The sequence below is a fragment of the Macaca thibetana genome, chromosome 2, assembly GCF_024542745.1.
Source record: "Macaca thibetana thibetana isolate TM-01 chromosome 2, ASM2454274v1, whole genome shotgun sequence".
Classification (NCBI taxonomy): Eukaryota; Metazoa; Chordata; class Mammalia; order Primates; family Cercopithecidae; genus Macaca; species Macaca thibetana.
The window spans coordinates 182,122,301-182,266,479 of record NC_065579.1 but is presented as its reverse complement, the minus strand read 5'-3'; the positions used below and the strand labels follow the sequence as shown (position 1 = coordinate 182,266,479).

General features: G+C 37.0%; 3 protein-coding genes, 1 long non-coding RNA gene and 1 pseudogene across 10 annotated transcripts; 2 read left to right on the top strand and 3 right to left on the bottom strand.

Annotated features, from left to right (window-relative positions):
• Nucleotides 1-26,389: 26,389 nt before the first annotated feature.
• On the bottom strand, nt 26,390-33,230 carry CGGBP1 (CGG triplet repeat binding protein 1). Of its 2 annotated transcripts, none has more exons than XM_050779006.1 (3): nt 33,105-33,230; nt 32,302-32,506; nt 26,390-30,380 (listed from the first exon to the last, which is right to left on the bottom strand). In XM_050779006.1, exon 3 carries the CDS (start codon nt 30,355-30,357, stop codon nt 29,854-29,856), a length of 504 nt encoding a protein of 167 aa, XP_050634963.1. In that variant the 5' UTR covers nt 30,358-30,380; nt 32,302-32,506; nt 33,105-33,230; the 3' UTR covers nt 26,390-29,853. The 2 variants fall into 2 exon arrangements, with proteins under 2 accessions (XP_050634963.1, XP_050634964.1); XM_050779007.1 differs by lacking the exon at nt 33,105-33,230 and adding an exon at nt 32,798-32,892.
• Nucleotides 33,231-33,391: 161 nt separating this feature from the next.
• ZNF654 (zinc finger protein 654) lies at nt 33,392-116,233 on the top strand. 5 transcript variants are annotated; one of them, XM_050778994.1, is made up of 9 exons: nt 33,392-33,792; nt 61,114-61,259; nt 87,632-87,713; nt 97,655-97,790; nt 100,333-100,535; nt 101,234-101,373; nt 106,622-106,763; nt 110,277-112,623; nt 113,220-116,233. In XM_050778994.1, exons 1-9 carry the CDS (start codon nt 33,607-33,609, stop codon nt 113,225-113,227), a joined length of 3,390 nt encoding a protein of 1,129 aa, XP_050634951.1. In that variant the 5' UTR covers nt 33,392-33,606; the 3' UTR covers nt 113,228-116,233. The 5 variants fall into 5 exon arrangements, with proteins under 5 accessions (XP_050634951.1, XP_050634950.1, XP_050634954.1 ...); XM_050778993.1 differs by lacking the exon at nt 113,220-116,233 and having other exon boundaries at nt 110,277-113,212; XM_050778997.1 differs by lacking the exons at nt 97,655-97,790; nt 100,333-100,535.
• On the bottom strand, nt 41,009-69,983 carry LOC126947901 (uncharacterized). Its single transcript, XR_007723242.1, has 3 exons — nt 69,895-69,983; nt 52,195-52,360; nt 41,009-41,315 (listed from the first exon to the last, which is right to left on the bottom strand). It is a non-coding gene; the product is annotated as an uncharacterized LOC126947901 (long non-coding RNA).
• LOC126947898 (chromobox protein homolog 5-like) lies at nt 68,759-69,896 on the bottom strand (annotated as a pseudogene).
• A 5,047-nt stretch (nt 116,234-121,280) lies between the features above and the next one.
• Nucleotides 121,281-131,184, top strand: C2H3orf38 (chromosome 2 C3orf38 homolog). 2 transcript variants are annotated; one of them, XM_050779002.1, is made up of 3 exons: nt 121,281-121,761; nt 124,815-125,056; nt 129,261-131,184. In XM_050779002.1, exons 1-3 carry the CDS (start codon nt 121,635-121,637, stop codon nt 129,870-129,872), a joined length of 981 nt encoding a protein of 326 aa, XP_050634959.1. In that variant the 5' UTR covers nt 121,281-121,634; the 3' UTR covers nt 129,873-131,184. The 2 variants fall into 2 exon arrangements, with proteins under 2 accessions (XP_050634959.1, XP_050634958.1); XM_050779001.1 differs by having other exon boundaries at nt 129,258-131,184.
• The last annotated feature ends 12,995 nt before the right edge of the window (nt 131,185-144,179 follow it).

The following is a 144,179-nucleotide window of genomic DNA, read 5'->3' as shown; positions in this document are numbered from 1 at the left end:
CTGTGACTCTCAAAACCCCTGTGGGTGTGCTCTAGTGCTCTTTTACCTCTGCCATCCACAGACAGCTTAAGTGATAACCAGCTTAGTGCCCTCTTGGTACCCATGTACTTGTCTGGCATCCAGGAAGAATCAGGTTACACATGGATGTGAAGGATGGTGAATGCAGGAATTTTACTGGGTGATGGAGGTGGCTCTCAGTGGGATGGACAGGGAGCTGGAAAGGGGATGGAGTGGGAAGATTATCTTCCCCTAGAGTTTGGCTGTCCAGCGCCGATCTCCCCTCTGACCATCCCCAGCCAAACTCCTCTTGATATTCAGGCACTCCTTCTCTTCTCTCCTTCTCTGCCATGCCATTCTGTCACTCTTCTGCTCTTCTGTTTGTCTGCTTATCTGCTCATCTGCTCATGGTGCCTGTGGTTTATGGTGTTTATGTGTACAGGATAGAGGGGTGTGGCAGGCCAAAAGGCAGCTTTGGGGCACTACAACAGTACTGCCTGTTCCCATTTAGGTCCTTAGGTTTCCAGGCTTGAGGGTGGGACCTTTGCCAGGGAACTGTCCTCTTCTACCCGGTATTTCCCTGTCCCCTGTTTGTCTCATAAGGATTCTGCGATTAAACTAATAATAATGTCAATGTACTTGAAGGATGATAGAAAGATTGGTGGGCATTAAAAGAGGGCTAAGATACTGATCTTCTTGGAAGGGAACATATCCATATTGCGTTAGGCTAGATTTTCCCAGAATCAGACCCTGAGCCAAGGATTTTAGTGCAAATGTTTGCATGCGTGTGGTAATCTCAAAAAGCACCAACAGGGGACTGCAGAAGTGAGATAGAGAATAACAGAAAACTAATCTGAATTCAGGATACCTTAACAAGCAGGTTGTCACTTGGGGCAATTGGATTAGGTCTCACTGGAGCCCTCCAGTAGATGTAGAATTTGCCTTACAGTTGTTCCATTCAAGGATCAAGAAAGGTGGAAATCAGCTGCTGGATGGCCAAACTCCAGGAGAAGACCAATTTCTACTCCTCATTGTTTAAAAGCTGTGCTCATGGTCAATAACTCCCTGGAGATTACAGAGGCCAAGCACCCTCCAACCAGGAAACCCTCTGGCTAAGGGATTACCTCAAGTAAAGAAGTTACCTCAAGTAAAGAAGTTGTTGGCATGTATGGGAAACATAATTGCATAGGGGATATGGCTGTGACTGCTATACTGTACTTACTGTACTGCGCAGATTCACTCATGCTTTGAATTAGATTCTCTCCATCTAGTCACTATTCTTCAATGTAGTGGCTAGTCACAATTTTAAAATAAAATGAAATTAAATACTAACAATAGGAGGCCAATGGGACAAACTGCAGCCTCCTCTGCTGCAGTTGGCCTGAGGCTATGACTGCTATTCATCATCTTACCTTTTTAGCAGACATTTTACATTTCACTCAACCTTGGCAGGCACTTCTAGTCGAGATTGGTTCACTTTAATGAACCTCAGACCCATATCCCTCAGGGATCTGATCCCCTTTTTGTTGTTCTCTAATCAGTTCGTGGTTGCTGCAATTGCCTGTTCACTGTGATCACTAGACATAGAAGCACCTAGAGGAACCTAGTGAATCCCCTAAATTCAAGGCATAATTCTCCTTGCTGCCATTAAGTAGTAGTAACTTTATCTCTCTACCACATTAAAGATCAATTACACTTTCTGCATAGCAATTCCATTCTTTGTTTGCTGGCCTATTGGCCTGAGGAGCCAAAAATAGCCAGTGGCTGCCAGAGCTTCAAATTTAGTAGAACCTTACTGATCCCCGATAGTCCAGTATAACACAAGTTTTGCAGATGAAAGCACAAACCTCCAAAGTGGTGCATTGTGAGTAATAATAAGACCCACTGCTACTTCTATCCTTTATTCCTGAAACCATATGTTCTAGCTGTCACAGTGATAGGACGTATAATGGCCATTGGTTCAAAATATATACCATATCCTAAAAAACAGCACTCAAAAGCCACAGTGTCATCCACAAGGCTTATTGTTAAGAGGCCATTTCAACATTCTGTTGAAACAGACAAGAGGCAGGGAAATACTAGCCAGAAAGGGGCAGGGTCCCTAGCAAAGCCCCACCCTCAAGCCTGGACCCATGGCCCAAAGTGAGAAACATGCATTCCTGTTTTCCCACCCAAATGTTGCCTTTTCCAAAACCACCCTGGCCCACCATCCTGTATCCATAAAAGCCCCTAGGCCCCACTAGCAGAGCAGCAGAGTGGCAGAGAAACAGAGAAGAGAAGCAGCAGCTTGACATCAGCAAGAAGCAGCTTGACTTCAGAGGGACAGCTTAATGGTTAGACATTAGAGAAGAGTTCAGCTGGCAATGGTTGAACTCCAGGGGAAGACCACCTTCCCACTCTGTCCCCTTTCCAACTCTCCATCCTGCTGAGAGCCACTTTCATCAGCAATAAAATCCCCCACATTTACCATCTTCAATTTGTTCATGTGTCCTGATTCTTCCTGGACACCCAACAAGAGCTCAGGATACAGAGGGCTGTCAAACTGAGTTGTTAAACACTTAAGCCATCTGTGGATGGCAAAGCTAAAATAGCACTGTAACATATGCCCTCTGGGGCTCCAGGAGTCATCGGTATCCCCCCAGATGCTGCCACAGGGCCACACAGACCTTCTGCTCCTGCCGGCGCCCAAAAGCACTCATCCTAGGCCCTTGAACCTGCTCGCCTGTGTGCTCCCCATTCCATGAGCGGTTGAGCACTGTGGACTGAGTAAACAAGCCAACCCCTTTGCAAGTCCTGCGAAGGGATCAAGGGAACAATTCCATTTCACTATCAGACTTACAGATGAGGGTAATGTGGTATATGGTAGGACCAGTGGATCCTGGTCACCTGCTATTTTCATCCCTCCTTTGACATAAGGGGGCCAGTGCAACCAACTTACAAAAAGGTTGATCTCTATTTGAGGACTCAGCATCAGTCTCTGCTGCTGGCAGATTTGATGTAATCAATAGCTGCAGTAGTTAGATTAATGTTGGTGGGAGGAATCTGTACTGTTGAGCCCATGTATAGCCTCCATCTCCACCACCATGACCACTCTTTGTGGGTTCATAGTGGACATTGGAATGGCCAAGATAACAGAGGCTAGCTAACTTGGATGAGTTATTCTGTACACTTGATTGTTTGAATCCTTCCCTTTATTTTATGCTCATACCAAAGATGTATCTACAAGCCTTTTCCCCAATCTTTTTTGAATCTGATCTTCCAATTTCATTCCGAGCTCCTGACCCACGAGACAACCTTCATGGCACTTTCTAAAATGTTATGTATAGTCTTCTTTCAGACCACTTCTCTATCCACAAAGGTGCCGACCTAGTGTGCTGCTTGAACCCCAACCCTGGAGGATTTTTCTTCTTCATTGTTTTTCAGGGCCACACCTGAGTAGGTCTATAGTACAGCAGCAGTTCATTTTTAGCTTATTCCAACATATTAAGCCAGCTCATCTATAGAACTAGGCATAAAAGAAGGCCTTTAATAATCCTATATGTTTGGAGATTTTAAATAGCACACTACTAAATGACCCTTTGGTTAACAAAAAAAATGTGGAGGGGAACTTATGAAATATCATACATCAAATCTATGGAACATTGCTAAAGTAATGCTTCACAGAAACAGTATAGTTTTGAGTATATCACAGAACTGGAACAATTAAAAATAAATGAGCTAAGGTTCAATAAGTTAGAAAGGACAGAAATAAGAAAGATAAAGACAATAAAATAGAGAACAGCAACAAAACAAAATAAAAAATTTTTTAAATCAACAAAACAAAACCTGGTTCTTTGGGAAGACATATAAGATGGACATATAAATATTGATGACTTAGAACCTCCTCTAGGTAATATGCCCAGAGACAATCTTATACATGCCCATAAAGAAACAGATACAAGTTTCTCACATTATTACTTATGAAAGTGAGGACTTGAAGACACCTTAGTTGTTCATCGCCTAGATAATAGATAGGTTAACTGTGATGATGCATGTTGCAGAATGTTATGAAGTAGTCAAAAATAATGAATTAGACATAATCAAAGCCAGTGGGTAGATCTTGAAAACATGCTGTTAAGTAAAAACAAACAAACAAGAAAACCCTAGTGTAATATCGTTTGTGTAAATTAAAAACAAGTGAATACAAAAGAAATATTATGAAATTTTTAAAGATACAAAAAATCTCCTAGAATATACCCTGGGGAGAAGGGACTAGATATGAAAGGGAATAGAATCTGAAGAGGAAATATAATAAAGTTAAATGAGACAAAAATTAAACAAGAGAGGGTTGTACAAATAATCACAGCATAACATGATCCAAAAGTGAGACTAGCAACTATTTTTGCAAGAGGTTAAAAAAATAATGTCATACTACTATTTACTATTAATCACGTAAAATGGAAATTGTATTTCACGTAATATAAAGATCACACTCTTTCATAGAGCCAAGTTAATGGACATCTCTCTTTGAAAGATTTTGGGATTTGCTTTCTGAATCAGGTTTCCTCTTGAGTTTCATTTTGCTTTATCTCTCAGCAAACTTTAGCCATAAAGTTCTCAATCCCCTATTTGATAATTCAATATTATCAATTTAAATTGAATAAGTATTTATCCAATTTAAACCTTTAGATTATTATCATTCCAAATGAGTCAATTAAAATAATAACATGCAATGAAAAAAAGTCACTAGTTTATTTGTAAATAGAAAATACAGACAGCATCTTGTACTTAAAGTTATCTAAACAAAATATATTTATTCTTATGTATAAAATGTATTAGGCTGATAGTTCTAGATTTTGTAATTCTCATAATCCAATAAGAAATGTTTTTCTAGTAAACAGCAAAATAAAATTCTAAAAACAGATATTTGGCAGAAGAAAACATTTAATTGCATCATAATCAATTTTATAAATTTTTAAATTTTATATTTAAATAGGAAAGCTGGCAATCATGGAAAAATATAGTTAGCCAAACATCAAACTATTCTAAAAATAATTCATTATATTATCTAATCCTAAAGTCTTAGCTTTTATCACATTTTAATGTTTTAATTCTCTTTTTTACTTTAAAATATTTTAATGATCTTTAAAGTAGCTTAAGTACCTTAAGGCATTTTTAGATTAGTATCTAAATGCTTATTTACTTATGCTCCAACAACTGGCTATCCCTAATGGAGATATTATTTATCTCTGTTTTAGATACTTACAGAACGTAACAACCAAATTATCTATTCATGCATTTTCCATTGTATTGAAACTGGTGATAGCTCTGTCTTAAGCCAAACATAGTTTTGTACAGAAACTGACATACTTAAATTTGGTGATCAATTTTGGAATCCAGAGAGAATAGAACTCTCCTTTATGCAAAAATAATTGTCCCAAAGAAATCTTGGCTTCAGGATCTCAAGTTATTAAGGCTGTCAAAGGTCTTATGATAGATAGTCCATAAAAACCATTTGCTAAATGAATCATTTGTGTTGAAAATATAATTTACATGATTTGGTATACTGGGAATATAGCTGATACTCAAGTAATACTTTCGAAGCAATGAAGAGCCAACATATACAATCATAGCATACCATTTTTATTTAAATAGCCTTCATTGGACTCTTCTGTCTGGAATAGTGACAGGAAAGTTCAGGAGACAGAAGGTAGGGCCTGGAAGATGATGGAGATGGGGCTGAGTGTGAGTTTTGTCTATAAAAGGCCTCTGGCTGAGTATGGGTGGGCAGGTGTTATATGTCCTTGAACATGAGACTAGGCGACTTCTAGAACAGTTGTGGATCAGAGGTAAACATACATACGCATGCATTTATGTTATTTGGTGGGCTACTTAGATTTTATTGCAATTCGTTTCACTTTCAGTTTCTCAGAGTGAAAGGGTCTAGTTTGGCAGTGTTGCCTTACGGGCACTGCTGCCTTACTGGCATCAACTGTTCAACTGAGCTCCCTTTAAACCTCTTTAACAAAGGACTAGCATCCTATACTAAGCCTTTTACAACCTTTTACCAAACCTTTTTCTGATCTGTGCCTATCAGAAGCTTTTGCTAATTCTGCATGTTTAATTCACCTGGGGTTTTTTGCCCAGGGTTTATTTGACAATAATTTTCTTGTTCTCAGTATCTCCTCTCACTGTGATTTTCAGAACATGATTTGTCTCCTGTCACACTCGGTGCTTGTGGGGAATCTCTCCTGTTGAGTTCTACATCTTAATAACTTCCCTAGATTTTGTGTTTTGTTCTCAGGGCTGCCGCGATGTATAAATGAGCCCTTCCAATGCCTCAGTTGTGGAGCTATATGATTTTACATATATGACTTCATTTCCAAATCCCTCTTTGATCTGTGAGCTCCTCAAGGCCAGAGCTATGACTTATCCATCTTTGTATGTCCAGTATCTAGATTACAACCTGAAATATGGCAGGCATTCAGTAATAACTGAAATGAACAGAAAGCGAAGCAGAATGGGACTTGAACTTGGAAGAAATTTATTCTAATGGTCAAATTATTTTCATACTGTATGTCATATTTATTACCAAGTTGTTTTATAGCACTTTCTTTTCATGTATACACTTGCTACCAACCTCACAACAAAGTAGAAATTACTATCCTCATTTTATTAAAAAATAAAATAAAATAGTAAATCTAGCAGTTTGCCTGATGTGAAACAGGATTAATTTAAGTAGAAAAATTTAATTCCATTTTAAAAGTCTTAGCTCTTCTATCCCAATTCAGCTGATTAAAAAACAGATATAGAATTTCTCCCAATTCCAACATGTTATCAACCATGGAAGCAGAAATATATGGGGGGAAATTGCCTGTTTCGAATAGGAGGTTGCGTGGGCAAGATGTCTCACATTTCTAACATCAGCATTTTGGGAGACTGAGGCGGGAGGCTCACTCAAGTCCAGGAATTTGAGATCAGCCTGGGCAACTTAGTAAGACCTAGTATTAGTTCATTTTCATACTGCTAAAAATAACTTCCCTGAGAGTGGGTGATTTATAAAGGAAAGAGGTTTAATTGTCTCACAGTTCTGCTTGGCTAGGGAGGCCTCAGGAAACTTACAATCATGGCAGAAGGGGAAGCAGGCATCTTCTTCACAAGGTGGCAGGAGAGAGAGAAGTGGAGGAGGAACTTCCAAACACTTACAAAACCAACAGATCTCGTGAGAACTCAGTCGCTATCATGAGAACAGCATAAAGAAACCACCCCCATGATCCAATCACCTTCTCCCTCAACACGTGGGTATTACAGGTCCCTTCCTAGAGATGTGGAGATTACAATTAGATATGAGATTTGGGTGGGGACAAAGAGCCAAACCATCAGACCTCATATCTACAAAAAAACAAAACAAAACAAAACAAAGGAATAATAAATAAAGTTTTAAAAAATAAATAAGAGGCTGGATCTTACCTAATAGGGCTTGGATTACCATTCAAACAGACCTAAAGGAATTCTATGCCAACCCAGCCACCCAGAAATAGAAAGGAGAAGGAGCAAAAAAGAGTATAGGCAATTCTGTCTATATTTAACATTCAAGAAGTCATCAAAAAAAACCCAAGATTAGAGGGTTTGATTTTATAAACTGTCTTTCCGGTATACCACAAATCCAATAAAACTTCAGGGAAAAAAGGATCTACTTTCTGGTTATCTATTGCATTTTATCATTTTATTCTGGTTATCTATTGCTACATAACAAATTACCCCAAGATTTCGCAGTGTCAAACAACAATTTTCATTACATTATATCTCACCATTTTGTGGACGAAGAAGTTGAACAGATCTGAGCTGAGAGACTCTTCTGCTCCGTGTGGGATTGATTGAGATAATCACTGGCACCTTTGTTAAAAAGTCTAAAAGGCTGACTTCAGTTGAAACTATTAAACAGAGCACCAACATGTGACCTTACCATCATGGCAGTTGCAAGATAATATTTCTTACATGACAAGTTACAACTCCCAGAAAGAGTTTTGTAAGCAACAGTTAGTAAAAGCTGTGAGTTTCTTAAGTCCTAGAGACTGGCATAGCATTATTTCTGCCGTCATCTATTTGTCAAAGTAGTCATTGAGCCCACTATGATTTAAAGTGAGGGAACATAGATCTTCATGTTAGGATGGGAGGAATGTCAAGGAATTTGGGGTCATATTTAACCTACCACACAGCCCAATTAACTTTTAACGCTCCTTGCTTGCAGATGATATTTTTCAACATTTTTTTGTGCAAAACCAAAAATGCAGAAAGAAAGCTTTTTGTTCCTCTGTTCTCAGAGTACTACTCTTACAGCTGTATACCGTTCAACCTTATATTATCGCCACTGTATATATTTTGTCACCACTACTAAAGTTGACACTAAGATATTTTTACATTTATGCTTAACTTATTTATACACCAATATAAATGAGTAGTTCAGGAAGAAATTTCATAAGACCTACAGCTGTCTGCACTCTTTCCTTCTTGGCCTCTGACCATTTAAATACCTCCAGACTCTACTCTTAGAAGAGCAGGCTGAGTGTTCTACCATATCAGCACCTCAACATATACCAGAACTTCTCTCATCATTGTTAAACCAAAAAGTACTTTGGGGACCAGATAGACCAAACTTGCCATTTCACGGAAGTTAAAACAGATTCAGAGAAGTTGATACGAACTCATCCATATTATGCAAATAGTATATGCACAAGTCAGAACTAACATCCAGGACTTGTTGAACATCTTCAGTTGTATTTACAGCATATGTATTTTGTGTTGGTATTTTTTCAAAAGAAATTTTATTAGGAAACTAAGAAGGAAAAACTATCAAAAAATGACAAATTAACTAAATCCAGAACATCAAATCATAGAAACTATTAAATTTCCTGAAAGCAAGTTTTAAAAAAAAAACTTAATTAAAACTATTAATCATCAGTCAATGCCTGTCTCTTGGCTCAGTCTGGTTGGTATTCATGACTCTTTTTTTTGTTTGTTTGTTTTGTTTGGAGACGGAGTCTCGCTCTGTTGCCAGGCTGGATGCAATGGCGTGATGTCAGCTCACTGCAAACTCCTCCTCCTGAGTTCAAGCAATTCTCCTGCCTTAGCCTCCCTCTCGAGTAGCTGGGACTCAGGCATGTACCACCACACCCAGATAGTTTTTGTATTTTTAGTAGAGATGGGGTTTCACCATATTGGCCAGGATGGTCTCAATCTCTTGACCTCGTGATCTCCCCTCCTCGGCCTCTCAAAGTGCTAGGATTTACAGGCGTGAGCCACTATGCCCGGCCAACTCTTACTTTTTTAAACTAACTTTCCTTCCTCAGCTGACCTTGCTGCTCCTTCTTTTTTTGTACACCATAAATGTATAAAAATTTTACCTGTCAATTTAAAAATAAGTAATAGAAAACAGAAAAAAAAATAGAGAATATCAATAAAGTGAAAAGTTGGTTCTTTGAAAATATTAACAAATTAATAAATTTTTAGCAAGCCCTGCCAAGAACAAAACAGATAAGACATAATTTATTAAAATCAGAAATAAGGACATCATCCAGACTCTACAAAAATTAACATTATACAGGGAAATGATGAACAACTTTATGCCAACAGATAAGAAAATGTAGATGAAATTGGAAAAATTCCTAGAAAGACACAAAGATGGCATCAGAAAAATATCAGATCAGAAATATAATAGATAGTGACAGTGGGTCACCCATAACAAAGAATTTCTTACACACACATACACGCACAAATATACAACAGAACAATTCACACATAAATAACACTAAGAAGAAATTTATTCTCTCGTAAATATAAAAACAGAAATTTATTTGGGACTAGTTGGTGAAAGATCAATGTAAATCAGTAAAAATCCTTAATTTTGAATTTTTTTAACGTGGCTCCTTTCTTTTCCTTTTTTTTTTTTTTTTTTTTTTTAATGGAGTCTCACTCTGTCACCCAAGCTGGAGTGCAGTGGCACGATCTTGGCTCACTGCAACCTCTGCCTTCTGGGTTCAAGTGATTCTCCTGCCTCAGCCTCCCAAGTAGCTGGGACTGTAGGTGCCCGCCACCACGCCCAGCTAATTTTTGTATTTTCAGTAGAGGCGGGGTTTCACCAGGCTGGTTTTGAACTCCTGACCTAATCCACCATCCTCAGCCTCTGAAAGTGCTAGGATTACAGGCATGAGCCACCATGCCTGGCCTATTTATTTATTTCTATTATGTATTCTCAATTATTTCAGAGAAGTTCTGTAGGTGACAACCTTTGGAGACTTTGCAGGTCAGAATATTTATTTATTTTGATCTCACATCTAAATTCTAGTTTGGATAAGTGTATATTTTATATACTTGTAGTTTCAAAATAATTCATACTGAGCATTTCAAGCATTGATCTATTGACTTCTACAGTATAATACCCATCCAATGCTACATCACTGCTCAGCTTTAGGGAATATTTTCTGGACCCTGAGACACAAAGCCAGGGAATATCATGCACATAGGGCTGCCTAGAGTTTGCAACAGCCAGTTCCTGTGCAGACAGCGTTCTTTCGTTCTGGAAGCTTTTAGAAATTTATTTGAGTCCTAATAGTTCTGAAATTGCACAAGTAATTGTCTAAGGCAAAGATTTCCTTTGTTTGTTTTTGTCTTAACATTTAGAGCACTCTGAAATCTCAATACCTGTGGTTTAGCAGATTATGGGAAATTTTTCTCAGTTGCATATTTGTTTATTCATCCCCGTCATTTTCTCCTTTTTTGTCTTCTTGGTACTATTAACTGATAGCATTATGTATGGTGAATTGTTCCTTTTTTTTTTAACTTTTTTTTCTTTGGTAATCATCTCTTTGCCATTTGCTCCATAGTTTGGGGGAGTTCTGTAACCTTATTTTCCAAATCTTCCACTGGTATTTACTGTTTCTTAAATTTTAATTTTGTTAATTTGTAAGAACTATGTTTTCCTCTGATTGCCACCTTGTCATTGCTGTCTGTTCTTATTTTGTGGATACTTCATCCTGCTGTATGACACCTTCTCTGAAGATAGTCAATTCATTTTTTTAAATGTTCTCTTATGGTTACTTGGATCATCTAATTGGCCATGTTAGTGAATGCCTTTGGTTTTGTCAAATATGTGGTAAACTATTTCACTGATGCTCTAAGTTGATGGGTGAAGGTTCTGTTATGCATTGAATTGTGTTACCCAAAAAGATACTTTGAAATCCTCGACCCCATCCCAGAGAAAGTGACTTTATTTGGAAATACAGTCTTTGCAAATGCAATCAAGTTAAGATGAAGTCATTAGGGTGGCCCTAATTCTCTATGACTGGGATCCCCTATAAAAAGGGAGATTTGGATCCACATACAGAGGGAGAATGTCATGTGCCAACAGATGCCAGGATTGAATTCATGCAACTAGAAACCAAGACACATCAAAGATTGCCCACAAACCACCAGAAGCTAGGAAGAGGCAAGGAAGGATTCTTCCCTGTAGGCTTCAGAGAAGAATGACCCTGCGGACACCTGGATTTCAAACTTACAATCTTCAGAACAGTGGGAAAACATATTTGCATTACTTTAAGCCACCTAGTGTATAGTGCCCTGTTACAGCAGCCCTGGGAAACTGATACAAGTGGATTTCCTGGGTTTCATTTGCAACTGCTGTGTGAGTCCTTTTCCTCCCAGTCTTCTCCCCTGAATGGAAGAACTTTATAAGGGAGGCAGTACTCTAAAGCCTATGTAGGTGAAGAGCAAACAAACCAAAACAAACAAACAAACAAAAGAAACAAGGCTATGCCTCGCCATCCTCCAGAAGGAAGGCTTTACTTGAGTGGTGCATTAGTCAGGGTTTTATTCAGGGCTCATCCGCATTAGAGAGGGCAATCTTCTTTCCTCAGACCACCAATTCAAGTGTTAATTTCATCCTAAAACACCTTCATAGACACACCCAGAATAAAGTTTGACCAAATAGCTGGCCACCCCATGGCCTACTCAATTCACACATAAAACTATCATAAACCTACCCCTTGTCAACCTGGTACCCATATACATGTCCTTAAACCATACTTAATCTCAAAAAAGACAACAAGGTCATATTTCCTCCTATCATAATAAAACTATTCTGTGTACAACCAGAAACACACTAACATTTTAGAAGAGGAGATAAAGTCCTGAAATGATGTTAACTCTTCTCCTTGATGTCCTGTAAGTTACACACAATGATGTAAAGTCAACACACCTTATTTTATATGATAAGGGGGTACCAGGGAAGAAAACAAAAATATTTGCTTTATCCATCTATGTACACACACAAACACACACACACACACATTTGTAACAAAATAAGGAGAAAATATTCATGACAATTATCGTCCTCATTTCTCATTTCTGTAACTGGTCGTTTGGCCATAGCTGGTATTTTTAACTACCTCTTCCACCACCCAACCTGTATTCACTTTGCCTTCAGCAAAAACTTCAGCAGGCCATAGTTCTTTACATAGTGGGTAGCCCAAGTTTTCCTTCCTGAAAAGTCTGAGCTATGTATAGCCCTGCCTGAATTGGATTGTTGCAGTTTTACATTGGCCTTAATCACAGAGCATGGCAGTAATAACAGACACCCTAAGGGACCTCTTGTAGTCTAGACATATTCATCCTTACCACCATTGTTGTGTATTGGTTCTATTCCCCTTGTAGTCAGGATCAGTCACCCCCATCAGAACACTAACTCCCTTCTTTGACTGGTGATTCATAGGCATGAGGAGCCCAAAGTGCCCAAGCGGCAGTCTTAACTTCCAGTTAAATGGACTCATTGTGTCTTGCGGTGGAAGCATTCCTCTCTTTGGAACTAAGACTTCTAGACCAGCAGAACATAAGACTGAGGAATCAGGAAGCAAACATTTTGCTAGTGGGCCATTAGGGGTACTAGTGAATGGTGCTTCTCCCATTTTCAGTCCTTGATTCTGGGACTCATGAATCTTGGCCATGGGAGAAGCAGCACCATGTATTGGATGCTGATCCAAAGCATATAAAGCCCTCTGAAGAGCCTTGTCCTAGCCTTGAAAGGTAATGCCACCTAGCTGGTTCTGGAACCCTGTCTTTAGAAGGTCATTCCACCTCTCTGCTAAGACAGCTTCTTGCAGATGATGAAAAATATGGTAAGACTAGGGAACGCATGAGAACGGGCCCGTTGCCATACTTTATTTGCTATAAGTTGAGTTCCTTGATGAAAACAAATGCTATATGGAATACTATTATGGTGTATAAGGCATGCCATAAGTTCACAGGTGATAGATTGGGTAGAAATAGTGTGTAGGGGGAAGGCAAATCCATATCAAGAGTGTCTATTCCAGTAAGAACAAGATGCTGCCCCTTCTATGATGGAAGAAGTTCGATGTAACCTGCCACTAGATGCTGGGTGACCACCTCAGGCAATTGTGCCTATTAGTGTTAGTCTCTCCCACTGGCAGATCAGGAACTCAGTGGTGGCTATAGCCAGGTTGGCCTTGGTTGGTGGGATTTTATACTACTGAGCCCCTGCATAACCTCCATCCTGCTGAAACAGGAGAGTTCCCTGACTCCCTCATGGGACGTGCAACAGAGGTGTGGTTCATTCGTTCGGCCACCATGCACTCAAACCCTTTATGGGAAGAGGAGCATGCAGGTGAGCAGGTGCAGGGGCCAGGGCAAGTGCTTTTGGGATCTGGCCTCACAGCAGTGTCTAGGGGTGTTACAATGCTCTTTTAGCCCTCCCACTGTGGACAGCTTAAGTGTTAAACAGCTCAGTAAAGAGGCAGTGTGACAGCCTTTTTGGGTTCCTACACCCAGTGCATCCCAAATTCTTGTCTTGCATCCAGGAAGAATCAGATTACTCGGACTTGAAGGATGGTAATTGTGGGAATTTCATTGAGTGACCGAGATGGGGAGCTGGAGAGGGAATGGGGTGGGAAGATGATCTTCCCTTGGAGCTTGGCCATCCTGTCGTCAATCCCCTCTCCAACTGCCCCCAGCTGAACTCCTCTTGATGTTCAGATGCTTTCTCTCTTCTCTGCTTCTCTCCCACACCACTCTGCTGCTTTCTGCTCATGGATCCTGGGGTTTGGAGTTTATATAGGCAGAGGATAGGGGGCTGTGGTGGGCCAAAAGGCAATGTCTGGGGCAAAAACAGGAATGCCCGTTCTCATTTTGGGCCACAGGTCTAGGCTTGAGGGTAGGGCCCTTGCCAGGGACCCTGTCCTCCTCCCTCCTGTCCATATCACTGCCACCATGGCCGCTTTGTTCACGAGCCCACTGGACAATGACAGGGATGGTTGGGGAAAGAGGCTGACTAGTCCACAGAACAGGCCATCCTGTCCACTTAACTCCTAAAATCCTCCTCTGCTGAGGTCACATATTGGTGAACATTCCCATGGGATACAAATATCTCCACATTTTTTGGCCTATTGAAAGCGGTCGGCCGGGCGCGGTGGCTCAAGCCTGTAATCCCAGCACTTTGGGAGGCCGAGACGGGCGGATCACGAGGTCAGGAGATCGAGACCATCCTGGCTAATATGGTGAAACCCCGTCTCTACTAAAAATACAAAAAACTAGCCGGGCGAGGTGGCGGCGCCTGTAGTCCCAGCTACTCGGGAGGCTGAGGCAGGAGAATGGCGTAAACCCGGGAGGCGGAGCTTGCAGTGAGCTGAGATCCGGCCACTGCACTCCAGCCTGGGCGACAAAGCGAGACTCCGTCTCAAAAAAAAAAAAAAAAAAAAAAAAAAAAAAAAGAAAGCGGTCTATCCACGTATCCTTTCCTCAGATTTCCTTGTCACCAATTTTCTAATCATGTTCCTTCCAAGTCCCTCACCATTTAGCCAAACCACAGGCTGTAGCCCATGAATCAGCATATAATTGCATGTCTGGCCATTTCTCCATCCAATCAAAGTGAACAACCGGGTGCACAGATCAACATTCTGCACATTAAGACTTCCCTTCATCTTGGTACTTCACGGCCTCCAGAAAAGGGCTGTATTGCTGCAGCTGCTCACTTTGGGCTAGTGCCTGCATATTATGTGAAACTATCTGTAAACCATACCTGAATCTTCTCTTCCTCCACCAACTGAATGTAGAGAACTTCCCATGAGGCCATAGGTGCAGGCTGGGAGAGAGAAGGTAATGTAGCAGGTATGGAGACCATGAGCATTTGGGCCACTTATTCATGTAAGATACTTGTGCTTGATTTAAATATTTACCACTTCTGTTGGATGATGGAGTACCACTGTACACACCTAACTTTATGGTTAAGTAGATCAGATATCACTCCATTCATCATGGACCACTCAGGTCATATGGTAACTTAGTGGTTGCCCATGGCTAAACAGTCAGCCTCTACTAAAATGTGGTAGCAGGCCAAGAGCTGTTTCTCAAAAACAGAGTGGTTCCCTGCAAAGGATAGCAGTGCTTTGCTCTAAATCCTAAGGGCCTCCACTGTCACTCACCTATTAGGGGCCTGCCAAAAGCTCCAAACGGCATCCCTATCTGCTGCTGACACTCTCAACACCACTGGATGGCAGGATCATATGGCCCTGGCAAAGAAGTTGCAAGGCAGCCTGGATCTGTGGCAGAACCTTCTTTTGTTCTCAGGCAAAACTAGCAGTTTTTCTGATCATTCACTAGATGGGCTGGAGTAACATATCAAAATAAGGAATGTATTGCCTCCAAAATCCAAAGAGGTCCATGAAGCATTATGGCTCTTTTGTTTATTTGTTTGTTTTTTTTGTATTTGTAGGAGGGACCATATGCAGCAACTTATCCTCCATCTTAGAAGGAATATCTTGGCATGTTCCACACCACTAGACCCTGAGAAACGTCATTGAGGTGGAAGATCACTATTTTTACCCTATTTTGTTTGTCTTTTGTTTCCTTGACTTTATGGGCCTTCAATTTGTGTCAGATGTATTTCTCTGACATGCAAATGTCTTACCAGTACATCTAGGGTAGTGGCTACTTCTTGTTCACATGATTAACATACTATCATGGACCAGTGTGATCCCTTATAAAAGGGAAAGACAATAAAATCTCTGTGAACAAAATTATGACATATGGCTGGAGAGCTGATAGACCCCAGAAGTAGGATCATGAAGGTATATTTCTGGCTCTGGCAGCTAAAAGCAAACTGCTTTAAACTGTCAATAAAGACAGGTATGAAGGAAAAAGCACTTTTCAGATCAAGTACCAGGGGATGTGTTCATTTGCTCAAGAAATTAAACCACATCTGGTAGAGCAGTTGCAATTGGAGTGACCACCTGGTGAAGCTTACAATAATCCACTGTCATTTTGAAAGGTCCGTCTGTCCTCTGCACAGGCCAAATAGATAAGTTGAATGGGGATGTGGTGGGAATCACCACCTCTATGTCTTTCAAGTCTTTGAATGGGGGCACTGATCTCTGCAATCCCTTCAGGAATGTGCTCTGGCTTTTGTTTTATTGTATCCTTAGGTAGAGGTAATTGTACTTGGCCTTTGCCACCAGAATAGCCCTCACGCCACAGGTCAGGGCACCAATGTGGGGATTCTGTCAGCTGTTGAGTATATTTGTGCCAATTTCTGGAACTGAAGAAACTGAAGAAGCTTTCTGGAACTGAAGGAATAGCCATAGGCTAGGCTTAGGGGTCCATGGGACTCACTGTGAGATGGGCCTCAACTAAAACTCCATTGATTACCGGACCTCCATAGGCCCGACTCTAAGCTGCAACATTAAATGTCGAATCTCTGCTTAGTGGGCTCATATCAATAAATTTGGCCTTATCCAACTTTATATTTCTTCCACTATTATCCCACACCCTTAGTAACTATTCCCACATATGTTGCCCCTGGATTTCTTCTTGTGTAAATTAAAAGCCCAAGTAATTATTTTGGAGTGTAGCACTGCAACTTATGGGCCACACTTTGTATCTCACCTCTAGGAACCTCTAGGGTCTTAAGTCTATTTATGGGTCAAGAAGCAAGGAAGGGTATTGGGAGTGAATCCTGAGAAGACTCATGGTTGTCTTGCACGGCAACTGCAACTGCTTTAGTGGAGGCCATTACAATTTCCTCAGGTAATGTGGTTAATCTCCTCAGATGGGAATGGAGAGGCAGCTCTCAGTCAAGGTAGAGTGGCTTCTCCTACTGGGGTTCAGGAGGGACCCCACTGACATTCAGGGGTTCAATGGCACTGAGGTTTATCAGGCCTTTCCCACAAATGCTCATGCCAACTTTCAGGATACCATTCCTTCCCAATCAGTATCCTCACTTTAACAGTTCATACTTAACAAGGCTGGGAGTTCAACTTACACTGTAATTTAGCAAGTCACAGAATGAGAATCTGGGTTTGATTCTCAGCAATCTCAGCCCTGCAGGTACCAGAGCTAAGGGTCTTCTTCAGGGCACACACAGAAGCTTTTAGGTCATTCATGCAGCACGTGAGTTGGAAATTCAAATGCCTGGGTTCATCGTTTTCTTTTCTTTCTCCACTTTATTCAGTGACATTAGAAGCAACCAGCCCATCTCATTATACTCATTAGTTTGCCAAAAATATTTCAAAGTATCTTATACATAAACAGATTCTTGCTTCTTGTAAGTAGTTGAGTATCCAATGGTGGTATTTTGTGTATCTCCATTGTCAGATCATGCCATGAACTATTACTGCTCTTTTCCTACTGAAAATAAAATCATTAGTGCTTACAAATTTAATCATCTTAGAGACCCAATTCCAGAAATCCCAGAATTAATTTCTAAAACTCATCGTTAAAATTCTGTTCTTCTGGAATCACTCTTAGTGACAAAATTTGTATTAGTTACCATCCTATATAAACAAATAGAGCCAATAGGATGTATATATTCACAGAGAAAAAGATCTATTTATCTGGGTGAGAGAGAGATTTATTATAAAGAATTACCTCACACAAATATACAGAATGACAGGTCCCAAGAGGTGCAGTCAGCAAGCTGGAGACACAGAAGAGTTGGTGGTATCATTTCCGTGAGCCTGAAAACCAGGCAAACCAATCATGTGGCTTCATTCCAATTGCTGATAGGCTGAAGACCCAGGAAGAGCCAATGTTTCAGTTTGATTTTGAAGGCAGGAAGAAACCAACGTCCCAGCACAAGGCAGTCAGGTGGTAGAAGACTCTCCCTTACTTTCGGAAGGGTCAGTCTTTTTATTCTATTCAGGCCTTCATCTGATTGAATGGGCCCCCAACCCTGCACATTAGGGAGGGCAATTTGCTTTACTCAATCTTCAGATTCAAGTGTTAATCTCATCCAAAACACCCTCATAGACATACCCCTAAATAACGTTTGACCAATATCCAGACACCCATGGCAAGTTGACACATAAAGTTAATCATCACAGATAGTAAAGGAGTTTGCTGCATTTAGGAGCTGGGCAGATATTTGCCTCTTTTCTTTCATTGACAGTAGTCTAGACATCACAAATTCCTCTTTGGAATAATGTTTTCTAGGCCTTTCTATGTGATAACGGAAGGCATACTAGCGATAATAAGCAGTTCATTTTATTATAACGTAGTTTATAGGTTTTATATTCTACTCTTAAACAATTAAACAGTGCTACCTTCTGTTTAGCATATGTAAGAAGAATAATAAGACACTGTATAATCACTCACCCTGATGATTATTCAGAGACAACATCTCCTCCTCTTCATTTCTGTTCAGTTTCCTTTGCCATTTTTCTGAATCTGCTCTGAATTCAGAAGTGGTTTTTTCAGAAAGTGTTTTTCTTTGAAGCATTTTGGGCTTTGGATTTTCTCTGTTCTTTTGCTTCTCAATCAATTCAATACAATCTACTTTTCATCATCCGTAAATCAACCTTTCCCTTGTCCAGAAATTCCTCAAGATATCTTATCTGCTCATCGGTTCCTTTCGTTCCTTTTAAGGCTACTATGAATTTCTTCTCAGTTATTAAGGTATTTGGTACACAGGAAAAGTCGTAATGAGGCTGTGTGTGGAAAATATAACGTTTCTAATAGGAAAGAGACAGACTAAACAAGCAGTCAGAAATAGAGGAAACAGATGATGCAGAAGTAGAAGAAAGCTTTAAAAAATTATAATAGTTGTCTGCGCACAGTGACTCATGCCTGTAATCCCAGCACTTTGGGAGGCTGAAGTGGGCAGATCGCAAGGTCAGGAGTTATAGACCAGCCTGGCCAACATGGTGAAGCCCCATCTCTACTAAAAATACAAAAATTAGCTGGGTGTGGTGGTAGGCACCTGTAATCCCAGCTACTCGGGAGGCTGAGGCAAGATAATCGCTTGAAACCGGAAAGCAGAGGTTGCAGTGAGCCGAGATCGTGCCACTACACTGCAGCCTGGGTGGAAGGGTGAAACTCTGTCTCCAAAAAAAAAAAAAAAAAAAAAAAAAAAAAAGAGAAAATTGTAATAGTCACAGAGAGATAACAGAATATATTGTAATCATAGACTTAAAATGGGATCCTATAAAAGTAAATGTTCTGAAAAGAATAAAGATGTCTTACAAATTCAAAGCAGGATAAAGTTAGTGTAGGAGAGTATATTATCAAAGCGATAATACAATATAACATAATATATATTACATTTATTTTTCTGAAGATCTCTCTTCTCAGGCCTCTTTACTCTTTCTCCAATCTGAACTTACATTTCTGCAGGTCTAATGCAGCAGTCATCCTGGGATATCTCTGCTTTGCTCTTTCCGAGGTGGTTAATATTCATATTATAAATATAATATAAAATCACACTATATATTGACAAACAATATTGAGAAAAGCACTATACTTCATAATACAACTCTAGATACCAAAACACCAAATAGGGCACTGTGATTTATATTTATGGAGCAATGCCTTCATATTATTAAAGAAAATTATTTTCGGTCCACTTAGCCAAACTTTTAATTAATCATGAGGGAATAATGAAGCTATTTTCAGTCACACAAGATATTAAGAAATATCCCTTCGGGGTCTTTCTCAGGAAGCTTTTGGAGGATATGCTTATGCCAAGCAATGGATTAAGCAAGGCATAGGATCTGGGATACAGAAAAGGAAGGAACTAGCCAGAAAAGCAGTAAAGCAAAAGACATCCCAGGATAACCACTGTATTAGACTTAGAGGAAACTAAGTTCAGAATTATAAGCAGGAGGAAAGAAGGAGACAGGGGGCCTCAGGAAAGAAAAAAAGGAATTTATAGTTTAATTGACATATATTAGTGTTTGGAAAGATGATTTATAGGTGTTTGCCATATCTATTGATGTATTTGGAGAAAATAGAATGCAAAACAAAGGGAAAAAAGATAAAATTATTAGATTTAAGAAAAATTATAGGAGACGGGAAAAAAATCACAGTGTACTACTTGGTTCGATGGTGAGCAATCATTTACATGGCCATAAGAACTGAAATACTGCCTACTGATTTTAACTACATAAAAATCCTATAGTGAGAAAAATGTGGGATGATAATAGTAGAAAGAGAACAAAATCTTCATTTTAAGCATCATGTGTAAAACTGATAATTCAAAAATGGTAGTATAAGCATATTATTTAAAACTATGAAAGTAAGTCCAGGTGCAGTGGCCCATGCCTGTAATCCCAGTACTTTTGGAGAGAGAGGCAGAAGGACAGCTTGAAGTCAGGAGTTTGAGACAAGCCTGGGCAACAAACCAAGATCCCCCATATTGTGTATATGTACACAATATTTTAAAAATTAGCTAAGCATGGTGGCATCTGCCTGTAGCCCCAGCTACTTAGGAGGCTGAGGTGGGAGGATCCCTTGAGCCCAGGAGCTCAAGGCTACAGTGAGCTATCATTGTGCCACTGTATTCCAGCTTGGGTGACAGAGCACAGGGACCCATCTCTAAAAAGAAGGAAATAAAAAGTGAAAGTAAGTATCAGAAGAAATAGCAAAATGAGTTTAAAACAGGTGAATGGGGAGGCAGGGATTACTGATTATAAGTCATTTAGCATTATCTGATTTTTTTATCTGATATTTTTGCTAAAACAAGATGTGCACACAGTTTAAAAAAATCAGATAATGCTAAATGACTTATAATCAGAACTGTGTGCACCTATTGTTTTAGCAAAAATATCAAATCTAAAAAGAATACAGATGCAAATAAAATGATACCAAGATATGCTGAATATAATTTTAAAACATATTTGTAAATGTTAGTTCTTTCCTAAATGTGGCATTGATATGGTTTGGCTCTGTGTCCCCACCCACATCTCATGTCAATTTATAATCCCTACATGTCAAAGGAGGCACCTGTAATCTCCACATGTTGAGGGAGGGAGGTGCTTGGATCATGGGAGTGGTTTTTCCCATGCTCTTCTCATGACAATGAGTGAGTTCTCACAAGATCTGATGGTTTTACAAGTGTTTGACAGTTCCTCCTTCATATGCTCTCTCTTGCTTGCTGCCATGTAAGATGTGCCTGCTTCCTCTTCTGCCATGATTGTACATTTCTTGAGACCTCCCCAGCCATACCGAACTCTGGGTTGATTAAACCTCTTTTCTTTATAAATTACACAGTCTTGGGCAGTTCTTTATAGCAGTGTGAAAACAGACTAAAACAAGCTAATGCTAACACATTGGTACTTTATATAGCCTTAAGGAAACAATAAATTGATCGCACACACACACTTATATATATATAGCATTAGCTTCATGGTTAATAGCAGTTAACAGACACAAAAGTCAAGGTGACAGACATTACTATTCACCTCATGAGTTAAAGGTTAACTGACTAACAATAGTGGCAAAAAATTTTATTGTAAAATATGTTTCTATAGACATGTAGAATCCAGAGACATGAGCATGTATGTCTTGATGAAGATACTAGATGCAGCATTCTGGCAATATTTGAAGACTGAATTACAAAAATCTGCTTCATTTCGTGGATGTACCTAAAAGTTTGGGCCAAAGGGGCAGCATTTAGAATCTGCAAGGGAGAGGAGGAGCCATTAGGAGAGAAAGAAGAAAGTAATATAGGAAAGAAAGATTAAGAACGGATGGCCATTCGTATAAGGAAAGAAGGCACCTTGACTGTGTTATATTACCACTACTACACTGAGTAGTAAAGGAACTAGTATTTTATCACTAAGCAAGGAGATGCTAGGTGATCCCTCAGCAGAAAACAACACTCAAAGGACTGTACATTCTGAATTAGCAATCTTCCTGGAGAGGAAGATGACAAATGATTACCAGGTATGAAGTTCCAATCCTTATCTGATACTGATTTTCTGAAAAAGAAAATTAAGGTGGCATATAGAAATTGTTGTAAGTTGTGAAGAATCACCTGATGATATGTATGCCATTGATCTTATTCCCATTAACTAGCAGATTTTGAAACCTATCTACAGGGTTTTAGTAGTGATTAAATTTATGTTTGTTATAGGCATTATTAAAGCAGAGTGGAGTAATTTATACAATTACTGTAAACATCTAGAAGGCATAGGCTACTTTTAGAGTAAAGATGCAGGGATAATAAAGTCATAGCTTTGAAACTGACCCTGCTCCCCAATTACCTGCTTAGTAATGAATGACTTGGAAAAAATAATGATGCCTTAACTTTTTAAAGGTGCAACTTAATTTTATAAAATAACTCAAAAAAGATACTTAAAAATACTTGCTAGGCAGGGCGCAGCGGCTCACGCCTGTAATCCCAGCACTTTGGAAGGTCAAGGAGGGCGGATCATGAGGTCAGATCGAGACCATCCTGGCCAACATGGTGAAACCCCATCTCTACTAAAAATACAAAAATTAGCTGGACATGGTGGCACATGCTTGTAATCCCAACTACTCAGGAGGCTGAGGCAGGAGAATCGCTTGAACCCGGGAGGAGGAGGTTGCAGTGAGCCGAGGTCGCACCACCGCACTCCCTCCTGGGGACAGAGTGAGATACCATCTCAAAAAAATAATAATAATTAAATAAATGAATATTTGCTCATCAATTAAAATTCTTACATGAAAATTAAAGAATTAAAATGATTTAATATTTTCATTAATAAGGTAGATGAATTATGTCATATTGCTATTCTTTACAGTTTGGATATCACTATTGTGTGAACAGGTTTCAATAAAAGTCTACCTTATATTTTGTGTGTGACAAAAATAATATATAATTGGTTTAAATAAGTCAACCATACAAGAATATATAAAAAGGCAGATGAATATTCTCCCCCCTGCCCCATTTAGTGTCACAACTTGCCTGTGATTTTAACATTCGGCGTGTGTCTGCTCATCTGGTACAAGTATATTGCACTTATATAGCCTTGTTCTATTTTTTTCAAAAGTGAGAAAATACACTGTAAGTTTTTAAGCTAGCAATTACTGTAGACATCTCTTCTGATCCATAATTTTAGGTCACTTAAACAGCTCATAACATAGATGTGTTATAATGTTTTGACCACTGTCCTACTGAGGGACATTCAGAATATTTGTAGTTGTTTACTACTATATTAAAATGAACTTCCTTTTACATATATCTTTATATATTGCTATTTTATTTCTGTAGGATATATTCATAAAAGTAGAATTTGCCCTTTGGGAGGCTGAGGTGGGCAGATCACAAGGTCAGGAGATCCGGACTATCCTGGCTAACACAGTGAGACCCCATCTCTACTAAAACTACAAAAAATTAGCCAGGCAAGGTGGCGCACACCTGTAGTCCGAGCTACTCAGGAGGCACAGGCAGAAGTTACAGTGAGCCGAGATCGTACCACTGCACTCCAGCCTGGGCGACAGAGTGAGACTTCATCTCAAAAAAACAAACAAACAAAAAAGTAGAATTTACTAGATTAAAAATACATAAAATTGTCATTATTATCATCATTATTACTATTGAATAGGTACTACCTAAGCACGGTAAAAAGAAAAACATTCAAAAAGGAAAAAGGGATATAAAAACCTAGTCTATTACACACCGATTCCTGTTATATTTTAAAAGTTTGGAGAGGCCTAGGCGCGGTGGCTCACGCCTGTTATCCCAGCACTTTGGGAGGCCAAGCCGGGTGGATCACGAGGTCAGGAGATCGAGACCATCCTGGCCAACATGGTGAAACCCCGTCTCTACTAAAAAGTACAAAAAATTAGCTGGGCGTCGTGGCGGCGCCTGTAGTCCCAGCTACTCCAGAGGCTGAGGCAGGAGAATGGCGTGAACCCGGGGGGAGGAGCTTGCAGTGAGCCCAGATCGAGTCACTGCACTTCAGCCTGGGCGACAGAGCGAGACTCCGTCTCAAAAAAAAAAAAAAAAAAAAAACACAAAGGTTTGGAGACTATATCATCTAATATACATACTAACCCAGACGACTGAATTATGATAATCATTAATGTGTCAATAGATACACCAGTGACTATCTTGATATCAAATATTCAATGAAGTGCCTTACTGTATTTCAGTAAAGTGTCTGTGGCAGGTTCTTACTTTACAAGCATTTAAATTGGTCACTTACATCACCTAACAGATTCTGAAAACTATTATTTTATGGATTATATAGACTACCAGATTTTCAAAGGAGAGGCAGACCTTTTAAAAAATCTGCAAATTTTGAACTTTTATTGCCCTTCCTATATAAAATGAGAATCCAGATGAACCAGTGATAACTATTTACTGGCAACAAGTTTCATGATGAATGCTTAAAGGAGCTGCCTAGAAAAAACAAAGACCTCCCTAATCACCCCACCCCCCAGGGTCACTATATGATAACAATGACTCTTAACTAGAATGCATGCTCATTAAGGGCTGGGATTATTATTTTTTCTGCTGTATCCCCCAGTGGCTAGTGTCAGAGACAGAGATTCAGTAAATACCAGTTGATTGCATATTATTCAAATTTGGCCAAGAGCTTGAGGACACGGGCTTTCAAATGATCGGATTCCAACATTTAAGCAAGGAAGAGCTAAGAAGCATTCACTCTAAATAGTATACATAAAAACAATGGAAAGCAAGTAACATATGGGAAGGGTAATTCGTTAGAAGTGATGTTATTCGGCCGGGCGCGGTGGCTCAAGCCAGTAATCCCAGCACTTTGGGAGGCCGAGATGGGCGGATCACGAGGTCAGGAGATCGAGACCATCCTGGCTAACACGGTGAAACCCCGTCTCTACTAAGAAATACAAAAACTAGCTGGGCGAGGTGGCGGGCGCCTATAGTCCCAGCTACTCGGGAGGCTGAGGCCGGAGAATGGCGTGAACCCGGGAGGCGGAGCTTGCAGTGAGCTGAGATCCGGCCACTGCACTCCAGCCTGGGCGACAGAGCGAGACTCCGTCTCAAAAAAAAAAAAAAAAGAAGTGATGTTATTCATATGATGCAAATCACACATCACATCAAAGTCTTGTTCTACTTCCTAGTTTTAGCTTTTTAGCTTTCCACAGTGCTAGGGTTAGCTAGTCTGATCCCAGAAGTATCCTTGCATCATGACCTATCACAGGTACATAATTCAACTTAATTCACACATAAATGGGGGAAAAAAAGAGAAACTTATAAGACTCAGAGGCACATTCAATAGGTTTACATTTAATAAAGGTTGTGGTGAGACACTTTAGGAAAAGTGAAGACAGAACTCTCATGGTTTGGTAATATTAAATTGGAAGCAGGGCCGGGAGCGGCAGCTCACGTTTGTAATCCCAGCACTTTGGGAGGCCAAGGTGGGCGGATCACCTGAGGTCAGGAGTTCGAGACCAGTCTGGCCAATATGGTGAAACCCTGTCTCTACTAAAAATACAAAAATTAGCCAGGCGTGGTGGCACATGGCTGTAATCCCAGCTACTCAGGAGGCTGAGGCAGGAGAATCGCTTGAACCCGAGAGGTTGAAGTTGCAGTGAGCTGAGACTGCGCCATTGCACTCCAGCCTGGGGGACAAGAGTGAGACTTCATCTCAAAAATAAAACAAACAAATAAATAAATAATAAACTGGAAGCAGAACTATTGACCTTAAGCCCTTTTCTGCCATTTTGAGTCCAGAAAAAAATAAAAACTGCCTTTTTGCCAAACAGAAGTGATTAGTAGCAGGTTTTCCCTCAAAATGATGTAAAATTGAAATATTTTTGATTTGTATGCATTTTTTGTTACAAGTGGTAATGAGGATATAACAGTGAAACTTACAGATTAGGTCCTTTAATAACTAATACTTCCAAAAGTAAAAAAAAACAAAACAAATTTTCCAATTAAAAGCAATGATTAAGCTTAAATACTCTCTATATAATTTGGGAGCAAAAGGGGTATCTGTAGCTATGATGTGAATCTGATTTGACAGATTTTATACTTTTACATTGAGTTTAATGACTAATATTATAAAAGGGAGCTATAACTAGTAGAAAAATAAATAAGATTCTGCTGTTTTGGAATCAGGAAATATATTTGTCATTGACTCACAAAACAAAATGTGCTTTCAAAATCTTTTGAAACAATTTTTCTGAAATTTATTTCTAAAAGAGACAAAACTTTAGAAGTGACACGTTTATACTAAGCATACATGCGTGAGCAAAAAATAAGCACGGAATACAAAAATGAAATAGTAAAATTTTAATACAGTATTCTGAATACAAGTAGAATACCACTAGATAAGATTTGTATTTACCTAAGAAATCTATGATAGTATGGGTTGAGATAAACCAGTTTAGGATAGCCACTTCACTATTCACATTTTAATCAGTGCTGACCAGAAGCTAAAACAATTTATTTTAGGCTAAGAGTTGCAATAAAATCATAGACCCAATCTTCCTTGTTATGAATCAAATGAACATGTTTTAAGGTGATTTGTCACTTAATGGTAGCTGGGGTAAGTCATACAATAGAGAGCCCTTACAAAGACTAAGCACCAAATGATGAACTGTTTGTGGCTTTTGTTTTGGGCTATCTTAAGTTTTATTTTGTTTTTTCCATTAACATTCATGTGCAAATTCTTACAGGCAAAATTTTAACATGGAAGTTTCAGCTTGGAGATCTTGCCAACTGCACTTACAACAGTTTTAAAGCAACTGATACTTTCAGAACAATCTCAAGCTTAATTGGTTACCATTACAAGATGCAGAACTTTTTCTTTAATGTTTTCTGGTCCCTGAAAATTCAATAGGGCCAAATGCATTAACTGGAAATAGCATTTTTTTTAAGTCTTAATCAAAGATGATAATGGATAAAACAACTATATAGGCTCTCATACACAATCTTTCTAAATTTTCACCCTGTAAGAAATGATTACAATGTCCTTCAGGCTTGTTATACACCCCCACAGAATCAAAAAGAAAGCCAACAAAGAATTTAACATTTCAACAAGCTAGGAACTATTTACTGTAAGCATATCGTGAAATTCTGGAAGACATACTATCAATACTTTGAGAAAACACTATTAACATGTGTTGAAGAAGGCAGTTTATAAATGAAACATTACAAATCTTATGTTTATGCATACAACTTATAAAATAGAAAAAAGTTGCTATTTTTCCAATAGTATAGCATCACACTAACACTATATAGTTAAGATTGAAAACTTCTGTACACACGTTCACTACACCTCCAAAGCAGCGTATGCCTCTTAGACATCCTCATTTGTTATCTAACATATGCCAATCATGGTTTCAGGGACTTGTATCAGTTTGAGCAGGCTACAACAATCATTCTGCCTTATTTCTTTAACTTTAGACAAAGTCAATTAGTTTCAGGGAACAAAAGTTTCATAATCAATGAAGAAACATTAATACCAAATCCCCACAACAAGATGGAAAACATTTCTAAGGAGAGGATATAATCCTAACAGAATGGACCAGGCCCCTAGGTACAGTGAATGTGGGAATTAGGAGTCTGAAAAATACATTAAGATATATAAAATTTAAGTGATTATCAAATCAGTAGTAACTACTAGAAACTTAAATATGAATTATTGATGTTTTTCTAATGTAACATCATCCAGTTAACTGCTTAGGACCACTCTCAAAGCTGATCTGCCATCACATTTTGCCATTAGTGCAAATGAATACCCAAATAATAGGGAGCAGTTTCAATCACATGGAATTTCAAAAAACAGAATGATTGTATATCTAACTTTTTGTATTCTGAAAATAGTGCTATAAAACTCAATTATTCCTAGCTTCTAAAATCTACCATCTTGGATAGTTCAAATTAAACATGGTTGCCTGCAAATTCTTTTCTAGAGGAAGTAAATGCAAAACACATATGGTTCTGTTTTGCTGCTGGTCTCCTCATACACGTGCTTCATCAATGAGAGCACTACTCTAGGCATGCATTTATTATACTACTTTAACATAACTGAACATAAGGAAAACAGTTCACATTTTGATAAGTGATTTGTTTTGGTGGCAGGCTTATTTTTTAATGAAAACAAAGCAAATCTCTGAAGTTAAATGGCCAGTTTGACAACCTGAATTAGAAACTTAAGTCTGTAAAAAAATCTTAAGACATGGAAAGCTGTTACTGAAAAATACACAATCTAACTTTTTTTCACTTTGGCTTTTTCTTTTATAAATGAAGATTTGTGGTAAAAGTCAAAGATATCTCCAAGTCACATAGGGCATCATTTGTCACTGCTTTGTAATAGAAATATATCTCATAAGTATTTTTAACTTGAATTTCAAATAATTTAAGATTTCTTATTAAAGCTCTAGTCCGTTTCCAGCTGTTAAATTTTCAAAAAATATAATTTGGGTCTCTGATAGAACTTAGCTAGGCTAAGCTACTTGGATAACCTTACAGGACAGTGAGGTTCAAACAGAGATCATTTCCTGAACATGGTTGATCTTTAAGAGAACAATTTCCTCACCCCAACAGTTATGCAGGATACTGCCAGATCTCCACTACAAAAAACCTGCCAGAATTTCTAGACAATTGTTTACCATCCATGTTAAAAACCTTGTACCACCGGAGGCAAAGCAGATAAAGTAAACTTGTTTCTAGTCTATTCACCTAAATAAACTCATAAAGTTGTATAGAAAAATGAATAGAAAGTAATTTTATCTGATCTGTCAGCCAAAAAAATCATTACTAATTCTCTATAAAAAAGAGAAAACTCAACCATAACATATTTAAATAAAAATGCCAACATTGAAGTCTTTTAACAGCAAGACATAGAAAAAGGTTTGCAAATGCAAGATGATGCTTAAAATGAAAGCTATGGTTTGAAATTAGTATTCATAGTAAGAGACTAAAATCTTGTTACTGCAAAATTCCCCTTGGCTTTTGGCATCGACATTGAAAGATTTTAGTCTTTTGGTCACTTGAAGCTGCTACAAAACACAACAATAAGCCTTTAAAATGGGGGCAGGGGAAATATGCAATTGAAAGATAGTAAAGGTAACTACATCATATACAAGTAAAACGTAGTTTGAAATAAACAGTCATTTCTGCTAGGGATCTGAAGATATAAGAACAGTTTTCCACTATCCCTTCCTTTTTGAAGAGGATCCTCTAAAGAAAATAATTCCTATAAGTTACTGTTAAGTGGTGTTGCCTGGCAGCAGCTTCAATAGGCTAGTCTTCAATCCAAGTAATTAAGTAATCTTACAAGGAATAATCATACATGGCAACAGGGTAAAAAAGCAGGGCAGTTCTTCCATGCACAAACATTTCAGGAGAAAAACCATTAATTTTAAAGATAACCATCAGGTTTCAGGTATCCTAGCACACTCTAAACCTAGGTTTTGCTTTATACCATTGGTGACTAAAATTAACAATAAGTTTTGCAGTGAGGTGTTTTGTTTTTTTTTTTTTGCCTGCAACTATATACACATTGCAAAACTATTCTGCGTCACATGATTTTAAATGAAATAAATACAAAAATGAACCACACAATCAACACATAACTTTAATACTCCACATTTATCTTGATCACAATGGTGGTAACCTCCTAGTCAACAATCTTGTGAGTTGAGGAGTTGATTCTCATTCTCATATCCATCAGGAAGATATGCTCTCCGTAGCTGGTCTGACTTAGGTATGGAGCCTCCATTCTTCACATGGCGAGACAGGAAAGCACGGACTGCTGGGTGATCAGCCTTCTCAAGCGGGATGTTGGCTTCCAGGCACATTTTCACGAAGTCCTGGATAACACTGGCTTTCTCTGTTTGCGCAGTACTGTTGCACTGAAGAGATGCAGCCAGGGGCCTCTGCTTCTTTCTCACATTCTGCTCTTCAAATTCTGCCTTCCTCTTGGTGTGAGTCTTTGACTTGAGGTGGTCACTAATGGCAGACTTGCGGACATGATTCAGAACCACATTGCAAGAAGTGCAGAAGAGTTTTCCTCCATCCTCGTGCAGCTCGCCTCCGAACTCAGTGACTCGATCCAGGGGAGTCACATACAGAGCAGTCTTAGAACGGTTTCGAGCAGGTGGCGCCGTTACCACAAATCGCTCCATTCTGACTCTAAATAAATATGGTTCTTTCAAGACAAAAGAAACAAAGATAAGTATTAGAACAACAGTTCATTCTGGAACAATAAAAGGCAGTATATAAACACTTTAAGATTAAATACTTCAAAACAACTAAAATTAGTAGACTGTGTGTCTATTAATCTTAGCTTACCTGAAATATATAAGGAAAGGCAAAACTAGAACAAGTTACTAAGCAGTAGCAATCAGGTCTATTCCTTGATTTTTATGAAATTCAAATAAATTAGACTATAAAGAAAGAACTCAAACTATCCCAGATGTCACTATTATTTAGGGAAACCTAATAACAGGTCAACATTTAGGATATAAATTACATTCAGGATATAAATTGTATTAATCTCATCCAATTTAGATATGTATTCAAGTTCAAAAGAGTTTCTTTCCTGTCACAGTTCTGGGACAACTGAGTTTAGAAAACTGTGGACAAAGTTTTTCAAACAGGTGGGCCTAAAAACTGCCATAATTCTATATGAAGATGAATATAATTTCCAAAACTGTTCTGAGTAAAAACCACACAAAAAAAATTTAATTAACAGCAACAATGACATTAAATTGTAAATCCAAAATACACAGTTCAAAGTAAGTTATTTTGTAATGCATATATACGTCTGTTTTCTAAAAGGTGTTACGATATGCAGTCTTATTTCTCCAATACTTTTTTGTTTTCTTTTCCCATTAAAATTAGTAATTACATTTAACATTTACTTCACTTATTAACTAGTAAGAACAAAATCAAGAACATAGTGTCTAGTATACAGCAGAACCTCAATTAAAATTTGATGGAAAAAGTGAGTACCTTCACTATTTGTCCAAATATTTATATTTAATCTAGAAGCAGCCTAATAATTTCTCAATTTACAATAGTAACACACTTTTATGAGCACTGCACTAAATACCAACATCACAGCCTTATGGGCATTGAAACCTTTAGATAATGAACATATTTTGGTAGGTGACAAATCATCAAGTCTTAATTGTTCCCTGGCCATACCTTTGGGCTCTTACAATAACCAAGACTTAAGAAGTTAAAGTGAATTTGATAAAATTCAAGATGGAATTCTGTCTGCACAAATATGATAGAGAAATAATTCTAAGTGTGCTCTGAAGAATTATGCTTTATAAGTGCAATCAGAAACGATGGAGTATTCAATGAATACATACTAGAGAATAGCTGGGTAACATGAACTCTGTTTCAAAAGAACTTTATTTGCCAACGTATCAGACATTCATGGACACAGAAGATTAAACATTCCACAGAAATTCTGAAAAGTACGACAAAGTATAGGTTTTAATAGATTTACTTTTATTTTTTCCACTTTTTTTTTTTAAATTGCATAGCTCTCATTTGCCAAATATTGTGTTAGGCTACAGGTTTGCAACGGCAGAGAAGACAGCTATGATTCCTACCTAATACTTACCATTACACGTTTATATTCTAAGTAAATAGTATGTGTTTTACACTCCCCCGACAAATCAGTACCAATTATGATTAACGGTTCTAACCTAGTTGTGGGAAATATTAAATATTTGTGCCCCGTAATGCGTAAATCTTACTTTCTACGTAAAAAGTCTTGTATCTTTAAACATTTGGATTTCAAAAACAATAAGCATGTAATTCTTTATAGCATAAAACGCTCAAACATTTGTGCTAATGTGAAAGGCCTATACTTTCCAATGTGTTTGTAATTTCAAAAAGTCTGTTTGTGTTACTGCAGAGGCAAATTTCCACCCAGTAGAGGATGCTCGAGTTTACACACCCAAAGAACAAAAGTGTTTTCAGTAGAAGATAAAGACATTTTCAACAGATGAAGAAATTATAAAGTGCAGGAATTAGCCAACAAAAGAGAAAAAGCAAATCGTTTACTAGATCAAAATAAAACTCATCATAAGTTTTCAAGTTTAAATGTTTACCGGATTAGTTTCCAGTTTTTTTCGTCTTGATACTTAGCAGGGAAGGGTCTCCAGAGCAAAACCAGAGACGCATCAAATCCTGGCACTTTCCGTTTGTTCAACCCCGGAGATGCCTTCAAATCAGTTTTTCAACAAGTGGTGGGGGGGAAATAGTTTCTGGGCTTGCACCCGATTTTCCCTGCTGTGCCAGGAAGTCATGCCTTTACTGTAAAACACGAAAAACAAATGGAAGGAAAAAATGGGGGACGAAAGGAGGGCGACTGAAAAGATGAACAAGAACGTCAACAACTGCCACCACGAAGGTGTTTCTAAAACCACTTTATAGGTAACTCCACACTACAAACCCGATCCCAGCGTTTACCCTAACACTTCCCCTCCCATGTCCTCCTCCGTGGTCCGCCCGCTTGGCACCTCCTCCCGCTCCCCAGGCCTCAGGGTTCGGGCGGGGGCGCGGGAGAGGCGGGGCGCGGGACGTTCCCGACGTCTGGGCTCCCACCTCGGGCGCCGAGCCCAGCACGCCGGCGCCCCGCCGTCCCGACCCCGCTAGCCGGGCAGGGCCGAGTCCCAGATCCCAGCTGTGGGCCCGGGAACTCGACAGCCGAGTTGGCGGCAGTCTCAAGGGAGGCGGCGGCAGGCGCCTGGCGGAGGCGGCCGCTGTCAGGCTTCCCGTCTCCTCCCTCTTCCTCCCGCCGACAACTGTGCCCCGGCCCCGCCCCCGGTTCCAGCTTCAGGACGGAAGGCCCCAGGCCCAGAGCCCGCACCAACGGCTGGGCCCACCCTCGGCCTCCCTAGCTCCTTGGTACCGTAGGATCGAGGCCGCCGTTAAGGAAAGTGGACGAGGCCCGGCCGGAAAGGAAAAGAGAAGGAAAAAGGAGGAGCAAGGGAATAAGAGAGGAGGAAGATCCGTCGCTGCCGCCGTCGCCGCCGTTGCCCGATCGAGCCCCGCGGCGGCCGCCGTGTCCCCCGCCGCGCCCCGTCCGCCTGCACCGCCTATGGCAGAGCCCGTAGGCGGTCCCCAGCAACCACCGAGCAGCATTGACCAACAGTCGGCCGGTCTATCAAACGGACTGCTGATTTCACCAATAGGAGTAGAAGGGCGGGCATGGGCATGATTGGCAGCTTGCGTTTTCCAATGAAAACTGGGGGCGTGGGTGGGCGGAGCCGGAAGTAGAGCCCAGCCGAGAGGCCCCTGTCCGGCTAGGGAGGAGGGAAGGGGGAGGGAACTAGAGAGGAGGAGGAGGTTAGCCTAGGCAGCTACAGCGGCGGCGGCGCAGGGGCTGGTACGCGCTGGGCGGCGAGAGCCTCATGGCGGAGGAAGAGAGCGATCAAGAGGCCGAACGCCTCGGAGAAGAGCTTGTGGCCATTGTGGAGTCCCCGCTGGGCCCTGTGGGGCTTAGAGCTGCGGGCGACGGCAGAGGCGGCGCTGGCAGCGGCAACTGCGGCGGCGGCGTCGGGATCAGCAGTCGGGATTACTGCCGACGCTTCTGTCAGGTGAGGCGCCCGTTGGCCGCCCCGACTTGTCACCCGGGTCCTGGGCCTCTCTGCGTCTCCTGGCCTTCTCGTCCATGAATGTGGTCTATGTCCAGTGCCCGCTCCTCCCCAACAAGGAGGGTGAGGCTGAAGCTCCCTCCTCCACCTATCCGGCTTGGGGTGGGGGGCGGGGAGCAAGGCGAGGGTGACCCACGGGCTTAGGGTTGTTGAGAAAGTGAGAGTTTGTCGGGAATGGAGGGGCTGGAAAGAAGGAAGGTCGGCTGTCCGGAAAGCTCTGTCCTGACATGCCGTCCCTACCCCAAACAGACCTTCCTGCCCCAGAGTCCCGCCTTTCTTATGTTTCCTACCCTGCCTGGTCTTTCTCACCTCATTTGGCACCTCTGGAAACATTTTCTGCCTTCCCCTCTCCGCCGATTGCCCCCCGTGTTCTCCCCTTTTTTCCGGGATGGGAGACATGCCATCTTTCCTGTCACTGCCACTGTTCACCCTCTTCTAGGGTCTCCTGTCATCCCCTCACAAGATCTCGCTGGGCCGGCTCTCCAGTTGGCGTAGACGCTGACCCACGGTGATTTAGTTACTTTTTTCGGACAGAGGGTGCGTTAAGGCAGTGTGATTGTCATTTTTTTTTTTCTTTTTTAACCTCCTTCCCTTGACACACGCACTCTTTTCTAATTAACTGCTCATAATGAAAGCAATTTTCCTTAAACTCTTGCTCCGGTTAACATTACCAATCTCCCTCACCTTCAATTTATAATTTATTTTATTTAGCCTGTAAAATACAGTGTCTGAATGGTGACATTAAATTATTTACTCAGTCGATCGTCACAGGGGTTTGATGTTGTTCAAAGTGTTTGTAATCAAATATGGCAAATATACCCCTACTTGTTTAGAGGTAAAGTTTGAGTACTCTGAATTCTCATCTACTTGCATTTATAAGTTAAACGGTTTGTTCCCATTCACAACAGTCTTTTTTTGCAAGCTATTTTGGGAAAAAAAAAATTTAACTGCTCCTTTTCCATCCCATCCCTTTTAAAATGTATCTATTATTTTGGACGTACAGGGTTCAGATTCTGGCTCCACCATCTCCTGGCAGAAATTACTACCTTGAACAAGTTACTCTGTGTCAAAGAGGAATAATAGTTAAATAAATATGTGAAGGGTTTGAATCAGGTAGCTATTAATTTCATTCTGATAACAAGTAGGAAATAAAGTTAATGAGAAGTGGGCATCATGTTTGCTGACATTTCTTTCAATGCTTGTACGGAATTTCTTTCAATGCTTGTAAGGGAAAGCTTGTAAGAATTCCCTTACAAGCACTGAAAGAAAAAGGATGGAGTTGATATTTTTCAGGTAAGTTTTTAATGCTTTAATTTAAATTGCCTTTTGAATTCATGTTTTCCCCCAGTGTCATAAAGAAGTTGGTTTGAAGGGTGTGTCAGTTTCTTTGGCATTGCTATTTAATGACTTTCTTGAAAATGTATTTTTATTTTGATAATTGGCATTCACTTTTATTTTGAAAATTGGCATTCAGTGTCTTGTTTTCAGAGCACTTGTTTTTTCTAACCATACCTTTTACATCTAGGAACTACGCTATTGGTAGATTTTGTATCTATAGGAATTGTAAACTTCTGAAGATTAGGATACAATTTATATTTTTAATATATTCAGGGGCTGAAAATTTATTTAATTTTTTTGTTTTGCTTTTTATATCAATAATGAGCAACTAAAATTTTAAAATAAATGACAAATTTAGCCTGAAAACACAGTGACTGAATAGTGACAGTACAATATATTAAGAACAAATGAAGTTGACTACTTTATGACTTCCCTACCTCCTGTATATCCAAGGAAATAAAACAGGAAGAACTTAATGAACATTTATTTTCTATTGCTAAATTATGTTAGACTGACATACTTTCATGTTACCAACTTTTACCTGAAACATAGTTTATTACCTGAAACTTTACATATTTTATAATACTCTGGATTACTGATAGATATGCTCTGAGGTTCTGTCCTGATTTTACTTTGCAGGTGAGCTTTGTGAAGTCCTTTTTCATATTAAAGCTTTTGGATGGAATAAAATATTCCTTTATTAATTTGACTTGTATGTACCAGAAATAAAATTCTGCCATAGTAATTGCTTCATTTGTCAGTAAGGGAAGCAGGGGATTATTTAATCTAATTCCTAGTCGAAGATTTCTTTTTAAAAATTTGGTTTTCTGACACTTACTGAGGCTAATATTAAGTATAATAATTTGTATTTATTAGTGAATGACTTATTCATGAGTAATGAAATGGATATTGTGCAGTTGGGGTATGTGACAGTTAACTAAATACATGAATTATACAGACAGCCTAGTGGTGTTTCAAAGAAAGGCTCTGGTTTATCTTCCTCTTTTTAGAGGGAAATATGAATCAAAATTTCTTGGCAGTTAGTTGTGTGGGCAAAGGGAGAGAGGAAGGAACACTTCTTTTCCAGAGCGGTTTTTGTGTCTTTTACCATAAGGAAAAGTAAAACAGAAGATACAGTGTAATGTTGGACTGGCCCTATCACATCCTCCCTTGGCCCTTGTTAGCTGACTCAATAAATGCTTAAATAAAACTGGCCCTTAACTGATACTTAATTTGCTTTGAGGATGAAAAGTAGGGGAAAGTAACTGTTATGGAAGACCTACTAACTCTTAAGCTTCAGACAGCAAGTAACATAGCTGAAATTGAGGACTGAGCAAGTTAATGTGTCTTAGTTTCCATTATGTAGACATGCTGGGATTTGAACTCAGTCTTCAGTTTCTGCTGAAAAGCAGATTGAAATTATAAGTAAATCCTCAATTATAGAGGGTTTTTTTTTTTTTTTTTTGCAAGTGCTGTGAAAGGAAAAAGAAGTTACTGGAAATAACTTGGTATCATGGATGAAAAGTTTATAAAGTACTCTTTCATTATGACACAGTAGTAAACAATATTTCAAGAAGCAGACTATTATTGTCTGACTTGTTAAGTGCTGTAAACACTTTTCTAATTCCTGAAAGTTTTAATGATTCAATTTATTTTGTCACCAAATACACTGAATTTGTTATAAATTGATTGTAAACTAAGGAAGTTAAGATACTTCTTAGTACAGTGCCAGAATGAATGTAATGAGTAATAAAAAACGATTTCTGGAACCATTTTGATATGTTGATTGAAATATAATTTAAAATTATTTCATACTACAATGGGGTTAATATTCATGCCACAAGGATGTCATGAATATAAAAAGAGAGAAGAATATAAAGTACTTAGTATTGTACCTAGCACACAGATAGACTTAAATAGGTAGATGCTATTAGTATTTCTCTCTTGTAAAATCCTCTGAGGATTCAGGAGGGACGTTAGAGATAATCTGTAGGTAGCTTATAATTTGTGTTTTGCACTAAACTTGAGAGAAAATTTAGAAATGTTACAATTCTTAAATTCTGTTATTTAACTAGAAAAGCTGAATGCTCCTGGTGAAACACAATGATTTATAAAACAATTATGGCAGGGGTTCGTAACATCTCTATGGCAGGGGTTCTTGGATTTTGTTTCCCTTAGGAGACATTTGGCAATGTCAGGAGATACTTTTGATTGTCATGATTGAGGTTTGCTGCTGACATCTAGTGCATGGAGGCTAGAGATGCTACTGAACATCCTACAACGCACAGGATAGCTCTAACAGCAAAGAATTATCTGGTCCGGAATATCCATAGTGCCGAGGTTGCGAAACTTGGCTGTACCCTTACTTTGGGACTCTTAGTGGGTACCTTATATGTGTAATGCTGATATAAATGGCAGCAAAGTTTTTAATGATCCTCAAATACTTTTTAAGTAACGACTATGGGCCAGTCACTGTAATAGCTGCCTTAAGAGATGGTATTCACAGAAAAGAGAGTTTGTCTCATTGTGTTATAAAATCCATTCTAATGTCTGTTAATTTAGAGAAATTAAAATTTGTCTCAGGAAGAAACAATCCTTATTTCTTGGTCTTGGTATAGGATTTACATAATACTTATTAGAGCTCTATGAGTAGTTTTCTAGGGTATAATACATTTTTACTAATTCTTGCTATTAATTGGGATTATTTTTATCTTTAATTTTTATTAATGTACATAGTTTTAAGAAGTCATATAAGGCCTAAATACCAGGAATTGCATTTTGGTGCTAATGGAGACCTGGTTTAAACAAGGTGGGCATTTATTTCTTATGTAAAAAAATCTTTAATAGACAGTGTAGGGATGGTACAGTGGCCATACTATCATTTGCTCTTTCTTACCAGTCATCATTGTCTTACCATCCTGAGTTTGTGACATGATCCAAGGTAGTTGCTTGAGTCCCAACCATCACATCTGACTTCCCAGTGGCAGGAGCTGGTTGTCTCTATGGTGTAAACCAAAACAACTTGTCCTAAATCCTACTCAGTGACCCACTTTCATCTTGTGAGTTGATCCCCATCTGAAAAGAATGTTAGGAAATTTTTCTAGATTTTTGATTCTGTCAGTATGGAAGAAAACAAGAATAGATATTATTGAAACAACCAGCTTCCTTCTTTTCCTTTCTTTTTGCCATAGCTTATAACAAAAAATAGCAGTCATGTCCTGTCCTCTTCCTTTTCTACTTCTTATTCTCCAGAGGCTATCACTGGCAACTTTTTGAGTTTTGATGTTTACCTCTATATTTATAAGTAATTTTTTCCCCTAGTTGTTTTAGATGGAATCAGTGGGCCTAGTACAGGAAGGACGTAGGGACTACCTACGTCTCACTATTGATCTCACTATTGAGCATGTTCACTATGTACACTTCGATTATACGGCGTTTTTGTTTATCCCCTTCCTTCCTCCTACTCTGTGTCCAAATGTTCAGTCTCTCAGAGAATTAGGAGTTAGTTTCCATTGTTTTGTTAGGGGAGGGACCTGGGGGAGATTTTGAACTGATCTTTTTGTTTCTGACTCTGTTTTCACTTCTTTTGGTGGTATGTGGTGCCTCAAATTCCTGAGATGTTCTGGGGTTCTGGGGTTTTTTCAAGCACATATTAGCTTGTTCCCAAACTCCCTCTACTGATGGCTTGGCTTTCAGTTTCTTGGGTCTATTAAGTCAGTTACCACCCATCCATCTAATTTCCAATACCCATTTGTAGATATCTTTCCTTTTTCATTGCTTTGTCCTGTGGGTTTTGCTCTTTTAAAACACAAATATTTTTACTGTTATTTTAGTGGAGTTTTCAAGTAGGATCAGACGTAAATGTGGTTCTCTCTGCACATTTAACTAGAAGTCTCAAATCAGTTTTCTAGCTCAGTAAATAATAGTATGAAAGATGAAAAGTATTGAAAATAATTTGCAGTCACTTACTTTTGAAAAAGAGTATCCTATTTTCTGATCTATTCTGTAGTGAATATCCAGAGCTAGAAATAATTTAATTACATTGATTTACATTATGTGTTCCTTTTGGCCAAATTATTTTTATTTCTCAATTGCAAATGAAAATTTTAGCTTTTTAAAAAGTTTTCAAATTTTGTCACATTTGGGATATTTCAAGTCTTCATAAAAGGTGAATTCCCTGGAAAGACATTAACTTGTTTATTATAATTAGGAAAAAACAAAGCAAATGAATCATGTTGATGGCTGTATTTGGGGAGCTAAATTTTTTTTTTGTTGTTATTGTTGCTCCTTAATGCCTTTATAGGTTGACTTTCAGAGTTGAGGTGAACTGATTGTTCATAATGACATTATTTATAATAGCAAATCATTGAAAACCACCTAAATGACTATTATTAGGGGAGTTAGTACATATAATGTAATCCTATGTCCCTTCTCCCTAAACAATCATGTATTTAAAGAATATTTATTCATACAAGAAACTGTTTATAGTATAACTACTGAAAAGACACAGGACAAAGGTGTTTCACTTTTGTAAACAAAAAGACTGAAATACACCAAATTGTTGTTAACTTTGTAGTGTTATGCTTATGGCTGAATTTTATTTTATTTTTTACATTTGTTTATTTTTTAGATTTTAAAAAATTAAACCTACTTTATAATCAAAGAAAAAATAAAGTATATAAAATAAATTTCATTTTCTCTTCCTCACAGATTGTTTATTATGACTATTTTTTTGAGACAGGGTCTGGCTGGCTGTGTCGCTCAGGCTGGAGTGCAGTGTCTGCCATCTAGGCTCACTGCAGCCTCCCTGTCCCAGGCTAAAGTGATTCTCAGCACCCACCAGCCCCCACCCCCAGTAGCTGGGACTACAGGCATGCACCACCGTGCCTGGCTAAATTTTTGTAGTTTTAGTAGAGATGAGGTTTTACCATGATCTGCAGGCTGGTCCTTTTTTTTTTTTTTTTTTGAGACGGAGTCTGATTGCCTGTTGCCCAGGCGAGACTGCCCGCCTCCCGGGTTTACGCCATTCTCCTGCCTCAGCCTCCCGAGTAGCTGGGACTACAGGCGCCGGCCACCTCGCCTGACTAGTTTTTTTTTTTTTTTTTTAATTAATTTTTATTATTATTATACTTTAAGTTCTAGGGTACATGTGCATAACGTGCAGGTTTGTTACATATGTATACTTGTGCCATGTTGCTGTGCTGCACCCATCAACTCGTCAGCACCCATCAACTCGTCATTTACATCAGGTATAACTCCCAATGCAATCCCTCCCCCCTCCCCCCCCCCCCCCCCCCCCTCCCCATGATAGGCCCCGGTGTGTGACGTTCCCCTTCCCGAGTCCAAGTGATCTCATTGTTCAGTTCCCACCTATGAGTGAGAACATACTAGTTTTTTGTACTTTTTAGTAGAGACGGGGTTTCACCGGGTTAGCCAGGATGGTCTCGATTTCCTGACCTCGTGATCCGCCTGTCTCGAACTCCCAAAGTGCTGGGATTACAGGCTTGAGCCACCGGGCCTGGCTGCAGGCTGGTCTTAACTGCTGAGGTCAAGTGATTCACCCACCGTAGCCTCCCATGGTGCTAGGATTACAGGCATGAGCCACCGCGCCTAGCCCTAGATTGGTTATTTTGTACAAATAGGTGCAAAGTTATTTTGAGTATGATGAAATTTTAATTGTTTCCCCAAAACATGTGAGATGCTTTTTTAAAAAAATGAGTTGGTTAAACTTATGAACATCATTTTAGAATGACCAATGAGGTTCTAAACCTCAGTGACTTTTTTATACATAGTCTTTCATTAGATACATGATTATTATTGCTTTCCAAATAACCACTCATTACATTGCTTAAAAAATCTATCCCGGCCAGAGTGTGGTGGCTCACACCTATAATCCCAGCACTTTGGGAGTCCAAGACAGGCAAATCGCTTGAGCTCAGGAGTTTGAGACCAGCCTGGGCAACATGGTGAAACCCTATCTCTACAAAAAAACAAAAAATTAGCTGGGTGTGGTGGCACACACCTGTAGTCCCAGCTACTTGGAAGGCTGAGGTGGGAGGATCGCTTATGCCCAGGAGGCGGAGTTTGCAGTGAGCAGAGATCTTCAGCCTGGGTGACAGAGCAAGACTCTGTGTAAAAAACAAAAAACAAAACCTCAATTTTAATTTTGTAGATACAATGGCAGGAGGAAATAATATTTAAATGGAGTCATTCCTTTTAAGTTTTTTAGTTATATCATCTTTTCACAGTTCTACCAAACACAAGTAAGACACCATTTGTACTGTTATGATTGGCACTGAATTTTCTGGCTTTCCTGCCAAAATGTGCTAAACTATACCTTAAAAATTATAAACAAAAACAAGAACTTTACGAAACCTGTAGTAAAATATTTGTCTGGTAAGATATGTGAAGAAATAAAATAAGATCAATTAAATCTGGCCCATTGAATGACACGTTAATTGTATATTAATATGTAATGTTAAAGATATTAGGAGGTGGTGGGACATTGTGGCAAACTAAATTTGAGAGAGGTTGAATTGTATAATTTATGAAATCCTAGAGTCCAGTACATTAACACTGTATACTGTCAACTTTTCAAAGCAGTGGTGAATACAAAAATAACTTAAAGACTCTAAGCAGTAGAAAAGTCACTAATGTGAAGGTTGAAGCTTGTCAATTATATAAGGCATTGGGGATATAGTGGTAAGCAAACAGACATTGCCCAATTTTGTGTGCAGTTATAACTTTGGTAAGTGCTATGAAGAAAAGGTATGTAATACTATAAATGGGAACCTAATAGGCTTGACTATGTATATTTGGATACCTGGGCAAGTTCTGCTCTACTGAGATCCTTTGGTTTGGTTTGATATGTTCAATTTAAGGTGCTTTTTGCCTCATCCAAGGAGAGATCTTGAAGATAGCTGGATTTAACAGAAGCTAGAGCTCAAAAGGGAGGTCTGGTTATCATAGCTGTGTGGATGGTATTCAAAGTCATATGTGTGAATGAGCTCACATAGGGAGAGAAAATAGACTAGGAAAAGGAGAGGACCTTAAAACTAAAGCTTGAGGAGCCTCAAAATTGAATGTCTCAGTAGGAAAGAATGAGTCTTCAAATAAAGTTTGAGAAGGATTAAAGAGGTTTCAAAAACCCAGAGAACTGTGGTGTCACAAAAGGCAAGGGAAGAGAATGTTTCAGGATGGGGTGAATGGTAACTGGCATTGCAAACTGTTGAGATCCAATCGTTGAATTAACATGGAGTCTTGGGTGACTCTAAACAGAGCTGTTTTGGTGTAGTGATGGGATCAGGAGTCAGGCTGGAATAGTTCCAAGAGTGGGAGGTGAAGGAATAGACAGTAAGTGTAAATAACCTATAAAGGAGAAGGAAAGATATGGTGGTAACTGGAGGCATTGTGGATTGAAGGTAACAATTTTCTTTTCTTTTTTTTCTTTTAGTAAATTGGTGTGAACTGTGTACACTTAAAATCTAGTGAGAATGATCCATTTGAAAGGAAGCTACGAATCTACAAAAGAAGGGATTATCTATATTATAAGACCTCTGAAGGGGAGGAAGGACAACACTGAAAGCACAAGTGGAGGGGTGTTACTTTATATAGGAGTTTTTGTGGTAGGAGTAAAGTTCATTTGTTAAGAGTACATGGAGGTGGTTGGTAGCTGATTAGAGAGGTATGTTGAATTGACCCACAGAACCATTTGAATTTGATCATTGTGAATGCAGAGTGACCACTAGTATGTACCTTTGTTCATCAGTGCTTATTTGTCTAGGTGAAGGCATAAAAAATGAATTACATTCATTCAGGATTGGGTGTAGACTATGATAAATCAGTTAATTAACTTTGAAAAAGAAAGGGACAGACAGGTTCATTTTCAGGCTCCACTTGTGGCCAAACATAGTACAGAGAAGTGAAAGGAGAATAGAAGTGGTTGTATCAGTACATATTAATTAGACAGGTGCACAAAATTGCCCTGTGTACTGTGAAAATAAGTGTGCATATATAATGTCCTAATAAAATATGTACAGTTTGTTAATATGTATTTCTACAACTAGAGTTTATTGACATTAACCAGTATGTTTTGGTTACTCTAAAGTTGAAATATTATAAATACTATTCCTAGTGATTTGATGTGTGTATGTTAATGTTTTTAATATCTGAAAGCTATTATGAGAATAGTTTCTATATGTATATGCTGTGTATATGTATATAACTCATTTTGAATGCTTTTCATGAATCAGGGACTGTGATAAGTCCTTTACCTGTTTTAGCTCATTTAATCCACTACCCTACAAGCTATGTGCCATTATTCTCATTTTTATAGGTCAGGAAACTAAGACCAGAAGAAATGGCGTGACTAAGTTCTGTACCTAGTATGTGATAATCAGACTGTAACCTAGCCAGTTTGACAGTCAAAAGCCAGCCCGTGCACTCAGCCTCTACAGTATACATATACATTGTATTGTATCTAGGAATAAGCATTTGGTATCTATTGTATCATCTGTGCATATATATTTGATATATACTGTAGCTTACTAAAGCAGTTTTGATTGAGTGGAAGCATTGGAATGGACACTGTTGAAAAGACACCAGGCAGCAGAAACTAAAGATGTTCATAAACGTGAAACAGAAGAAAAAATCAAATTCAATCTAGCAGAAGTTCCCCATCAGAGGTGATTCTCAGGCCAGGCACAGTGGCTTACACCTGTAATCCCAGTACTTTGGGAGGCCGAGGCAGGTAGATTACCTGAGTCCAGGAGTTCAAGACCAGCCTGGCCAACATGGTGAAACCCCATGTCTATTAAAAATACAAAAATTAGTCGGGCATGGTGGTGCATGTCTGTATTCCCAGTTACTCGAGAGGCTGAGGCAGGAGAATCACTTGAACTCTGGAGGCAGAGGTTGCAGTGAGTCTAGATCGTGCCACTGCACTTCAGCCTGGGTGACGAAGTGAGACTCTGTTTAAAAAAAAAAAAAAAAAGTGATTCTCAACCTTAGTCCACCCCCCAACCCACTTGAATGTGATATGCTTAGATGAGATAGTAACAATGGCTCAGTTACAACTTTTCTTCATCGCACTTAACTACACAAAACAGGACAATGTTTGCTTACCACTATATCCCCAGTGTCTTATATAATTGACAAGCTTCAACATTCACATCAGTGACTTTTCTACTACTTAGATGGAGAGTCTTTCAGTTATTTTTGTATTCACCACTGCTTTGGAAAGTTGACATTATAGAGTGTTAATGTACTGTATTTTAGTATATATAATATATTTGTAATATAATAATTTAGTAATATAATATATTACACAAATTATAGCAGTTCTCAAAATACAAAAGTTATGGTGACTACAAACCAGTAGAAGTTATTTTATGTTTATTATCTTGTGTTTTGAAAGCAGGAGGGTATGGGATGTGTTTTAAATGTTTATCATAAATGATTAAAGTTTGTCAGTCTCTCCATATTTACATTTAACCTTGAATATCTGGAAATCCTGCCAGTCCCAAATACAATGGATGTGCTTTTTTGCCCTTTATCTGTCTTACTGTGGTTTGACAAATCTCTCAAATTATAGAATTTATTTTTAAAGTCTAAAATTTACATATATTCCATTCTTATGAGAGCATGAAGATCTCTTTCAGCTGATGGGAGTACAGATCACCACAGCTTTTCTGGACTACAATTTACCAAGCTATGTTAGAAACCTTAAACTAATTTGTACCTTTTGACTTAGTCATTTTCCTGATAGCATTCATTTATGAGGAATTATAAATTTGGACACAATACTATTCTTCATAGCATTAATTATAATTAATGTAATGAATGAATTAAAATAGGAAACCAGAACATCTAAAATAGGTGAATATCTTTTCATCTCCCATAAATTAAAATTTTATGCAGCCATAAAAAATGATCTTTTCAGTGTCTATGTAAAGTTTTATTTGCATTTTCTTGGTGAGCAGATCCAAATTTTTTTTTTTCAATCAGATTCTTTTAAGAATTTCAAAACTTGCCAAACAAGTCCAACCCAACAATAATCCAGACACACCAAAAAAAGTTATGAACCTTTACTATACACCACTGTGGCAAAGGCAACACTGCCTTTTTTTTTTTTTTTTTTTTTTGCAAATAAATCATATTGGTGTTTGCCCATTTAATTTTATATATTCTGTGATTGCTTTCATGATATAACAGCAGGGCTGAATAATTGGGTTGGAGAAAGTATGGCCCATAAGCTACTTTCTGGCCCCTTAAGAAAAAGTATGTCAGTTCCTGTCCTAGATTCTCATTTATCGTTTGCAACAACTCTGTGAAATAAGTACTGTTTTTATTGTCATTTTGTGAATGATGCAGCTGAGACTCAGAGAGATTAAGCAGCTACCTTAAGACACACAGCTAGAAAAGGGATCAAGATGTTAATAGTAGTTATATGTGGGCAGTGCAGTGATGGATATTTTTTTCTCATATATTATCCAAATTTAATGTAGTGAGTATAAAACATAAAGCATAATCAAGGGAGGGAAAGATATAAAACGTAGGTAGAAGAGAGTTGTGAGAATGTTAAAACTCATCTTTTCTCAATTTATTACTTTGATTTCCTGCATATCATCCTGTCATCCTGTGTTTATAAACTTAGAGTAGATATACAATTTTTGCTTTCCTTCCTGGCACCTAAAACTGTATTATGCAGTTCCCCAATTCTTGATTTGATTTAAAAAGAAAGAAATTATTATCTCGTTTCTTAAAAACTTCTGTATTGGGCCAGGTGTGGTGGCTCGCGGCTGTAATCCCAGCCCTTTGGGAGGCCAAGGTGGGCAGATCACCTGAGGTCAGGAGTTAGAGACCTGCCTGGCCAACACGGTGAAACTCCGTCTCCACTAAAGACACAAAAATTGGCCTGGCGCGGTGGCTCACGCCTGTAATCCCAGCACTTTGTAATCCCGCCGCCAAAGCAGGCGGATCACGAGGTCAGGAGATGGAGGCTATCCTCGCTAACTCGGTGAAACCCCGTCTCTACTAAAAATACAAAAAAATTAGCCGGGCGAGGTGGCGGTGCCTGTAGTCCCAGCTGCTCGGGAGGCTGAGGTAGGAGAATGGCGGGAACCCGGGAGGCGGAGCTTGCAGTGAGCCGAGATCGCGCCACTCACTCCAGCCTGGGAGACAGAGCGACACTCCGCCTCAAACAAACAAACAAAAAAATCCCACAAAAATTAGCCGGACTTGCTGGTGTGTTCCTTTAATCTCAGCTACTCAGGAGGATGAGGCAAGAGAATCACTTGAATCCGGGAGGCAGAGGTTGCAGTGAGGTGAGATCGCGCCATTGCACTTCAGCCTGGGCGACAAGAGTGAGACTCGTCTCAAAAAAAAAATCAAAAAAATTTCTGTATCAAGTGAAGCCATTTTGTACTTAACTTTTGAGACTTTTTATCTTCTCTCATATTTTGAAGTTAACTTCAACAACTATTAAATACTCATAACTTATAAGTCCTCATAAAATGCTGTATTTGTCTTGTCAGACAGTACATAAATTGCTTTTTCTTAATATCAATTGAATATTCTTAGATATCTTAGGCATAAATCTACATACATAAAGTACAATAATTGAGTATTGTAGAGGGTATTCCTTTAAGAAAATAATAGGTGCTATGTGAAAAGCGTCATTTTAGTGATTATAGGGAATTTAAAGGAAAAACCACACAATTCTTGCCCTAAAGGAACTGAATTACCTAGTAAGGGGGAAAAGGCATATCTAACCATTATTTCTGTCTGTTATGACCCTGATCCAAACCGTAGTTATCTTTCTCCTGGATTATTTTATTTCCCTGTTTCTACCTGTCCTCACTTTCAGTTTATTCTTTATGCAGTAGTCAATGTGATCCTTTTAAAGATACGAGTGAGGTCTCTTCCAGACCTTCCATACTTTTCTCAGAGTCAAAGCCAAAATCCGTATGGTGGACCACAGGCTCCATAATCCTGCCCCATCTAGCATCATGACTTTCTCTTTTATTACTATACACTCACCAGCACTAGTGTTTTTGCCACTCCTTGTATGCATCTGCTTCTTGGCTTTTGTTTTGTCTGCCAGGAACATGTTTCATTTGGATATCTATATAGTTTGCTGTGGGATCCTGCTCAGATAGCCTCTTATTAGAGAGATAGAGGCCTTCCTTGAACACCCCATGTAAAGTAGCATCCCATCTCTAATATTCTTTTTCTCCTTACCTGTGTTTTATTAATATTATTTTAAGGTACTTAACACCATCTAATATACATTCATTTACGTCTTATCCCTCCACAAAAAAATGAAAGCATCAGTGAACTTGGTACACAGTAGGCACTCTAAGGTTTGAATAAATTAATGAATAAATATACATAAACTCTAAAATAGGGAAAATGTGATTAGTGCTATTATTTTAATTCCTATGCAAGTTCACATGGAGAGACCATTTCTGATAGAGATAATCTGGAAAATTTTAATGGATGAAATAGCATTTGATTTGACTCTTAAAAAAGTTGTTAGTGTTAAAATGTAGGCATGAAGAAAGGAAATAGTATGGGGTAGGTGGACATTTTAAGCAGAGGAGATAATCTGTCATGGCATATTTATGAATGGCAGTAGTTAATTGATTAGCACTATGGTTCTTAATGTGTGGATCTGCAGACCAGCAGTATAAGCATCACCTGCAAACTATTAGCAGTACAAATTATTGGCTCCACCCAGACCTACAGAATCTAGAATTGTGGGACTAGGGTTCAGCAATCTGATTGTCACATTTTCTCAATGATTCTGATGCATGCTAAAGTTTGAGAGCCACTGGACTAGAACATAGACTCAAAATAAAGTATTGGTAGATAATAAATTGGAAAAATGGATTGAGGCTTGGCTTAGGGATTTGAATTCTGTGGGATAACAGCATTTAAGGGCAAAGTCATGCCATTATTAATCTTAAAATACTGTTTTAAGATACCACAGGAGGTAAAGAATGAAAGTCTACATAAAAAAAGTAAGCTATCGAAGTATCCCAGAAAAGAAATTGAGGGCCTGGCTGAATAATGGCAATGAACATGGAGTGGCTGGAACAGTTTCAAGGAATATTACGTACAATAAAGTACTTAGCATTTTGCTAAAAGTGGAGACAAGGCACCTAAGAATTCTATGAAATTATATTGGGTTTCTAATCTAAATATCTGAGAGTATAGTGATGGTATTAACAATAAATGGTGGGAGAAACAATTTAAGATATCTAAACGAACAGCATAGTTTTGGTTCTATTGGGTTTGAAGAGTTAGTGCATTCTTTTTAAAAAAGGAAGAATAAAAATTGTTCATCAGTCGCTACAATGTAATTTTTATTAATCTTGAGTATATTTATCCCTCTTTAAGAACAGAGCAGTGGATTTTCTAGTAACTTATGGTAAAGTTTACCAAAATGTAAAACTCATAATTTATTTTCTCCTTTTAGTAATATCTCAGTACTTAAGAGTATAAGGCTTTTTAAGAGAGGCAGTTTCTGTGTTTGAGAAAGCTAATTAACCTATGATAGTTTTTTAGTTTAAAATTTCCAGTTTTAATTTGAGGACATAAGTAGCTTTGGTACAGGGGACTAAATGTCCACAAAAATAAGAATCTACCAGATTTGATCATTTGTCTCCCATTTTTGAGTTCACAAAGAAAAATTAAAGTCTAGAGTCTAAAGACGTTAAGATCCCAAATTCTTCCCTTTCTAGAGTATTACTTAATCAGAACCAGTGGGTCTCTCATGTGCCCCTGTGATGTAGAGATGGGTCTTTTTCAGGAGCTGCAACTTGGGTGTCTTCCTCTGATTGGGAGTGGCTTCTTTTAGCCTTCTAAAGGAGAATTCTTTAACTTCCAGTCTCTTTTGTGTCTTACTTTTTCTTTTTTTTTTTTTTGTTTGAGACTGAGTCTGATTTTTTCTCCCAGGCTGGAGTGCAGTGGCTGATCTCGGCTCACTGCAACCTCTGCCTCCCAGGTTGAAGCGATTCTCCTGCCTCAGCCTCCCAAGCAGCTGGGATTACAGGCACCCACTGCCACGCCCAGCTACTTTTTATATTTTTAGTAGAGGTGGGGTTTCACCATGTTGGCCGGGCTGGCCTTGAACTCACCTCAAATGATCTGCCCGCCTCGGGCTTCCAAAGGGCTGGGAGTACAAGTGTGAGCCGCTGCGCCCAGCCTGTGTCTTACTTTCTTAAGGGTCTTGAAGATCAGTAGGGCAAACATTGATTACTGCACCCAACCCAATACACATTAAATTTAGAAATATACTAATATTTCTGTCAACTATACTATGTACTAAATTCAGGGAATTACTTTTGCCAGTAAAAATTAGTGATATCAGAAGGATGATGGATGTACAGAAAACAGGATACCAAGTGCATTTTGTTTTCAACCTCACCAGGCTCACCAGTGTGCCAGTTAGTTGTGCCAATTGCCAGTGGCCATAACTTGTGCTTATATTTTACTAGGAAAACTCATCAAGTGGTTAATTGTGCCACTGTCTGTTTACCATATTTTGTGGAGGGTGCTCTTACCCTATTTCCTCCTTCCTGAAAGTAGTATCCTAATTTCTGTCTTATTGCAAAGTTTACAAATTTCCATGGACGGTAGCCCTAGGTACCTCATCTTAATTGATGTTTCCTACTTTAGATTTCCATCATATTAAAAGCTTTTAATTTCTATTTCTTCTGTGTTTTCCCGGTATTCCTTATGCTGAAATAAGTATGGAATCTGTTTAGTGGCACCACTTCTACTGCCTGTTACAAAGAGCATATGACTTACTTGTAGTTTGTAAAGCTTCAAGCATAGTCATTTGCCTTGCAGTCTCCACAACCTGTGTTCTGCTCTTGCATCTGTATTTCTCTAGCCCCAAACATGTGCCAAGACATTTTTAGTCCTGTGCTACCTAGAGTGTTGCCACGCCCCCTGAAAGTTTTAGGCCTATCATAAAAACACTCTTTTTGTGCCCCCATATTTGTATTATTTGGATAATAACCTTTGAATGGGTATCTAAAGTGGAAATGCTTTTGTTGTTTCTGAAGTCTGCGCTTTTAGGAGCCCAATAAAAACAATATCTCTTCTGCTGCTTGCTCTTTTAGACCTTTTCTTTGCTCTGCTTTTAATTATTCTAGGCCTTGCATAATTTGTTCTACTTTATTGGCAGAATAAACATTCATTTTTGTTACATTTCTTTCAGCAATAGTAGGATATGTCATTTCAGATAAGCAGCTGGTTTTTGTGTTTGTTTACATTTGAGCCTGTTCTTAAATTTGCCTCGCCTATTTTCCTTTTCTTTTCTCTTGGTTTTTTTTGTTCCTTCAGTTGTCTCTTGTAGTGTCTTCCATATTGTTAGAGAAGGAAAGTCAAGGAGTTCCAAGTTCATCAAAAAGCATTCAATATCAAGCAAATTTTGCTCACTCTCGTCTCTGACTTAAGAAAAAAAATCTTACCAGCACAACATTGAACCCAAGACTGACCTCTTAACTTTGTTTCTTTTCAGCATAGCTTTTCCCATTCACTCCCCTGAGACCTAACTTTGACTTTCTGGAGCACTTTTCTTTATGGCATAGTGCCATACCATATGTTGTCATTTGTAGTAACTATTAACCTGAAATGCACCTGAAATGCTTCAGATATTTTAAGGTAATCTCCCTGCTTTTTATCAAATCTTTACAGATTTTATATTACTTGTATAGTAGTCTCAGTCTTCAAGGTGTGGTTTTTTATAGACTTTCCTTTTTTTTTTTTTTTTTTTGATAGATGGAGTCTCGCTTTTTGCCCAGGCTGGAGTGCAGTGGCGTGATCTCGGCTCACTGCAACCTCCGCCTCCTGGGTTCAAGCAATTCTCCTGCCTCAGCCTCCTGAGTAGCTGGGATTACAGGCGCCCGCCACCACGCCAAGCTAATTTTTGTATTTTTAGTAGAGATGGGGTTTCACCACGTTGGTCAGGCTGGTCTCGAACCCCTGACCTCGTGATCCACCCACCTCGGCCTCCCAAAGTGCTGGGATTACAGGCGTGAGCCACCGCACCGGGCCCTATTATAGACTTTCTATCTGTCTTTTAAAAAGCAAGCTTTTGCCATACTGCCATAGTTGGATCTCCAGTCTGGTTCACTCTTGACATTTCCATCCCATCGTTACCTTCTGTCCCGCAGTTAGGTACATTTGTAAACAGTCACTCTTCCTTTATTTTGAGTAACATCTATATTCTTTTTTTTTCCTCTAATTTCATCTTTAAGTACAGTTACTTCCGACATATATCTCCTTTTTCTTTTTTGATACCTGTCTAGTCTAGCCTCTAAGAGTAAACTCTTATTCCTAAGGAAGTCCCTCTTCTATCTTAATCAGTATGCCCTCCTTTTATTTTTCTTTAATTCTTCCACTGTTGATTGTGAGTGCGTCATCTGTTTTTTTTTTTTTTTTTTTTTTTAAACAAATTTAGTTCTTGAAACTGAGCAAACCTCATCCTACAGTTGGTGTTTGTTCATCCCTTATTTTAATCTGATCTTCATGTACTTCTTGTGCATATATTTTGGGGTTCCCTTGTCCATGCACCAATTTTAATATTTATGAAGGAAGCATTTAATAGACTGCTCTCAGCTCTGATTTTGGAATCAAATGAAAAGTTGGCAGGGGTCAAAATTCATCAAAAGCCTTTAAAATGACCTACTATTTATAAGAGGAAATTTGGATCTTTAGGCAGATACCTAAGCTGCCACATGGAGGACTCTGACCTGCCTCAAACCTGGTGGAAGTAGACAGCTCAAGAGGGATATGAGAACCAGACCAATACATTAACCTTGGCCAGGAGCTGATAGACTCTTACTGGTATTGTTGATTTTACTTCCATGGGGTAAAAGAATTTTAGGGAAGGAGGAAAATCATCCTTTCACTGGTATTTTTTGAGATGGAGTAAGTTCTTATTTTATAAACAGGAATGTAGAGGAAAAGAGAAAAAGTTTGCCCCAAACTTACCATGTCCAGAATTTAGGAAGAGGATAAAAATACAAGAATCAGAATAGAGGAGGAGGATTCTGAATGAATTTTTGTTGTTTAGCCTTCTCTATTCATCTCTCTTTCACGCACCAATATAGGCAGTCTGTTTTCCATTTCTTTGCCGTGGCTTATAAAATGTTGGTTGCTACAAAAAAGAGAAAAAGTTACAGACTTAAATTTGTATGGGGAATCATTGTTCTTCATTTAATTTATGAAATATACCTATGAAAAACTTGCATTTGTGGGAATGTCAGAAAAATTATACTGCTTCTGAGATAGGGATACCTTTTCAAAATAACACATAGGAAAGATAAATGAAACATGCTTTAATACTCTTTTTATGTAAACTAACAGAATGCAATTTAACAGAATATTTTAAAAAACTGAAGAAGTCATAACTGATTTTAAATATTAATGTCAAATGTCTTGGTTCAAAGAGTTATTTACTGTGTGTTTAATGGAAATCATTTCTGAAAACCAAGGTTTTTTTTTTTTTTTTTTAGTGTAAAAGTAATTTTGTATACTCTGTTGTAGCTTCACCATATTTCATGAGTCACCAAAGCCTCTTGTTTTGTATATATATTGAATTTCAGGTGACTATTGTGAATGTAAATAAAACTACTTCATAGGCTGAATTCGTTTGTAAAATTTCTTTGTATTTGATATAAAACATGCTTAATATGCTAATTCTGGAATCCCTATATTAGCAAGTATAATACTTATTACATTTGAAACTTTTGTGAGTATCTGACTGATTTCTTTGTTAAACTAGTAGGGTTTTGATACATATTCTTTCCTCTTGGATGGAATTAATTCCTGTAACATTATTTAATTTCATTCCTTCTTGTGCATGTTCATTATCTTCTATTAAATCAGCTGGTGTGAATGAAGGGGGTAGACCCTCTGCTTTGCATAGAAAAATAAAACTACTTCATTTTATTTTTGAAATTTCTAACAAGGTGAATGATTTTCAAATCAGTAACTAACTGTGGTTAAAAGTATTAAAGCCCAAAACAGGTAGGGAAAGCTGATAGGGCATTTTAAATAAGTTTAAATCTCATCCCAGGATACAGGGGAGGGGTGGGACAGGAAACACTTTATTTAAGATTTGAAGATACAAATAACTGAAGACATGCTGTTAGTCTAAATATGGGGAAATATTCTGTTTTTCAAAAAGGTAGGTTATGGGAACAGATGACCACTAAAAGTAATATAATGTTGAGCAAAATTATTGATGGTTAGAAAGGTAGCTCTTCATTTCTAGCCATCACTATGGGTTCATTAAATCAGGTCATTCCAAATTTTTGTTTCTACTTTAAAAAAATGGATTACTGGTAATGGATATGAGAGAGATGACAGACTCAGCATATATGGATTTCAGCATGGTTTTGTATACAGAATTTCTCATGGTATTCTTATAGATAGATAGGGAGATGGGGGATGGATTAGTATTAGTAACTGACTTAACACTCTTGCCTAAAGAATACTGATTAATGGTTCTAAGGTTAGCTAAGGAACTGAACTTGGTACTATTATAAATATCTCTGTGTGAATTTTTTTTGTATACAACTTTTATGATAAAATAAAAAACTAACTTTTCAGATTTATAGGTGTCACAAACTGGGAGGAAATGCTAATGTACTGGCTAAAAAGGCAGTGTTGAAGGTTTGGGCTGAAACTTAAGAATGGGAAAAGTGAGAGGATTAACGTACAATTATACCGTAAAAAATCAACTATAAAAAGTTATGGGATCTATATGAAAAAGTATTTTTGCTGAGTCAACCTAAAGTAACTTCAAACTAAATTAATATTATCATAGAGTCAAAAACAGGGAGATGATAGTCCAACTTATTCTGACTAGAGTTAACTGAAGTCTTATGTTACATTTTGGAAGCTTTATTTAAGAGGAACATGCACATTTTGGAGCACAGACAGATATGCTAATGAGAACTAAAAATTTTGTAGACTATGGAGAAATAGTTAAAATGATGAAAGGATAGCAGATATTTAATCTAGGCAGAGACTATAATAAAGATGTATCTGATAGCTGCCTTATAATATTTGATGGGATATTGCATGTTTTATTTACATAATTTTAAAACTTCAAACTAGAACTGATAGATGGATGTCACATCTGTTTTTGCTTCATAATGAAGAATCTTCTAATAAAGATGTCTGTAAAGTTAAGTAAATTGTCATTTGAGATGGTGCATTCCCCATCAGTAACAGTATTCATGTTGGTTAACTCTCTGGGAGTGATACTGTAATGGGTATTTTTGCTCTGGTTGGTAGGTTGGACTAGATAATCTTCAAGATTCCTTTTAACAGTATGATTGTATGGAATATTAATATTTTAGAGAGATGTTTACTCCATTTTCCATTTTGAAAAGGTTTTGTCTTATTACATTTACAGAACCTATCAAATACATTAATGTTGTATAAATACCAGCTTTTAAGGAGTAGTGAGTTGAACAGTATGCTTTACTAAGCCCCCAAAAGTACCAGGTTTTAGTTGCTTGCTACTGTAGATTATGTTCTTTGCAGATTTCCAACAACTTTTAACTTGGAATGTATTTCTAAACCATTTTGGTGTTTTTTTTTTTTTTTTTTTAAACATGACTTTTAGATTTCCATTACATGATTATCCTGATGGAAAAGGTCAAATTGACAAGTGACTCTCTTTTTTCCAAACAATTTATCTTTTTCATTCTCCAGGGAGAATTGTAAAAACAGTGAGTCTTCAGGTATCTGTTCAGGCATGTAGCATTTTATTTATATTGCCGTATGTAGGATATGCTTTGTTTGTCAGATGAGTATCGAACTAAATAGCTGAAACTCAGCAGTCGTTTTCAGATTTTATTTAGGAGTGATCTGTTTGCTTGCTAAAAGTGAGTAAAATTTGTTGTAATTAATCATACTTGGAAACAAATAATGAACCAGTTCTTAATGATGTAATGAAATTGTCACTAAAGCAAGCTTGATTTTGTCATTTTCTTTTCTTAAAACAAGGTGCACTAGTAATGGTGCACTTTATATCTGTACCATTTTTATATCTGAAAGCTCTTGTTTGTTACATGCCAGAAATTATCGTATATTTTAATATATGTCTTCTTAAATTTTCAGTAGGCCTGTGATTAAAGTGATATTAAATTCATTTTATAGGTAATTTAGAATAGAAGTTTAATGACTTTGCTAAGGTTACCAGCTAATGAGTGACAGAGCTGGAATTCAAACCTAGGTCTGTCTGCTTCCAAAGCCTATACTCTTTCCATTCTGCTGCCAATTTACCTGCTTTATTTTTCCATCTGACTCTTAAAATAATACCTACAGGCAAGGGCAAATCTTGAGGTGCAAATAGGCAATAAAGTGGAAAAAGTAAATGTAGAAATCTGCTTATGTTATCAAATAACATCCAGAAAATCTATAACAACATTGAAATTTGAGAGGAAAGGATGAACAGATAGATTTGTTTTTAAAATTTTTAAAACTGAACTAATTTTAGACTTACAGAATACAGTACAGCTATCAAGAATGGGAGAGTAACATTGGTACAATAGTCACAAAATTGTAGACCTTTTCATATTTTTCCACTAATGTTCTTTTCCAATTCCAGGATGTTATCCATGATCTCACATTGTATTTAGTTGTTTCTCCTTAGTCCCTTCCAAACAGTTCCTCAGTCTTTCCTTGCCTTTGCTTGCCATTTTTGAAGAACACTGATCAGTTATTAATATTTTTTAGAATATCCCTCACTTTGGGTTTGTCTGATGTTTTCTTGTGACTGGAATCAGTCTGTGCATTTTTGGCAGAAGTACCACAAAAATGGCATTGTGTCTTTCTCAATGTATTGTTATGAAGAGATTCATGATAATAGTGTATTTTATTATATAGTTCACAGGTGATATTTACCTTGATGGCTTTAAGTTTATGTTTGTGAGGATTTTCCACTCTAATGTTACTGTCTATGTATCTGTTGATAAATGTCTTGGGGGAGATACTTTGAAACTGCAAATCCTGCTTCTCCTCAAACTTTCACTCATTATTAACATCAATGCATGGATGTTGTCTGCAACATTTGTCATTGTGGTGTCTGCCTAGTGGTGCTTCTCTGTCTTTTTCCTTCTTTCACTGTAAGAAACAGCTGTTTCATTGCTAACATTTATTATTTGTATATGTATGGACTTACATATATTTTATTGTATGGATTAAAGTCCAATGCTATCATTATTTTGTTGTTCAAGTTGTGCCAGCTTTAGCCTTTTGGAGCTCCTTCAGGTTGACTCCCATATTCTCATATCCTGTTGTTTTCACAGCATTTCTCTACTTTCTGGGAACACAAGGTGTTCCAGGCTCATCTTGTGTTTTCCCTATCCCAGCTCTGGAATCAACTGCTTTGTTCATTTTATTGGAGAATGGTGTTTAGAGACCAAGATTTGGGCACTAAGTGTGTTACTGTTACTGTAGAGTCATTGCTTCTAGGATCTCTCAATGGATAGCTAAGAAATATTTTTATATATACAACTACATTACATATGAATAACATAAGCATACTCAAGGGGGTAAGACTAACCTAATGTGTTTTAAAACATTTTAGGTATTTAGAAAATTAGCAAACTTATCAGTGCACAGATTGTATTAGTCTGTGTTCAACACATTCCTACAGGTGTGTATCACAGCCATTCTTTCATGCTCCTAAAATGGAGAGTCATTGTGACGTGTCTTCTGGTTTGTTAATTTTTTTTTTTTTTTTTTTTTTTAAGACAGTCTCACTTTGTCGCCAGGCTGGAGTGCAGTGGCGCCATCTCGGCTCACTGCAACGTCTGCCTTCCAGTTCAAGCGATTCTCCTGCCTTAGCCTTCCAAGTAGCTAGGACTACCGGCGCGTGCCACCACGCCCAGCTAATTTTTGTATTTTTAGTAGAGACAGGGTTTCACCATGTTGGCTAGGAGGGTCTCGATCTCTTGACCTTGTGATCCGCCCACCTCGGCCTCCCATAGTGTTGGGATTACAGGCGTGAGCCACTGTGCCTGGCTTGTTAATCAGTTTTTAAAAGTGACTGGGTTCGCTGTAAACAAATGATGAACTTAATATTAGTGAACAGCTTGACTGACACCTATGAACTGTGAGGTGTTTGAGGTAAGGAAAGTTGATGACAATGGGAGTCTTCAGGGAGGAGAGAATAACAGGGATGTGAATAGCCAACTAATAGAAATAAAGACATGCTTGATACTGTGTTCATGATCTAGTCTGTTAATATGGGTTTAGATATGAAGATCATTGTTTGCTTAGTGACAAACTAATGTTTGGTAGTTTTCTTTGTTATATTACAAAAAAGGAGAGGTCAATTAAGAAACAGATACCGATATTTTAGTTGATCACTTTATATGTTTAAATAGTTGTATATTACTTAGGCTGCCATAAGAAAATGCTGGGTGGCTTAAACAACATAAATTTATTTTCTCACAGTTCTGGAGACTGGAAGTCCCAGATCAGGATGGCAGCATGGTCATGTTCTGGTGAGGGCTCTTTTCATGGCTTGCAGATGACCTGTTCTTGCTGTGCTCACATGGCCATTCTTTGGTGAATGTGCACAGAGAAAGAGAGAGGTCTTTCTGCCTCCTCCTTTTCTTCCCTCCCCCTCCTCACTCCTCCTCATGCCTCTCACTCTTCCTCACTCCTCCTCCCTCTTCTTCCTCACTCCTCCTCCCTCTTCTTCCTCACTCCTCCTCCCTCTTCTTCCTCACTCTTCCTCCTCCTCACCACCAATTCTACTGGAATAGGATTTCACCTTTATGACCTCATTTAAACTTAATTACTTCCTCAAAGCCCTATCTTCAAATACAGTCCCATTGAGGGTTAGGGCTTCAACAGATGAATTTTAGGAGGACAAAATTCAGTCCTTAACAATTTAGATGATGTATTTTAGGGTTCCTAAATGATTTAATGTAATTTTAACTTAATAGTTTTATATTAAGTTTACATTTTGACAGTTTTGACTGACAAGTCTTCTCTCATTCTCACATTAATTTACCTTGGTCAATTAAGATATGACATTTTATAGTATATACTATATCCCATTTAGAGCAGAGTATATGCTCTTGAAAGTGCTGCCGGATTATTAGAATAGTCTAACATCTTTCTTTGGCATCAGCTCTGTCCTCTTCAACTCCCTTTATATCATAGCATGCATCTGGCTTTGGCTACTGCTTCTGTCAGCAGTATTCCTATAATTTCTGTAAATATTCACTACAGTAATGTTTGTTATGCTCTTCAAAATAAGAAAAGGGTTTCCACAATCCATAAAGATTGCTGGCCTTAATCTTCTGCTACTTAGACGATTTTCTTTAAAAGGTTAGAACTGTAGTAAGAGTGGGTTTTTAAGATCTTGGAAAACACTATTCTTATATGTTTGCAGCAGCTTCAGCGTTATCCTGGCCACCATTATGTTAATGGCAACCTACTAGAATACCAAAAAAGAAAGAAAGTGAAAGATGTGCTTACTGCCTTGTGGCCTGGTAGAACACACAGATTAGCTGAGTGCCCATGATAGCTCTCATAGCACAGGAAAAAAATTTCATTTTAATAGGGCACTGTAATGTACTTATTTTATATATAGAGAGAAAATATTTCAAAGAGAAATAGTGTTATAATGAATTACAGTGCCTGACATGACATTAAACAATTTAAGATGGTATCTAAATTTCAGTTGATTTTGTTTATGTCCCTTGCAGGGTATTGTAGCAAACCTAATGGAGGTGTTGTCCACAAGGACTTGTATTGTGTTAGGTTTGGGCTCAGCTAGACCAGGCAATGCATTGGTAGCTGAATCTGAATGAATGAAGGAAGCTATAATGAGAACAGAACCTGAGAAAGTAGAAAGCTTCTCTTCTAAGGAGATAAACCCAACCCATAAATAGGGAGCAGGTAAGGTTGCAAGTAGACATGGACTGTGAACAAGAAAAATATGAGGCTGTCGGGTACCTATTTTTTATGTGGCACCAGAGTAGGGGTTTGGTAACCAGGGAAAGGCAATAAAGCTAGTCAGGGACTTCAGGGAAGAGCAAATTTAGAGCCAGGTTACAAATGTTTTTTCTAACATTCCTCCTTTTTTCATCTGTACTGATGACAGCATAGTTAGTAGTGGTTTTTACTTTCCAGCTAGTGAGAACTGCAAGATCCAGACGAGATACAAGTTTAGAAACAATCTCCTTTAGCTTTCTTTTTTATCTGTATGTGTTCCCAGAAACATTGGAAAGATGTATGAGTACCTGGTATTGCTATTGGGAATTGTCGAGAACTGTGAAGAGTGAGCTTTTATCCAAGTTTGTCTGCCACAGTTTTACAGGTGCTGGCAGAAGACACGAAACTCTTGAGTCAGAGATAATGGACTTTATTAATCATGGCACAGCAAGCAGCATGAGTTTCATGTTTATGATGGTGCCCCTCACTACCTCAAGTCTCATACAGTTGACATGGTAGCCCAAGTGGATGCTACACTTAGCAGGTTTTCATCACAGTTGAGGAACCTCAAGTTTAAGGAACCCTAATCTTTTACAATGGTCTGCAAGCATATCTGCCTGAGCTTTGCCCTAGAGGGAGACAATGTCTTTATTATACTGGATATAAAGTGGTTCTCTGCTCTGGAGGGAGACATCATCTCTGTTTTTCAAGGCTGCTTGCTATAAATGTCTTCAAAAAGATAAAGTCAGCTAGGGCTTTTTGAAAAATTGTAGAAATGTGAGAGACCCATGGAAAATTGTCTCCCAGTAGGAAGTGATTAGTGTGAAAAGTCTTTTCAGCTCTGACTGTTCTTGCCTTTTGTATTCTAGTTTTCTTAGCTTATATATCAGGAGTCAGCAAACTTTTTTCTGTAAAAGGACAGACATTAAATATTTAAGGCTTTGTAAGCCATATTCTTTCTGTCACAACTACTGAACTCAGTTGTTGTAGCAGGAAAGCAGCCATAGACAAACATAAATGGATAAACCTGGTTGTGTTCCAATAAAACCTTATTTGTAGATATTGAAATTTGAATTTCATGTAATTTTCACATATCACAAAGTGATTTGTTTTTCCAGCCACTTAAAAATGTAAAATCACTTTTACGTCGTGGATGTACAAAAACAGGTGGCAGGCCAAATCTTGCCTGAAGGCAGTAGTTTTAGATGATGAATTTTGTTAATATAATATATTGTTTTAATATAGCATTCTTGCAACATAGCAATTGATGTTTCTAAAATGTTTTCTCATAAATTACCCCAATTTGGCTTCAGAGAGCATTTCATCTCCATTTTATAGTAAGGAAACTAATGCATTGAGAAGTAAGATGACCTGTTGACCTACCCAGATTAATAAAACTAATTAAGTGACAGAGCCGAGACTGACTGTATTCTGGACTCTTCCCCATAATATGGTACAGGTTAAATATTCATAATCAGAGTATCATGTCATATATCTTTTGTTGCCGGAATATTCATTTATTGCCAGAATTCTTAGAGCCTTATAATAATGATAATGATAATGATAATGCATGATCATTTCTAATTTTATTACTATATTCTACTCGCTAGCTATTTTAATATTGAATATTATTTTCACTAAAGCTGGACATGGGAGATAAAGGGCATTAGTTAACAAAATTTGGTAAAAAAGCAATGGCAGTTGAATAGTACAGACATTCATTCATACACTATATTTTACATCTTTTCAAAGATAATAATTGATTTTATTTTCAGATATATGTCATGAAAATAAACAGTATAGAAGATCCCTCCCTCCAGTCACCTGTGTTCCTGCTGAACTAATATTTTAATTTATCCAGTAACTTTTATGCAAAGTTTTAAACTCGAGATGTGGAGAACATTTTCTGTAGTAATATCTGGATTGCTTCCCTGTCAGGTGGTTGAAGATTATGCTGGAAGATGGCAGGTCCCTTTGCCACAGCTTCAGGTTCTTCAGACTGCACTTTGTTGTTTTACAACAGCCAGTGCATCATTCCCAGATGAATGTGAGCACGTACAATATGTTTTGAGTAGCCTTGCTGTGTAAGTACTTTTTACTTCTTATAAATGCATTATTTTTCTTGATGTGTTTGAGAATTTGTTTTTGATAATTTCTTCTGAAGAAGAAACCTTTCCTAAATTATCCCCGCAAAAAGTAATGTTTATTTTTTCACTTAAGTATTCAGGTTTAATTTTGAACATGTAACCATAATTTTACTGTAAGTTTTAATAGTGAAATGGAATTTTGATTTACAGATTCCTCTGGTTGCTACAAGCACTTTACTTTTCTTTTTAATTCTCCGTATTGCCTTGGGAAGCTCTAATGGTAAGTCCCAGAATACAGCAGTTTAGGCTATGATAGATAGTGAGCAGAGAGAGCTTACATCAGGCCAGAAGGAGGTTAGGAAAATCCTGTTTGTTTGTTTTGTTGTTGTTGTTCTTCCTTTTTTTTTTTTTTTTTTTTTTTTTTTTTGAGACGGAGTCTCGCTCTGTCACCCAGGCTGGAGTGCAGTGGCACGATCTCTGCTCACTGCAAGCTCCGCCTCCCAGGTTCACACCATTCTCCTGCCTCCGCCTCCTGAGTAGCTGGGACTACAGGCGCCCTCTACCATGCCCGGCTTTTTTGTGTTTTTAGTAGAGACGGGGTTTCACCGAGTTAACCAGGATGGTCTCGATCTCCTGACCTCGTGATCCACTCGCCTCGGCCTCCCAGAGTGCTGGGATTACAGGCGTGAACCACTGTGCCCGGACCATTGTTTTGTTTTTTTGAGACAGAGTCTCTCTGTCACCCAGGCCAGAGTGCAGTGGTGTGATCTTGGTTCACTGCAACCTCTGCCTCCCAGGTTCAAGTGATTCTTATGCCTCAGCCCCAGAGTACTTGGGACCACAGGTGTGCACCACTACGCCCAGATAATTTTTGTATTTTTAGTGGAGATGGGGTTTCACCATGTTGGCCAGGCTGGTCTTGAACTCCTGACAGGTGATCTGCCCACCTTGGCCTTCCAAAGTGCTGGGATTATAGGCGTGAGCCACCACTCCCGGCTGAAAATCCTGGTTTTTAAAAAATGCTTACAGAGAACTTCAAATTAAAGATTAAAAACTGAACATTTGTGATTATCCCTTCTGCCCTCCTAAGAACCCACTAAAACTATAGTAAAGAAGTAAAAGAGAGAAGAGAATGAAAATAAATAGAGAAAGATTATCAGTGAATGAATGATTTCTACAGTTTTCTGGGGGACAGAAAGCAGATAGAGGAATGGTCATTGAAACACAGCAGAGCAAGTCACAGTTTCATCTGTTACTTATTTATACCTCAAATTGTACTCACACCACAACAGTGGCTTATAAAATCACTTATCATTACAAATTGCAATAGAAAGTGTCAAGAGTATGTCTCATAGGATAAGTATTATTATGTGAAACATTTATTTTGAGGAGGATGCAGATAAAGAAATTAATTACAATTTTTTTATTTAGTTCAATCACCTCACGTTGGGGTGGGGAAAGAGCATTAGAGGTTGAGTATCCCTAATCTGATAATCCAAAATCTGACATCTAAAATGCTCCAAAATTCACAACTCTTTGAGTGCTAACATGATACTCAAAGGAAATGCTCATTGGAACATTACAGATTTCAGATTTCTGGATTAGGGATGCTCAATCAGTAAGTATAAATATAAATACTACGAAATCCAAAACCCAAACACTTCTAATTCTGAGCATTTCAGATAAGGGATACTCAGCCTATACTACTTTTTGATTTCCTCTATATAAATTAACCCTGGAACAATGACCTTTGCATTCTGGCATTTACAGATTCCTCATTGAGGCTGCTAATTCCTTAATTACTCTAAAGAAAAATTTATCAGCCAAGAAACTCCAGACTCATGCTCATAGGGCTCCCAATTATTTATATATGGCCTGATTTTTACATATTAATATCTAAGAATCATCATATATTCAAAAATGCCTTCAGTATGAAAAAATGCAATGAAAAAGTGAAAAATAATTTTGAAAGAAACAGTGTTAATGTTGAAAATAAAAATGAAATATAAAATCTATAATTAGCATTTCTAGAGAGAATTGAGAAGTTATGTGCAACATTAAAATCATCAATATCATGCTGTGTGAAAGGAATAATGAGATATGAAAAATGAATTTGAAATTAAGAAAATATGATGGTTAAAATTTAAAGTTCTGTAGGAAGGTTGGAATACGTAAAGCTGAAGCAGTAATCCAGAATATAAAACAAAACCAAAGAGAAATTTAAATGTGTGCGTGTACATTGTGCCTCTTTAAAAATTGATTTGTATATATTTAAAATTGTAGGATGGAAGGAGAGTTTAGAATGTATTATTTAGATTTGTAAGAGTGAGGCAGTTAAAAAAAAAAAAACCTTTATTGATGGATGGATGGATGGATGGATGGATGGATGGATGGATGGATGAATGAATGGATGAATGGAGTCTGGCTCTGTTGCCCAGGCTAGAGTGCAGTGGCATGATCTTGGCTCACTGCAGCCTCCTCCTCCTGGGTTTAAGCAATTCTCCTGCGTCAGCCTCCTGAGTAACTGGGATTACAGGCATCCATCACCATGCCTGGCTAATTTTTTGTATTTTTAGTAGAGATGGAATTTCACCATGTTGGCCAGGCTGGTCTCGAGCTCCTGACCTCAGATGATCTGCCCACCTCAGGCTCCCAAAGTTCTGGGATTACAGGCGTGAGCTACCACGCCTGACCTAAAAAAAAAAAAAACTGTATTAAAGATACTATATTTATTTTGTGATGCTGGAAGGAATATGTGAATGTATTTGTATTTGAACTTTTTGATTATACCTGACAAATCTTACTCAAGCTTAAGTATTTAAAAAAAAAAAAAAAAAAAAGGCCAGGCGTGGTGGCTCACGCCTGTAATCCCAGCACTTTGGGAGGCCGAGGCGGGTGGGTCACGAGCTCAAGAGATTGAGACCATCCTGGCCAATGTGGTGAAACCCTGTCTCTACTAAAAATACAAAAAATTAGCTGGTCGTGTTGGCAAGCGCCTGTAATCCCAGCTACTTGGGAGGCTGAGGCAGGAGAATCACTTGAACCCAGGAGGCAGAGGTTGCAGTGAGCTAAGATCACACCATTGCACTCCAGCCTACATATACAGTGTTTATATTTCTACATTAGTGTATAGTCATGTCATAGGCCTTTACATTCATTCACCATTCACTCACTGACTCACCCATAGCGACATCGTTCTTGCAAGCTCCATTCATGGTAAGTGGCCTATACACATAAACAGCTTTTATATTTTACACTGGGGTGTCCAATCTTTTGGCTTCCCTGGCCACACTGGAAGAACAAGGATTGTCTCGGCCCATATATAAAATAAGTAACACTGATGACAGCTCGTAAGCTAAGAAAAAAAAAATTGCAAAAAGATTATGTAATGTTTTAAGAAAGTTCACGAATTTGTGTTGGGCCTCACTGAAAGCCACCTGGGCTGCACGCAGGCTGCAGGTTGGACAAGCTTGTTTTATACTGTATTTTGACTTAGTTTTCTGTGTTTAGACACACAAATACTATTGTTACAGTTGCCTATGGTATTCAGTACAGTAACATGCTATACAGGTTTGTAGCCCAGGTGTGTGGTAGACTATACCATTTAGGTTTGTGGAAGTACATTCAGTGATGTTCACACAAGGACAAAATCACCTAATGATGCATTTCTCAGAACATATCCCCAGCCGTACTATGTTGGCTGCCCCATCAGAACCATAGAAGTGTTGGAGAGAGAAGTAATTTCCTTAAAGAATTGGTTATGTAGAAAAAATAATAAACAAAAAAAAATAACACAACAAAGAAAATGTTTACATTATTTTGCAGATTACCAAAACTGTTTCAGTTATTCTCTACTGATTTTTGAAGAAAATAAGTATTAAAAGAAATTATTCGTAAGCAAGAAGTATTACTGTTTCAGGCATTTTTTCCCTCTTTCATCTATATAATCTTTGCTAATTTTAGCGTTGTTATGTGAAAATTCTTATAAAACTTTCAAAAGTTCTTTGGTTATATGTCATTTATTGACTTCTCTTGCACTGCCTGCTAGCTGATATGATTTGGCCGTGTCCCCAGCCAAATCTCATTTTGAGTTGTAGCTTCCGTAAACCCCATGTGTCATGGAAGGGACCCGATGGGAGGTAATTGAATCATGGGGTCAGGTTTTTCCTGTGCTGTTCTCATGATAGTGAATAAGTCTCATGAGATCTGATGGATTTATAAAGGGCAGTTCCCCTGCACACGCTCTCTTGCCTGCCAACATGTAAGACATGCCTTTGTTCCTCCTTCGCCTTCTGCTGTGGCCTCCTCAGCCATGTAGAACTGTGAGTCCCATTAAACCCCTCTTTTTCTTCATAAATGACCCAGTCTCTGGTATTTCTTCATAGCAATATGAAAATGGACGAATACACTAGCTTTTCGACTACTGCCCATGTAAAAAATAATGTGTTAAGCAGAAGCAAATCTTATCTAAGATGTTCAATATAAGTCAAAAGAAATATGTTATGTTGATGACTTACTAAATAGTAAGATTTCTTAGAAGGAAAACTTTTTGCATTATTTGTATTTACTTTACAGAGAAGTTAATTATATTTTCCATACCAGAAGAAAAATGGGGAAATAGCAACATGTTAGTTCTACTAAAAGAGTAGTCAATCTACAACAGTATGTTATTTTATTTAAATATTTAATCAAAAAATTTTTCTAACAATTACTGCATAACTATTTATTCTGTAAAGCTCTGCTTGCTTCTAGGGATAAAAGAGAATATAAGATAGATAAATTCTCGTTCTCAAAGATGTTACAGAGCTAAGAGATATTATATTAAACAAGCAGTTACACTTTTATATAATGGTAGTTAGGAGGGAATTACAGGGTGCAATGAGAGGGGATAACAGGGACTTGACCTGTCTTGGAGGTCAGTGAAAATGTGCTGGGTGAGCTAACTTGCTGTACTCTGAAGGAATGACAGGAATAACTTAGATGAAGGAGCAGAAGAGCCTCTTAGGGATGGCAAACAGAATGTTTAAGGCACCTGGATATTAACAGATTTCAATATATTTATTATCTGTTTTTACAGTTCTTTTGATTTGTATCATGACTTTAAGTTTTTTATTTGCTTCACATATGAAAAAATGAGGAGACTGTCTTTTATATATGTATAACATTTACAAATAAAATATGTTATATGGAAAAATTGTAAGTTACTATATTCTCTGGCAGTATTGTCTGGTATATATGTCCACCTTAGTAAAAGCCTTTATCTACTTTGAATTATACTTATGTATTGATCTGCCTTCTATCAGCTGGGAGACTTGAAAAATTAGAGTTTTGCTAGTGTTGTCTACAGGGAAGGAAAGTGGATTCTGCTTTTATTTATACCTGAGTGTTATTTCCAATGTTACAGAAATAAAAAGTCATGTGGTGAATTGTCTTAAATCAGCTAATTATAATTCTGTCTACCTTTACCTGGGTTGACTGTCCTTCTAAGCTGTATTTTCTAAAGAAACAGAGATTTTGCTTTGTGCATATGGACCTCAAACTCATTCTTTGCAGATAAGAAAACCGAAGCCTGAGAAGTTGGGGGACTTTTGCAAATTGAGTTAATTAAGTTGTTACTGGTTTTTTCCCTCTTGCCTTGTTTTAGATTGGTTAAATACTGGTTCCTAAGTGAAGTTTCACAGGTGGAACAAAGTCAAACACTCTGAAACTAAGTGGACTTTCAGGCAGAAAACATAAACTTTATAAGTTTTACATAAAAGAAAAGCACATTTTAATGCTGCCTTCACAACCTCCTTTTACCCAACAGGAAGGAAATGTTCATAGATTTCAGCATTCCAGGCAGAGGTGAGTTATAGGACAGCAGGTATTTGCCTGACGGCCACTAGGTCCACAAGAATCACTGGAGGAACTAGTTCAGCTAGTAGTATTTGGTGTGTGCACTGGCAAAGACTAAAAGGTGTATTGGCAAGTTGTCTAAGAGAGAAGACCAAATGTTCTTGTCTTCATGGAGCTAAGTGGGTATAATCAGTCTCTTATTTTGAGTGGCTAGATCATCTTGGACTAGACTACACATGTAATGTTTGGATCACTGATATTTTCTGATTATGTTGCTAAATTGTACTGTATTTCAAACACAGCATTTATGCCTAGCCTAACTTCATTCTTTACTCTATAATCAAGTTTTACTTGGTTGCATTTATAATTTAAGTCTAGGCTTTCAACTAATTTAGGAAATGGCTTGGAAATACAGGAAGAAAGTCTAATTATAAAGGTACATTTGTTTTTTGTGGGGTCTGGGCCCCACAAAAGGTGTTTGTCTTGTAGGGTTCAATGAGTATTGCCCATCTCCACAGCACATAGCACTCTTACTACTTCCTGACTCGTTATATTGACGAACACTTATTCAGCACCTTAACCAATTTTGTATCTACTGTCTTTACTAATCATTTGTGACATGTGAACTTGGTCATTTTAAAGAAAAATCTAGGCCATCCAGCCCTCTATCTCTTTGTCTTCTCTCTCTGAGGATGAGATAATTTTTATATATATATATATTTGAGGCAGTTGGTGGTCTTAATTCTTTTCTCTTACTAAACTTCATGAGATGGTTTTGTTCTTCCCTATTACACTAGAATATTTTGTTTATAGAATTTGTTGTAGCTAAAGTCAATATTAAAAAATTCTTAGTGCATTTGTTTATATTGGCCATCGTTAGAAACTTAGTATTGCATTTGGTCTTAGTTGTGACGAGCATCTTTTCCCCTGTAATTTTGGTCTTCATTGCTCCCTTTATTGATTTTGGAGTAAAGTGGTTGGTACTATAGTTGTTTTATGGGCAAAGAGATAGATTACTAATTGGTATATTTGTGTTGGCAGGGATGGAAAGTGATCGGGGAAAAGAAATACCCTGTTCCCACCCACATTACTATATATATCAGAATCTAGAGGACTGTACGTACATGTGTCGTTTTGGAAAATGGTATTTATTGTTTTTCTATTCTGAAGGAAGGAAAGCTTGATAGTTCTCTTGGTCAGTGTGGATATACAAAAATTAAAGCAAAAAGCAGTTGACTACAACCTACTATTAGAAAGATCTTTATTCTTTAAAAGTTATTCTTTAAAGGATGTATATAGTCATTATGAATGGTGTAAGTACGTTTGAATTTTTTAATTTTGAATGGCTTAACCTTGTACTAAGTCAGATCATTTAAAAACTATATATCTGAACTTTTTTTTTAAACTTCCTTCCCACTAATATTTTTGGTTTATAGAACTACAATATTATACTGGCAGCTTTTACTGTGGAATGAAGAAAAAAGAAAAAAAATTACATGAAATGCTTCTGTAATTATAAAATTGACAAAATTTTGCTTACTGCTTCTTACAAAGAAAACTTACGAGAAACTATCCCAGGATTAAGGCGCTGGAAGAATTTCTTCCAAGTTTGCTATATAAGAAGCAATGAACAGAATTATAGAATTCAAAATATTTAAGCAAATCATATATTTTTAGTAATTTATTGGTTGAAGCTTATTAGCTATAGTTTTCTTAAGCTATGGTACCTTGAAAAGGTTTTCCCTTTTAATTTTGGAATTGAGGTTAATAAACAATTTGCTCCTTGTTTTGTAGGGAATGATTTTCAATGAATTCACTTTTGTTTCCTTTTTTAGTTTTTCCCCCTATGAATAGGACTATCAGTATGTTAAAGAGAACCAATACTAGCTTTTCTCCTGTGGAGCACAGTGATAAGCACATTTTTTCAACGACGTGTTTAGGATAGAAAGGGGTGGGGAGAAGGGAAGAGACAGGAATGTGAATGTATTATGTACTAAGAGAAGTGACAGGGATCACCCCCTCCTTTAGCCCTTTGCTGTTTTTTCCTCTTTGTTTTCTGCATCCTCAAGGTATGCATGCAACATCAGTCTCTCTTCATAAAATGCTGTCATAGTTTTGTAGACATTTCACATTAGCTTCTTTTGCAAGAACCAGGTCTGCTTCATCTATCTTTCCATTTCATTAAAAACATAAATCGCCACAGGAATCTGTTGCCCCAATAATCTTTTCTGGTTCTAGTCTTATCTCAAAGCCCCGAGCGATATCATTGCTCTGTTCTCTTTTTTGGACTTGGTACTGTCAGCACAGTTTGAGAAATTGGATTTCCTTGCTACTTTCTGACTTCTCCCCAGGTTTGTTATTTTAACCCTCCTTCATCATCTTAAACTTTTTTGTAAACTAAGAAATGAGCTAAAGGCAATCCAAGTTTTTCTCAGATTCCCAAGTATTGTGCTCCTCAGAAAAGCCTTTCCACATCAGTAGATACTCCATTTGCCCCTTAACTACATGCGTGTCTAGTACCTTCTCCACAGTGTACTCTCCATTCTCTGACGAACTGTCAGCTGTGTGCTTGGTTTTCTTTCCCATGTTGCATTGTTCCACCTGAAGGACTAAGGCCACTGCATCCCAGATACCCCCAGTTTGTTCTTTCCCTCTGGGCTATCAGTAGTGGCCTCCCCTCCCGGGTCTAGGGCTTGGCAGACTGACCTTCATTTTCTTTTTGATTAAGATATATTTCAGTCAAGATTCAGTTAGGTAAATGTAAACCATGCTAGATAATTCAGTAGAAGGAACTTACTCATAGAATCACTTTTAAAGGTGTTAGATGATCTGAGAGAATAGACAGGAGATGGTGAACCTGGACAATGGCAATTGTGGCAAGTTGCTGTTAGCTCTAGAAATGGAGGGACAAAGGAAAAAGAAAGTATTACTAGAGCCCACAGACAGGAGATAGTTGATGAGAGGAAGCAGCACTGATTTGTGGGAGAGGGTACCTCTGAAGAGATATAACTACTGCTATAGAGGATCCTAAAGCTGAGAGGTTAGGGGAGAAAGACCCTCGTTTCTCCTTCCTCCTGACTTCTGATTTCTACCGCTGACTCCCTTTAGCCAAACCTAACCAGAACCCAAAGACCTTTGTTTTGAAAGAGATTTCCATTGATTATTGAATTTTACATTGGCAATTTTTTTTTCTTCCCATACTTTAAGTCCATCCAGTGTCTTCTGGCCACATTTTCTTGTGATTAAAAATCTGCTTTTTATCTGGTTCCCTGAATATAACGTACACTTTTAGGGGCTTGCTTTTTAAGATTTCATCTTTATCACTTTTCATTTTTAATTTTTGAGTAGGTAATACATGTTCATGGTTCAAAATGCAAAAAGTATAGAGTGTACAATGAGATACCCTTGCCATTTACATCTACCTGTCCCCTAGTTTCCTAGTTTCCGTTTCTGTAGCCATCCAGTGTACTTATTTTCATGAATTTTCCTTTCAGATGTATAATGCATATATAAGAAAAAAAAACCCATATTCTCAATTTAGACAAATGCTAGTATACTACACACACAGTTTTGTATCTCCGTTTTTCACTTAGATATCTTTCCCCATCAGCATAGAAAGAACACTGGTCATCACATTGGCTGTAGAGTATTTCACTCTTATGTGTATATCAAAATGTAATTAAACCAGCCCCTTACTAATAGATACTTAGTTTTTGTTTCAATCTTTTGCTGTTACCAACAACTGTTTAATGAATTACCATGTATGAGCGGAATATGTACAAGGATATTTGTATATCCTAGATGTATCCGAGGAGTAGAGTTAATTGCTTGATGAAAGAGTATAATTTATCAGTTATCATACATTTATACAAAGAATATAATTTGTCACTTTGGTAGATACTGCCAAATTTCCTCTGTAAAGGTTGAACCGGTTTACATTTTTGCCAGCAATGTAAGAGAGTAACAATTTTCTCACACCTTTGTTAACAGTGTTTTTTTTGTTTTTGTTTTTTGTTTTTTAATAATGGGAGACTTTAACACCCCACTGTCAATATTAGACAGATCAATGAGACAGAAGGTTAACAAGGATATCCAGGACTTGAACTCAGCTATGCACCAAGCAGACCTAACAGACATCTACAGAACTCTCCACCCCAAATCGACAAAATATACATTCTTCGCAGCATCACATCACACTTATTCCAAAATTGACCACATAGTTGGAAGTAAAGCACTCCTCAGCAAATGTAAAAGAACAGAAATCACTATACTGTCTCTCAGACAACAGTGAAATCAAATTAGAACTCAGGATTAAGAAACTCACTCAAACCGCTCAACTACATGGAAACTGAACAACCTGCTCCTGAATGACTACTGGGTACATAACAAAATGAAGGCAGAAATAAAGATGTTCTTTGAAACAAATGAGAACAAAGACACAACATACCAGAATCTCTGGGACACATTTAAAGCAATGTGTAGAGGGAAATTTATAGCACTAAATGCCCACAAGAGAAAGCAGGAAAGATCTAAAATTGACACCCCAACATCACAATTAAAAGAACTAGAGAAGCAAGAGCAAACACGTTCAAAAGCTAGCAGAAGGCAAGAAATAACTAAGATCAGAGCAGAACTGGAGGAGATAGAGACATAAAAAATCCCTCAAAAATCAATGAATCCAGGAGCTGGTTTTTTGAAAAGATCAACAAAATTGACAGACCGCTATCAAGACTAATAAGAAAAGAGAGAAGAATAAAATAAACGCAATAAAAAATGATAAAGGGGATATCACCACCGATCCCACAGAAATACAAACTACCATCGGAGAATACTATAACCACCTCTATGCAAATAAACTAGAAAATCTAGAAGAAATGGATAAATTCCTGGACACATACACCCTCCCAAGGCTAAGACAGGAAGAAGCTGAATCCATGAATACACCAAAAACAGGCTCTGAAATTGAGGCAATAATTAATAGCCTACCAACCAAAAAGAGTTCAGGACCAGACGGATTCACAGCCGAATTCTACCAGAGGTACAAAGAGGAGCTGGTACCATTCCTTCTGAAACTATTCCAATCACCAGAAAAAGAGGGAATCCTCCCTAACTCTTTTTATGAGGCCAGCATCATCCTGATACCAAAGCCTGGCAGAGACACAACAAAAAGAGAATTTTAAACCAATATCCTTGATGAACATTGATGCAAAAATCCTCAATAAAATACCAGCAAACCGAATCCAGCAGCACATCAAAAAGCTTATCCACCACAATCAAGTTGGCTTTATCCCTGGGATGCGAGGCTTGTTCACCATAAGCAAATCAATAAACTTAATCCATCATATAAACAGAACCAAAGACAAAAACCACATGATTATCTCAATAGATGCAGAAAAGGCTTTTGACAAAATTCAACAGCCTTTCATGCTAAAAACTCTCAATAAACTAGGTATTGATGGAACTTATCTCAAAATAATAAGAGCTATTTATCACAAACCCACAGCCAATATCATACTGAATGGGCAAAAACTGGAAGCACTCCCTTTGAAAACTGGCACAAGACAGGGATGCCCTCTCTCACCACTCCTATTCAACTTAGTGTTGGAAGATCTGGCCAGGGCAATAAGGCAAGAGAAAGAAAGAAAGCATATTCAATTAGGAAAAGAAGTCAAATTGTCCCTGTTTGCAGATGACATGATTGTATATTTAGAAAACCCCATCGTCTCAGCCCCAAATCTCCTTAAGCTGATAAGCAACTTCATCAAAGTCTCAGGATAAAAAATCAATGTACAAAAATCACAAGCATTCCTATACACCAGTAACAGACAGACAGCCAAATCATGAGTGAACTCCCATTCACAATTGCTTCAAAGAGAATAAAATACCTAGGAATCCAACTTACAAGGGATGTGAAGGACCTCTTCAAGAAAAACTACAAACCACTGCTCAACGAAATAAAAGAGGACACAAACAAATGGAAAAACATTCCATGCTCATGGATAGGAAGAATCAATATTGTGAAAATGGCCATACTTCCCAAGGTAATTTATAGATTCAATGCCATCCCCATTAAGCTACCAATGACTTTCTTCACAGAATTGGAAAAAACTACTTTAAAGTTCATATGGAACCACAAAAGAGCCTGCATTGCCAAGACAATCCTAAGCCAAAAGAACAAAGCTGGAGGCATCACACTACCTGACTTCAAACTATACTACAAGGCTACAGTAACCAAAACATCATGGTACTGGTACCAAAACAGAGATACAGAGTAGTGGAACAGAACAGAGCCCTCAGAAATAACACCACACATCTACAACCATCTGATTTTGACAAACCTGACAAAAATAGGAAATGGGGAAAGGTTTCCCTATTTAATAAATGGTGCTGGGAAAACTGGCTAGTCATATGTAGAAAGCTGAAACTGGATCCCTTCCTTACACCTTATACAAAAATTAATTCAAGATGGATTAAAGACTCAAATGTTAGACCTAAAACCATAAAAACCCTAGAAGAAAATGTAGGCAATACCATTCAGGTCATAGGCATGGGCAAGGACTTCATGACTAAAACACCAAAAGCAATGGCAACAGAAGCCAAAATTGACAAATGGGATCTAATTAAATTAGAGAGCTTCTGCACGGCAAAAGAAACTACCATCAGAGTGAACAGGCAACCTGCAGAATGGGAGAAAATTTTTACAATCTACCCATCTGACAAAGGGCTAATATCCAGAATCAACAAAGAACTTAAACAAATTTATAAGAAAAAATCAACCCCATCAGAAAGTGAGTAAGGATATGAACAGTGTGGTGATTCCTCAAGGATCTAGAACTAGAAATACCATTTGACCCAGCCATCCCATTACTGGGTATATACCCAAAGGATTATAAATCATGCTGCTATAAAGACACACACACGTATGTTTATTGCGGCACTATTCACAATAGCAAAGACTTGGAACCAAACCAAATGTCCATCAATGATAGACTGTATTAAGAAAATGTGGCACATATACACCATGGAAAACTATGCAGCCATAAAAAAGGATGAGTTCATGTCCTTTCTAGGGACACAGATGAAGCTGGAAACCATCATTCTGAACAAACTGTTGCAAGGAGAGAAAACCAAACACCGCATGTTCTCACTCATAGGTGGGAATTGAATAATGAGAACACTTGGACACAGGGTGGGGAACATCACACACCGGTTCCTGGGGTGGGGTGGGGAGAGTGGGGAGGGATAGCATTAGGAGATATACCTAGTGTAAATGACGAGTTAATGGGTGCAGCACGCAAACATGGCACATGTATACATATGTAACAAACCTGCATGTTGTGCACATGCACCCTAGAACTTGAAGTATAATAATAAAAAAAACTTTATTATGACAATTTTCAAATATACTTGAAAGTAAAAGTAGTAGAAGCAACTATCACCCAGCTTCAACAGTTACCGGTATATTGTCAATCTTGTTTCAGGTATATTTTCCCACTCCTTACCCACTGCTAGTTATCTTTTTTTATGTAAAGCTTTATTAAACAGTATAAATTCCATATAATTCACCCACTGTCAGTTTATAATTCAGTGATTTTTTGGTAAGTTTTATAGAGTTATGCAACCATTACCACAATCCAGTTTTTCATTTTCATTGCCCCAGAAAGCTCCCTCATGCACATTTGCAGTCAGTCCCCAGTGCCTACCCAGTCCAAGGCAACTACTGCTCTGCTTTCTGTCTCTATAGAGTTGTTATTTCTAGACATTTCATATAAATGATATCATACGATATGTAGTCTTTTGGATACTTTCACTTAGAGCAAGTGAAAATATTGAAAAATAGTTTTGTGAAATAGTCATGTAAAATAGTCTTTTAAATGACTATTTTTCGCTTAGAATAATGTTCTTGAGGTTTACCTATGTTATAGCGTTTATCAGTAGCTCATTCCTTTTTTGCTGCATAGATTTCAGTATATGGATATATTACATTTTATTTGTACATTCAGGAATTGATGGCTGCTCAGATTACTTCCAGTTTTGGGCTATGACATGTGTGTGTGTTTTAATGTGGCCACATCTTTTCATTTCTTTTAGGTAGATACCTAGGCATAGAATTGTCAGATGTATGATTAGTTTATATTTAGCGTGTTGTAAAACTCTTACTCTATATCCAAAGTGACTGTACGATTAAAATTCTAACCAATTTCCTACTGAGGTAGCAGTTTCTTTACATCTTCACTAATACGTTTTTATCTTTTTCATAATAACCATTCTAATGGTTGTACAGTAGAATCTCATTTTAGTTTTAATTTGCATTTCCTCAGTGCTGTCGTTGGTAAGCATCTTTTTGTGTGCTTTGCTATTTTATATTTTCTTTGACAAAATCTATCAATTTTTTTGATCATTTTTAAATTGTATTATTTGTCATCTTACTGAGCTCTAAGAATTCTTTATGTATTCTGGATATACACTCTTTATCAGATACATGATTTTTGATTTATCCCACTATATCTTGTCTTTTCATTTTCTTATTGGTGTCTTTTGAAGTTTATTGCTGGTTTTAAGAAATTTGGTTGTAATGTGTTTTGTGTCGTTTTCTTCATGTTTCTTGATTTTAAGCTTCTTGGATCTGTGGGCTTATAATTTTTGTCAACTTTTGGAAATTTCCTCAAAAAACTTTTTTTAGAAACCACTATTATGTTTTTCTTCAGGGATGCTACCTGAAGGGGAACAACAGCTGTCCTGCAGCTCATTAATAGCTCTAGTTGTTTTTTGTCTTTCTCTTTTATTTTAAATAGTTTTCTATTGCTATACCTTTGTTTTCCCAGTATAATATTATCTTCTATAATGTCAAATTTGCTGTTAATACCATACAATGTATTTTTCATTTCAGACATTATGTTTTTTACGTGCAAAAGCTTGATGAAGTTCTTTTGTTTCTTCCATTTATTTACTTAACATGGTTAATCTTTTCTCTACCACTGGGGTTCACAAACTATGGCCCATGGGCCAAATCCTAAAATAATATCTGGCAATTCAGTCTCTACTCTAAACCCAACATATAGTGCAAGAATTTGAAGCCAGTGGTGCACTGAATATCATGATAGCAACAACAAAACCCATATTCAGTTTAACTTCTGATTGGTTTTACTCATATGCTCCAAATAAAGCCCTAGCAGAAGACAAGACATGCCTCTTTCTAGTCATAAATGCTGTTTACCTCAACCTCTACTGTCTTTTTTTTTTTTTTTTTTAAATAGTAATTTCAACTTTTAGTTTAGATTCTGGGAGTATGTGTGCCAGTTGGTTGCATGGGTATACTGCTGAGGTTTGGGATATGAATGATCCCATAACCCAGTGGTAAACATAGTAACCATTAGTTATTTTTTAAATCCTACCCCCTGCCCCAGTAGTAGTCTCCAGTGTCTGTTGTGCCATCTTTATGTCCATGAGTACAAAATGTTTAACTCCCACTTACAAGTGAGAACATGTGTTATTTGGTTTTCTGTTCATGCGTTAATTCACTTAGGGTAATGACCTTATATAATGAAGCCCAGCTTTCAAAAACCAGAAATTATAGACATATTAAAAAAAAAAAAAAAAAGAGAGAACCACTATTAAGAGATAAAGCAATCAGTAGAGCCAGATCCAGATATAAAGGCTATTGTGGAAAAGACAGAATACATTTGAGCAGACTGGAAATTTCGGCACAGAGATGGAAACATTAGGGAAGATTCAAATGGAAATTCTGGAAATACACACAGTAACAGATGAAGAATGGCTAAGACCTTCAGATTCCTTAGTAGACTTAATGCAGCTAAAGAAAGAATGAACCTTGAATGTAGATTCATAGAAATACTCAAACTAAAAGGCAAGGAGAAACAGAACAGAGTGTCTAAGAATTTAGGAAAATCTAAAACTGTCTACTAGAATCTCAGAAGATAAAATGAGGCAGAATAATATTGACAAAATAATGGCATGAATTTTCTTAAAATAATGAAAAGGATCCAGCTACAGAAACTAGAACACAAGTAGGTCAAAGTAAGAAGAGAAAAAAAGACATTATCCAAAGAAGAGTGAAGATAATGTGTAGCAGACATCTCTTCAGAAATTACAAGCCAAAACACAATGAAGTGACAACTTTAAAGTGATGAAAGAAAAAAGAAGTATTAACTTTTTTTTTTTTTTTTTGAGATGGAGTCTTGCTCAGTCTCCCAGGGTAGAGTGAATTGGTGCCATCTTGGCTCACTGCAACCTCTGCCTCTCAGGTTCAAACAATTCTCCTGCCTCAGTCTCCCAGGTAGCTGGGATTACAGGTGCCCGCCACTATGTCTCGCTAATTTTTATATTTTTAGTAGAGACGGGATTTTGTCATGTTGGCCAGGCTGGTCTCAAACTCCTGACCTTAGGTAATCTACCCGCCTCGGCCTCTGCTGGGATTACAGGCATGAGCCATCACACCTGGCCAGACTTTCAGTTTGAGAAAATATATTTCTAAAGTAAAAGAGAGAGATGTATCTAGAGAGATGTATCTAATCAAAAACTGAGGTAATTCATTTCTGGCAGGCCTGAACTACAAAAAACGTTAAAGGGAGTTCCATAAGCAGCACCAGATGCTAGACAGAAATTTGGATGCATCTAAGGAAATAGAGCTGAAAATGGTAAATAAAAACTGAAGATAAATATCAAATTAAATTTTTCTGATTTTTAAACACTGTAAAACATAACTGATGGTCTAAAGCAGGGGTTGACAAAACAGTTTTTAAAAGGGCTATTTTAGACTCATGGACCCTAGTGTCTCTGTTTGTAACTACTCACCTTTGCTCTTGTAGCAAGAAAGCAGCTATAAACACTACACAAATGAATCGATAGGGTTGTGTTTCAACACAATTTTTATAGAAACTGGCAGGCAGCCTATGGGCCATATATTCCAGATGCCAGGAATAAAGCAAAAATTGTAGTGAAATATTATTGGTTTGTAGCATATTTAAAATCAAATGAATGACAAAAATAGCACATAGGTTATTATACCTAAAGCACCATAATATTATTTGAGATTAGTCTGGGATTTTTAAAGACATATATATTTGTAAACTCTGGAGTAACTGCTAAAAACAGGTGGATGTGTTAAGCCAAAGTGGACACTAAATGGAATCTTAAAATTGCTCAGTCCCAAAGAAGGTGAAAGAGGTCAAAGAGAACAATGAATAAACAGAACAAAGGAACCTATTAAGATGATAGGTTTTAATCTAAGCATATCAAAAATTACATAAAATTTAGCCAGGCACGGTGGCTCACGCCTATAATCCCAGCACTTTGGAAGGCCAAGGCGGGCAGATTACTTCAGGCCAGAAGTTCGAGACCAGCCTGGCCAACATTGTGAAACCCTGTCTCTACTAAAAATACCAAAAATTAGCCGGGTGTGTTGGTACACGCCTGTAATCCCAGCTACTCAGGAGACTGAGGCACAAGAATTGCTTGAACCCAGGAGGTGGAGGTAGCAGTGAGCTGAGTCACACCACTGCACTCCAGCCTGAGCAAGAGAGCAAGACTCAATTTCAGAAAACAAACATAAATTACATAAAATTCAAATGGTCTGTGCCTATTAAAGACAGGAATTCGGTTGACAGAAAAGCAAGGTCTAGCTAACAGATAACATATCCATGCCGCCATGCCCTTTTTTAGATAAACAGATACATACATTTTTCCACCCTGCTTTTTTTACTTAGTAGTATATCTTGGAGATCACTCCACAGTGATAGACTATTCCAAATCCATTTTTCACAATTTGTAGTATTCTGTGGATTCTATGAATTCTATTGTGTTGATGTAGCATAGTTTAGTCAATTTGTCCTCTACTGGTATGCATTTGGGTCGTTTACATTCTTTTCCTGTTATAAATAGTGCTATGGTTAATATCCTTTTGGATACCTCTTTTTGAATTTTTGCCAGATTTTGGGGGTAGGTTCCTAAATTGTAATGTTGCTTAATATGCCCAGTGTTCCTTCCATAGTGCTTGTACCATTTTGCATTACTACCCACAAAATCTGGCCTTGTATACCTCTGACCTCGTCACAATTTGTTCTGTCAATCTTTTGCTTTTTTTTTTTGACTGAACTATAATGAGAAATGGCATCTTGGTGTATTTTTAATTTGTATTTTTCTTACTGTGACTGAAGTTTGAATATCTTTTTCTTACATCCTTTGGTATGCTTTATCCCCCCAAAACTCATATTGCAATTTAATTGGAATTGTAACAGCATTAAGAGGTGGGACCTTTGAGAGGTGATTAGGCCATGAGGGCCTGCCCCCTCATAGGTGGGATTAATGCTGTTATAAAAGGGTGAGTTTGGCCCCTTTTTGCCGCTTGGCCCTTCCACCTTCTGCCATGTAATGATCTAGCCTTCCTCCTCTCCAGAGGATGTAGCATTCACCATACCATCTTTTCAGAAGAGAAGGGCCTCACCAGACACCAAACGTGTTGGCGCTCTGATGAGCTGCCAGAATGGGAGTCACGTAAGTTTCTCTTCATTATAAATTACTCAGTCTCAGGTATTCTGTTACAGCTGCACAAATGGACTAGGATGTTCTTGAAGACCATTTGTGTTTGATTTTCCATGAGCTATCTGAGTATATGTCAATCCTATTTCCTATAAATTAGTTGGAATTTTTCTTCTCATTATTGTTATAGGGATGTTAAGCTCTTCCTGTAGTGTAAGTTAAAAATGTATGTTTTTTCATTTATCTTTTTTTTTTTTTTTGGAAGACAGAGTCTCACTCTGTCGCCCAGGTTGGATTGCAGTGGTGTGATCTTGGCTCACTGCAACCTCCACCTCCTGGGTTCAAGCAATTCTCCTGCCTCAGCCTCAGGAGTAGCTGAGATTACACATGTGTGCAGCTACCCCCAGCTAATTGTATTTTTTGTAGAGACAAGGTTTCATCTTGTTGGCCAGGCTGGTCTCAAACTCCTGACCTCAACTGATCTGCCTGCCTCGGCCTCACACCTCAATCCCAGAGTGCTGGGATTACAGGTGTGAGCCTCTGGGCTCGGCCCTTTTTTTCATTCATCTTTTGCTTTGCATGTGGTGATAATTTGTTTAATGCTTTTTTAAGCCATGTAGATTTTTAAAATGTAATTAAAATATATTAATGTTACCCTATTGCTTCTGAGTTTCTTATCATAGCTAAGAAACATTTCTCAGTAACTAAGTTATATAAGGATTTTTTTTTCTGATATTTGTGCTGTATAATTTTTAACATTTGGCTTTCCAGTATGAAGAAGTGAATTTTTCCCTGATTTGAGATGAGATGCTGTTTTTATCATATACTAAATTTTCACATACAATTGTCTCTTTTTGGATTTTCTATTTTGTTTCATTAGCCTATTTGTCTGTTCGTGTGCCAACACAATGTTGATTTAATTATAGAGGCTTTACAAAATGTAATATTGGCTAGTCCCTTTTCATTTCTCTTGTTGTTTCATGTTTCCTAGATACTCAATGTTGTAATGAAATTGTCTACCCCCAGAAAAACTTGAAGATACTTTTACTGTATGTAAATGTGTAAATTAGTTAAGGGGAATTTAGCTCTTAACTTATTGAGGTATACACTTTATATACTTTATCTTCCTCCGGTAAAATGACATTGGAACACTAATGCTGAATGAATGCTTATATGTTATGTGCTTGATGTCATGTGTTTTTGCTCTATTTTTGAAGCCCAGATGAGATTATTTTTATTAGTACTTCAAATTGCCAAAATTCTTTAGCCTATATATTTACTGATTTGCATCTTGGACCTTTCTTTCCAATTTAATTTCCCATGTTTTTGTAAACAATCTATATCTTTCTCTGTTTATCCACTGCTCTTTATTGGTATTTTATAGTTTATTATGATTAGCTAGATGTATAATTATTCTGTTTATCTCTGTTCGCATTTTCTGGGCTCTCCTGAATCTATGGATTTGGATTTTTCATCAGTTGTGAAAAATTCTTGTCCAGTTAATGTCTTAGCCACATTTCTTATTTCCCTTTTAGAACTATGATTAAACATGTGTACTCCACCTCTGTGTTCCTTAATTCTTGCTGCTTGTGTTTTCCATTTCTTTTTCTTTCGGTAGGTACTCTGGATAATTTTTTCAGTGTACCAATTTTTTCTTCAGGTGTATCTAATCATAAAATCTGCCTACTGACTTTTAATTTCAATGATTTTATTATTTCTGGAAGCATTTTGACTACTGATAATTTTACCTTGTTCTTTATATTTTCAATGTCATCATTTCTTAAACTATATAATAGCTTATTTTATATTCTCTATGATTTTAATAAAGTCTCTGTGACTAATGTTCTTTTGGCCTTGTTCATAGTGCTTTGTTTCCTTGTATGTTGTGGTTTTTATTGTTCTTATCATGATTATTTTTGTTTATATTGTGAGTTTGTATTGTCTAGAATAAATTTATCTGTGGTAATTGAAGCCTGGATTGAAAGAATTTGCATTTGTTTTTGTCAGGTGCCTGGAGATATTACTAGCTTGGGACCAGTATTAACTAAATTCTTCACTTGAGAATATTTTGACCATGTAGGTATATGAATTCAGGTCACAACCTACAAGAGAAGATTTTCAAAGTAGTTTTTTTTTTTTTCTTTTTTTTTTCTGCTTAGCTCCAAGTCCACACTGGCAGTTTTCCTTCTAGTCTAGAAATGTGGGGAAGAATATACTGGTGTAGCCATTTGAATTTGTAGCCAAGGCAAGCTCATTTTAATTGCTTTCAGAGGGAGAATTATTAAAGGTACCTAGTGACTCATACTATGGAAAATACAATGTACAGTTTCTTTAGTTTTGTCCGTACAGTAGTCTCCCCTCATCTGTGGATTCACTTTCTGCGGTTTTTTAGCCATAGTCAACTATGGTCCAAAAATGTTAAATAGAATATTCCAGAAATAATACATTTTAAAATTACAGGCCATTCTGAGTAGCATGATGAAATCTCACACCATCCCAACTAGGATGTGAATTATCCCTTTGTTTAGTGTATCTACACTGTGTACGCTACCTGCCCATTAGTCATTTCGTAGCCCTCTAGGTTATCAGATCAACTATCATGAGTATCACAGTGTTTGTGTTTAAGTAACCCTTATTTTACTTAATAATGGCCCCAAAGCCAAGAGTAGTGATGCCGGTAATTCATATATGCCAAAGAGAAGCTATAAAGTGCTTCAATTGAAAAGGTGAAAGTTCTCAACTTCAGAAAAAAATATTGTATGCTGAGGTTGTTAAAATCTCACAGTGAGAACAAATTTCCTATCTCTGAAATTGTGAGGGACAAAGAAACTCATGCTAGTTTTATTGTCCCACCTCAAACTGCAAAATTTAAAGCCACACAGTGCATGTTAAGGTGCTTAATTAAGATGGAAAAGGCGTTACATTTGTGAGTGGGAGACGTGAACAGAAACATGTTCAAATTGATGAAAATTGGGTTAGGTACTATCCGTGCTTTAAGCCATCCAGTGGAAGAGAAGGGGTCTGGTAATATCCCCTGTGGATAAGTGGGCACTTGTGTGTGTGTGTGTGTGTGTGTGTGAACAAAATGTTAACTTTTTCCTCCCTCAATAAAGATGTTACTGAAGAAAGTATTTTGAAGATTAAGTGCACTGGAATAGTTGAGTATGTCAGCGTTACCCACAATCAAATGCTCTTTGTTACTGAATAGAAATTTCTGTGAGATAACAAAGCTTCAGTTAGTATATATAGAAAAGTTGTTAAAAGTTGAGTGGTTTAAATAAAATGTGGGTAAAAGTTCATTATATTATTGTTTGACTCACGTAGAGTAGACCTAATTTTCCTTTACTTAAATTGGTTAAGTGGATTTCTTTTATTTGGATAGTTAAGTATCATATTTAGTGGAATTTTCCTATGGTAGATAAATACACAAATCTTTCTTGTATTTTAGTGTAAAAATTACTAATATGCTACAGAAATCCAAAAAAGAATAATAATTCTGGTTATCACTATCAAACACTCTATGTCTGTCTGTCTGTGTGTTTTAGGGAAGTCTGGTACTTTATTACCATTTGTAATACAGTCATATGCCACAGAATGACATTTTGGTCAATGACTGACCACATATATGACAGTGGTCCCATAAGATTATAATAGAGTACTTTTACTGTACCTTTTCTGTGTTTAGATACACAAATACTTAACTATTGTGTTACAGTTGCATATAACATTCAGTATACAAATGTGCTGAACAAGTTTGTAGCCTAAGAGCAATAGGCTGTATACTATATAGCTTAGAGGTATAGTAGGCTACACCAGCTAGGTTTGTATAAGCACACTCTGATGTTTGCATAATGACACAGTGGCCTAAGGATGCATTTCTCGAATGTATCCCTTTTAGTAAGTGATGCATAACTGTATATAGGAAAATATGGTCTGAATTCCTAGCATCCAAATGACAAAATCAGTTTGTTTCATAAATAGGGACTTTAGTAGTACTCTAGTTATTTGCTTGCATAGCAAATAGGAAGATACTGATTGATGAAAGGCAAATAAGTATGATTATGTATCATAGATTTTTTTAAAAATTCAAAACACATATCATTTAGCATGTATTTGTCCTACTACAAATTATGTTTGTCTGTATATACAGTTGACCCTTGAACAATGCAGGAGTTGGGGTGCTGACCACCCTCCCCCATGCAGTCATATTCACATATAACTTTTGACTCCCCCAGAATTTAAGTACTAATAGCCTGCTGTTGGTAGGGAGCCTTACCAATAATATAGAGTGTTGGTGCACACACATTTTGTATGTTATATGTATAATACACTGAATTCTTATAATAAAGGAAGCTAGAGAGTGTTATTAAGAAAACCATAAAGAAAAGAAAATATATTCATTCTTAAGTGGAAGAGGATCATTATAAAGGTCTTCACCCTTGTTTTCATGTTGAATTTGCTGAGGAAGAGGAAGAAGAGGGGTTAATCTTGCCGTCTCAGGGTTAGCAGAAGTCTGAGTTTGTTTATAAGTAGACCTGCACAGTTTAAATCCGCGTTATTCAAGGGGGAACTGTAAATCATTTTGTTTGGGAATATCCTGGATAATTATTTCAATTTAGGTAAATGAACTGTACATAACTTATAATTTAGACTCAAATTTTTTATAAATGTATAAACTATTAACATATTAAAACATGGTAAAAAATGTATTAAACACATTTATTGTAGAAACATTAAACATGTTCAACATGAAAAACTGATAAATATTGTGATACAATAATAAATTTTTGGAAAGAAATCTTTTGATGAGTTTAATCAGACATTTTTAAAAAATCTTTACAGTTTAAGAATAATTAGTCTGTTACATTTCAACAAAATTGACATATGTATAGCTGAGCAGAACAAACTTCTGAAGATCTTGTGTTTCCTCATAGATTGTTGAAGAAAATCTGGATGGTGACATGTTAATAAATAATGGTTGTACTATGTTATTAATCAGCAAATACCTATAGCACTAAGTGCCAGGAATTACACCAAGTGCTTTTCAAGAGGTGGTTACTAATATTATTACTTGTGTTTTATAAATAAAGAAACTGAAGCATTGAGATATTAAGTAACTTGCCCAGGGATACTCATCAATTAAGTAGTGGAGCTGAGATTCAAACCTAAACAGCTAGACCATGGGTCTGTAAAGGACCAGATACTAAACATTATAGGCTCTCTGCCTACAATAGGTCTGTGTTGTCACTGGTCAACTCTACCACTGTGGTATGAAAGCAGCTATAGTCAATATGTAAATAAATGGATATGACTGTGTTCCAATAATACCTTATATATTAGCACTGATCATTGTATTTCATGTAATTTTCACCCACCATGAAATACTATTCTTTTGACTTAAAAAAATTTAAATATGGCTAACCATTCATATCTCATGTACTGTACAAAAACTGGCCTTCCTCGGGCCAGATTTGGCCTGTGAGCAGTAGTTTACTAGCCTTGCTGTAGGCTGTTACTTATTATGGGCTTCTACTTTATACTATTTTGGACTCATTCAGTTTGCACCCTACAGAGTTTTCTTCCATAAGGAGGGCTATACAAGTTGATCTCTAAACATTTAGTTGATTATTTATAGAGTCAATAGGAAATACAACAGGTTGGAAATGAGGTTTCTAATTCTACATATATTTCAGTTTCTTACAGTAATTTCAGCCTTTTCTTACTTCATAAGTACTTGCTGTCTTCCTTAAAACTTCCTCTAAGGAAAAGGTTTGATGTGTTTTGCCTTTATTTACTGTTACTTTGCATGTGGTTTTTCTCTCTTTAATATCATTATCATGGAGTTGGACCATGTTATTTAGGTAACTGGTAGTGGTGCATGCACACTACCATCTGTGCTTTAGATGGTACAGTCCAAACAGCAGTTTGTAAAGTTGGTGAGTAGTGGGTTCATTTCTGTTTTAGGAACATAATAACTGCTGTGTTGAACATGGATTTTGAGTAAGTATGGAATGTCTACAGTGGAGGTCCATTAGATGTTTAAAGATGAGATAGATGTGAATTAGTGCTTTGTTACTAGGAATAGAGAAGACTCCAGAGGCACTTTTTGGTGGGCTTGTTTTATACTTATTAATAGTAAAATGAAAAATTACAAAAGGATTAATAACAAAAAATAATTCTGCCTTTCATTTCTGACCCCTAGTTCTTATTTGCCCTTTGCAGAGTCAGTTGCTTTGCTGGATATCCTGCTAGATAGTCTGACAATGTACAAACTTTATGTATTGGTGTATATGTTCCCTCCACCCCTTGACCCCTCACCTCCATTCCCATTTACACAAAGATAATGTGATGAATATGTATCTCTGTGTCTTTGCTTAACAATATATCTTGGAATTTTTTTATTCATATAGATGTAGCTATATTCTCACTAATGTTCCATTAATATTTGTATTATATTTCATTGTATGGATATATTTAATTTACCTAGTACCCTATGGTAGACATTTCCAGTATATTTCCAGTTTTTTGCTACTATAAACCATTTGTAATGTATATTGTTGTTTATGTCTTTGAGCTTATGTATGTATATTTTGAGGATGAAATTTCTGTAAGTAGAACTGCTAGGTCAAATGGTATGTGTACCTTTTAAATTGTGATGAGTATAGGAACATTTACATTCCCTCCAACAAGATGATTATCAAGTCCTGTTTCTATACACCAAAGCCATCATAGAATACATCATCTCTTTTATTTTCATAAATATGAGAGGAGAAATAGTATTTCATCTTTATAATTTTGGCCTGACAATTAATAAGAGCATGTTTTTCTATTTGAAAAAAAAAATCCACTTGCATTTATTTTCTGTGAAATATTCTCTTGCAGTTTTCTACTAGGTTATTGACTTTTTATTTTTTTTAACCTAACTTGTAGAAGCATTTAAATTAAGGAAATCATCAAATAATCTTTCTCCGTGTATCAGTTTGCTTTGGACTGGTTTTAAGTTTTTTGGTCCGTTGATATTTTAAAATTTGTAGTAGTCAAATTTATAAAAATGTCAGGTTATGGAGTATGGTGATTGTGCTGTAAGTGTGTAACTGTGTAATATTTAGGTCTTTTATATAATTTTAAAAGCATATATATTCTCATAGTTATATTTTATAATTTTAGTCTATTAGTGATTTGTTTTGATTAACAGCAAAAACCATTTATTAAAAAAACAACTTCAGGTAGTTACACTAGAGGATCTGCTAGATGAATTAAGATTTAAGATTTAGAGGGATTTGTCACTTGTACTACTTTAGGATTGCTAAACAATAAATAATTTTATAATTTTCCATGCTCATGATTAGGAAATCATTCATGTTCTTTTCTTTATGAATCATAAATTATTAAGAGCACATATTTAGTAACAGTATTTCCAAATGATTTATTTAAAAATGAGGAACTACAGAATTTGAGCAATCCTGTTATGAGTGGGATAATCAAGGTAAGCTTAGTGTGAGGAACCATGTGTCATTTATTAGATATAGTTGTTAGTATATGCTGTAATATAAATGTTGGCCAAGAGTTTTATGGTGATTCTCTAACTTATGTTTTTGTGTTAATTTTATCCAACTCTTATATCACCCAGAAAAAAATGAGATTTTGGATTTTCTCTGGAGTCCTATTATATTATGGTGAAGCCAGACTTTGGGTTCATTTTAGATCATCCTTCCATGTATAGCTCTATCATTGTTGTGACCTTGTATGCCATTAAATTGTATTGCATTGTGGTCATTAGTAGGCATGAGTAATATAATTGTTTCATTCTATAGTTCTAAAACTGTAAGTATATTTCTTTGTATTTTCCTTGAAGGCACTTCTTTTAAAATCTTACAGAAAACATAATATGAATTCTGGTGATCAGTACAATTTTTTTAAACCAAAAAATTTTAAGTCAAATATTTGATATTAGATAGCTGTTACTAGTTGATAATCTTTTAATTGGAGCAAAACACTCAAAGAAGCAATGAAAGTTATTCACTTATTCTTTCTAGGAGTTTCTTTGAGTTGCTGCTGTTCTTTGGAAGAGATGAGTTTTATGAAGAGCCCTTAAAGGATATTCTTGGATCATTCCAGGTAAAAAACAGTTTACTACTTCACATTTTGTTTACACTTAAAATAGACCATTATGCTCTCGCTAAATACAGCTTATTGGTTATTTATTGCTTGTAAGTTTTTAATGGTTGCTAACATGACAGTGTTTAAGATCCTGTTATTACTGGCTGATAAAGACAACTCATATAATTAATTTTTAACTGTATTCCCAAGCAGTTCCTAGCTGGAATTCATATTCCACATTTGCTAGAAAAGAGCCTGCTACCACCCTTGTGGATTCCTAGAACTTTCCCTGGTGAAAAACGATTCTTCTTTGCCAGACTTGAAGCAAGCTGTCTATCCCATGCCACTTTTTCCCTTGGCTGTACCTTGATTTTCTCTCTCATAATAGCTTTCCCCAGCTAGGAGGCAGAAGATTTTTTTTTTTTTTTTCGGGCACCTGGTATAGGAGAGAAGAGAGTAAATTCAGAAGGGAATGACAAAAGATTCAAGACCTCTCCTGTAGATGAAAGACATTTGATCTTTTTACTACTTACTGGGAAGCAACCCTGACCCACTCGGTGAAGTAAAGGAAGATGTACTTTGAGCTCCCCCTAGGGGTGAAGTCTCCCTGACTGCCCATTTAGAACTGAAATATACAGACAACGTATCTTGTATTTGTTACCATGGTGTTAAAAGAAAGGCTTATAGACAACCAGACTGCTGTATTAGGTACATTATATTGAACATTCTACTTTAACCATTCTTACATTCAGCAAAAGTGGTAAAAATACCTGTTCTCATGGAACTTCTGTTCCAATTAGAGTATATATTCAAGTATTTAAAACTTATTAATTTTCCATTCCATTTTTTTTTGACGCTTGTATTCTCGGTAATCCATTCTTAAAATTTTACTCGGCAAATGTTTATTGAGTCCTCACAGTATGCTTTGCACTAAGGTCTGAGAAAAACAGTAGTAAGCAAAATAGAAAAATCCTCCTATTGTGGAGTTATTAATTCTGGTATAGGGACAGAAAGACAATCAAACCTTTATAAATGAAAAACTGACAGATTCATTAGAGAAAAATAGAGGAGGATGGGGATAGTGCTGGCATAGTGATATTGGGGAAGGATATTTCAGTATTAAATGGAGAGGTAAAGAAATACCTCATAGAGATGTCAGCTGACCACTGATACTGGGAACCACTGAAATATTTGGAGTAGATGAGGGACAATATTTAACTTCCACTTTAAATGTATGAAAAACATAACACTAGTGAAGGTACATTTCCTTTATTTTTTCCCTTGTAAGCAGGGTGCCCATTCAGTTATCAAAATAATAAATTTCTCAAGGAAAAGTTAACGGTTTTGCATACTTTTCTATCTCCTGTTCTGATCCTTTGACACTCTCTAATCCTGGCTGATTCTAAAGCTCATCTACTAACCCCCCAACCCCACCTTTTAAAAGTCTCTGCCATTTCTGCCACTTTTGTTACTGTGGCTTCTTCCTACTCTGAATTTCCTTGAGCCTGTAACTCCTACCTTCTAAGAGAGGTTTCACCTTTTGCTCTCATGTTATCTTTACTTAGAGAAACATCCTTCATTTGCTGACCTGAGCTTCTGCTGTAGGTGCTTCCCAGGCCTGTGCCCTTGGGAACTCAGGAAGGGCCAACATGTAATCTTCATGTATACCTCCCTAAAACCTTACATTTTCCAAGCTTACAAATTATCCAGGCTTTTGACTGACATTGATAATAGTCACTAATTGTGATAAGTGACTAATTCAGTGACAACCCCAAATGTCACTTTTTGAAATATTTTTAATATATTGTACTGTGCAAGTACAAACCCTAGCTCCCCAAGTGGTTCATCTCCATACATCTTTCATACAGATTCATACCAGCATAAGGTGGTGTTCTTTCTCTTCTCCTATAAGTAGGACAAACACAGTCCTACTCATATTTTAATGTACATAAAGATCACCTGGGGATCTTGTTAAAATTTAGATTATGATTCAGTAGTTGTGGGAGGGGGCCTGAGAGTCTGCATTTCTGATAAGCTCCAAGGTGATAATTAATGCTGCTAGCCCCTGAACCACACTTTGAATACCAAGGTGTTCTTTGTTGGATTTGAGTAAACTTCTCTTTCCCCCGCTGTATTTCCACCGTGAGTTTACCAGCTTTGCTGCTTACACTGTGTCATCCTGGGCAAGTTTCATAATTTCTGTATCACTTTATTTATTTGTAAAATGGGGGCAATAACTATACTTGCTGCATAGTAACTTTATGGGTTAAATGAGTAAAGTGCTTGGCATAATTCCTGGCAAAATGATCATGTCACTGTTTTTAAGGTAGGCAGTAGAGCCTGTCTGGTGAAGGGCATGAGTTCTCAAGTCTTACTACCTGGATTTTTATTTTTACAACAATACCAAAACCATGCTATTAGATTTATTATTTTCTTCCATGAATTTCTGATCTCCTAAAATCTCAGTTGTTCAAGTAAAAAGTTTTAACTCTTCTTACCTATAATTTTTCCTCTCTGTTATTTCTAGAAGAAACTTCATTCTTAGAGCCAAATGTTCCATTTACTGGCTTATAAAAATTTTCTTCTTAGCCTTTTACTTCCAGTAGTTTTGTTTACATTTCTCATATGATGCATCTGCCTCATCATCATTATATCTAGCAGTTTTCGAGATTCCCAATGAAATGACAAAAATAATGTAAAATGAGGGAAAATAATAATGATAAATGCTGGAAATTAGGATGGGAGCTTGATGTCAATTGCTCAGGGATGAAACCAGATTGACGGTGGGGGGCGGGGGAACAAATAATACTTGATTGACTGAATGCGATGAAACAGGGAAATGTGTGAGAGAGGAAAAAATAATACAGAGAGAAAGAGAGAACTTCTAGTGGTATCCAGTCATGTCCCCCGCTATCCCATGCTTGTAACAACAAGGGCTGGAGGAAATAGCAGGTGGTAGGGATTTGGGGTGTGATCAATCTCATTCTTGTTGCCGCTTCTCAGAAGTGCATCAGGCATGCAGCAGAGCCTAAAGGACAGAAATCCTGAGTGACTTTTATATCCACATTAAAAATAAGATATATGGGCTGGGCGTGGTGGTTCACGCCTGTAATCCCAGCACTTTGGGAGGCTGAGACGGGCAGATCACCTGAGGTTGGGAGATCTAGACCAGCCTGACCAACATGGAGAAATCTCATCCCTACTAAAAATGCAAAATTAGCAGGTCGTTGTGGCTCGTGCCTGTAATCCCAGCTACTCGGGGAGGCTGAGGCAGGAGAATCGCTTGAACCTGGGAGGCAGAGGTTGCAGTGAGTAGAGATCATGCCATTGCACTCCAGCCGGGGCAACAAGAGTGAAACTCTGTCTCAAAAGAAAAGAAACACATATATATACATATATATACACACACACATATATATGTGTGTGGTGTGTGTGTGTGTGTATATATATATATATGGCTTTTCATGAGAGCATTCTTTCCATTGAGAGAATGAGGGATGACCCAAACTAAATGCAGCCAGCCCCATTACACAGAGGTAAGAAAGTCTCATAAGAGAGGTGTAGTTGTCTTTCACTGAAGCTTCTTTACTCTCTCATAGGCCATGATCTACCAAATTAAACTGTAGTACATATAAACTTTCTCCTTCTCCCTTTGTTTGGGCATGAAGGATTTGATAGAGACTTATTTACCTGCTAGCAAAACAGTTCTCTGTTACAGATGTTCTAAGTAAAGATGACTAAAGAGGATAAATACCTCAGTTATCATCAGTTAACTGGAAAGATATCTTGTTTAAAAAATTTTTTTCTTAAAGGATCTGTACATTTTTGCCAAGGTTGAGTTCATAGTATCTTCCTTGAATGTAAGTGAAATTGCAAAAAAGGGACAACTCCAAAGTCCCAAAAAGGGTATACTTAAATAGCTCAGTAAATACATAATTCTACTTATTTTAAAAAATCAAATAATGTAACTTATAGGCATTCATACATTTTTATAATTTTGAGACTGACAGTCATCTTAAAAATTATTAATCCAATTCCCTTATTTAACATATCTGAAAATTAAGCCCCATCAGAGTTGAGGTTTATAGAAGCAGAATGAGGACCTAAGTCTTACTCTCAACCCAGCATTCGAATTCTTTCTATGCCATATTCCCTAATCTATTATAAAGATATACTCATATGTTTACAGTAATGTATATGGCTAAAGCACAGGTTTAAATGTTTTATTTATACTGCTATCTTAAGAGCTTTATTGTCTAAGATTTTAAAACCTTCTAAAGACTGCCTTATTAGGGATGGGGAGGGATGAAGAAACTTTACTTTGGTGATCTGAGTGGTAGTCAACAAAGGCCTAGACTAGAATGGGAATTGTAGAAATGGCAAGGAACAAACAAATCAGGAGATGGTGAAGAAAACTGACATGATAATCAATAGAAGACAAACATGAGTTTTATATTCAGCCTCAAACACAAATACAAAAACAAGTAATACCTAAGACCAGGGTCTCCAGACTTCTGATATACCATACAGTTTTAAAAATACAGTTTAAGCACATATCCCCTTTGTGCGTATATTACTTATGCACATGTACTCATACTATATACGTTATAAAACAAAAGTACATTTAAAAAGGATAAAACTAAAATAATGTTTTAAATTCAACAGTATAAAGTCACTGACAGTAGTGTGATTATGGTGTATTTTTGAAAAATTTTCAAAATTACTGTATCACAGTGATACAGTAATTCGAAGTCAGATTTTAGGTTCAGTTTACTTTGATGTTTGGTCATAAGTTAAAAGGATATTTTTGATAGAAAATTTCTTGTCTGAGCATTAGGACAAGTACCTAATGCATGTGGTGCTTAAAACTTAGATGATGGGTTGAGAGGTGCAGAAAATCCATGGTACATGTATACCTATGTAACAAACCTGCATGTTCAGCACATGTATCCCAGAATTTAAAGTTAAATAAATAATAAATCCAAACAAAGATGAGCAAAATTAAAAAAAGGAAAATTTTCTTTTCTGAATCATGATGCTCAGTTTAAAATGCCTTCCGTGAATTATGCAAAATTTGACTACCAAATTTGTATTCCTAAAGTCAATCCATGTTTTCTTTAATACTAACCACTTTTACTAATGAATTAAAAACTCATTAAAATGCTCCAGTTGAAAATTTTTCAACAGAAAATTCTTAAGTTTTTTAATGGCATAATAGAAGCATTATAGGTGACATACTGATTTTTGGCAACAGCAATCATGTAATAAATGCAAATACTTCCAAACGTTCATTTTAAGTTATTTTCTTTGTAAAAACTTTGTATTGAAAAACAGTAACTTCTTTCATTGTTATAACTGTCCCCTTTATTTTATATGGGCAAGCTCAGAATGATTAATTTTTGAAAATACAAGGTAAATATTCCTCAGGAACCTACCATAAAAAAAGAATGGCAAATTAAACATGATTGCCTTTTTGTAAAAGAAAAATGCATAACATCCTTAAATTTTATAACTTTATGAAATGCTTTGCTATGAGATAACCAATGAACGTGTAATAAGATTTATTATTCTCATCTCATTTCAAAGTATTATAAAGACTACTGTAATTCAAATATTGTTTTTATAGTATTAACCATATTGAAGACCTTTTACATTTTTGTCTTAATTTGCTGCAGTAACTTGCTTATGAGTGAATTGGATAAGTGGTGGTCTCTAGCTTTATTCTGGAATCTTCATTCAGACTCCATAGTGCTTCCATTTACACAGATTTCTATAAAACCCTATTTTGATTAAAAAGTTATTTATTATTGGGAATGTATCTTCTCTGGCACATCTTTCCTTTTTTGTCTCTGTTTGAAAAAACTTTTAACCACCTAAGATGTCAACACTTAAGATAGTAATGCAAGGCCTTCCTCTTACATAATAATGAAGCACAAATGTTCAATATGGCAGGAGAAGAAATTAAGTTTATTATGGATTAAGGTAGTCGTAGAAGCTTCTTGGGGAAAGTGGGATTGTGAAAAGATAGGATTTAGATACGTTTATGGAAGTTGTAGGAGAATGACATAAGAAATGGCATAGGTAAGAAAAGACAAGGTGAATTTTGGGAGATGTGAGAGAAACCAGACTGAAGAAAAGGATTCATGATGTGCAATAGGTGAATGAGTAGGTAGGTAAGTTCAGAAGTCCTTAAATTTGAGATTAAAGTAGTAAGACTTTCATCCTATGATAAACTGCTGATGGATCCAGACCAATTATGTAGAATGGCCAGAACACTGATCTGTAGCTTCACAGACACATGTTGTAGGTGCCTTCTCCAAAATGGCAACCAGTTCAGGGAAAAGAAATCTTCCTTTTGGAGTTAAACATTAACAAATGGACTCTGAAAGAAGTGATGGAGTTGTATTTTCTCTCCACCTTTGGCAAAGACACAAAGTTGAATGGAAGTAATTAAGGGGATTATATTTAGCACAGTGTAATGTGGGTATCAATAATAATAGACTGATGACTTAATAAAGGATTAAGTTAAGATAGAGGCACAATTTATTATTTAAGTAAATATTCTAGAAAAATACAATATGTATGGCTGGGTATGGTGGCCCACGCCTGTAATCCCAGCACTTTGGGAAACCGAGGTGGGCAGATCACCTGAGGTGAGGAGTTCAATACCAGCCTGGCCAACATGGTGAAACCCTGTCTCTACTAATAATACAAAAATTAGGTAGGCATGGTGATGGGCACCTGTAATCTCAGCTACTCGGGAGGGTGAGGCAGGAGAAACGCTTGAACCTGGGAGGCCCAGGTTACAGTGAGCCAAGGTCGCACCACTGCACTCCAGCCTGGGCGACAGAGTGAGACTCTGTCTCAAAAAAAAAAAAAAAAAGAAAAAAAAAAAAAGAAAGAAAAATACAATGTGTATATATACCCTAAGGAGAGAATAAGTTGTGAATTCTACAGTAATTTAAGTGCTTCCTTATTCACTTTGGAGGTGTTACCTTGAATATCATCCAAAAAAGCCACTATTCTAGTTAAGGAACAAGGAGCCAAAAAATATTTGTAAGCTTATTGTTCTTTCTTCCTTTGTCTTTTTAAACAGACCAAAATGAAATCTTTATTTCATCTGTTTCCTATCCTGAGCTGTTCTCTATAGGAGTGCTCTCCAAAATATGGTATTTTTGACCCCCGAAGTGTACATCCACAAAAACACCATTTATAATTCATTTTTATCTTAGAAAAAGGAATGGAAGCTAGTTTACTAATTTTTAACAAAGATCGGCAAGAGTACAAGTATATAATTCATTATGTAATCATTTATGGGAGTATACACTAAATGTGGGAGGTGTAATTTTAAAAGTGTTCCAAAGTTGCCTGTGGGTGAGAGTTGTTAAATATTCAAATTATCAGGGCTTTCCCCTAGAAATTCTGATTCAGTAGGTCTAAATTAGGTCCTAGGAATCTGTTTTTTAAAAAGAGGTCCAAGTGTTTCTTATTTTCAGCCAACTTTAGGAAGTTGGAAATACGTCTTGACTTAGTCTAAGTCCAGTTCTAAGTCCCATAGCACTGACTGATGCCTCACCTATCCTTAGACAACTAGAAAGATGGATTGTCCCATGGCTGAGCAGCAGAACTAAGCTCACCAATGACTCAGGGACTAGTGTCCAACTTACCTTATTTCTTGTGCTTTGCTTGGACCAAAAGATAGCTTACAGTAGTTGAATTTTCAGGGCAGTCATCTGTATGTCTAGAGTAATTTGGGAGCTTGCTACCTTGCTTACCTTGGGAGGTTTCAGGTGATCTTTGTTTTTACCCATGAAGCTGTTGCCAAGAATCATTACAATGTTCCATGTATGTTAAATTCATACCTTTATATTTACCACATATTTAATGAATGCTTTAACATGCTGACATGTGGAAATGCAGCAATTAATTTCATGCCAAGGAAATTAAATGCCCTAAAGGATTTATTCAAACTGTTAAAATACTAGAAGAAATAATAGCTAATGTCTTTTGAGTGCTGCCGAGGTGCTAGGCATTGTTCCAAGCACTCTCCGTATACCGTTACTTTACCCTCACAACAATCCTATGAAGTAGGTGTTTTAGTATCCATTTTACAGAGGAATTGACTGATAGAGCTGAGAGGTTAAGTAACTTGCCCATTGTTTATAGGATTTTTGTTTGCTTGATTGCTTAATTTGGGACCAACCTTAAATACCTTTTAGAAGATACTTATTTTCATAACGTTTGACTATTTACAAGTGATGTTTTTACTTGACTGAATGATTCTTTATTTTAAAGCTTGATTTCTTCTACTACTTTATTCTCTCATAAAACAAGTAAAACCTCTTTTGTCTATTTTAACCAGGAATGCAATGTGGCATATATAAATCACTATATAATCTCAGCAAATTATGAAAGAATATGAGAGTTTAATAAAAGCAAAGTGTTTGTAGCCACTTTGAATATGTAGCCTTGATTCGTCTAATAAGTAACATTTGTGAAGATATGTTTTTTAAATTCTGAAGCTTTGCTTTATAACTGCTACTAATATCTGAGAGATTTTAATATCTGGGAGATTTTGTGAGCACAGAATTCTCGCAGTTGCTTGTGTTTTGATTGATGTACAACACTCACTTTTTTTTTTTTTAACATCGCCAGTTTCTACATCTAGTTTTTTTTTTAACACTTTAAGCTCTATTTATGCATTTTTGAAAATAATACTTTTACTAGATATTCAGTTAATCTTTTTAAATTGTCAAATTCGATTCTCTGAACCATTTTTAAAAACAATACCTTGGCCGGACACGGTGGCTCACGCCTGTAATCCCAGCACTCTGGGAGGCCGAGGTGGACGGATCACAAGGGCAAGAGATGGAGACTGTCCTGGCTAACATGGTGAAACCCTGTCTCTACTAAAAATACAAATAATTAGCTGGGCATGGTGACACAAGCCTGTAGTCCCAGCTACTTGGGAGGCTGAGGCAGGAAAATCACTTGAACCCAGGAGGCAGAGGTTGCAGTGAGCCAAGATCGCGCCACTGCACTCCAGCCTGGGCAACAAAGTGAGACTCCATCTCAAAAAAAAAAACCAACAATATTTAACAAAGTATGTAATTAATCAGAAAGCATAATCAAACTAAACAAAGCTTATAAATCTAAATCTAATAAACGAGATTTATAAATTCAGTAAACTAAGATTCATTGCTTACAGACTTGTTACAAATTTCATGTTACAAGTCCAAGCAGATTCTCTGAAAAAACATTTCAAATACCTTTTTTTAAAAACCCAGAAAATGTGCGGACAAATTCACAACTATTGCCCAACTTAACAATACATCTTTATTTTAAATCTAAAGCAGAGGTTGGATTTACTTATTTAGAGATTTCTTTAACCTGTCATTTTTTAAATCCCAAAACTGCAAATCTAACTATCCAACAAAGGGAAATAGAATCTCCATCTTGCAGCCTTCTACCACGACTTAGATTATATATTTGAGATCAGGACGGGAGACTTTTGTCTACCTGCCAGCCAGAGAGAGACTGTACATTTAGCAGGCACCCCACGCCCCCTGCCGTACCACACACTTTTTTTCTTGTCAGGCTCTTGCCTGCCATTGTTAAGAGGAACTTTATGAACCTTTATATAAATTTAACTGAACATTTTTCATTTTTTTGCAACCTGGTTCTTTTCCTAGAAATGATGTGTCCCTTAGGTTACACATCATCCCTGTTTGGGATTTTCTAAGTCCAATTATACAGATACTGCTGTATAACCTTTGGCATTAAAGCCTATTTGTGTTCATGGGGTTTTGACACCCTACTTAGGTTACAGTAGTAACCCTTTCTCTTTTATAATTTAATAGCTGCCTCACTGGCCATCAGTCATTTTACTGACAATGATGATCAAGTTTAGTTTTTAACCCCTTTAAATTCACAGAGCCAAAATGATTTTTCTCTCCTAGGAATGCCAGAATCACCTCCGCAGATATGGAAATGTGAATCTGGAACTGGTGACTCGAATCATTAGAGATGGTGGCCCATGGGAAGATCCAGTGTTGCAAGCTGTCCTTAAAGCTCAGCCAGCATCTCAGGAGATAGGTACTTCAGGAGATTCAAAACCAAACCAACATTTGTGAGAAGCAAATACACTTTCATTTACTAACTAGAGCAGTAATAGTGATTTTTCTTCATTTTATAATACTGAATAATGGGAGTGATGTATTTTCACATTAACAGTGTTTTTGTAACCTGGCCCAAAGTGACTTCTGACACCCGGATCGGTACATTTATTTCTCGTAATGGAAATTCTGAGTGGTAACACATCTACTAGATGTTACTTATTTACAGAGAGGGTATTTTTGTCACTTCAGTTGTATTTTTAAAATCTGTTTAAGTAGGAACATCTTTTTCTGTTTTTTAAGAAACAAAAAGTCTGCTTTTCATGAAAGCATATGGAATCTCCCTTCCCTTACACAGGAAGCTTCATGAGGGCTGGAACTCTGAATTTTTGTCACTACTACTGCATATCCTGTAGCTAGCCCAGTGCTTGGTACAGAGTAGATGCTTAATATAAGTATTTGTGGATTGAATGAATGACCACATGATGAATGTGTGAGTGAATAAGTGACTAACTGAATGAATAAATTTGAATTCCAAGTACTCTAGAGCAGTATTTCCCAAACTTCATGAATTAGAAGTTTTGTCTCATACCCTTACTACCTGCATATTTCTTTGATATCACCTCCTGTCCAATCTGATTTAACAGTGGTCCTTTGTAGGCCAAATTTTTCTTTCAAGGCAGGAGGCTTTGTCAACTGCTGTTAGTTAATTCTTTTTTAAAATGTTCCCCACATTATTCCTGAACCCCAGAACATTTTGGATCACTAAAACTGTAGAGTGTAAGCTCAGTAACAGTGAATAAGCACAAAAGTGTAGAAAACATTTAAAAGTGTGGAGAGAGCCAATGGAGTTTAGTTATGAGACAGCCAATGGGGAAAAAAACAAGACCTCCCAACCCTGGAACCAGTTAGACCTTGGTTTGGTGAGAAAGACACTTCATTCCACAGATTTTGTTGAGCTGGTTATTTCTGTTAGTCACAGGTTAAGGGGTTAGGGTGAGTTGTGAATGCAGTTAAGTGGAGGAGGAGCTTTGAAGGGATGGGAGGTGGGACAAAACTAGGAGGATAGGGCTAAGGTATATGTGACAGTGTTATAAAGAACCCAAGGGGTAAAAAGGACACTGGTGTTTGAGGTGTGGATCTTGGAAAGGGAGTTAAAAAAAAGAAAAAAAAATGAAAAGGGAGAGTTGAAGCTGAGGAGGAAGAGCTGGATTACTGAAGAAGTATGAAGAATCAAATACAGGAAAGGCAAGGGTGACAGACTGGAGAAAATTATGAAGAGACTGCATGTGTCCAGAGGGGAAGAAGCTAGACAAGGACAGAGCTTCAAGAGAAGTGAGGACAGGGGAGAAGAAAGTTTGAGCTTTCAAGGGATAGATTTAGGCTTCACTCGTAGAATCTAGAATAAACCTGTTATTGGTTGGTCTGAGGGCTGATGACCATTTAGGCTGGGAATTACATTAAAATAATAAATACTCCTTTGATACCTATACTAGCATACCTCACACTTTGGGAAAAGCTGCTCTAGAGCCTCATTGATATGGATGACTTTTCTCTAGTTGGTGATGATTAGGAGAAAGACCAGAGTGAAGTTATCTTTGCATTAACTATACAAGTCAGTATCATATATTGTAAACAGAATTGCAAGACAAATTTTTAAGCCAAAATAAAACATTTGTAAGCACTTTAGAAGCTACTGATTAAATATAAGTAATTAAAATACTTCTGGATTCAAAATCATAAAAATATGGGTTCCAGTTCCTGCTCTGCCACTTAATTATTTGTCCTTGGGCAAGTCATTTGACCTCTCTGAGACTCAGTTTTGCAATCTATAAAGCTAGTATCATAATACCCATCATAAGGTTGTTGTTAGGTCTAAATAAAGTTATGTAGCTAATGGTGTTTATATATTTTAAAATTGTGTAAAGTATTAATTAGTAATTATCCTTAGTGATACATAAATGTATATTAATAAGCAGTCCTATTTGGCACTACTTTTGGATTAATTTTATCTTTAAATAAAATATATTTTCTTGTGATTCAACTTTTTCATTAATTCAGATTACATCTCTATAATTAATGTGAACTAACATGGTTTTAATGTGACAGACTAGGATTCAGCCTTTTAATCTTAAAGAAAATATTGAGCAGTAAGAAGATAAAGTATGTAATCTTAGACTAAAAAGACATAGACCCATGTTACTTGGAACATATTTTAACATATTAATGAACTGAAAGAAGAAAATTTTTTTTCTTTTAAAATTTTGTTTCTGTTATTTACTTTTTAGACTGAGAAGAAATCAACAAATATTTCTTGAGCACTGTTTTGGTGTCACTCTTATTTTCCTTTTTCCAACCATATAACTGAATATTCTTTTCACAAATAAACTCCTACTAAGGAAAATGCTATTTAAGTAGTTAAATCTAATTAGAAACCATATTTTAGTGGTAAAGTTTCAAAGAACAAAGTTTGAGAGAATCTTTTCTTGAGAGTAATAGAGTCTGTTTTCTTTTTAATATAGTGAACAAATATTTAAGTTCTGAAAATCCACTGTTCTTTGAACTACGTGCCAGATACCTAATTGCTTGTGAACGCATACCCGAAGCAATGGCTCTTATTAAATCTTGTATAAATCACCCAGAAATCAGTAAAGACTTATACTTCCATCAAGCACTCTTCACATGTCTGTTTATGTCACCTGTAGAAGATCAGCTATTCCGGGAGGTATTGTTTGAGACTATTTTTGCCTATTACCATTTTAACCCTGCCAAAAAAAAAAAAAAAAAAAAAAAAAAAAACCAAAAAAAATAGTAGCCCACTGTTGTTGTTAAATTCCTTTTACAGTAATGCCAAAGATTTAAGGATTACATTATCTAGATGTGTTTTCTTTTGGCACCATAACTTAAGGTCATGTTGAATTAAGTCAAAATCTGATATTAACAAATGATGAAATCAATAAAATATACTCATTAATAAGTATTATTCACATTGCACTTTTGATGTGATGGAGAAGAGGTCAAATAAAAGTCAACAAGCTCACAGCTTGCCAGGAGTAAAAAAAAAAAAAAAAAAAAAAAAAAACCCAAGAAGCATTATGATCTTGCCTTTAAAATAAAGTACTAGAGGTAAAATGCTCATGTTTATTTTGTTTCTTAAGGTGAAGGAATTAATCTTTTCCTAATATGGATCATATGTACCTATAGGTTGTGGACATTAATGAGATTAAAAGTAGTCATTGTAAAATGTAGGTGCTGTACAGTGAAACTATGTAACCATGAAAATATTTCTGTACAAGTCATCATTGTTTTTGTAGAAGAAAACTAGAAATCTAAGTAATTCATTTTGAATGTTTAAACATTTATTGCAACTAGCTTCTTAGATACTTTTAATGATATGAACTGATTTCTCTTTTCCTCTTACAGCATTTATTGAAAACTGATTGTAAGAGTGGAATTGATATCATCTGTAATGCCGAAAAAGAAGGCAAAACTATGTTAGCCTTGCAACTCTGTGAATCCTTTCTTATTCCACAGCTCCAGAATGGGGATATGTACTGTATCTGGTAAGTGTTCGCAAATAAAGAAATTGAAATGGTAAGATGGGCAACAGAAAGAAAACTGCAGTTTGAACTTTGTTTTTTAAATTGTGTGAAAATATCAAGCTACTTTAAAAAAAATTGATTGTGCAAGGAACAATAGTAGATTCTAAGAACTAGAGAATTTAAAAAGAAAATGATAATGTGCCACTAAACTGGTAGTGTAAATGTTTAAGGGATGTGCTATAATGAAGCAATGGTTTGAAATTAAATTTTAATTTGGAGTCTGAGTTTTAAAACATTTAAAACTTGCTAGAATATATGAAGCAGTAGGTTTACCTAGCAATCATGTAATCTAAAATGTAATATGAGTGTTTTAAGGTACCTAAAATAAAAACACTCTTCAGGGGCTATTAAGAATTTCTGCTTCCTCGACTCCAGTACACCCATATACACACATAAACACACAAAACTCTTACCACTTTGCTGTTTCATTATATTCTTAACAGAAAACTAGGTTTCATTTGCTGAACATAATACTCTGAAATGATCATGGGCTATAAACATTTTTTTAAATTCTCAAATACTTAAAACAATAGCTTGAAGGCATATAGCTGCAAATCATAATACTTCAATATTCTTGGTTAGTTTTTGTTTTTGTTTTTTGGAGACAGGGTTTCACTTTGTCACTCAGGCTAGAATACAGTGGTGCGATCAGAGCTCACTACAGCCTCAACTTCCTGGGCTCAAGTGATTTTCCTGCCTCAGCCTCCTCAGTAGCTGGGACTACAGATGTGTGCGACCATGCCCAGATAATTTTTGTTTGTTTGTTTGTTTGTTTTGTAGAGACGGGGATTCACCATTTTGCCCAGGCTGGTTTCAAACTCCTTGGGCTCAAGTAAATCTGCCCTCCTCAGCCTCCCAAAGTGCTGAGATTACAGGCATGAGCCACCGTGCCTGGCCCTATTCTTGTTTTATAGACTAAAATCTTCAAACTCAGAGATAAGAGTCAAGTAGCTAGTTAGTAGCAGACCTGGATCTGGAAACAGGTAAATTTGTTTTCTAGGGGTTACAATATACCTTTAGTTAGGTTATGCTAATTTTTATTTAAAATTATACCATGTAAATTGGAATTTCAAATAGAGAAAGGGATTAGGAGGTGGTGGTAAGACATACATACGCCCTTATATACAGTTATGCAGCACCTAATGATGGGGATATATTCTAAGTAGTATGTCAATAGGCAATTTCCTTGTGTGAATATTGTAGAGGTACAAACCTAGATGGTATATCCTACTGCACATCTAGGCTATATGACATAGCCTACTGCTTCTAGGCTACAAACCTGTATGGCAGTGTTACTGTACTAAATGCTATAGGCAGTTATAATACAATGGTATTTGTCTATGCAAACATATCTAAATATAGAAAAAATACAGTAAAAATGATGTTATAATCTTATGTGACCACTGTTGTATACGCATTCTGCTGTTCACTGAAATGTTGTTACACTGCATATAACTGTAATTTTTGAAGTATTATCATTTTTTGATATGTGGTTATTTGGAAACTGAAAACAGTCATGACAGTTATAATAGATCTTTTCCTATGGGAATAGGAATGTTCTCTGCCCTGAGCTATATCACACTATTTAAACAGGGTAACTTTAATTCTTTCATTGTAATATACTCATAAATAACTAGAAACAAGTATACATACACACACACACACACACAAATAAAAGAAAAGAAAAATACATTTTATTTTCTTCTTCTATTGGTAACCCATTTCTACTGGTTAGGGAAGGACCTTAAACATATTATAATGCCTGTCTTCCAGCTCCTGGCCACAGGCACCTTCTAAGAATACAAGCTCAGTGTCTCCAGCTGCCTAACCAAAAAGGAGTCTTTAGCCTTCTTTTTGTCCCTTCCTTCTAAGTAGTGTGGGTTCTGATGGCCTACCCTCTTATTTCTTCTACCTCTTTTCTATATTTCTGAATGTTAGAAAAAGTCCCTTTTCTTCCTTCTAGAAGTTAATTTTCACTGTAATTTGATGAGCAGGATTCTTTTCAGCCTCCAAAGTCTGTGCTGTCCATTTCATCCTGGCCTTGCCTATGAGTCAGCTTGTCATGTATCTTCCCTCTGTGTGAACAGAACCGGATCCACAGTTTTGCTGTATCCCAAGCCAATGGGGCAAGTTGCTAAACCCATTTCTCTTTCACAATCATTAATAATAATAATAATAGCCGCAAATATTTGCTGAGTGCTTCCTATATTCTTTGCTTTATATATGCATATGTAATTTAACCCAGCAAGCTTATGGAGATAATACTGTGTTCAAGCCATTCAATACTGTGTTCAAGCCATTCAGCTAGTAACTAGTGAAGCCAGGATTCAAACTTAGGCAGTCTTCCAGCCTCTGCTATATTAAAATTACTTAAAATAAATGGGTCAAGTTTGAAAAAAAAAAAATCTGCATTGTAAGGGTAACTGACCTCATTATATAGGTTTTCCTCAGAAAGTAGATGACTTAATGGTAATATTAGTAGTTAATAGGGTCTTGTATTGGTTACCTGAGAAATGTGCTGTGTTTTCTAACGCACACATTGAATAAAAGAAAACGTGTATAAGCTTCATTAAACCTGCTCTTTTGATCTTCTAAAAGACTATCAATGGTTTTCAGGATTTTTTCATTGTTTTTTGTTTTCCTTCAGAATCCACTGTACAACTAACACCTAAGATCCCATGTTGTAAATCCAGTCAAAATGGAGCTTCATAACACTATCCTAAGATTTCTGCTTTGCCTGCTTTAAAGCAAAAATCCATAGTGGTAGCCTTCTCTTGGCAAACTTATTAGGATATTGCAGTGTACATATTACAGGCTTTCAGCATTTAGGGGAAGTATATGCCAGACATTTCACCTAGGTGTTTCAATTATCTCTCTTAATTCTTTGGATAAAGATGCTGAATAGGAATAATCCCAACCTTTATGTATAAGAAAACTGTATATAAAAGAGATAACAATCATACAGCTAGTAAGAAATGGAGTTGGAATTTGTACTAGTTTGCAAGTGACAGCACCTGTGCCTAACTAGTATAGGACAATATTTAGGGTGCAGTATGGGCTACATGAAAGCTACATGGAAGGCCACAGGTGGTTCTCAAAGGTAACTGCTACCAGGGACACTGACATTGATAATGTTTTTCAAAATCTGTTTCTTTTCTGTCATTTGGCTTCAGTCTCTCTTGCTGCAGACCAGCAGGAACATCAGCAAACCCCAAGCTTAATAGTTTAGAATTGAGAACATCTCAGAGATTCTGACAAGCCTGACTGGGATCATTTTCCCACCCTTGAATTAATATCTGAAGGGGAATGCAGAGGAGGGTCACACAGGAGACATGGCCACTGGCCTTCTACCTTTGTGTTTTAGGGCTTTTCCTAGAAAAGGGTGACTCATTGAACTGGGTGTGCCACTTCAGCTGTATACACTTCAGTGTATAATGCTGTATTGAGATTTAGGTCTCTCTTATTTCCAATTCCATGTTCTTGCCACTGCATCCACTAAACAATGTGTCATTGTATATATTTACAATATATTAAGGGTTGGGGAAATAGGTAGGACCTATAAAATATAAACAAGGAAGCATATGATAGGCATGAATCAGTAAGAGGAATCTTTTCTGAAATAGGTATCACTTTAGTTTGGGGTATTCATGAAGGCTTTCCTGAAGAGATACTTGATAAGGCCTTTGAAAGATAAGCTCATCTTAGGCATGAAGTACTTTCCAAGTACAGCAGTCAGTATAAACAAAAGTGAGAATAAATAAAGCAGTTTAGCTGAGAGTAAGGAGTTCCTAAGATTCAAATCCTGAAACTCCTAACTCTAAAACCCACATTTCTATTGCTGTTAACTTTATAGCATAAGCACTAAATGAAATGTGATCAGGGAGGCTGAAAACAGATCAGGTTAGAAACCACTCTAGAAATACACCTGTAAAATTAAAGGGCCTAAAAGGGTAACATTGAGAAAGAGTGATACAGCTGAGGGCAAAAGTATACTTGAAATGTAAAGACACTGCAAGATAAACAGGTTAGAACCAGATGAGGATAGAGAAATGTTTAGTGTCACTGACTGATCTAGGAAAAGATCATCAATTTTGCAGGAATATGATTAGTTCTGAGTGGGTTAAGGTGATGGAAAGCAATGTAAATTGAAACACCCAGGCATGAAAACTGGAAAGCAGTAAAAGCTAGAGATGCAGTAGGAAGGTATGAAACCTCAAGAGAATTCTAAAAGAGTATGAGTGCAAAAAAAGGGGGGATAGTGGACTGAAACTTAATAAATAGCTAGCATGAAATGGAAGTGGAATTTTGGTTTTACTTCTTGTATGTTGCTTGCTGTCATTTTCTGTTTAGTGTTTTCTGTATTGTCTAAGTAGACTATGTGCACCCTCATGATGGTAATCAAGCCGTCCTTAGACTTAATACCTGTGTGTGCTGAGCTCAAAGTATATGCTCATCACTTTTAAAAACTATTTTCATTAATTATTTTAATACTTTTAGATTATGATGCTTTGTACACTTTTATGACATGTTTTGAAGAATTCTAATTTGCTAAAATGTGATATCGAAATATATCAGCTCTATCATATGATTTGCCTTTGTCTCAAAACCCACTGCTCTTAGCCTTGTGCATCAAATAACAGTGGCTGTATTTGAGAAAAGAATCTGCGTATGAAATAGTTCGAATGGTCCATAGCCTGTCTATTTAAAAGTATGATATCTGAAACATACTATTTCAGAATCAATACTATAACATACTTACAGTTTTAATCTTTAGAACTTTTGATGTTTTAATAAATTGAAAATGAAAAGTATGAACCATTTCTTTATAAATAGTCTACAACATTGGTTTCCAAATTTACAAGTAAAATATTAATTAAAGGCCAGGATTTATTATTTTTAAGTAATATCAGTATTGGCAAATTAGTATCAGAATTTCTGTTTTGACCCAGTAGTAGAGACATCTTAGGTATGCCCACATAGTGTTGGAATTCATTCCTTCCCACTGTACATTTGTGATTTCTGATATTTCTTCCTCTCCCAACTTTTTTTAGTTTCATATAGGTAGCAGAAGTAGCTTGGGAGTGAACGTAATACATATTTACACTCATATACATTGCAGCCAGGGCACTATAGAATCAGGGAAAGATAGCTAATGTCTGTATTTGAATAAACTGTATTTTTGATAATTCTCTTTTTTTCTCATTTACAGGGAGTTGATTTTCATATGGAGTAAACTACAGCTTAAATCTAATCCTTCAAAACAAGTTTTTGTAGATCAATGCTACCAGCTTTTAAGAACAGCAACTAACGTGAGAGTCATATTTCCTTTCATGAAAATCATCAAAGATGAGGTAAATAGGATATATTGATCCCTTACGTTTAAAATTCAGTGGCAGTTCACTGAAACTTGAATCTCTTTTGATAAAATTTATTTGATTTTAAAATTGAAGGAAAGGAGGATTTTAAGGCCTCATTTTCCATACATTACATTCTCCTCTGTCCTAACTGCAGACTCTCAACATGGGAGGCTAATTTATTGTTACTTAAAGTTTAACATGGAAGAAATTGCTTCCATTACAACCTTTTTTCTTATAATTAATTTGTTACTTTCAATATTGTCCTAAATCCCATTTATAGAATCTTAACTAATTTGCAAATAAACTTGGTGTATCTATCGATAATACCATTTCACTGTCACAGAGAAACTTAGTTCCAGTTTTAGGTCCACTGTTTACGTGTAAAGGAACAATGAATTCTGAGGTGTTTTTGAAACTTAAGGACAAAGTTTTTAAATTGTTTATTTGAAGTAATTGTAAAAATGTATTACCTCTTTCTAAAAATAGTCCTGAATCAAGTTTTTCTTGGGCCACTTCCAAGTGAGTACAATCCTACATGAGTCTTACGTAGACATGAAAGTGGATCCTGCAGATCTTTTAGTTTTCTCCCCAAAATATCAACAGGACTTTGAGTATAAAGATAAAGCCACTTTATATTTTAGGTAGCACCATTAAACGGAATCTCTATGTTGGTTACTTTTAAATATATAAGGAGGCATCTATTAAATAATACATTTTAATTTTTTTTATGTTTTTATGCATTTATTACATTCATTATCACATCACTCATTAGATGTATGATCATGTAGTGATCATACTCTCATGGTAATTTTGCTAACTGCATTCATGGTATGCTTATTAAATGGTGAAATATCATTCAAATGCATTCTCAAAGTAAACCTCTCCTTCCAACAAAAGAAGAAAACTATGTTACAGAACATGTCTTAACATTTGATGTGCATTAGAATCACCTGTAAAACTTAATTTTAAAAAATAAAAATGTATCCATATTTTTGTACATGATTCTTATTTGTACCAAAAATTGATATATATTATTATAGAAAGTTTACAATGTAAGTGAGGTTTTGCCAGTCATCACAGAGCTTTCTTCTTTTCACATGTGGGGTAAACCTATGAATATATTATAAAAGGAAAATTGAAAGATGAAATAAGTATTAAAAATACGATGCTTAATAGTTTATACTCCACTAAAAAGACTTATTTGTTGGAATAAATCATTCAATTGCCTCAGTACTGTGAAGAGTCATAAATACTGTGTGAGTTCAGGAGACATAGATGGCATATCTAAAAAGGGTTCACGGAGGAAATACTTTAAGCTGGGTTTTCAATGACATGAGAATAGTATTAACATTTGTAGAGAATTTTATAGCTTACAGGGCACTTTTTCCTCATTTTATTATTTGTTTTTCACAACCATCTGGTGACATTAAAGGGTAGCAGAGAAATGTGGGGAAGTGGGTGGGGGATGAGACTAATGCCAGAGACTGTGTGTGGTAGGAGGAGTGATTGTTGGAGATACTTAAAGGAATTTGAATGCAACAATTCATTCATTTCATTGAACGAATTGAAAATTCATAAATATCCTGGAACCATCAAAAGATTTCAGGTAAGGAAGTAGCCTGTTCTCTTTTTTGATGATCTTAAGATTTTTAAATGTGAGCATCTGTATACATTATAATTTTATGAGCCAAGATAGAGGACGTAGGCTGGGAGCGATGGCCTACACCTGTAATCCCAGTACTTTGGGATTCCGAGGTGGGCAGATCACTTGAGGCCAGAAGTTCGAGACCAATCTGGCCAACATGGTGAAACCGCATCTCTACTAAAAATACAAAAATTAGCTGGGTGTGGTGGCTCATGGCTGTAGTCCCGCTACTGGGGAGGCTGAGGCAGGAGAACTACTTGAACCCAGGAGGCAGAGGTTGCAGTGAGCCAAGATCGCGCAATTGCACTCCAGCCTGGGTGACAGTGCAAGACTCTGTCTCAAAAAAAAAAAAAAAAAAAAAAAAAAGATGTAGATAGAAGTATGGAGAAAGAAAAGGAATTCTGTTTTGAATGAATGGATTTTGAATTTGCTGTATCTGAAAAATCTAGGTAGTAAAGTCTAATTATAATTGACATTTAGAAATAAGTAGTTGGAATTCAGAAAGGATTCCAAGTTGTAGATGATGGATTTGTAGGAGCAAACTAAGTAAATGCAATAGGTCCGACTTTCACTCATTCTGCAAACATTTATTCAGAGGTTACAATGTACCAACTTTTATGCTAACTATAGGGAGATATAAAAAATGAAACACTGTCCCCTGTAATTTAGGAATTCAAAGTTAGGAGGTGAGGACATACACATACACAGATATTTATAAAACAAAATTGAAATGTTTTTTAAAGATAAGTTATTCTGGGTGGAAAGAATGGGGAATTTTAACTGTACCTCAGGGCAGAGACCAGGATAAGTGGGAAGAAAAACCTTCAGATTAGAGCTGATTCTCAAAAGAATGAATAGGAGGATCAGTAGGAATTTACTAGCTAAAGTGAAAATAAGATGTGGTAAGTTAAGGTCTGCCTGTGGGAAATCTAAGTAGTTCTGCAGGGTTACACAGCATGTAAGGGACTAAGAAAACGTGAGGCTGGCAAGGTAGTATCCCTCCCTGTAATCTCTACTATACCATATGTAGGCAGTATGACATACATACATATGTATGATGTTAAAGACATTATTATGGTATCTCCTGCAATCAAAATAAGCCTTTAGATTATTCCACACCACTAGAGAGACACTATTATAACTAAGATGGGTTGACAAAAGATTCCCAAGTAAAAGCTGATGCAATTATCCTTGAGTCATCAGTAAACGTTTCAAAGCTTGAGTACTATTCAGATAACTTCCAGGAGGGCTCATTATTCTGAGCCTTATATACCTTATTAGATTTGGAAAGATTATAACTGCCTTCTTTATGTGGGCCACATTTCCCCCCTTTCTGGATAAATAACATTACTTAATAAGCAAAATAAGTAATATTTTTTCATATAGCACCATAATAAAAGTTCCCATAAGAAGTTTTTTTTTAAGCCTAGTTTATTTCTTGATATGGAAAATTGATAAATCTGTTAAAATACGTATAATTTTGACCCTTCTCTCAAAGAATATGAGATTTATACCTAAAATAATAAATGGGGGTCTAGAATTCTAAGAAATCTTAATCACCATAAGTTTATGAAACACCGTAAGTCCATTTTGTATTATGGATAGTAGGGCTTGTCAAATGTGAAAATTAAATAAATTAGAAGCTAAAATGCTATCTATTCCACATTATTCTCAAGTTTTAAAAACAGAGAAAGGTATATATTTAAAGAGTTAAACAAGGCTACTAAATATGGAAAACTGCACAATAGAATACTATGTTTATTCAGCTTTCATTTTTAAGAGTTGTATTTTTTAAAGATAGACTAATGTAACCATTTTTTGGAAAAAAAAAAAAAGTAGCACTAATATTTTTATTTTTCCAGGTTGAAGAAGAAGGCTTGCAAATTTGTGTCGAAATATGTGGTTGTGCTCTGCAACTCGACCTTCATGATGATCCCAAAACTAAATGTCTGATTTATAAAACAATTGCACATTTTTTGCCAAATGATTTGGAGATCCTCAGGATTTGTGCACTCTCAATATTTTTTCTGGAGCGCTCCTTAGAAGCGTATCGTACTGTTGAAGAGCTTTACAAACGTCCAGATGAAGAATATAATGAAGGCACAAGTAGTGTTCAAAATCGTGTTCGTTTTGAATTGCTTCCGATTTTGAAAAAGGGATTGTTTTTTGACCCTGAATTTTGGAACTTTGTAATGATTAAGAAAAACTGCGTAGCATTGTTGAGTGATAAATCAGTAGTTAGATTTCTAAATGAAAGCACACTGGAAAATAATGCAGGTAATCTAAAAAGGACAGAAGAACAGCAAGGTTTGGATGAAGGGTTTGACTCTCTTACAGATCAGAGCACTGGAGAGACTGATCCTGATGATGTATCTGGAGTGCAGCCTAAAGGTCATATTAATACGAAGAAAAACTTTGCAGCTCTTAATACTTCCAAAGTAGATCACAATGTCCCAAGGCATCGTTGTATGTTATGTAACAAGGAATTTCTAGGTGGTCACATCGTAAGGCATGCCCAGGCTCATCAGAAAAAAGGCAGTTTTGCATGTGTAATATGTGGTAGGAAATTTAGAAACAGAGGACTTATGCAGAAGCATTTAAAGAATCATGTTAAGAAGATACAGAGACAGCAAATTGCTGCAGCTCAACAGGATGATCAGGAAGTCACTGCCTTGGGAGAAATAAATTGTTCTAATTCTTCCATTTCATTTGAAAATGGGAATTCGGATAGTAAAGATTTGGAAGTAGAGACTCTTACTGCTCCTAGTGAAGGAAACAAAGAAGTCATCCCTGAGCATGTGGCTGAATTCATTGAAATTCCCGTCAGTGTACCCGAAGATGTTATTGAAAATGTTATTGAAAATGGCAGTCCTGTAACTTCTTTAAATAATGTCTTGAAGCCTTTACCTGAATGTGGGGATGATTATGAGGAGGAAGAGGATGAAGAAGGTGATTATGAAGAAGATGATTATGACCTGAATCAAGAAACTTCAGTAATTCATAAAATCAATGGAACTGTATGCCATCCAAAAGACATATATGCCACAGATCAAGAAGGAAACTTTAAGTGTCCTGCTCTTGGCTGTGTCCGGATATTTAAAAGAATTGGGTTTCTAAATAAACATGCAATGACCGTACATCCAACTGATTTAAATGTGCGACAAACAGTAATGAAGTGGAGCAAAGGAAAATGCAAATTTTGTCAAAGGCAATTTGAAGATTCTCAACATTTTATAGACCACCTTAATAGACACAGCTATCCAAATGTGTATTTTTGTTTGCATTTTAATTGCAACGAGTCATTTAAGCTGCCATTCCAGCTTGCCCAGCACACAAAAAGTCACAGGATATTTCAAGCTCAGTGTAGTTTTCCAGAATGCCATGAGCTTTTTGAAGATCTTCCTCTGCTATATGAACATGAAGCTCAGCACTATTTAAGTAAAACACCAGAATCATCTGCACAACCAAGTGAAACAATTCTTTGGGATGTTCATACAGACTCAAATCCTAATCATCAGGAAAAAGACTCATCTAGTAATGAGAAACAAACTATTAGTCTGCCAGTTTCTACTAGCAAATCAAGGAAAGAGTCTACAGAACCAAAGACATGTATAGAAAGTATGGAAAAGAAAACAGACAGTTTAGTTCAGAATGGAAATGAACGTTCTGATGACACTGTTTCAAATATAAGCTTGATAGACCAAAAGATGCCTGACATAGAGCCAAATTCTGAAAATAATTGTAGCAGTAGTGATTTAGTCAATGGACATAGTGAAATAGAGCAAACACCTTTAGTTTCATCGGATCCTGCTTTGAAAATTGATACAAACAGAATCAGGACAGAAAATGGTTCCATTTTACCCAGTGTTGTACCACAAGAACACAATACCTTGCCAGTATCTCAGGCACCTTCCAAACCAAATCTGACAAGTGAACATACTTCATATGGCTTAATTTTAACAAAACCATACGTCAGACCATTGCCTCCCAGTTACCTTGACGAACGGTATCTTAGTATGCCAAAACGCAGAAAATTTCTGACTGATAGAGTAGATGCCTGTTCTGATCAAGATAACGTATATAAAAAATCAGTGAAAAGATTAAGATGTGGCAAATGCCTGACCACCTACTGTAATGCAGAAGCACTTGAGGCTCATCTTGCACAAAAGAAATGTCAGACACTCTTTGGATTTGATTCAGATGATGAAAGTAAGTCTTCTATCTTCTTAGTAGAGATATCTGTAAAAAAAGAAAATGGCATAAATAAAACTATTATAGATCTTTGAGATTTAAAAACTTGACATTTGTGTAGCACAGATAGTGAAGCATTACTCCATACGTTATTTCCTTTAATACATACAACCAGTATGAGGTGATACTAATATTCCTGTTTGATAGATCAAGCAACTGAAATTCACAAGTAATTTGCATAGGGCTTTGCCTATGAACTTGTGCAAGGCAGAATCTGAACACAGGTTTTTCATATTCTTTGATTATACTTCTTCCACTGTATCAAAAGTTCTTCTTCATTCCAAGTTTCTGTAATAAAAGTTGTAATTTTGATGGGAATTATTTTTCATATGCATTCCAGAATATAAATCAAGTGAATCTGTGTCTCTGTTACAAAAATAGAAGTAGAAAAAGAACAGAAAATAAGTGAGAAACAAAATCAGAAAAAGAGCTTGTCTTTCTACTAATAGCAATATCCTTTAAAATGACAGGGTGTAAATTAAACAGGAATCTGACTTGGAATTCTGGTTGAACGTCAATAAAATTTGAATTAACAGATGTGTTCTGTTTTACAGGTGCCTGATGAAAATATTTCAGAAAGACCTATCAATCAAGCAGTAGTGTGAAAAAAACACTATAAGAAAATGCATCATCAGTTTGCTATTTCCCTGATGGCCTTAATTTTAGAGTGGTCTCGGATTACTAAAGATAAAGACGAAGCACATTTTCTAGAATGAACTCACAGAGATGTGCTGGCTTAGACTCCAAAAGGGTTATTATAAAACTCCCAAAGTACCAGTTTTCCAGAAAACCACATTTTAAAGTTTATGATGATTAATAGCAGCAGCATGTTCAGTTTCGCTTATATGAGAAACATGTTTAGGCAACTAGTCAGAAAACCAGCGATGGCCTTACAGAAAGGGAAAAGTTAACACATTATTAAAAAGTGTGTGTGGGGAGGGGGGCTGGTTTACAAGAATAAACCATTTAAAGTATTTTATTCTACAAATGGGGTTTGTTTTCTTGTCATGCATAATCAGATTATGTCCCCTCCCTTCTGGTCAAACATGTTGAAGGAACCGCTGCTGTTTGGTTTGTGATGATTTAGAAACTTATACATTAACATACCACAGTGCTATCAATTAAAGATTGTAACTGGTTTCCAGATGATTAATTAAGTCAAAGTTCAATGAATGGCACGCCAGCATTGAAAATTAAGAAATTAAAAAAAAACCACAGTGCTTTGCTAATAAGCTCTTGATGGAACCTCCCACTAACCACTTTTGTGGTATAAATTAGTTACATTTAAAGGGCAGCAGTGTCAATAAAATAGGGGAAAAAAACCATCAGTAACTCTGGGGAGAGATGAAAGGAATCTAAGACTTTACAGGCTTTGTAGTTGAAGGAAAACACTGAATTGCAAATTATTCAATGTGAATAATGGTAAAAGCACACTGGGATATTTCTGTTTGTATATATGTTGGGACATTGCTTGATGATTCATAATAAGGTCCTTTAGACATTAATATGAGTTATCTAAGTACAGTCCTATTAAAATAACTGGCTCAAAAAATCAGCTAAGAATCAGGTTGAGAATTCATTCATTTTATTCTATTAGGAGAGGTAATTCCAAAATAAGCCATACTACTCCTGTTTTTTAATTCATTAGTGATGACTCTGGTCTGAATAGTAATTTTTATATGTAAAAGGCAGTAGTTACACAAAACATTTGCACAACACAATAAGAGATACATTCATGCATTGTTTTCCTTAGTGGTAAGTTATTTTCCTAAGAAAATTTTAACTTAAAGTGTTAACAAAATAAATATTTTAAAAAATACTCTCTCAGATGTTTTCCATTTGTCCATTATGGAAAGGAAGATACTTAAAGACTTCCTTTTACCTAATAGTGTGTGAATCTAAAACAGGGATAAAAATAACAAAAAGGCAAACTGTTTCAAAACGGATCTCCTAATGTCCCAATGTCAAATATTCCAGTTATTCTAAATAACAAAATCTTTGTTCAAGGCAGATAATCTCATCAGACCCTATTATTAGAGCTTCTTCAATGAGGCTATTATGGAAGTGGGGAATTTCTTCCAGGTAGCATCCATATTTTATTAGGATTTCCAGATCATGATAGATCAGATGATTTTTTTTAAATTTCCCGGTTTTATTCGTTTATCATCAGCATTCACTACTATGCAATGATGGTCATAAGTCCATTCCAAATTTAAATTTGTTTCTGTTATGTAGCCTACATTAGGCTGTGGAATTTACATTTAGGTAACTAAACACAGCTCATAATTCAAGTCTTTTCTTTAAGGTCAGCTAAAAAAATGTTTTCTGTATTTCTTGATACTAAAAATGTAATGATTTTTATTTTAGTTCATTCTAAAAGTATGTCTTGTAATAAAAAGTCTGTTTGGAAACTGGTTCATTTGGACAGTGAAGTCTTTTGAAATATTTCTGCTTTGTACATTTTCCAGAAGTTTAATATTTTATCACATTTTTCACAAGTTGTAACAACTGATATAAATCCATGCCCACAAAGTATTCCATTTTCATTACTTCCATTGTTCATGCAAAGATGTTTCAAATATATTCCATTTGTTATTTGTCTTTAATTTGAGGTTTATTTCTACTTTTGTGTTGCTAAGAGAAAATTATTTCTGAAAGACTGAGATCAAACTGGTTTATATATAACTAAATCAAGGAATGTTTTATAAACTTCTATTTGACCACCCTGTCTTAACCTCGGTTTATATATTTCTCAAATAGCTAGTGAAAGAATGTGTTCATTTTATTATGTCTGTCTTTTAGCACATAAACCTACATCATTTTGCTTTTATAGGGTGCATACACTTCCAACAGTTCTAATTTGAGCTTCAGAAGAAAAGGAAGCTTGCTTCTTATTCCTCAGATTCTTTTCTTCTGTTTTGAGGATGTATTCATCCTACATGGACCAAGTTTCAAATCTTCATTTTTAAATAAAAATTTCCTCCAAAAAATTAAATGTTAAATTTCTGCTGTGTGTCAGTAAGGTCAAGAAAATAGCAAATCTGAATTTTTGCTGCTCAGATATTATGGAGGAGGTAAAAAGGGTAATCTCCATGGACAAGGACACTGGTACTTTGGGCTTTAGCCATATTCATTTTTTTAAAACCACCAATTATATAATACTTAAATAATTTATATCATTGAACTTGTGATTCTTTTCAAATCACACTGAAGGTTCAGCCGTACTCCTTTCATGTTTGGTTTAATACTGATGTATGGATGAAAAACCTAAAAGGGATGATAGTGTTTATTTTTTAATTTATTTGGTACTGTAAAACACCTTTTCAGAATGAGTAAATGCTGCATATGCATTTTGGAATTGTTAATATGTGAAAGATATTACAGATTCAGCAAGAAAGGAAATTTGTGCTTCCTTGTTGAATGTTAAATTATTTTACTTTGCATTTTATAAGAGTACAAATTAAAACTGAGCCATTGAACTGCAATAAATCAACAATAGTGTCTCATTTCAAGAAATTTTTTGTACTGTACATAGATTTGTTCAATAAAACGTTGTCCTTGTTGGTAATCAAGTGTTCAATTTTATGTAGTACATTGCTTTCAAAAGGAATTAGACTTATATAAGGTATATATTAAATGAAAATGTCAATTATGTCTTATAAAGGAATGGCATATTTCAGTTAGTATCATTACCATATTTGGATTGAGTGATTTTTTTAAAACATAATATAGAAAATAGAAATATCTAAAATTTTACACAGAATAGGCATTTTTGGACATTTTAACGAATGCCTATATGGAGGAATAAAAGTTGATAGAATTCTGTTTCACCAAAGTCACTTCAGGTAAGTGGGTTCAGTGTGATACAGTACTTTCTGCAAACTTAGTAGGTGTCAGAACTCTCCAAAGGCAAGACAGTAGATAAATTTTCTACATTGGTAATTCTTCAAAAATGAAGAGCTTCTGGTGGAACTTAAAAAAAACAAAGACTGAAATCATTTTGAAATATTACAATATAAATGATGATGAAAATTATTTCCTAGGAAAGAATTTCACTGGGGAAACAAATGTTTTAAAGTCAGTAAGCTGTAACCCAAAGTGATGTCCTTGAGCATGAGGGCTCCTACTTTTTTGGTTCGCTAACAAAGGAAAACCCTCTAAACTATTTGTTATAACTTGCAATTGGAAAAAATGGGGCTTTAAGTAGGAAAAAAACCTTTCTGATGTGATGAGATCACACTGCAAATGATAAATGGGATAAAATGATTTGTGCACCTTACAAGCATTATGCCTTGAAACACTATGAGAGTGTTATTGAAACATTCTAGAGCCGAGATCTAAAATTATCAGTCTGATTTATGGTCATATGATCTTAGACTCAATATATTCCATATTCAAAATAATGAAGGTATTGAGGTATTTGGACAAAGTTATTGGGGTTTCGATAACTTCATTTTCCTTTTCTGAAATTTGAGGAATTCTGGGAAGCAACTACTACTAAATAGGCTTCCAAGATAACCAAATTCAGCTGATTTTCATAGCATAATGTCTGTACTGATTTTAAGAATCAACTGATAAAACAGGGACAGATGTTTTAACTGTACATCAAGATTTGAAATAGAGTCAATCCACTAATACTTGGAATAAAAATTGTAAATGATAGAAAGTTTCATGCCTTATTGATGGGTACTGCACAGCAGGGGAAGAAATGGCTTGTTGATATATGCTACCTCTAATTGTACAACTCAAGGGTAAATATGAACACTGCTCTGTAGACACCAAAGTTCAGAAAGGTTAACCTGGTTAAAATCACACAGCTAATAAATGCAGAGGGTGACTGAAAAATCAGATGGGTCCCAAAACCATGTTTCCATTGTGCCACACACTTTTCCCTACAAATGTAGAGCATGAGTGGATCTAATAATTCAACTCGGGTCAGATTTGCCTGAGGATCAGTGATTTCAGAGTCAAAGGATGAAGCCTGGTAGAGAGAGATCTGGTTGATGTAGTAGTATCTTCTAGCAGTGATTCTTATGTGGTTTCTAGAGCAGCAGAATCAGCATCACCTGGAAATTTGTTAGAAATGCTAAATTGTGGTCAGGTTGGAGGCCATCTGGCGTAACAAATCCTCCAGGTGATTCTGATACAAGCTAAGGTTTGACAATCACAGATCTAAAGCAATAAGGTTCTTTGTATTTCCCTAGAAGATAAACTTTCCCCTTAAATTTATAGAACCTTCTCAAAAATTAGTTTCCAAGACATTTAAAGAAGTCCCCTATTACTAGGTACTTAAACTGTTGGGTGAATGGATACTTTAGTAGTAAGATCTAATATCCCAAACCACTCTAATGGGGAGAGTTTTTTGTTTTTTGCTCAAGTTGTATTCAGTAAATGAAACTACCAGAACAGAATTTAATGGAAACAGTGCAAAGAGGTGTGGGGATCAGTTACACTCAAATTCTAGCACACTAGTTTTATCGTTGTGGAGAGCTGTACATCTCATTGATACAGAATTTTGCTAAGTTTCTCTTCATGTTAGGTATGGCTCCTGTACCCTGTCTTTGGCTCCAGTCATATTTAAAACCCCCATCTACCCTCATCATGTTATTTTAGTCCATGCATTTTTCACTACTATTCCCTTTACTGGTTGTTCACCTTTTTCCCTGTCCCATCTCTCATTCTTTGATTTAATCCTTCCTAAGCATAACCACTTTGTCAGAAAGCCAGGTCTCTTGATTACTCCCCTAGCATTCCTCCTCTCAATACATGGCAACTAGTTGCCCGAACCAAAACCTTCTAATCATCCCTGACTCTATCATGCCCTTCACTCTAATTCAAGCCACCATTTTCTCTAACCTGGACTATTTTAATAGTCTCCTAACTGGGTTCCCTGCTTCTACCCTTACCCTCCCTTCAGTCTTCACACCAGCAGCCAAAGTAATCCTGTTCTGAGACAAGTCAGATAATGACATTCCTGTTTAAAACCTGCCAGTGCCTTCAAAGCTCATTCATTTATTCAACAAATATTCATTGGATACCTACCGTATGCTGGCCTCTGTAACAGGCAATGAAAAACAAATCCTTGCCTTACAGAGCTCATATTCTATTGGGGGACAACAAACATACAGTATGAGTGCTATGCAGAAAAATAAAGTGGGTAGGAAATGCATAAGTAAGCATGGTGTTGGTGGTGATTTTAAGCAAGAGGATGAGGTAAGGCCTCTGATAAGGTGACTTTTGAGCAGGAACCTCACTAAAGTAGAGGAAAGAGTCATTCAGATATCCAAGGTAAGAATATGCCAGGGGCAAGAGCAAAGGCTTTGAGGCAAGAACCTGTGGCAAGTTGAAGGAACAGATGATAAGGGAACCACTGACTAGTCTGGAGAGATTGACAGAATAATGAGAAAGAGATAAAACATGAAAGCTGAAGTCCATATAATGGTCTACAAGGTTCTAGACCTACACTATCCAAGACAGTAGTCACTAGCCACGTGTGGCTATTAAAATTTAAATTCAAATAAAACTTAAAATTCAGTTCCTTAGTTGCACTAAACACAAGAAGCTCAAGAGCCACGTGCCTGATAGTTACTGTATTGGATAGTAAAAAGAACACTGTCATCATCTCGAAAAGCATCTTGACAGGTTTTATATCAGTGGCTCTTAATTGTGGGTGATTTTGCCCTGCAGGGGACATGTAACACGTCTGGAGGTAATTTTGGTTGGCGCAGAGAGGGAAGGAGGTGCTACTGGCACCTAGTGGGTAGAGGATGGGGATGCGTTAAGCATCCTACAATGCACAGGACAATCCCCTGGACAAAAGATTATCCTGCCCAAAATGTCAACAGTTCTATGATCAAGAAACCCTGTGTTAGATCAGTCTTGACTGCAACTCTAACCACCTTGCTCATTGCCTCCTCTTGCTCAAACGGGCTCCAGTCTCCTGGACTCCTTCCTCGAAATCTCTTGCTTCTTCCTGACATGCTTCTCCTGCGGTTCACTCACTTTCTTGTGATCTTCAAAGGCACTTAAATAAGTTTTCCTTTCAACTTGTATAAAATACTAACATCCTCTCCCATCCCTGTCTTCTGGATTTATTTTTTTCCATAGCATCTCGTGGCCGACTATATAGTTTCTTACATGTTTACTGTCTATTTCCTTCCACCAAAATGCAAGCATTGTTTTTTGCCCTAGTACAAAGAACAATAACTGGCAAGTAGGTGCTCAACTATAATACATTTTTAATGAACGAATGAAGTAAGTTGGACATGCCCTCCACATGGTCCCACACCAACATATTTTAGCACTTATCTTGTCATCTCTTTACTAACAACACTCCCAAAAGCTCCTTGAAGAAAGGTCAGGGTCACGTCTCTGAACCTTCAATAGTAGCAGGCATTCATTAATACTTAATTTAAAATATGAAGAATTGCTGTGTTGAGCAAATGGTACCCCAAATAACATCCACTGACAATTTCACCATATTTTGAATGCCTTGTTTTAAAGACTACATGTACACTATATGACTGATATTTAGCTATTATTTATGAGACAGGGTCTCGCTCTGTCACCCAGGTTGGGGTGCAGTGAGTGTGGCGTGATCTCAGCTAACTGCAACTTCTGCCTCCAGAGTTCAAGCGATTCTCCTGCCTCAGCCTCCGAGCAGCTGGGATTACAGGCGTCTGCCACCATGCCAGGCTAATTTTTTGTATTTTTAGTGAAGACGGGGTTTCTTTATGTTGGCCAGGCTGGTCTCGAACTCCTGGCCCCTTGTGATCCGTCCGCCTCAGCCTCCCAAAGTGCTGGGATTACAGGCGTGAGCCACCGCGCCTGGTCAATCCTAATTTTCATATGTAAAAATATATTTTAAAGTTAAATTTGCTCGCCAGGATCTGCAGATGTGTACATTTCAGCTACTAAATGGCAATACCCCAATTAAATGTCAACTGATCAAAAACAGGCCTTAAAAATGGAAAGAGAAAAAGGCAAGTGACAATTTAGTCCGATTCCTGTTTAGCAGAGCATGACTATTTCTCTCGTCAATGTGTGTTGCTACCATGCCAATACTAATATCAGCTCTTTAGTAAGAGCCACGCACTGTTCACCCCGCCCCCACAACCCCAAGAGGTAGGCATCTCCACTAGATCCACTTCCATAGGACACTGAAGGGGAAAAGGCTAAGGAGCTTGCTTACAGTCTGAGTAAATGGCGGAGTAAAACCCTGGCAATCTGGCGTCCAGAACCCCCAACCTTAAATTGCGCGCGACATCGCCTCTTCTAAGGCCGAGCCGGCAACAAGGGAAATGGAGGCAAGAAACTGTCCCGGCGTGTTTGAGAGGAAAGTCCGCTGGAAGACGGCCAGGCACAGTGGATTATCTATTTTTAACTTTTCATACTATAATGTTAAACAAAACTAAATTATTTTAGTTTACTTAATTTAAGGAATCAAACTACCGGCTCACCCAACTCAGAAGTGGCCGCAGAAGACATTCAAGCGCTCCCGGGGGCCCGGCCCGCGGGCGGGGAGGAGCCGCCTCCATTGGACGGCCCCGCGGCATCACGGGAGCTCGCGGTGCACCCGGCTTGCCGGCTGCTTTCTACGCACCTGCACCTGCGCAGCCCTCCAAGGCGCTCTTTTGGAGGAGGGACTTCTCTTTCGGAGGAGGGACTTCTCTTTCGGTAACCAGCTCCCTTGCTGAAAGTGTATGTTCTCCATATAAACCCGGCACTTCCCTTAATTGAGATACGTGGGACTTTACTCCGTCCCCAGCCCGGAACCACAAGTGGGAGCACTTTGTTTCCTGATTGACCTCTTTGGCGAGTACTTCCGCCCAGGGGCCTGGAATACTCGAGGCCCTTCGACGGCGAACAACAGGAAAGGCACTTCCGGTGTCTGTTGCCAGGCGCGGGCCCAGTGGGCCGTAGGGGCGACGTTTTTGCCGTCGTCTTTACCCCCAGCCCCGGGGGTGGAGATGTCGGGACTCAGCTTTTCAGAGATGGAGGGCTGCCGTAACCTACTTGGCCTACTGGACAACGACGAGATCATGGCCCTATGCGACACCGTCACCAACCGCCTCGTGCAGCCTGAAGACCGCCAAGGTAAGGGCGGACCCTTCCCCTAGGAGGCTGCCGCCCCTCCCCTGGCCTCACGCCTACCCCGCTTAGGCAGAATCCTCGGGAATCTGGGCCGCCGCGGCGGATCCATGGCTCTGCAGCTACTACCCAGACTTGGGCTGCCGGGTCAAGGGAGGGAGGTGGTGGTGGTGATGATGGCGCGGCTTCCAGGTTTTATCCATTCAGTATTATGGGCAGCGCTTGTTGATTCAAGGATTCGGAATAAGTCATTAGTAATTTTAAAAATTTTTCTGGGGAGCCAGAATGTTTTGCATTTTCAGTTCCGATCAGCTGAAGAGAGTCAGCTGCCGCTCGGGCTTTTTTCTTCAAGTTTGAGTGGGAGGAGGTTGGCAAACATTTTCTATGTCTCTGGTAAAAAGCAGCTACTGTAATTAAATGGCAGACACCTTGAATCCACGTCTCTTTTTGGAGGCAAAATTTTTCAGAGCTAAAGTTTTCGTACTGGGAATACATACAAGCGAGCTAAATACATATTCCGGTGGATTTTAAAGGGCTATTAGTGCGAAGCCTGATTGTGACTAGTCCATGTAAAAATTTAAAGCGTTTGTTCATTTTGTGTGTCGGGTAGCTAGTTTTATTTTAAATTTGCTGAATTTTACTTCAAAACGTGAAAAATTCCAGATTCCCATATTAGTATACGATTATCTTTAAAAGATTCTGCCCTTTTAAAACTGGGTTTTTCTGCTTAAGTCGGATTTCATTTTTGGCATTGAAGGAAGTCATTTATCACTTTGAGCCATGGACACTAAAAGAGGAAATTCCAAAGAATTAAGACCTAAAATAGCTTTAGACTTACATGGTTCTTCAGTGTTTGTCTTACATGCCTTCACCTTCTTACAGTCATGGTGAGTGTGAATTTAAAATTATAATGGATAAAATGCTGCATTTAATTGATAGGGTATCTAAAAGCAAATAGGAAAAAAATTCCCAGTGCAAAAACGTTTAAATGACTTGAAGAAACATTGTTGGGGGGTGGGGGGGAATAACATTTAAGCATATGAAAGTATACTCAGCGTCTTTAGAAACTAATGAAATGAAAACCAGAAACAGAAGTTGTCTTTTCTGTGTACCAGCTTGGAAAAAAAAATTAAAAATATAAAGTATAAACTTCAAGTGTTCATGATCAGGTGAAGCAACTCGTTGACAACTAGTGAAGGAGTTTAAGTTAAAACTACCACTTTGAAGAACAGATTTGACATCTCCTAAAATGGCAGATTAGACACATACTCGAGACCGACCTAGTCTTCTCAAACTTGAATGCTTTTGAATCTCTCAGGGATCCTGTTAAAATGCAGGTTCTGATTCGTTAGTTTTAGGGGACGCCCAGAAATTCTGCTTCTGACAAGCTCCAGGTTGATGCTCATACTGCTTGCCCCTGTGGGCACTGGGAGATACGTATGAGAATTTCAAAGTAACAGCGTTTGTAATTGGACACAGAATAGAAGTCTGTAAACAGAAGAATAGCTAGATACCTTGTGTTCAGTCGTATAACTAATTATGATATAGCAGTGAAAATGAGCTAGTTATGTGTATCAGATTACTCCAGAAAATATTAAGTGAAAAGCTGATTATAGAAAACTATATACCGTATATGGATGGATTGAATTTATAGCACAATTTAAAACATACCAAACCAAATATAGTTCAGGGATATATACTTATGCTGTACAGCTATAAAAAAAAGGGAAATTTTAAAGCAACATTTAGTATAGTAGCTACTCTGAGGTGGATGAGAAGAAAGAGGAATAGCATTAGGGAAGAGACGAAATGAGGGCCTCAAAGATAGTACTATTTCTTACGTCCTAAGTTAGGAGGTATGCATATGGAAGTTCGTCTTATTGCCATTCTGTATGATTCCCACGTGTCAGAAATATTCTTTGGTCTGTGTTTAATATAAATATTTTAAAATAGAAGTCGACCAGGCATAGTGGCTCACGCCTGTAATCCCAGCACTTTGGGAGGCCGAGGCAGGTGGATCATCTGAGGTCAAGAGTTCGAGACCAGCCTGGCCAACATGGTGAAACCCTGTCTCTACTAAAAATACAAAAATTAGCTGGGTGTGGTGGCACGCACCTGTAACCCCTTGGGAGACTGAGGCAGGAGAATCCCTTGAACCCAGGAGGTGGAGGTTGCAGTCAGCCAAGATCGCGCCAGTGCAGTCCAGGCTGGGTGACAGAGCGAGACTCCGTCTCAAAAGAATAAAAATTAAAATAAAAAGTATAAAAATATAAGCCCTGGTTCTCCACTTTCTAGAAATACAATAATTGGGCCAGATGTGGTGGATCACGCCTGTAATCCCAGTACTTTAGGAGGCCAAGGCAGGCAGATCACGAGGTCAGGAGATTGAGACCATCCTTGCTAACATGGTGAAACCCAGTCTCTACTAAAAAAAAAATACAAAAAAATTTAGCTGGGTGTGGTGTGGGGCGCCTGTAGTCCCAGCTACTCAGGAGCCTGGGACAGGAGAATGACGTGAACCTGGGAGGCAGAGCTTGCAGTGAGCCAAGATCGCACCACTGCACGCCAGCTTGGGCGTCGGAGAAAGACTCGTCTCAAAAATAATAATAATAATAATTGATACCTAATATGGCCTCAACTTTCATTATCTGTAGAGGAGATAGGACTAAAATTCCTTGACATCTAAAATATTGTTGTAATTGTCCCTATTTTTAGAGGTTGTACATGAATTTAGGACTGTTGGCCTTATTAGAAAAAAATGTTTTTTCTGGCTTGAATGTTTTCTTAAAATGCAATTCTTTAAGAGAAAATGCTAAACTTTCACTGTCACTTATGGGAAGTGAAAAGAAGAGATTTTAGGTAAGGGAAGTTTAAGGCATAAAGACATTAAAAGAAAACTGACAATGGACTTCCTATTTTTTTAAAGTGGTGGCTATCATGCAACAGCAGTAATATTGTGAAAATAGCTTATAAATATTATTTAATAGAGTTTCTACTGACCTGGCACAAATTTGTAAGTGCCTCATGATTTTTTATTAATCTTCGCAATTTCTTTCTAGATGCTGTACGTGCGATATTAGTGTACAGCCAAAGTGCAGAAGAACTTCTAAGGCGTAGAAAAGTCCACCGAGAAGTTATATTTAAGTACTTGGCAACACAGGGGATTATTATACCTCCAGCTACTGAAAAACACAATCTTATTCAGCATGCGAAAGATTACTGGCAAAAGCAATCACAACTGAAATTGAAGGAAACGCCAGAGCCAGTTACAAAGACAGAGAACATCCAACTCTTTCAACAGGTAAAATAAATCTTAGAGTTCTTTTCTGAACCTTTGTTCTGTCTGAAACTTTGTTGATAATCCTAAATCTTGGGGAACATGGTTAATAATGTTTGTGGGGTTTTTTTATTTTTATTTTTTAAGAGATTCTTGCTCTGTTGCCCAGGCTGGAGTGCAGTGGTATAATCGTAGCTCACTGCAGCCTAGAATTTCTGGGCTCAAGTGATCCACCCCCTCTGCCTCCTGAGTAGCTAGGGCTACAGGCATGTACCACCATGCCTGGCTAATTTTTAAAATACTTTGTAGGGATAGGGTCTCAACTATGTTGCCCAGGCTGTTCTTGAACTCCTGGCCTCAAGTGGTCCTCCCACCTCAGCTGGTATTACAGGCAAGAGCCACCATGCCTAGCCTATTTTATTTATATTTTGTAATTTTAACTTTGTTTCATATCCTATCAATCCCGAAGGAAGAGACCAGTAAAGCAACTAAAAGAAAAAATGTTTCTGACATATCGTGATATGTATGTAATCATCTATTGATATGTGAGAGAAAAAGTATTTTTCAATATCAGCATCATCAAATGAGGACTATTGGATTTTTAGAGAGTAAACTGCAAGGTTAATTTTTTTTTTTTTTCAGCGAAATACTGTTCATTTAAAAAAGGACTGCTGATACATGCAACAACCTGTATGAATCTCAAAAACATTAAGTAGAGCAAAACAAGCCAGACATAACATACTATCTAATTACTTTTATATTAAAGCCACTTCCAGGCAAAGCTAGCATTTGATGATAGATACCAGAGCAGTGGCTGCTTTGAGTGAGGGCGGGGAATTCAAAGTGAATGGAAAAGGGGCCTGAGGAAATGTTCTGGGGTGATTGAAATGTTTTGTATTTTGATCTAGATGATGGTTATGTAGCTGCATACGTTTTTCAACATTCCTCATGCTGTGTGTTTAGATTTGTGATTTTACTATATGTAAATTAATTCCTTAATAAAATACTATTATAAAATAAGCTGTAAATTAAATGAAATTAACTTCAAGTTTATATTGAGTTTATATGTTTCCATTGAACAATCACTAGTGCTGGTTAAAAGTGGCTTATCGACTTACTCATTTCTTTTTTTTTTTCTCAAATATTACTGATTTGTTTATATGCAAATACCTATTTTTTTATATATCTTCACTTTTTTTTTTTTAATTATACTTTAAGTTCTAGGGTACATGTGCACAACGTGCAGGTTTGTTACATATGTATACATATGCCATGTTGGTGTGCTGCACCCATTAACTCATCATTTACATTAGGTATATCTCCTAATGCTGTCCCTCCCCTCTCCCCCCTCCCCACAATAGACCCCGGTGTGTGATGTTCCCCTTCCTGTGTCCAAGTGATCTCATTGTTCAGTTCCCACCTGTGAGTGAGAACATGCGGTGTTTGGTTTTCTGTTCTTGCGATAGTTTGCTGAGAATGATGGTTTCCAGCTGCATCCATATCCCTACAAAGGACACAAACTCATCCTTTTTTATGGCTGCATAATATTCCATGGTGTATATGTGCCACATTTTCTTAATCCAGTCTGTCACAGATGGACATTTGGGTTGATTCCAAGTCTTTGCTATTGTGAATAGTGCCACAATAAACATACGTGTGCATGTGTCTTTATAGCAGCATGCCTTATAATCCTTTGGGTATATCCCCAGTAATGGGATGGCTGGGTCAAATGGTATTTCTAGTTCTAGATCCTTGAGAAATCGCCACACTGTTTTCCACAATAGTTGAACTAGTTTACAATCCCACCAACAGTGTAAAAGTGTTCCTATTTCTCCACTTCCTCTCCAGCACCTGTTGTTTCCTGATTTTTTAATGATTGCCATTCTAACTGGTGTGAGATGGTATCTCATTGTGGTTTTGATTTGCATTTCTCTGATGGCCAGTGATGATGAGCATTTTTTCATGTGTCTGTTGGCTGTATGAATGTCTTCTTTTGAGAAGTGTCTGTTCATATCCTTTGCCCACTTTTTGATGGGGTTGTTTTTTTCTTGCAAATTTGATTGAGTTCTTTGTAGGTTCTGGATATTAGCCATTTGTCAGATGAGTAGATTGCAAAAATTTTCTCCCATTCTGTAGGTTGCCTGTTCACTCTGATAGCAATTTCTTTTGCCGTGCAGAAGCTCTTTAATTTAATGAGATCCCATTTGTCAATTTTGGCTTTTGTTGCTGTTGCTTTTGGTGTTTTAGACATGAAGTCCTTGCCCATGCCTATGTCCTGAATGGTATTACCTAGGTTTTCTTCTAGGGTTTTTATGGTTTTAGGTCTAATGCAAGGTTAATTTTAACTTTAGCTCTGTGTAATTTTTTTTCACTTTAGAAGAATTTTATTGCAAATTCTTTCTCACTTTGTTTTTGGTATTGCAAAAATGTCATGAAAACAACCTAAAATTTTACTGTAAAATTTTTTTTTTTTTTTTTTTTTTTTTTAGGTTCCAGGGTATGTGTGCAGGTTTGTTAGACAGGTAAACATGTGCCATGGTGTTTTGCTGCACCTGTCAACCTATCACCTAGGTGTGAAGCCCAGCATGCATTAGCTGTTTTTCTTGATGCCCCGCCCCTACATTGGAACCTAAATATTTTTTATGCTTTTTTTTTTTTAGCTAGAAAAAGTTCTATTGTAGAAATTTTCTCCAGCGGACATTGGCTGTTTCTGTTCTTTGTGTCTCCACTGTACATTTTAGATATTGCACAAATATTTAAGTGTTGCTTGAATTAACCTCTAGGTAATTTGCAGATTTTTAAACTACATACCACATTTTTTGAATTAATGAGGTTTCAGAGTGAGAAAGCTTTGCTTTCACATTAGGAAAGAATCTTCTAAGAGCTTTCTTACTTTATATACTGATAAGAGCATTGACTTTGAACTCATACAGATACAACTTCAAATTAGGGTCTGCCATATACTAGGTGAGTTAACTTAGGCAAATAACTTGACCTTTCTGAGCCTTGTTTTTTTAATCTATAAAATGATCATCATAATATCTATGTCCTAGGGCTTATTGTGAAGGTAGGAAGAAATAGCTCCTAAGTACCACACACAGTGCCCAGTATATTGAATAGCAGGTGCTCAGTGAACCTAAGATCTCATACATCTTGGTAAAGTAGTGTTGTGGAACATACGGATGAATGAGATCTAGTCTATCAGGTAGATTTTCACAGTAACTTTTTTGTTTTGAGACAAAGTCTGTCCTGTCACCCAGGTTGGAGTACAGTGGCGTGATCTCAACTCACTGCAGCCTCCGCCCTCTGGGTTCAAGTGCTTCTCCTGCCTCAGCCTCCCGAGTAGCTGGAATTACCAGCATGCGCCACTACACTCAGCTAATTTTTGTATTTTTAGTAGAGACGGGGTTTCACCATGTTGACCAGACTGGTCTTGAACTCCTGACCTCAAGTGATCTGCCTGCCTCGGCCTCCCAAAGTGCCGAGATTACAGGCATGAGCCACCGTGCCCAGCTTACTGTAACATTTTCTTTGAAAAAAGAAAAATAATAGAATAAAATTAATCCCAGTTATAGAAAATAACCTGTTTCAATCCCCGTTAGAATATCTATTTAAAGACAAATGAAAATGCTTACTTATATCAACTTTATGTAATTTATATGCAAAATGTGAACATCTTGAAGGTTTGGAGTGTCGCTCTGTTGCACGGGCTGGAATGCAGTGGTGCTATCTTGGCTCACTGCGACCTCCACCTCCCAAGTTCAAGTGTTTCTCCTGCCTCAGCCTCCCGAGTAGCTGAGAATACAGGCACAGGCCACCACGCCCGGCTAACTTTTGTATTTTTAGTAGAGACAGGGTTTCACTATGTTGACCAGGCTGGTCTCGAACTCCTGACCTCGCCATCCGCCTGCTTCAGCCTCCCAAAGTGCTGGGATTACAGGCATGAGCCACTGCACCCGCCCAGTTCATACTAATTTTTTTTTTTTACTAAACCTTACTCTCTTAGCTGAATTTTCAGCAATTTAAGCTGGAAATTTCTAAAATGATTTTTCTCCTTTTGAAAAAAGATTTTTTACTATGCATAATGGGTTCAGCAAGTTCACATATAGTTCATTTCTCTCTGGTGTAATGGGTGCATTCAAACTTTGAATAGGATAGATAGAAAAATAAATATGAAAGTTAAACCTTGGTGTTATTTTGTATTTATTTTATTTGTTTCAATCAGCAGGTGAAAGAAGATAAAAAAGCTGAAAAAGTTGATTTTCGTCGCCTAGGAGAAGAATTCTGTCATTGGTTCTTTGGACTCCTTAATTCTCAGAATCCTTTTCTGGGACCACCTCAACATGAATGGGGGCCACAGCACTTCTGGCATGATGTGAAGCTTAGGTTTTATTACAACACATCAGAACAAAATGTTACGGACTACTATGGAGCAGAAATCGTGAGCCTTCGTTTGCTGTCACTAGTAAAAGAAGAATTTCTTTTTCTCAGCCCCAACCTAGATTCACATGGACTGAAATGTGCATCTTCTCCTCATGGACTGGTTATGGTTGGAGTTGCTGGGACTGTCCATCGAGGAAACACTTGTTTGGGCATTTTTGAACAAATTTTTGGACTCATCCGCTGCCCTTTTGTGGAGAATACTTGGAAAATCAAATTTATCAACCTGAAAATTAGGGGAGAGAGTTCCCTTGCTCCTGGAACATTACCGAAACCAGCTGTTAAATTTGAACAAAGTGATCTAGAGGCCTTTTATAATGTAATCACTTTGTGTGGTACCAGCGAAGTACGACATAATGTAAAGCAGTTTTTGGATAGTGGAACTGGGGACCAAGTTTGATGTAGTGGAAATTAGACATTGCTTAACAAAAGAGAACTGGGTTTACCTGACCCTCTAAAGCACTAAGTACTGTCAGCCTGAAAAAATCTTCTGTACAGAAACTCTTCCAAATACTCTATCAGTAATGTCTGAATTATTTCAGATGTGAAAATTGACATATTTTAGTTGAAATACCTTTCTGGACTACAGACTTACATATTATGTGAATACTTACTATTTCTACCCGAATTGCAGCAAATGTTCTGAAAGCTTAATGCAAATAAATCCGACTTTAGATCTGACAGCTAACTGTGTGCCTTAGAAACCAGGTAATATTTTCCTTTTACTTAGTGAATATTCTGCTAATATCTGCACTTTTCATGTGGGAAAGGATTAATAATGGTCCAGGCTTCCCCTCTTTAAGTTTCTTGTTTACTTTTGTCTAACTCTGGATAATTGTATTTTACAAATACATCTCACCATAGTATATTTTTAAAACTATTAAATATTTTAGATCAAAGGTCTCATTTTAGAAAATTTAACATTCTTTTTGCAAAAAAGTCCAATAATTTGAAAGTTTAAGAAAAACTTACTACCTCTTTAAATATTTGAGACATGTTTTTCAAAGTTATCAGCTATAGTCCAAGCTCAATATCTTTTGTAATCTGCACATTTTCCTTACTGTTTTTGGGCAATGATAAATGCTGTTCTCAAAACAGACTTTATTCTTACCTAGGCTTCAGCCAACAGTTTTATAGAGCTGTTATTGTAATATGATATAGAGGAAATATGCTGTTGAAATTTTAAAGGTATGTCCAGTTCCTAACTTTTAAACGAATTACTCTTCTTCCTCTTGGTTGATCTTGGCAGAGGTGACAAAAAAACCCAACACAACCCCATGCATTTATAATGTGTGTTTACACATATACATAAGTATACATATACTCCCACATTATAGCTTAGAATGTTTAGTTTTTTACCTTTCTGTTACTAGGTTTGAGTTACATGGTTGAGTTGCCAAATTATTTACATGCTTTGAAGTTTAAATTCTTCATCACCTAGCAACTGTTTGCTGATCATGGATTTTCTTAGTTACTTTAATTTATAAAAGTACCATTTGGAAAAAAACTCAGTTGGAAAATGTGATGATGTATTCGTACATGTTACTTTTTCCTTTGCTATAATCATCTAGGGATACTGATAAGAATTTTGGAAATAGGAGGCTGAAAACTCATCCTTTTTGTTTTTTTAATGCTATGTCTCTTATGAGGAATACGAATTGGTATGTCCTAAAATAAGAATAAAGGAGGGAAATCCCTTTTGTCTGCTATAAGAATAGTGTATCATTCATATTTAATTTGTAGTTGTGTTGCTCTTAAAGTTTTAGGCATTTAACCAGAACAAAGAAAATTTTGTAACTGCTAGTTACACTATTATTGTAATATAATTAAGTATAAAGAAAAGAGTGTGCAAAATAATTTCCTCTCCTGTTTTTATAAAGGTACACAATCAGGTCACAAATCCATCTTTATCCATCCTATACCTCTGCTTGAGTTTTGAAAACAGGGTTACCTTTTTTTCCTTAGTTTGCAGTTTGAAATACCATTATAAAGTGTAATAGATAAACATCCTAAGTAAAGGATGAAATTAAAAACCATTCCTGTTGCCACAGATGCTCAAAAAGGGCAGGGATTTCCTCTAGGTACCTTTAGTATTGAACTTTTGAGTTCGTGTAAAGCGCAAATAAGGCTGCAATTTCTGCACATGGTTTTGATTCAACCTTAAAAATTTAAAATCCTTTTGATAGTCTTAAGATTCTTGAGGATTAATGCTATTTTATTTCATGTTTATTTCACGAATCCCTAGATGTGGGCACACTGTACAGCCTAATGTTGGAGTGAATGTGTTAATGAATGAGCGAAAAGCAACTTGTATACAAAAGGCTTTTCCGCTTCTGGAGTTTATCTTTGGTTCTTCTCATTAGTGTTACTTTTTCAGTCACGTAGTTTCTTTGAGTTTCATACTTGAATACGCAGAAACTTTTAAGCCCCCAAAATAACTCAGATTTCGGAGGAGAAAGATACTGACTTTAAAAGCCTAGGGTCAGTAACAGACCCTGAGATTCCTGAGGCTACCTGGAAAACATTACAGGGGAAGTGTGTGAAGAAACAGTATTTGGAGGAGAAAGACCTAGAGGAATTGAAATCTATTGGTGAAGCTTGAAGCTTGATCAGCCTTTTGTGAGAATAGCCAAAAACACACTGCCAGGATTGAACCTTACTTGTGCTATGACCCCATTAGTCTGTTCATGCCAGGGAATGGCGGAGAAAGAACCCTGTTGTAGTTCTCTGTTTTGATATACCCAACTGGTATTTGGAAAGTCTGGAGTCAGTCGTAAAGGAGAATACCATACACATAATTCATCATAATTGGGCGGTCAAACTGGGGAGACCGTCTGGCCCTTTACTTGCTGTAGGCTAATTTGCCATAGCCTAATAACAGGGCATACATAGTAAATATCCTTTTTTGTTAAAATTTTTTAAAAATTGTAATAGTTATGTTAGAATACTTTGTTAGAATCTAGAATGTGAAATAACGTACTTCATGTGTCTTCTTACCAAAAATACCAACGATAAGGGAAAAAGCCATCTCTAATTTATTAAATCAACTTGAAAATGGCAAACAAGATAGCAGATCAAGAAATGTTCTGGATTTTCAGAAAGGTCACGTTTTTATACTAAAAGAAGGTTAGTTACCTAGTACCAGTAAGAAATTGTAATCGTGTCTGAAAAAAGATTTAAAGAACAGTGGCTTAAAAGTACAAAACTGCGTTTTAACAAAATAGATCATATGGCCAAGCAGATCAAAAAAAATGAATGCAAACCACACTGTAATGTTATCTTAGGATATCTCTGTTTTCACAAACTTAGATGACCTTTTCTTTCTGGGTTGTGGAAGTTGGTCATACAAGTTGAGTGCTGTGTTCTTTCTCAGGAAAAATGTTTACATGAATTTTTAGAGTTTTTACATATTTCATTGAGTCAACGGGTTTCACTAAAACATCCGTGCGTCTTATTCTCCATGTGTGGAAAATCCTGCCGTAATGATAATTACATTTCCCCCAGACGACTACTGTATTAGAAAGTGGAAATATTTATAAAAGATTTTGTGGTATTTGTAAGTCCTTAAGTTAGCTAAACCTTTTTTATGAGTGAAAGGATAATCTCTAGGAAATGTTAGTTTATGATAGTTGTAACTTGTGAATTTTGGTTTTCAGATATGGAGACAAAACCAACCAAAATACTGTCAAGTGGAACGTAAAAATATTAATTCAGAATTTATCTTATTTTGCCAAGATAAATTTAATGAAGAATAACATACTTTGGAGAAAGTGATAAAAACGTGAAAAAACATTTAGAAATGATTCTCCAGACCTTTACAAAAACTTTTCCTGAGAAATTATTTAGAAATAATTGTATATTGCTAATTCTGATGAAGGATTTTGAAAATAGGAATATTTTTTCTTCCAGGCCTGTCTATGTATGTGATCTCACCTTATACCTCTTCTTCCTGCCTCTCCCCTCACCCCCAAAATCCTATTCGTAACCTTTGTTATTTACCCAGTTTTGATGCAGATAGCACAGTGTCCATGTTAGGAAACTACACTTTCTGGATTGGGATTCTCTTCAAGTTTATTTGGCGTATATTTGTTGAGCATCTATTAATAAGTCACTGAATCAGATACAAGACAAAATAATACATCAGTAGATTCTTTACATAAAGTTACATTGGATTCAGATCTCAGTCTCTGGGTTTAGGTTTCTCAAGGTCGAAACTTTTTTAGGCCCTTTGTCGAAGGATTCAGATCCTTTTATATGGTTTGGAAAATTTTTTAATTGAAATTTTAAATAGCCATATGACTCTAGCTAACCATGTAGTTTTTTTTTTTTTTTTTTTTTTTTTTTTTTTGAGACAGAGTCTCACTCTGTCACCTAGGCTGGAGTGCAGTGGCACAATCTCGGCTCACTGCAACCTCTGTCTCCCAGGTTCAAGTGATTCTCCTGCCTCAGCCTCCCGAGCAGCTGGGACTACAGGTGCGTGCCACCACGCTCAGCTAATTTTTTTTGTATTTTTAATAGAGACGGGGTTTTACTGTGTTAGCCAGGATGGTCTTGATTTCCTGACCTCGTGTTGCACCTGCCTTGGCCTCCCAAATTTCTGGGATTACGGGCGTGAGCCACCGTGCCCGGCGCCATATAGATGTTATCAATACAAAATACAGGACATTTTGACAGGCCACTTTATTTAGAATTGGAAACAAAAGTTTCCAAATTGAATGTGCTAAATGCTTTTAGCTTTATTTTTCTAGTCTGAACCTTTGCAGTAGCCTTTCAGTAAGATGTAAATATTGAAATTAATTGTAATATTTACTGTGGTATATAAAACCAGAAACTCCAGAACTACTTGTGTTAGTCATGAAATCACTGGCCTAGAGTTTGGTAGCTTCTAACTTCTAGTGCCAGTACTGCTAAATCTTTTTTTTTTTTTTTTGTGAGTCATTTGGTGAGGCTCTTGATTAGTCATTTTCACCTTCAGTTTGTAGATAAATCATAAGTCTCAGGTATGCAATTAGTTATACTTGAATTAATAAATTGAAGGATTGAAGGAAAAATCACCCACTGCCAACTCTTACTTGTCTGATTCAGTGTTTTCTGAACAAAAAATAACGGGAAAGACTTTTCCTTAAAACATTTATTTTGTAAGTTTGCATCTTTTCCATGTCTCATCTTTTACTATACTAATCATTTGTATTACACTTAATTCTCAAATTGTTACGTGTAAGTTACCTTTGCCTCCCCAAATTGTAAATTATTAGAACCGGTGATTCTTACTTATTTTGCAGTCTTCTTTTTCCTAGTGCCTTGCACAGCATAAGTCAAATTTGGGGTGCTTATTACATGCCAGTTACTATTCCATATACATTGCATGTATTTACTCATTCAGTCTTATGAACAACTGCATGACAGATGCAATTATCCCTCTTTTACCTGAAAACGGGATTGAGTAACTTCCTAGGCTATCCAAGTGTGTGATAAATACTGTGACTACTCTGTATTTCCTCATATGTAGTAGGGTTTTGAGGAACACTTTTTGACTGATTATCTTCAATGTGAAGGTTTTCATTTGTTGGCATTTCTTTCCAAAACAAAGATTCCTTTAATCTATATTGCTTGTCTAAATACAGAGTAGGAGTATTAATTCATAGTGTATTCTACTTGTAATTATATCTAGAGTTGCTCATTTAGTGATTTAAAACATCCTGGAGAAAAATAGAGAATATTCATGTAAAACAATGTTTCATAAAGATAATTGGGTAACATATGTAACAATTTATATCGAATATCTTGAACTCACCACAATCTCTAGTCTTTTTCCCTTCCTGTTTATGACACCATTGTGCTTTTAGTGTCAGAGACAGTCTTTGTTTCATATGTTCAATTTCTTGCCACATTCGGATGTAGCATATCTGTAGTGTTTTCTGTTACAGCTACTGCTGCTGTTAGGTCCTCTTTACCTAACCTTTCACTAATTTTAATCTTATTTCTCTGCTTTAATATTGGTTGCCTATTTGTGATGTTAAAATTTTCTCGGAGTACAACTTTTATGTGCAGAACTTTCGGTGGCGTTGCATTACCTCCAAAATGAAATTTAGATATCATAATCTGCCATTCATCGCCACCTAGTTTGACTCCACTCACTTTCACACATTGTTTGGTACAGTCAACATCTACTAAGCTTTCTCTTTATCCTGTACTTAGCCCTCCGCTTTTATGCCCACGTATCCAAAATTATAGAACTTAACTTTTGGCCGGGTGCGGTAGCTAACTCTTATAATCCTAGCACTTTGGGAGGCTGACGTGGGCAGATCACGAGGTCAGGAGTTCAAGATCAGCCAGGCCAACGTGGTGAAACTCCGTCTCTACAAAAAAATACAAAAATTAACTGGGTGTGGGGGCACATTGCTGAAGTCCCAGCTACTCGGGAGGCCGAGACAGGAGAATTGATTGAACCGGCACCCAGGAGGCAGAGGTTGCAGTGAGCTGAGATCGTGCCACTGCACTCCAACCTGGGCTACAGAGTGAGACTCAGTCTCAAAAAAAAACCATAAAAATAAAACAAAAACAAAAACTTAGTTTTCATTTTATTACAGGCAATTGGATAATATATTGTAGGAAGAAAAGAACTATGATTCAAACAGTTTAATGAAATTTCTTCAGTCAAGCTTTTTTCCTCTTCAGTTTTGTGTACATTGTCTAGAATAATCTTTCCCAAGCTTTTTGCATGACTACTTCATTTTCGCCTTTGAGGCTGCCTGCCTTTTATCTTGGATTAAATGTTTTATCTAAATTCTCAATATTTGTCAGAGCACCTTGTTTGAGTCTAGCACTTTAGATATTATTTGGTAATTTACTAATTTATCATGTATCTCCCCCAGTAAATGTTGAGCTGAGAACAGGGACTTCAACTGTTTTACTCACATTATATTTGTATTGCTTTGCACAGAGACTACATATTAAATTTATTAAAGATAAATTTATTATTATAGATAGAAATAAGGAAGTGATGCTACTATGTATTCAAAGCTTTATATATTCCTAGACCTTTGCTTATCTGTTAAAAACAAGACCTAGCATATGACATATATTAGATGCTCAGTAAATATGTTTAATGAATAAAGCCAAAGTTATCTTCTGGAATGATAATATATGAGCTCTAATACACCCTGGTAGTTAGAATTATCTAGTTCTTATGCTTTTTTGTTGTTGTTGAGACAGAGTTTCACTCTTGTTACCCAGACTGGAGTTTAATGACACGACCTTGGCTTACTGCAAGCTCCGCCTCCTGGGTTCAAGCGATTCTCCTGCCTCAGCCTCCCGAGTAGCTGGGACTACAGGCGCCGCCACCACATCTGGCTAATTTTTTGTATTTTTAGTAGAGATGGGGTTTCACCATGTTGGCCAGACTGGTGTTGAACTCCTGATCTCAGGTATTCCACCCGCCTCGGCCTCCCAAAGTGCTGGGATCACAGGAGTGAGCCACCGTGCCCCTTCTAGTTCTTATACTTTTATGAAAGACAAAGAAGCTGAAGTGCTGCCCTGACCCCCCGGCCCCGAAAAAAGCTTGGTAATTAGTAACATGCTGAAGATCACATAGTTTTGTTGTGGTGATCTGGCCTGTTTTTGTTTTTTAACAACAAAGCCCATGTGTTTTCTTGCACTTCGTTTACAGTCTGACTACTGCCATTACGTTAATTTGAAAGAATTTAAACTTAAATCATCAGTTTCTTCACGTGAAGAAATGGACCATCTAGATTAGATGATTTCTAAGGTCTGCTGTGATTTTAAAGTTATGTAGTGTTGTGGTTGTATTCTTCGCAGCAGTTCAAGAATATTGCTTTTAAAGGAATTTGTAGTTCGTTGTTGGGAAATTTTTCTATTATTTTGCTTCCTCATAAGTGATGCTCATTTTTCAAAGACAGACATATACATTTTTAAGTATGTGTATGAGTAGTATGTGTATTTCTGTCTACAAAATTATAAAATGATGAAACTATTCTCTCATACCTAGAATATAAAAGGGAAAAAAGTGTGAATTCTTTAAAATATTTTTCTATGTCCTAATCACTGGAAGTCCTGTAGTTGTTTCAAACTGTGCTGTAAAATTTGTCTTGTTGCTTAGGTTCAAAATATATTTCCATGTTTTAGTCAAGAAAAGTACAAAGTGGCTTGACAGAAAGTGAAATTAAAGACTGCTGGTAATCCCTCGAAGAGACTGAGTAATAGGAGTTAACAAATATTTGAGAGTGGCATTGGAGACAAATGGCAGATTCAGGATAGGCTGTTTCTGCAGGAAGCATGGTTCTGGGTGAGTGCTGCTCATAAAGTCATTGAAAGTTATTCCAGGAGGTTTAATAGAAATGTTTGTTTAGCAAAGACAACAGATTTTGCTATTTTCACTGCAGTGATTGTATTAATTCAGATTTATGAAAGAAAGAGCCCAGAATACAGAAATAAGAAAACAATAGAAAATTTAAGCATGTCAAGAACTTTAATGCTGGAATTGTCAGAGCAACCACAAAATTACTGGGCATCAATAGACTCCTAAGAATTAAGAGAAATTGCAGAATGTAAGCCATGATTATCATTTTAGGAACGTTATGCTATAGCACAGGTTTAGGATTGGGCAAAAGAGTTGATTTTTAAGGCTGCATTGGTGTTCTCTCTCTCTCTCTTTTCTTTTTTCTTTTTTTTTTTTTGGAGACAGATTCTCGTTCTGTCACCCAGGCTGGAGTGCAGTGGCGCAAGCTCGGCTCACTGCAACCTCCGCCTACCAAGATCAAGCAATTCTCCTGCCTCAGCCTCCTGAGCAGCCGGGATTACAGGCACGTTCCACCATGTCCGGCTAATTTTTGTATTAGTAGAGACAGGGTTTCACCGTGTTGGCCAGGCTCGTCTCAAACTCCTGACCTTGTGATCCTCCCGCCTTGGCCTCCCCCAGTGCTGTGATTACAGACGTGAGCTTCCATGCCCAGGCTGGTGTTCTCTCTTAAATGTGTTTCAATATGGTGGACATTTATTGAGCACTTAGTTTGTGTTGGGCGTTTCAACAGGAGGCACTGGTATGTAAAGTAGCTTGTTCTAGTTCGCATATCATTTGCACTTTGCTTAACTCGTATAAGTACTTTTTACTGTTTAATAAATAGTTTATTTTATTAGAAAATACTTCTCTGATCTCTCATTGATGCCCTTCGTACTATTTTAACCATTGTCATCTTTGGACATCTGTCTCAATTGTGGGTAAGACTTAACCTTTGGACTAGAGAGTAATGCTGCTTAAAAAATAATGATCGTTGGTAGTCTGTTAAACAGATTTGCAATTCCAAAGAGAAAAAAATGCAACTGTTTTCCACATACTTCACATATATTTTGCAAATCTTATGCACGTAATTCACATATTTTGCACATTTTAAATGTAAGATGATTTGCATGACAATCCCCTTAAGTTTTTAACAGTGTTAGTTTATTGTAGGTGCATATGTACACAGTGAAGACTGTGTAGGTCAGTTTTAACCTCAGGCAACATGAGGTTAACAGGATGTTCACCTTACTAATGTTCTTTCATATTAATTTTAATGCTTGTTAAACTTACATTTTATACTTCATACTCATTTTGCCAATTCACAAAATTGGCTTATTGAAAAATGATGAAAATAGTAACAAATATCATTTGTAAAAATGCTCCAGTGGAAATAACTTCAGTGTGAATACAGAATTAGAAAATGTATGTAGTTTTGGCCGGGCACGGTGGCTCACACTGGTAATCCCAGCAATTGGGGAAGCCTAGGTGGGTGGATCACCTAAGGTCAGGAGTTCAAGATCAGCCTGGCCAATATGGTGAAAACCTGTCTCTACTAAAAATAAAAAAAATTAGTCAGGCATGGTGGCTGTCTCCTGTAGTCCCAGCTATTGGGGAGGCTGAGGCAGGAGAATCTCTTGAACCTGGAGGGCAGAGATTGCAGTGAGCAGAGATCACCCCAGTGCACTCCCACATGGGCGACAGAGTGAGATTGTCTCGCAAAAAGAAAGAAAAAATGTATGTGCTTCAGAAGAGATTCTATGTGTATGATGTTTTCAGACATCAGCTGATACAGATAAGGAAGGATAATGACTCTCTGAACTTATTTTTTTTTGGCCTGCATTCCATTCACCATTGGTCAGTACATTGCCTATCAAATACCTACATGTCACCATCAGAGTTATCACATCATTTTAAAAGTACATTAATTTCTCTGGTAATGAATTTAGTTAGGTAATTACTTCACATCTCAGTTTAAAATGTGTTATGCAATATTATGGATGAATCCAAAGTTACAGAAACATCACCCAGAGTTGTATTCCTTTAAACCAAGTACAAAATAAGATATTGTTGCCCAGAAGCTTGTAAAAAGTGTTAACAGTAATAACAAATATAATCAGGGAGAACAAGTGCTATTGGAAAAGTATTATTGATAAAGAACATTATGTAATTAAGTGACAATGTGGAAAAGCAATTCCTATAATTTGCCTTCTAGAAGATATTATTCAGACAAAACCACTGCTGTACAGTATATGAATCATATGATGTGTGTTACATGTATCAGTGAGAAGTCCATAACAACTCATTCTGTTTATCTCTGGAAACCTTTGAATATAGACAATGAGGCTATGCTGGGAAGTAAGTTTTGGTGTGGACTAGAAAGGGTGACTCATGACCTTTAATGGTGGAGCACCAGCTATTTGAGCAGTAGCGAAGGTGACTGTAAATAAAAGGAACTATACAAAAAAGCCAATCAACACATCCCTTTCTTAAAACAGAGCAGTTAATTATCAACCATAAACCATTTAATGGTGATTCAATATTGAAGGGGCTAGAAAACACCAATCAAATTTTGATCTCTTGAGTCCAATCATTTTTGTAATGCTATATGAAAAAGTGGGCTGGAAGTTACAAAACTTCTTCCTATAGTACTGCCTGTATAGAGGAAAAATATTCACGTGAAATTTTTGAGATGAGGACATAAATTTAAAACATTTCCTTGAGACAGTGTTAATGTTGGTAAAGGGCTTTTCCTTGATTGTAGACACCTTGCTCAAGTGGCCTATCAGCCAATCCAGTGTCTTGAAGAGCCATCACTTCAAGTTTTCTGTGAATTTTAGTGGCAAAGAGATCAGATTATTTTAAGATTACACAACTCTCGTGCAAAGACTAAGTCTTATAGAGCTTTATTTTTTCCCCCACTGTCTCATTATTTTTGCTTACCACAGAAACATATTTGGGGGCTAATTTAAAACCATACAGCATAAAAACATAATAATATAATAACGTGAAAGAAAGCTTCCCTGAGTTGAATGCAAAGGACAGATTGGGAACCCATTTAACATCATCTACAGGTAGATTTTTGGTGACCTGAGGTAAAAAGATTATTTTGAGACAAAGTATGTAGCCAAAAAAAAAAAAAGTGTACATGTGGATCAATGAAAACAAGAAATGGAAACCACGTTTAGTCTTAGAATAGCGGAAGAATGGCAAGCTTCCTTTCTTTTTTTTCTTTGAGACGGAGTCTCACTCTTCTGCCCAGGCTAGAGTGAAGTGGTATAATCTCGGCTCACTGCAACCTCTGCCCCCTGGGTTCAAGCGATTCTCCTGCCTCAGCCTCCCAAGTAGCTGGGATTACAGGCACCTGTCACCATGCCCAGCTAATTTTTTTTTGTATTTTTAGTAGAGATCGGGTTTCCCCATGTTGGCCAGGCTGCTCTTGAACTCCTGACCTCAGGTGATCCACCTGCCTCTGCCTCCCAAAGTGCTAGGATTACAGGCATGAGCCACTGTGCCTGGCACAAACTTCCTTTATGAATATATTACTGTAGTATAGAACGGTACTGTAGGAAAAGTAAAGCTGCCCATTTACCGTTTTTATAAAGGTTCAACAAGTTGTACACTAAAAGCTTAATGCTGACCTGACTTTATACGACTTCTTAAAGAAAAAAAAAAAATCACCTTTTTACACAAGCAATTGAACTGGAATTGTGTACTTGTGCTTTTTAGAAACCATTCAGTGCCCCTTATTTTATGTCTTTTCATCACCACTGTGCTATGGCAATGTAGTCAGTGATCACTGTCTCCTTTTACTTCCCACCCAAACAAGAACCAGTTTGAGACATTTTCAGTACTGGAATAAAAAAATTTTTTTAAATATTTTCTTTTGTTTATTTTCTGCGAATTACAGTTACTAACATTTTTTAAATGCCATGTCATCTATCAGTCTTCTGGTCAGTCTTCTAGAAGCGTGTAGACATGTTTTTGCACAATATATTTTGGAAGAAGGGGAGATTTTCATCAAATAATTTTTGTAATTTTTGTATTCACTATCATAATTAGTAAATGTATAAATATATTTCTTCTATACATAAATTGAGATGGCTTGCTGCAATGTCTGCATTTTATAGGTTAGTCTTTCTAAGACTGATACTTTTGAAGCTCTTGGACTTGCACGTCAGGGAAAGTCCCAAGAGATGTACACAAATACCTTTAAAATAGCCTTCTGGACTCAATTGTTAGATTTCGCAGAGTAATGGTGAAGTTAAAGAGATTAACATGTTTTTCCATTAAATGTATTTTTCTTTTTATAAGTTCATATTTAAGAGCATTCGGAGTGTTTTCAGAAAATTCTGTATAGTGCAAATTTTAATAACTATGACTGTTTAAAAAATTACTATTTGCAGCATGGCGTGGTCACTCACGCCTGTAATCTCAGCACTTTGGGAGGCCGAGGGGGGTAGATCACGAGGTCAGGAGTTCAAGACCAACCTGGCCAACATGGTGAAACCCCGTCTCTACTAAAGATACAAAAAATTATCTGGCGTGGTGGCAGGCGCCTGTAATCCCAGCTACTCGGGAGGCTGAGGCAGGATAATTGCTTGAACCCAGGAGGCGGAGGTTGCAATGAGCTGAGATCTCGCCATTGCACTCCAGCCTGGGTGACTGGGCAAGACTCCATCTCAAAAAAAAATTTAAAAAATTAGTATTTGCAGATGTGAGAATGTACATATATATTTACACATGTACACACACACACACACATATCTTTTGAATTTTGTGCTATGTGCATATATTACCTGGTCAAAACATATACAGGTATAAACAAATAATGAAGGCAGTTGTTAGTGTATAATCAACCTTACCAATGAGAGCTCTGACCTTTGCCCTTAACTCTAGGCTCTTGTAATGTTCTGCGACATAAGAGTGTCACTCCTGGGGGCATTGGCTGTGGGACAGTCTAACAATGAGATTTATGATAGGTTTTGTGCTGTGCCATATCAGTTTTTACCTACCTCCAGAGGAACTTGAGTTCAAAGCTGTTAGCCCAACTTCTGGGAGGAACTGTAGACTAAAGGTCATCCACACAAACAATAGGTGATCAAGCTCTAATAAAAACTCTGAACACCAAAGGCTGGAATGAGTATTGTCCCACATGGTGACTGGAAAGAGAGAATGCCTCTCCGTGGGAGAGGGACTGGAAGCTCCACATTGGACCCATGCTAGACTCTGCCCTATATTCCTGTGATGCTTAATTTTAGGAGTCAACTTGACTGGATTCAGGGATACCCAGATAGCTGGTGAAGCATTATTTCTGGGTATGTTTGTGAGGGTGTTTCCAGAAGAGACTGGCATTTGAATCAGTGGGCTGAGTATGGAAGATCTACCCTGATCTAATGTGGGCAGGCACCATCCAGTTGGCTGAGGGCCTGGATAGATCAAAAAGGTAGAAGAAAGGCAATTTGCTCACTTTGTCTCATCTGGAGTTGAGACACCCAGCTTCTCTTGCTCTTGGACATTAGAACTCCAAGTTCTCCAGCCTTTTGGCATCAGGATGTGCACTAGTGCCCCTTGGTTCTCAGGCCTTTTGGATTTGAACCAAGCCATGCTACCAACTTCCCTCATTCTCCAGCTTGGGACTTCTCAGCCCCATAATCATGTGAGCTAATTCCTGTAACAAATCCTCCATCATTTTTATCTATCATTTATCTGTCCTATTGGTCCTGTTTCTCTGAAGAATCCCTAATACCAGGAGTGATTCTAGAGGAACAGAATTGTAAGGATGAGCTTCCTAAATTGGTTTTGGGACTTCTGGAATTGGCTCTCTAGTGTGATTATATTTTAGAATGCTAAGGACTCTATTTCCAATAGTACAGAGAGCACTGGTTGTTCAGGGCATGAGCTGTTACACAGACATCAAAATATCTGCATTAGATACTCCTAATCAACCATCTGTAAGAGGCAGTAAATCAATGACTCTGTATATAATACGTTTGAATGTTTATGAAAAACTGAATGTCTTAGTCTGCGTTGTGTTACTATAAAGGAATACCGGAGGCTGGGTAATTTATAAAGAAAAAAGGTTTATTTGGCTCACAGTTCTGGATAGCTAGAAAGTTCAGCTTTGGGCATCTGCATCTAAGGGCTTCAGGTTGCTTCCACTCAAGGCAGAAGGTGAAGAGGAGCCAGCATGTGTACCTCACATGACAAAAGAGAAAGGGGGGCAGTGCCGGGCTGTTTTTTTTAACCTCAGCTATTTCTTGGGAACTAATAGAGTGAAAACTCACTTACCCTTTTCCACCCACAGGGAGGACATTAATCTATTCATGGGGGATCCACCCCCAGGACCCCAAACACTTCCCATTGGGATCCACTTCCAACATTGGGGATCAAACTTCAGTATGAGGTTCG

Excerpts from the sequence above, each read along its gene's own strand:
- CGGBP1 (XM_050779006.1), bottom strand. The coding sequence starts at position 30,357 with ATGGAGCGATTTGTGGTAACGGCGCCACCTGCTCGAAACCGTTCTAAG.
- ZNF654 (XM_050778993.1), top strand. The coding sequence starts at position 33,607 with ATGGCGGAGGAAGAGAGCGATCAAGAGGCCGAACGCCTCGGAGAAGAG. Across the intron at positions 61,260-87,631 it reads GTTTTGAGTAGCCTTGCTGT|GAGTTTCTTTGAGTTGCTGC; the intron begins GTAAGTACTTTT and ends TATTCTTTCTAG. Across the intron at positions 87,714-97,654 it reads ATATTCTTGGATCATTCCAG|GAATGCCAGAATCACCTCCG; the intron begins GTAAAAAACAGT and ends TTTCTCTCCTAG.
- C2H3orf38 (XM_050779001.1), top strand. The coding sequence starts at position 121,635 with ATGTCGGGACTCAGCTTTTCAGAGATGGAGGGCTGCCGTAACCTACTT. Across the intron at positions 121,762-124,814 it reads GCAGCCTGAAGACCGCCAAG|ATGCTGTACGTGCGATATTA; the intron begins GTAAGGGCGGAC and ends ATTTCTTTCTAG. Across the intron at positions 125,057-129,257 it reads ACATCCAACTCTTTCAACAG|CAGGTGAAAGAAGATAAAAA; the intron begins GTAAAATAAATC and ends TGTTTCAATCAG.